The sequence below is a fragment of the Ostrinia furnacalis genome, unplaced genomic scaffold, assembly GCF_004193835.3.
Source record: "Ostrinia furnacalis isolate ACB-3 unplaced genomic scaffold, ASM419383v2 OfSCF4658, whole genome shotgun sequence".
Lineage (NCBI taxonomy): Eukaryota > Metazoa > Arthropoda > Insecta > Lepidoptera > Crambidae > Ostrinia > Ostrinia furnacalis.
In genome coordinates, this window is record NW_021134897.1 from 1 (window position 1) to 120,573 (window position 120,573).

At 38.7% G+C, this 120,573-nt stretch overlaps 3 protein-coding genes, 1 long non-coding RNA gene and 1 other non-coding gene across 5 annotated transcripts in view; 2 read left to right on the forward strand and 3 right to left on the reverse strand.

Moving 5' to 3' along the window:
• Window positions 1-19,099: 19,099 nt before the first annotated feature.
• LOC114359781 (uncharacterized) lies at window positions 19,100-21,467 on the reverse strand. The gene is made up of 3 exons (XR_003656450.1): window positions 21,382-21,467; window positions 20,371-20,447; window positions 19,100-19,149 (listed from the first exon to the last, which is right to left on the reverse strand). It is a non-coding gene; the product is annotated as an uncharacterized LOC114359781 (long non-coding RNA).
• A 17,523-nt stretch (window positions 21,468-38,990) lies between these two features.
• On the forward strand, window positions 38,991-98,647 carry Ubr1 (Ubr1 ubiquitin ligase). The gene is made up of 28 exons (XM_028314295.1): window positions 38,991-39,097; window positions 49,042-49,190; window positions 51,109-51,270; window positions 52,172-52,326; window positions 54,063-54,208; window positions 55,554-55,650; window positions 56,055-56,197; window positions 57,761-57,853; window positions 58,479-58,726; window positions 62,576-62,754; window positions 63,445-63,642; window positions 64,741-64,927; window positions 66,637-66,822; window positions 67,548-67,696; window positions 68,830-68,995; window positions 74,400-74,514; window positions 75,073-75,284; window positions 76,897-77,063; window positions 78,026-78,201; window positions 80,081-80,172; window positions 80,761-80,888; window positions 81,516-81,632; window positions 83,556-83,788; window positions 84,491-84,740; window positions 87,085-87,267; window positions 88,634-89,626; window positions 97,509-97,685; window positions 98,401-98,647. Exons 1-28 carry the CDS (start codon window positions 39,006-39,008, stop codon window positions 98,545-98,547), a joined length of 5,340 nt encoding a protein of 1,779 aa, XP_028170096.1. The 5' UTR covers window positions 38,991-39,005; the 3' UTR covers window positions 98,548-98,647.
• Window positions 98,648-102,456: 3,809 nt separating this feature from the next.
• TRNAW-CCA (transfer RNA tryptophan (anticodon CCA)) lies at window positions 102,457-102,528 on the reverse strand. Its single transcript has one exon. It is a non-coding gene; the product is annotated as a tRNA-Trp (tRNA).
• Window positions 102,529-110,601: 8,073 nt separating this feature from the next.
• Window positions 110,602-118,178, reverse strand: LOC114359790 (putative Ras-related protein Rab-33). Its single transcript, XM_028314296.1, has 5 exons — window positions 117,705-118,178; window positions 117,507-117,626; window positions 116,026-116,175; window positions 113,276-113,389; window positions 110,602-110,737 (listed from the first exon to the last, which is right to left on the reverse strand). The coding sequence occupies exons 1-5, from the start codon at window positions 117,903-117,905 to the stop codon at window positions 110,651-110,653; spliced, it is 672 nt and encodes a 223-aa protein (XP_028170097.1). The 5' UTR covers window positions 117,906-118,178; the 3' UTR covers window positions 110,602-110,650.
• A 1,231-nt stretch (window positions 118,179-119,409) lies between these two features.
• Window positions 119,410-120,573, forward strand: part of LOC114359787 (uncharacterized) — a 1,485-nt gene continuing 321 nt past the window's right edge. Inside the window, exon 1 of the mRNA XM_028314292.1 lies at window positions 119,410-120,468. Coding sequence (XP_028170093.1) covers window positions 119,410-120,468 — 1,059 coding nt within the window. The remainder of the gene's footprint in view (window positions 120,469-120,573) is intronic.

Here is a 120,573-nt window from a genome sequence, read left to right on the forward strand (position 1 = left end):
TTTAAATGTTTTCTGCACTCACGTTGATGCGTTTAGCAAGATGGCATTGCTACTAACATGTGCGACAATACATGCTCGAGGAATACCTGAGAAGGCAGCACGGTAGCTCGATACCTTGAAAAAATATTTACGAATTTTACACCCTGGGTGACATATGTCACCCGCGCGAGCACTCTAGTGTTAATGCACATCCTACTGAACTATTTTATAGTGAGCTCACTTCTTTTTGTAGTGAAGAGAATTGGTTTTGTGTGGATGTTGACAAATTGGGATTACTGTCTGATACTTACACTTTTATTAGTGAAGCGCACGGGTCAAGACGCTGGCTTGACCACTGTGTGGCCACTGAGTCAGCGCTTGAATCTATTGTAAATGTTTCTGTACAATACGACGTCTTGTGGTCTGATCATTATCCTTTAATAGTCGAATGTAACATGAATGTACTAAAGCCTAAATTCTCAAATCACAATTCNCGGTACCTGAATCATTGCGCAATGATTCATGTGCTGGCAGACCGCTGATGCTTATTTTTAAATTTTAACTCAAACCAACTGTATCTCTTACTAACCATATAATTTTTAAGTACTTATTTACTAACACTATGATCTGTATGTGGTCGAAATAAATAAATTTATTATTATTATTATTATTATTATAAATAGTACCGGAAATGACACCCGCCCCCGCCCAACCTGCTTAAAAAGCCTTTACCTTAGATAACACCCCCAGAACTTTCTAACAAATGTAATCAGCAGTATAAAGAGTGAGGGTTGAAGACATTTTTTACAATAATAAGCCCGACCGGCCATCGCATAAAATTAAACTGTTTATAATTAACCCAATGGGTTATCTGCGAAATTTAACTTCTTCAAACTCGGCCTTTATTGGTGTTAAACGGTTTTTCTAATTACCAAAGTTAATGAGCGCTGTTATGGATTTCATTTGACGTTGCTTATTTGATCCGTTATTTTAGCCGACGACAGATTACAACAAGTTATTATTTTACATTCTATTATGAATAATAAGTTTCTTTGGACTTTGTTTTCACTCTTATAATGTTTAAATTGAATACGGTTTCTAATAATTTAGTGTGAGATTATTATAAAAATAAATGTACATTACCATCCTTGGCAGTATTTTGGAAAATCGCATCATGTGTGGCGTGAACCATCGATTAATTTTCTAAATATAATATTTACGATAGTCAGGTACATTGTTTGTAAAATCAAAAGATCGTCATAAATTGAAGAAATTGAGTCAACGAATACATACGCTATGAAATAGAATTCGTTTATAAAGTTATGAGATAAAATATTCTGAATACCAGTTAATAACGAAATAATCTGGTCGTTACTCTGGTTAAGTAATTATTCACAGAATTTCAGTTCAAACTTTATCCAAAATTATTAACGTAGTTATTAGAAAGTTTAAACTGAAACACTATTAGAGTTTATTGTTGCCAAAGAAACAGCAAATGAAGTCTTAGAAATTCTAAACGATTTTGCGCACATCTTTGATTTGCCTTAATCAGCCCATTGTCTACGAGGACAAAAGTCAATTGGTTTTTGTTTTCGCAGTTGATTGGCTTCGTCATCAAAGTAATTAATGTGTCAAATTAGCGTCTAGAGCAATTAAATTTTGTGACAGAAAGGCGCATGCAAAAGGCCATTTTCATGAAATAATGATTTCACTGAGCGACGGTAACTTAATGTGAATAAACTGTTTTGACGGGAAAAATTAACAAATTAAAATGCTAAACAGTCATCATCTGGATTAAACAATATGATTGCCGAAATAGGCATAAGATTAAAATATGTGACTCTTTCGTACGTCCAAAAAACGACCAGCAAGGATGAAAATGGTCCTGAAGATTATAATATGACAACATACGAGTACCGTAGAGTATAAAAATCTAAGTAAAACTAGTGCGGAACAAAAACGTACCCTATCTGAAAGGGTGACAAAGTAGGTGTAAGATCACATTACCCTGGAACCTACGTACCTGTTATTAAAATTTCTTAGCGTATAGAGTCGCTTCTTAAACTACGTACTACGTATCTGTGTTATTTCCACCATAAGTATAACAAACCCTAGTAAACTATTATCATAATCACAGTCTCCAATTATAGATACAAAAGTAAGGATAAAGCATACAAAAAAGGTCAACTAAAAGAGCTAATCAACCTGAATACACCCGTAATAAAGATGATCGGAAAAGTGGTCGGACAAAATAACTCCACTCAAAGAATTAGCCGGCTTCCCACTAAAACCCTCTTAGGCCCCGCAAAAACAAAATGCTCGAACATTAATGTTGCCATTAAAAGCATTTACTTATACATTACAGAGAAAAGTATTTATTTTTTCAAAGACACGAAATTAAGTGCTATTTACGTCAATAGATTTATCTTATTTCGGGGTTCATCTTTAAGCTGTATTCTTTGGTTTTCACCCGACCTTGACCGTTCTGTGTTGTTAAAACGTTTCGTAACCATTGACGGTTTAATTTCTCCTCTTTCATCTTCTTGGTATAAAATATCGTCAACGTAAACGCAAGTAACAAACGTATTCGAGCGGCGATTGTGAAGGCAGATACCCGAGTACACGCAGGGTCTTTTAAGGCACTGAAGATAAACATCTGACAAAAGGAAAGGTCGCCTCCGTGAAATTTCGTTTCCCATTCCATGACCTTTTTTTCTTGAATAGACCAGATTCTTTCATTTCGCCAACATTCCACTGTAGATGATATTGATAAAGGGACGATCGAAAGTTTTGGGTCACTGTGTCGCCACTTACGTACCGATAGATGCCGAATGCTGGATGCACAAAGGGCCGAGGGGTTTTGTGGGAAAATTGATGAAAAAATACGACTGGTTGGTCAGTTCGGGGAACTTGGGATGTATTGGCGGAGTTACAATGAGGTGAAGAGCTTTTTTAGGAGGCTAGGGAGTCATTTGTTACGATGATACTACGATTTCAATGGCGACTAAATATGGATAAACTTACTATTGAGTTAGTTAGCATTATGATATATTTAATCAGACCCACGATTATACCAGACGTAGTTTTAAACATGGACCGATAAATTTATTAATTTTATTCATTTTAACTCTAAATAAAATTTAGATTGGTTTACTGTTATTGAGGTTCATAACTTAAGAAATAGAATGCAATAAAATAGAAACTAATGTTAAGACTAAGGTATTTTTATTCTTGTTTATCACCAGAGTTAATTAAGTTTCAACAAAATTCACGTTACTTTAAGTACCTAGCTAAGTAATTTAAATAAGTAAAATAAAAGTAATTAATTTTTTCCACGTTTATTTACAACGTTTTTTCTTTTGTTTTTTCCAACCAAGTTATTCTTAGCTCATCTTTAAAATCTTCAAGCAATATACTGAACTACTAAACAACGTGTAACCAAAACAAAATGTAAAATCATGTGCTTAAAAATCATATTGAATGACGCCGGATGATTAAGATAAAAGTTATAATCGCAACCAAACGAAAACTTTGTATCAAATCATGGCGTCCACTTTCACCCCGCTACGGTAACCCACTAAAAAGACGGCCATGTTTTTTTTCCTTCAAACTCGTAAAACACAGACGTACAAAAACGCTCTCCCCAGTCGGAACGTAACACAATAACACGGTTGGTTAGCTTATGTAGTCTCTCAGATCCCGCTTCGAGTCCCGAGGGAGGCGCATACTTCAAAGGAGTGCAACCAACTTCGGTCGGGAACTTAGTTTCGAAAATGACAAGTTTGTTCGTTCCCGTCTCAAAGCAGTGTAATGACGTTTAACATTACCGTAGTAACTTAGAATAATGTGAGAACTTTCTTAAACGGCCTAGAAATAAAATAAACTTAATCTGGCGGTTTGCGCATTGAATCACAGTAAATATTAGTGTAATGAGTTAGGGTATTCCAACTTTCACCCGTATTCACAAACGATGGTTGCTTAAGTGAAGCAGCAAATCGTACGCACAGAATTGAATAGAGCTTTGTTGCCCGTATTCACAACCATTACTATGAGGTGAGTGCGCGTGGACTCACAGGGTGACACACGAACCAATCACAGAGCTCTATTCCACGCTGTGTGTTCGATTTGCTGCTCCACTTATGCAAGCATCGTTTGAGAATACGGGCGATAAGTCCTAAGACGCACGAAGAATATGTAATGTCATATTCATAAGTACCTACCTACCTAGTACCTATCTCAGTCTGTCTAGTTTCAGTTATTTATCATAGTCATTTTAGTCTTTGTACGAACTATGAAATAAATATTACTTTACTGAGTCGTATTACGAGCTAAGTAATTAGACAATTCAAGGAACTATATAAATTATTGTAGGATTTTATATTACTTTTTGAGTCTCTACCAATATGATTAGTCTTTAACCGTTACAAAGAAGATCTCTTACAAAAGGAAACTTCCAGTTAAGTGAAAATATTATTAAGGGACTTTCCCTTTGTGTTATATTTATACGGAAATCTGTCTCAGTTTGGAACAAACTCTATCAGTAATAAAGTTTAGTGCAAGCTAGCATGCTCGCTTCTTGTAAAATGGTTGCATAATATTGCTGAATGGATAGAAAAACACACAGCAAAAACTGAAAATAGAATCACAAAAGCTCTTTCGCAAAATTATAAACTAAACTTAATGAATGCTCAAAAGATACTTTATTATTTATTCTTTTTTATTTATACTTTATTCTTTTTTCTTTATTTATTGATAAATAAATAAAGAAAAAAGTTGAAGTAAAAAGTAAGTTTTATTAGTTACCGGTAAAACAAACAGCCGTTTACAAAGCAATGCTATAAACACTTAACTATTACGTGTTAATTAAGTAAATTACAATCCAACAATGGAAGCCCCTCAAACACTTGTTCAATAAATCCTACCAATTCGTTCCCAGAATCAACAAAATTTCAGGAACAATTTAAAATTCTCCCGTTCTAAGAATTCCATAGACGTTAAACTCAGGAAAGTGTTATTAACACAAAGAGACATCAATCTTCCAGAGTTTTGGGTTGAGGCCCTAATAAAAGAAAACACGCTTAAAACCTATTGCCTCGTAAACTGCGAACTCATTAACTTTGCGAAACTCACAAGCCTCATACGAGAACCAACTCCGAAACCTATTTAAGTAGGCTATAAATCCTGAGCCTAAAGTATTCAAATATGAAAATTACGGGAATTTGTTGGCAAGTTTGATTGCTAATTCCGGAGTTTGGAACACAGCGAAGGTTGGATCAGAACTACCTCTACATACGTGCATGATTTTGCTGTATTTAAAATTATGAAGATTGGGGGCGTGCCTACGTAGTATTTCTGAGCAACTAGCAAAAGATGAACAAGAACATCAATGTAAAAACGCGTTTATAGAGCCACTTTAAAAACGAATTTCTTTTACGACTTTTAGGTAACACATAACCAAGTTTGTACTGATACAGCCTTCAGGAAAACTATTGAACCATTTGAATTCCAAGTCCCAAACGAAATTGGACTAATTGTAACTGCACAGAATTGGCCTAGTAAAAATATCAGCATAAGTCTCTTGAGCCTTCCTACATTGTGGTATACGGCACTTGTAAATTTAATAATAACGAGTATATTTTATCGGATCTGGACAGAGGAGCCGTTGGGCGCACCCGGTCTTCCTAAGTAATGGTCGACTGTGTACATGCCTGGAGCCCTACTTCGCAAAACGTGATATCTTCGGATCCTTCCGTCTCTCTTGCTCTCTACAAGCTAAGGTATGAGTAAGTGAGGCAGGAGATAGGTATGTACAAATTGATTACAGATCTAGGTAAACAGCCTGACGAAATGTAGACCCGAGAATCTCTTTATTAACGAGCTTAGTTGCCAGCTTGTGGATATCGGAGTAGATCTTAAGATGAAATGTTTAATTTATAGAAATTAGTAGGTCGGGTGTGTTTGTTTTGTTAATGTAAACCTGGTGATGTTAAGTTAAAAGTTAGTTATTTAGGTAATTGAACACCTAGTTACTGCATAGTTTAGTTCTCAATGTAGAACAGTGGCGTACGTTTAATTTTAAGTACCTAGGTATCGTAGTTATAGCCTGACCAGGAACATAAAAACCCTGGCATAGAGGCGCTTCAATTGCATTTGATAGTGCAACACTGAGTACAGTCGTACAGGTGTTAAATTAATAGGCTAAATTTATGTATCAGGATTCAGGATTACGGGCTAATTTGATATTTTCATAAATGAACGAAAAATATTATTAAAGGTAACCTGGTTTAAATAAATTAAATGAAACCATCAATCGAGCTAGTAGGATTTATAGAGGCGCTTCAATTGCATTTGATAGTGCAACACTGAGTACAGTCGTACAGGTGTTAAATTAATAGGCTAAATTTATGTATCAGGATTCAGGATTACGGGCTAATTTGATATTTTCATAAATGAACGAAAAATATTATTAAAGGTAACCTGGTTTAAATAAATTAAATGAAACCATCAATCGAGCTAGTAGGATTTTCAACTGCAATGTCTGCTCATGAACGCTTCAAACTCGGTACTTCTTTCCCAATTCCATAAAATTCAAAACTTAGAAAGTAACAAAAAGCTTTAAAATGGGTAGTTGAAACAGACTACAGCTAATTTTCATAGTGGACTGTACTATACGATAAACATGTCAGTCAATTTGACAACCTTTGTCGGAAACATTATTCAATGAAAATATTGTCCGAACCCTTAGTATTTCTCTTCGACAAATACATTAACACACCGTGAACCACTTTTCTTTCATGACTATAAAAATATTTTAGCAATTTAATTCACAAAATCAATTGCACACATTTAAAATAAAGTTTGTTTACACTTTGACAACAATAGACTGACATGCAAGGTGACATGACAATGAAGTTTTCAGTTACTGTTGCCATTAAAAGAAATTAGTACCATTAGTTTTCCGCAACATGGCGAGGGTTTTTATGTTCCTGGTCAGGCTATACATTATTATTCTGTGATATTAGGTGCAAAAGAAGATAAGTGTAGAATGGCCCTTCAGTTACCTGGTGTGATGAAGAAATGGAATAAAATGAATAGTAGTACTTGAGTAAGTATGAATACATTATAATAATATTTCTTTACATACTCATTCCAATAAACCTCAAATCTAGCGTCTGAAACTGCTGGCTTAAACTATGTTCCAACGTAATAAAAATGCAATATTTTGCGAGAACTCCAGAGTAAATATTAGTGGAAAGCTGACGTAAAGCCCGGAGCTTATTTCCACTGTAATCCTGGGCCCGGTTAAAAATCTAAGACTTAAAGCTACGTGGTAGCTTTTAAGCAAAATGTTATGTGGCTGTTGTTACCAGCTGAGAGGTCAAAACGACTGTTGACGAAAAAACATAAATATTGGATAGTTAATAGCGAAAATCTGGTAGCTCTAAAAGGCTTCTATTTCTTTCAGTCACAACATTATTAGATAAGAAGCTTATATTTTCATCTGCGACTGCTCACTCTTTATGTATTTTTGTCAAAAATATAAAAGTAGCTGTCATCTGGGGGCACGGCAGTGCCCCCGCCAAGTCGAGCGCGAAGCAAACACTGCCGTACCATCCTTTACTCGAACCATTTCGCCGCATTTTCAGGCCCCTATTTGAGAACCTCTGGATAAGACCAGAACGCAGAAATTTTCGTCGTTTAGTAAGCTATAATCACATACTTTAAATCCAAAATTTCAAGTCTGTAGGTCATTTAGTTCCGAAGTTAAGCGAAAGCAAAGTTTCGCATTTACGACACTCACTCACTCACTGATGATCATCAAAATAGAACTAGTACTTCCCATTAACTCAGAGAGCTGAAATTTGGTACAGAGTTAGGGTTTAATGGCCACATGAAGGGAAAACTATAAAAACTAGGAAAAACGTAGATCTGGAGTAACCACATTCATAATCAATACTACTCCCATACCGTGGTGTTCGCCTGTATCGCTCACCGCTAGATGGCGCTAGCACTAGCAAGCGGTGTCCAGATTTTTATGAGAAAGTCGTCGATTAAGTTGAATGTTGTGTAATTTGCATTTCGTTGATTTCGTTTATTATACTATAAGGTTCGCTTAGGTTATGTTATTAAAACAATTCTGATTCATTGTCCATTTTAAAGGTCGTTAAGTTTATTTGTGTTTAATATCGTAAAAAAATGTCGATAAAACGACGACGTTAAATAACTTTGCCACGTTCTACAAAAAGAAGTGAAATCTTCAACGGCCAAGTCACACAACATTAACTATAATAATAAAGAAATCGCAGTAAGGAACCATAGACTTGGCACGACTTTGTCTAGATTTCATTACTTTTTAGAGATAAACAAGCAGCTCCATCGAGACTTGGCTAGTTTTTTACAGAATGTTTTTGGTGGGATTTAATTTACTGGAATTATGTAATAAGAAAAATTGTCATTTTGAGCCTTTGTCAATTTATCGGTTTTTCTTATAGCAGGATCAACATTACATTTAATATTACAATGATGAATTTAATTATGATTAAATAATTACATTTTTATCGAACATGAAATGGAAACAGGCTCTAACTCTGAAACTCGAGTCACTAGTTCCTTTGAGAGGACGCAAAATAAATGCCAAAATATACCGATTGTCTTTGCGGGAACAAAGCTGTTGTAATTAGTGACCGACCGAATATTCGTTTTCGTTTTCGTTTTCGGCCATTTTCGGCCAAAAAATGGACATTCGGCCATATTTTCGTTTTCGGCCAAAAACCAGCCGAAGCTTCGGCCAAACCGAATATCAGAAATACGTGAATAAGATGGTGACGTTTATCGTTCCGATATCTTCGGGAGTGAATCTGGTGCACTCATGGTTCCAATCAGACTTGAAAGAACGCGGTATTGTCACACTCTTTTGAAGTTGTGAAGTGAGGTTACGTTGTAAAGGGTGTCCAGCGAGAATTTTCCAAGTTCAAAATTGAATAAAAGTAAAACCAAGGAGTTTTCATTAAGTTTCATTGTTTCAAAATAGAGTCTAATGCGGATTTGAAATACGCCATGAGTCACTGGTCGGGAGCCTACAGAGCGTTCGCAGTTGAGCAATAAGTATTTTAAATGTACTGTCGAATGATCGATGAATGTCTGATACCACAACTGCAACTGCATCCCGGTCAACTACGTAACTCTATTTCAGCAAGAAGGTGTCTCACGACACACGGAGATTACCTCGATGGAGACACTGAGGACTATTTTTTTTCAAATAAATGATCAGCAAGTACAGGGACATACCCTAGCCGCCTCGGTCACCAGATCTCACACCATGCATGCGACTTTTTCTTGTGGGGATATCTAAAGTCGATAGTTTACAGCAAACAATCCTTAAATAATTCAGGTTCTGTAAGAAAATATCCGCCGTGAAGTTGCAGGAAAATTATTAGCGCGCTTTGCTCTCGCATAGTTGTGAATGTAAGGATCCGGCTATGAGAGCGCCTATAGTAAAACGGGTATCATCTAAGACATTGCCTATAAAAAATTAAATTCGCATTGTTAAACTCCAGTTTTGCATTTGTAATAGATAATAAAAAAAAAACATTAATTTATTTGTATTCATTTTTGAAGTTGAAAAATTCCCACTGGACACCCTTTATTTCTTCTTCACTTCCCAATATTTAAATATACACCGGATATAATATTCTACTAAGAATTCATGATTAAATTTTTTGTGTTTTAATGCCGGTTTTCTTTAATCAATCCTTATCAAAATCAACTGTCAAACGTCATTATGTTTTTGGTCAAAACATTAACGGTTTTTACATAATTTCAGATTGAAATTTGAGAGTTGAAGGTCATTTTCGTTTTCGTTTTCGTTTTCGGCCGAAAATGAGACTGCAGCCGAAGCTTCGTTTTCGTTTCCGTTTTCGGCTGAAAATCCATATTCGGTCGGACACTAGTTGTAATATATTTCAACATTGTTTAATGTTCACGTAGCTGTGACATAACAGACCAGGTTTCATGGGTTCTATACAGCTACACAAAAGCAATCACAAGAATTCGAAGGGAGTAAAAAACTTGCCTACAGTTAGTAGGTTATAGTTACAATAAAAACATGATAGAATTCATAAAGTAAATGTTTTTTTCTAATTTATTTGCTACAAAGCAGGAGCCGGCTTTTCAGTACTGAAAATAAAAAAAAATCACACTCTTCTTCAGTTCATAAAAGTCATAAGACTAAAATAGAAAGACACGGGTCTTAACGAGACGTTTATTGATGAGTTACATTATGTACCTACTCACGGCTTGACGTTTTGGCTGCTTAATGCGGTATGCGTTAAGACCCGCCCCCCTAGACAAAACGCACTTTTTGATCGAATCGAAAATCGAATCCTTCAAAACTCCATACAAAAAAGGGGCTTTTCGACCACTTTTCGACTGGTTTGCGTTTATAATTTGCACTTTGTCTAGACCCACAGGTATCTTTCTATTTTAGTTGAAATGGAACGCGAAAATTTAAAATCTTAAAGTCATAAGAGTATGAATGTGTAAGCCAGGCTAAGTCCATAAATTCTAACAAGAGAATAAGCTTATTTAAAGCCCAAATCTTAACATAAATAGCGGAAAATTCCGTACTCCGTTTGTACCCGGCTTTGCTCCTATATTATATTAATGACTAAGAAATCATAAGCCCGAGCAACACCAATCACGATCTCCCTAATCCCGCCTTACGCGACCGCGGCCTAGCAAATAGGTATTAATATCGGTTATAAATTCAGGGATTCATTTTCAGTCCCATATTTGTAAATAGTGATAAATTAATTAGAGACCCGAGACGCCCAGGGGACTGAATTGATAATAATTAGTTTTCATGCGGCGACCCTAGTGGCTGGAGTTGAGTTTTGGGAATGTTTGTTTTTTTAGTAATAATTAATAAACGTTTGCATTTTTAATTTTAAATATAAATTTTTGTTTTAGAAAGAATGCCTTTGTTTGTAATTGAAAATTTTATTAGGTACAGCTTAAATTCTTCGGAAACAAGATTTTTATTTGCATGCCTGTGAATATACCTTGGGATTTTCTTAAAAACTAAAAAAAATATAAATGAAAATACGTAAAATTATAGCAAAACGCACAATGACTAAGTATGTGTGTTTTTCAATTTTAAGGTCATAACGAGATAGTTTTCCAAAGTTCAATTATAGTACTAGTCAATTGAAACTACGAGTTTAGGTTTCATCGCAAAATAAACATACAAACAAGGGTTGATGTTAAGGATGATATCGTATACGGGAAACTCATCATTGCAAAAACCTTTTGTGTGACGCCGCAAAAAGAAACTAATACAAATAAAAAACGGGTCTATCTACTATTTGAAAAGGTCATCAAAGTAACAAGCCCTTCTCATTCATTACATAAACAAAATGGCCACCGCCGACCGCGTTCCAATTGAAAACTCTCGAACTAACGCAGGAAAAAAGATTAAGCCTCTAACTATGACAGTCATCAAAAGAGGGGAGCGAACAATGGGGGGTAAAAAAGACAAAAAGGGGTAGTTGCGAAGTTGAGTGATATTTCAGAAGCAGACGGAATGCGTCCGACGGGAGAGCAAGTTTATTTTAAAGTTGGACGGCTCCACCGGTGGTGTGGACTTGTACTGAAGAGGCAATTACTTGTTCGAGATGTTTTAGAGTTCCGCAGTCGGGTAAGAACCCTTAGTCTCAGGTATTTAAGGAATTTAATTGCGTGTACCTCGATGGAAATTCCTACATAATCCTATTCCTTTCTATTCGGCTACAGTTTGATCTTAGCCATGTCAACCGACCCGTAAGGATGAAGGACATTGACATCTCATCATCATCATCATCATCATCATCTCAGTCATAGGATTTCGTTCAGCGCCTTCCTGCTACCTTTATGATGTCGTCAGTCTACCTTGTGGGTGGATCATTGACATCTACTAGAACTAAAAAAGCGATAACACCTAAGCGTTCCTAAGACACCACGACGAGTCGAATGGAGAATAAGGTCGATATTATCATTAAAATGATATTAGTATTTAAATAAAGGGTCATTTGAGTTTACAACTTTTGTAGAAGTGATAGAAATAAACCGTCATATTTTTTTATACTAAAATTTTAATAACGCACGATCATCATAAAAAAATATAAGCTGTTCTTTTACAAAAGGTTTTCAAGTTCCATAACACTATTAACATTATTGGAATTTATTAATAAGATTTCTCGTAATAATTTTCGAATAATAAAGAATTTGAGCCTTCATCTAGAAAACGAATTGATTAGAAACTTCCCACGCTAAGTTAGTTTCTTTTCTTATTGAAATATTTATCTGAAGTAAAGTATAGTTGCTTTAATACTTCTGAAAACAGCTTTAAATATTCAACTTCTTTTATCATAATAAATATAGTTCGAATAGCCTTAGGTACTTTATACTCCAACTATCAAACAAACTACCTAACTACAAAATAAGCAGACCTAACAACACAAGCATAATTTTATTTTGAGGAACTTTTTAACATGGCCTAAGACGAAAAAGACATCATTGAATACATTAAAACACAATCTAAATATATATAACTCAAAGGTGACTGACTGACTGACTGACTGACATAGTGATCTATCAACGCACAGCCCTAACCACTGGACGAATCGGACGGATTTGGCATGCAGGTAGATGTTATGACGTAGACATCCTCTAAGAAATAATTTTACGAAACTCCACCCCTAAGGGGGTAAAACGGGATCCACACGTAGGAAGTCGCGGGCGGCCGCTAGTTTAGACTATAAACAAACATCCACGTCGTTCTGCCTTCTTCCAAAAGTTGCTGTGCCCTAACTGGGTCTACATTGCTTAAATTTTAAGACCTAATGCGCTAATGTGGTAAAGCACTACAGTATTGAGTATGATATAATTCTGAACTGTAAGCTCCACTGCAGTGTTTTTCAACCTTTTTCATGACGCGACCCCCCTAGTATGAAAAAAGTTTTTGCGACCCCCCCCCCCCACCGTTCGCTTTTTTTTCATACCTTTTACAAAGATGTTGTCAGGACCGAATTCTTCAATCTATATAACATTTATGCATTTGCTTAATTAGATTTCAGATAAATCTAGCTTTAAAACTTTACTGATGTTTTTACGACCTCTCTCGACCCCCCTGTAGAGGCTTCGCGATTCCCCAGGGGGTCGCGACCTACAGGTTGAAAAACACTGCTCTACTGGATTCGAACTCCTACGCACAGCATGCGTTGCAGTCTAAGGGTGGGTTGCACTATCTTATTTTAACTTTGACAAACGTCAAAAATCTGTCAAACTCCATACAAAAAGCAACGGTTATTGTCATTGTTACAGTTAAAATAAGGTGGTGCAACTCAGCCTAAGCGAACCACTAGCTAAACAACCGTCTAGAGAAGCAGCTTAACTCAAGTCCACATTAAAATTTCTCATTTGCGGAACTCGCAAACCCGTTTGAGCTTATATCAAAGCAATCATAAAAAGCGACTAAAAATACATGTTACTCGTACGCGCAGTCCGCACACTTGTAGCTGTAAATTCTTTCAGGTTTCAAAAGTCACATAAAGCCGAGCCAAGAAGCCGTGTTCAGGGCAAAGTTACAAGTAGAGGTAGTGGCGGCAGAAAAAGCTGTTAACGCTTTTGGTTTGTAAAATGTTGTTCGATATTCGAAGCAGTCATGTTTATTGAATTTGGTGTTAAGTATTACAATATGGAATCGAAAAGTTTTCTCTCATTTACTGCTCTTTTCAAAATTCTTACATCGCTATGGCTATGATTAGTAATTTTGAAGTCTTTCAAACCAGAGAAGGTATGGGAAACCATTATAATTTAACTCTTTGCGTATCCTAAGAACTGTGTGAATACCTAACCGAGATACAGTTTCTTGAAGTTTAAACAGACCTAACGTTATACTTTTACTTCACCTCCGAAGCAAGCAATAACTAGCCTAGATCGCTTAAGTATTGCCAAAAATCTCTTTTTTTTTGCATCTCGTACGCAGAGTGCCACCTTCTCAGATAACATGGCCCCGGTCGACTGAATTGGGGTGTACTCTACACGCTAACATTTCAAATGGACTTGCTTTATTTTAGATTTATCTGCATAAACTGTATACTTGTATATATACATAAAACACCCGTACTTAATATTAGTAACTACGTGTAGCAACCTAAAAGACCTATACCTACTCGTGATAAGTACCTAATTTATCTTTAAAACGTATGTAAGTCACATTCACATGAAGTGGTCACATTGGTATAAAAAAACAGTTGAACAAAGAAAATGTTTTGGAGCGAGACAAATACTAGAGTCTACAATGAGATCACGCACGTTCATGCATACCTGAATCTCAGCATGGAGCTTAAAATAGAGCGCCCGTTATCTTTACTTACTACACCACTTGGCGTAGGGACCTTCCACCAAAATTAACGTAATAAACAGAAAGCGTAACTTAGTAAATTCACACATAAGAACTAAATAATACATAATATTAAAACACTGCCGCAAGATTACCACGGTAACTTCTATACGTTTTCATACGAGTAGTAAATTAATGCCTACACACACACCCTTTGAATCTGGCGAAACGACAAACTAGAATGAGTGTGACGTACTTAATGTCTAAGTATTGGCATTGATTTCAACTGTTAAGTAGTAATAACTCACTCCTCCTACGTAACAGACAATCTATACTAATATTATAAATGCGAAAGTAACTCTGTCTGTCTGTCTCTTTCACGCAAAAACCACTAAACCGTTTCTAATGAAATTTGGCATAGATATAGTTTGAGAGTCCCGGGAAAGGACATAGGATAGTTTTTATCCCGGTTTTTGAAACAGGAACGCACGTGATAAACTTTTTCTGTGAAAGACAAAATTCCACACGGGCGAAGCCGCGGGCGTAAAGCTAGTAATCAATAAGATAAACACGACTTAAATATCACTCAGACATGGTTTACAGACGCATCGATATTGAATCAGTCGCCTATTAACAATGCAAATAGTGTAATCTGCAGCCAACGTAATGCCAAAGCATTGCTCCTCTTCCACTCCATTATTACAACTAATTCCTACCATTGTAAACTTTATATTAAAGGCAAAAGAGACTTGCGAGAGTGCAAGGGTAAGTTGGTAAGTGTACACAGCATTGTTGGCAAATCCAAACTTATGCAGAGGAGGGATGTTTACGGAGGACGTTTGTTGCTGCTTAATGCTTGTAGTTTCTACTGTCCCCAGTTTTGCTAGAGATCTTGGCGAATACAAGACTTTTAGATAGACTAGAGTGCAGGGTGTCAATCTTATAAAAAATTAGGTAATATACATTAAGTACTGGTAATAAGTCAACACTAGGTTTTGCCCACGGCTTCACCCGCGTGAAATTTAGTTTGTCACAGATCGTCATAATTAAGTATAGCCTATATGTTATGCTGGAATATAAACAATTATACTGTAAAGTTTAATCAAAATCCGTTCAGTAGTTTTTGCATGAAAGAGTAACAAATATTTTAACATCCAGACATCCATACAAACTTTCGCATTTATAATATTAAGTAAGAATTAAGATTCCATAATAGAAACCTATTTACTAACAGATTTATACGTCGACGTTATGGATGGCCTTTATTTTTATGTGTTTGCAGGATTTTTCAATTAAAATCCTACCCACTTTTCCTATACATCAGCTGAAGAGGCGGGTAGTGAGTGGGTAATCCTTCCTTTTATAAATAGTGGTGTTTAATGGTTATAATTTCACTAGTATTTATTTGCTACGAGTATTGATCAATAAAGGAATAATTTTTCAAACTTACAACATACTGTGTTCTCATAATTTAGTTATTTAATTAACTATTTTGAGTTGCTGCTATTATGTTCTCTAGATTCTACAGGAAATAGTTTTTCTTATTTCAATAATAACATCGAGCTGGCAAAGTCCATTTTCTTTCAACGTCCTCACATTCCATAAACGTCTTTCACAACCTCCAACCTTTCAGAGCCAACAACGTGTTCGGGGCATGTACAAAAATAATGAAACTGTTACATAGTGTTATAATATCCGGTGCGCCCAGCAAAATCAAATGTTTATGTGCCGTGAAATAGGGACTCCCCCGCGGGTGGCATCCGCTTTTACAAACTGTAGCATAAATATGTAATGGTTTAGAAACTCTTTTACATTATCCCACTTTGTAATTTATTCGCTTCGTATAGGAAATACAAACCATAAAGCGTTCGTGATTAATCGCTCGTTTTTAATTTTCGTCGCTGTTTGCAGGTAAGCCCTTGCTCTAAAGTTGACACTTCATTTAATTTTATCTCGTTTCCGCGGGCTCAAAATAAAGGGATGCATTGACCTAGTTTTTGTGACCTTTTAGAATTTTAGCCGAGCTGCGGTTCTGTCTGGAGTATATTATTTTTACTAAATTACTAGATACGAGCACCTACTTAAATTGTTGTGTTTCTATTCCCTTTTCAGTCTATTCGTATTGTAAATACCCTTGTAGATACAGACTAAACGTAGTATGGAATCCTCTAAGAACTAACTCAGCGAAGTTTTTGATTTTTATTGTAAGCATAATTGAGGTTTAATGGTATAACAAATACCTAAAGATAAAAACTATCGCATGATAAAAAATGACACTTTTTGGTAAAAAAAAAAAAACAATTTCCGTACAACCTATATCTAGACCTATGTCTCACCTAGGCACCAAAGCATTGCAACTAGAACGCCTACAAGTTCTTTGCAGTTAATAAGCCCCAATCCATTACGGCGAAGACAAATGCAAGTAAGGATCTAGGAGATTGGCTCGTTCCGTGTAAATTATGAGGAAATCGATGCAATCCGACTGGAGAGTGCCAGCTTATAGGCAATAGCGGCGTGATTAGTTGTTTGCATTAATCTCGGACATCGCTTCTCAAGCTTCTCGTTTAACTTGTTTATGTTACAGTTAAGTGAATTGCCATAAATCACAAATGAAGCGCCTTGGATGTTTATGTTGTAAACAAGACGGCAGAATTTGATAGAGGTTTTGGGACGGTATCTTTACATTCTAACTACTAGTAAATATTGAAATCAATCTGAAATTCGCATATGACGAATTATTAATATAAAAAGATCTAAAAATTATTTACCTATTCAAAAAACTGAAATAGGTAGAGCACACCAAGTTTTGTGAAACACGAGAAAATGTTTTGCGCAAAATAAAAGTAAAATAGAAAGCGTTGCTTAAACAGAAACACAACCTCCCTTACCTCTTTATTTCCGCCATTTTAAACGGTAACTGTCCACTCCATCTCCGAGACGTTGAGAAGCACTGCCCTAAACAAAACGGACCCGACAAAGATCTGACAAATGGACCGAGCTAAACTCGCCACATTATCTGGGCACGGCAACTATGTGTCCTCGCTACTGGGCTAATCTCGCCCTTATTTCTGGGGGAAGAAGCGTCACTTTTAATTGCCCCGAACAGTGGGGTCTAAGCCCAGAAATCCGCCATTACGACGAACGACTCGGCCCTAAACGTGGCCTTAGGGCCCGGCAGTTTACACTATACGGGTGCACAGGCCGGGCAGAACAGCCAGGTTCAGTGTGCCACTAACTTATGTTTATACGTAAGTATTGATCCATTTTCATTTCAGTTATCTTGTATGTAAAGCTATTGGCAATAACAGTAACTTAATATAGGAATAGGGCCTTTGCAAGTCAGTCAATTTAGTGGTCTAGTGTTGTTGGGTTGAAGATATTGCAGGATGGAATCAACAATCATGTCTTGTGAAAATAAATGAGTTTCGAAGTTAGATAAACGAGTTTGAAGGGCTTGGTAAGTTATTGGTCCGAGAGAGAAGAAAATTAACCATTATTTGTGCCATTATGTTCAGCAGTAGACGCAGAGTCTATGTCTGTGATAATGACGATTACAACTTGACGTTTTAAAAGAATCCGAAACAAATGAGTGATTTCTATTCAATAATGGTTATTTTAAAATTAAATCTGTAATAAGTAACTCGCTTCTTTCGCAAAATGAAAAAGTATTTCACTCTATAACGTATTGTGGTTGCTGTATTTCCTTCGAAAGGAGTAAAATATACCGCATAATAGTAAAAACTAGGATGACTTTAACTGGGTAGATGCCGAATAGTTGGACGGCGAGCGGTATCTTTCGAAAGTTATGAGCAAGATATGGTTTCATGGTAGTAATCATGGCAATAAGGAAAAACGTATTGCGCAGGTCATGGTACAAGTGCTACGTAAAAAGAAAAGTTGTGAATGCTTTGCTGGCTTCTCTTAATAACTATCAAATTAAATTAATTGGATTTTTTCAGATGTAGAAACATTTCAATCGTGGAATGCGTCAATAAAACATTAAGTTTTCGTTTGCGAAATCGAATAAATGCAAGCGACGGCACTCGCTCGAGCGATATTTGCAAGTTTATAAAAACGCTGGCAAATAACAGTTCACCTTTTATATAGAAGAGTAAATATTAGTGAGTTTCGTGTTTAAAAAAAACCCAATCAATTACAGAAGGTAACAATTTCAAAAAAATACCATCACACTAAAAATGATCATGGCATGGCCTAACCCATTACCTTATATTCTTTGCACGGTACCATAGTTCATGTTTATTTAGGTAAGTAGGTACGTATATTATAAAATTGTTAAAAAATAATTTTCTGCATTTTTGTATTTAGATATTTGTTTTAGAATACAATATGTATTTGATATCAGAAAGAAACAAATTGCGCACGTGATTAATTCGAGCCACCTAGACATAAGTAAATAATTATTGTAGAAAAATAACATATCTTAAACTAAAAACGCAAGTACCGAAGTCTGAAACCAACCTGAAAACGACATTTAAGGACGAAGAACACCTTATCAACCCGGAAACGGATCGCATCGTAAACGTAACTCAAGGCAGTCTTCTTTTTATGAAACTCTATATTGCGACGCACACTTATCCACACCGTAATGTAAACGCCTCGCCTCTATTGACAGCGCGGCGATACAGTGTTGATCCCTTTCCGGGTTGATAAGTGTGTGATGACCTTTAACCATAAAATAAAACCCAATGATAAAAGTCAAACAAAACATGCACCTTACCTTGTCTACGCCTGACGCAAGTCCCTGCTGCATGCCTGCCACCGCTGCTGAGCTGTAACAAAAAAGGAAAAATAATTACCAAAACTAATTATGATTATGAATAGATGATGCCCAAGTAAAGTAAATAAAAGGACCCTCCTTTTATACATTTATTCCTACTTTTTAAATTGAAATGCTTATATCTAATGTCTAAAAGGCCCACACTAGGTGGACCGACGATCCGGTGAAAGTCGCGGGAAGTAACTAGATGCGGGCAGTGCAGGACCAGTCGTTATGAAAATCCTTGGGGGAGGCCTTAGTCCTGCAGTGGACATCATCTGGCTGAAACGAACTTTATCTGTCTAAAAGAAAAACCCTTAGTAATTTTCCACGAAGAAATATAAGCAAAGTCGACCTAAAAATGTGCTCTTCATACAGTAAATCCAGTGAATTTTGTTTAAAGTCGGCTTAGTATTAGGCAGTCATAGCGGGCTAAGTAAGTTCCCTTGTTAAATACATAATAACAGTTACTCGCGGTGAGGTTCGAGCCAGCTAATCAGGCTAGTTGCGGAAAAGCGGGCTTGGTGTGAGGCACAGGAGTTTGGTGGACTGGGGATTTCTTTAATCCACAACGAGGACACTCTTGACCTGTGATAAAATCTTATTGATTATATCACACGATAAATATATGATCATATCATATAAAATCGATAAAATGGGGCGATAAACGCTTATCGCGGTGCGCATCCTAGGATAGAATGTAATGATGAGGCCGAAAGTGGAAGCTTCACCCGGAATCCTCAACCACAGAGGAACTGGCTATCTTACCTCTAACTGCCGGAACACAACAACTTTGTTTTAACATTGTTATGGCAACAGACATAAGGAAGATGGTGGTAGCTAGTCAGGCGGACTTAGAACAAATCCTACTACCAACCAAATCGAACAAAAAAATCTTCCCCCGCTGGGAATTAATCGATTCCCGGACCTCTGGTTCTAAAGCAGGGGTAGACACTAGACTACAGAGGCTGTTTATAGAGCTAGCTATTTTTATTCGACTACCTTTCACTTTCAAGCTAATTTCATCCAGTGGACAAAGGCCTCACTATGAATGGATTACCACAACGATTTTACATGGAATTTCAGAACAATGATAACGCATGTTAACTGAGTTTGGATCCAATTCCAATGAAAAACAGAAGGATTATTATGAATAAAAATATTGACATTATAGATTCAACAAAAATAAGTACGACTAATTTTAGATTGAATAGGAATATTAAGAAACACTCACTCGAATTCACCCGTAGTTTTCATCTGTAACTGCTGCAGCAACTGTTTCTTTGCGCCATTTGTCATAAATACAGCACACTGGAACAAAAATAAAACATTATTATCTATACTAATATTATAAATGCGAAAGTAACTCTGGTCTGTCTGTCTCGCTTTCACGTCTAAACCACTAAACCGATTTTAATGAAATTTGGCATAAAGATAGTTTGAGTCCCAGGAAAGGACATAGGATAGTTTTTATCCCGGTTTTTGAAACATGGACGCGCGCGATAAAGTTTTTCTGTGACAGACAAAATTCCACGCGGGCAAAGCCGCGGGCGGAAAGCTAGTATTAAATAAATAACTTTTCAATTTTATAAGTAATACGAAAGATATAAGGAATCTAATATATCGCTCTCGTCTCATAACTCGAAGTCCAACAAAAAGAGCCTCCATATCTGAAGATACTTTTAAAATCACTTCAGCGAAAGGGTAAAGTGCATTTCTGCGTTCAGATCGCTCCGCTCACACTCTGCCAGTTATGGGGGAATTTGAGAAATGGCTTATTGTTGTTCATGCGATAAAAATCGCCAAAAAACTTCACAAAGACGAAGGTAAATCTATTAAGATACGAGTACGTTTTTTTTAAAAATACATTTATTTTTTTAAAAAGTCTACAAAATAATCAATAGCAATGGTTCTACTAGCTTCATTTGGGAATCGTATTTGGAATTTGACGAAGATCGACAAAATATTTTAGCGATTCTGCGGGCTATGTCAGTCACTCTGGTTCTCCTACGGATCTCCTCATTTCTGATTAGATCACGCAGGGAAACTCCGAGCATAGCACGCTCCATCGCTCTTTGGATGCAAGCGGCGCAGGACCGGTCTTTGTGGAAATCCTTGGGGGAGGCCTTTGTCCAGCAGTGGACGTCTTTCGGCTGAAACGAACGAACGAACGAACGAACGACAAAATATATAGGTAGGTACAAAAATATATTTTAGATTGGATGAAAGAATATGAAAAACTTACTTGTGTGCATTCCGTAGTCTTCTCTTTGACAGGTTCACCGTTCAGAGCTCCTCGGAGCTGTTGTCATTGTCGTTTGGTTTAACGGCAACGCCACACTGAAATTAGAAACGAAACAATATAACATTTTAAATCTTAAAATATAACCCTACGCCGACAGGCAATGGAGTGTTGAAAATTGATAACACTAACGTCCGTATTCACAAACGATGCTTGCTTAAGTGAATCACCAAATCGAACGCACAGCGTTGAATAGAGTTCTGTGATTGGTTAGTGTGTCAGCCTGTGCGTCCACGCGGACTGTTAGAACTCATCGTAATGTTTGCGAATACGGGCGTAAGTATTAGTAGTTTCTTTTGGCTATAGCCGAGAATTGAACTAGACACCTTCTGCTCGAGGTCCCAGACGTTACTGCGCCAAATGGTTACCTATCTCACGCTCAGCTTTGAAGCCCTACTTCAAGCAAACACAATTAATGAGGTATTTACCGCAAAACCTACACAAAGCTAATTATGAACGCGAATATAAAATGCAATCAGTACCTAATTACACTAAGGCTGAGTTGCACGATCAAGATCACGATCAGTTTATTATTTTTGTTTACGCAGACACTGTATGTTGGATGTTTTTAATAAAGTATGTAGAACAAGCAATATTATGTAGCACATCGTATTGATTTTAAATCTTAAATGTAACTTGTGTAGATTTTAATTTTTTTAATTATATATTATTATGTATAAATATTAGATTATATATTTTGCTAGAAATAGTTCTATTAATAAAGTAATGTAAGCCTTTTTTTTTTGCCTGAGATACAGGAATTATAATTCTTAGTTCAGGCACGTATGTACTTTTACCTATTATAGTTTAATATTAGCCTATTGTTAAAAACTGTCAATAAGTTATTCAATAAAGAATTTATTTATTTATTTATTATTTATTTATTTATCTTATTTTAACTTCGACAAACGTCAAAAATCTGTCAAACTCCATACAAAAAGCACCGGTTATCGTTATATTTACCGTTAAAGTTGGGTGGTGCAACTCAGCCTTAAACAATAATACTCGTATGATTTGGTACCTTTCTTTTGTGCTTTTCCTAGGTCTTCAAACAACGTAAATAAAAATGAACCTGTGATCAGTGCAATCAGTGACCTCCGAACAAACACAGTACACTTCCTGCTACTACCAAGTACTATTACCACTGGTCACCTCCATCACGCTACCAACATTTGTTTTTTTTTTCACTACACTCAGGTTAAAATAAATATTTCGATTATAAATACAGTCGATTGATACTTAAAACAATGCAAGACTCATTACAAAACCAAACAATAATACGAAAGTCGCTTCGTATGACGCGCACAATGTTATTTCGTCGGGTTCTATTATCAAGTGATGAAACATCCAACAGCCGCACCCACAATTTAAAAGTAGACTACCTCCCGATATTTAATAAAAATACGCGCCTAAACTACCCACCTTAACGCATCCACGGAACACATCGTAGATTAGCCTATTATATATATAGATAATATAACTATATTAACTATCTATAATATAGCATCGGAAAACGGCCGACTAGCTTGGTGGTTCACGCACCGCGTTACTATACAAGAGGTCGCGGGTTCGATTAAAAAAATATGTCCAGGAACCTATTATTGCTTGTTTCGGCCGGTTATGTTTATTTAAAAATGTTGATAGGTATGCAGACGTTCTACATATAAGTAGTTCATCAAGAATTTGATAAAAAATAAATCATTAGATAAAATAATTTAAAAATGAATGTAAATATTAACAAACACTTACCTAGTATGCGTTCCGTACTTTTCTTTTAAACATGTCCATCTTTAGGACTTTCGCGGCATCATTTTCCTTGTCGTTTTCTTTGACATGTACACGTAGTACTACCGCCACACTGAAACAAGAAACAAAACATGTTGGTTCACTTTTACATGAAATATAAAAACTGGGGAAGGCATTAATTTGTGAAAAAAGTATCCGAGGTTCTATTGGCCCCAACCGGGAATCGAACTTGGAACACCTGACGCTCGAGGCTACGCCACTGCGCCATCAGCTATTGGAAGTTTTAGTCCCATCACTGCGCTCATGTAGTTTTGGAGGCCTACGTCCAAAACAAAGTACGGTTCACCTCAATACGTACAGACACAAAGCAAATAGTGAATATGAATGCAATCAGTAGGTATCTAGGTAAAATATAGCTAAATTAGTAAGTAGGTACTTTTTTGATGGTTTTCCATCTTCAAACACCCATCACGTCACAAGAATGTGTGGCCCCCGCGCACAAACAAAATCTACACTTTTTTTCCCATCACACTGCCATGAATTTATTTTTACACTACACAGTTTATAATATTTGTCTGATTTTGAATACAGTCGATCGACACTTAAAACAATGCAAAAACTGATTCGTCTCACTACAAAACCGAACAATATTGGAAAAAGAAAAAAAGTAGCTTCGTATTGACGCGCACTATGTTATTCTGTCGGGTGCTATTAGCAAGTGACGAAACGTCCAACGGCCGCACCCGCAATTTAAAAGTAGACTACCTCTCGATGAAAATTATAAAATGAGCGCCCGAACTACCCACCTAACGTATTACACGGAATTCACCGTACACACATAGTATAGTATAGGTAAGTATGGAATCGGATGATGGCCGCCTGGCTTAGTGGTTACCGCACCGCGACTTGTGCCGCGACTATGCTGGTCAGAGGTCGCGGGTTCGATTCCTAAATGTTGAGTGCAGGAACATTTTTGTTTCAGTTTTTTTCTAAACATATAATGTTGATAGTACAAGTATTGCTTTGGGATTAGGCAGGCAACAAATAATTATTTAGACTGAATGGAAATATTTAAAAAAAACTCACTCGTATGTATTTCGTAATTTTCTTTTGAACAGGTTCACCTTTAGGAATTTCTCAGCTACTCTTGAGGTTTTCTTGAGCGTACACGTAGTAAGTACCGCCACACTGGAACAAGACATAAAACATGTAGGTTCACTTTTACATGAAATATAAAAATTAGGGAAGACATTAATTTGTGAAAATAATATCAGAGTTTCTAAGGATTGGCCCCAACCGGGAATCGAACTTAGAACACTATACACTCGAGGCTACGCTACTGCTCCATTGACTATTTGACGCTTTAGTCCATGCACCGCGCTCATGTACGTACTTTTGAAGGCCTGCGTCCAAAACAAAGTACGATTTCACCGCAATATGTACTGACACAAAGCAAACGGTAAATATGAATTCTAGGTACCTTTAAACTTTAAATTTTTAGTACCTTTGTGGTGGTTTTTCCATCTTCAAACACCCATCACGTCACAAGGATGTATGGCCCCCGCGGACAAACAAAATCTACACTCGTCTATCCCATTACATTAACACGAATTAATTTTTATACCACATAGTTTGTCTGAATTAAATACAGTCGATTGACACTTGAAACAATATAAAAACTGACTTGTCTCATTACAAAACCAATGTTGGAAAAAGAAAAAAGTATTTACGAATCGACGCGCGCGCGCACAATGTAACTCTGTCGGGTTCTATTATCAAGTGATGAAATATCTAACGGTCGCGGCCGCACCCACAATTTAAAAGGAGACTACCTCGCGATACTTAATAAAAATACGCGCCATAACTACCCACCTTAACGCATACACGGAGCTATGACGGAGCCACGGAGCTCACCGTAGATTAATAGCTATAGATATAGGTAATTATATTTACTGCTATAAAATCGGAAGACGTCGTCCGCCTGGAGTGACACAGAATACTTTAGTGATTAGCGCACTGAAATACTCGCACTATGCCAGATTTCGATCCAGAGGGTTCGATTCCCTTATTTTGGCATGGGCCGTACTATATGTAGGTACGGCATAAGAAGACTATACTCGTAGATAATAAAAGTATGTTAAAGTTTATAAATAGCTTTTACTTAGTTTTTTACGGCCGAATTTTCTAACATCAAATAAGCTTTTATCTATGTGCTATTGACTGCTTTTATACAAAAAATACATCAACATTTTCAATTATTTTTTCTTCAGATAAAAGTCCAATCGAACCATTGGAAAACGGCTTTTCGTTTATACGAGCATGTCACATAATATAGTGGATTGGTCAGCAAAAAGATTATTTTTCAAGCAGAGACTCAAAATTCCAGGTACGAGTAATGTTTAGTAAAAAAAAAAAATCTACCAATACACTGTACTGTAACATAGTCTTTTCCAACCTAACCTTAATCATCATCATCCTCATTATCATTTCAGTCATAGGACGTCCACTGATCGTAGGTCTCTTCCAAGCAATGATTTCCATATTTACTAGTTGGTAGCGGCCTGCGTCTCTTGTCCATTTCTCTTTCTTTTCCCTCATTAGCCGTAACGGAATGGTATCCCCGTGAAGGAAAAAGAAGCAGAGGCAGACAAGCGAAAAGATGGGAGGACGATATCCGCGAATTAGCAGGGCCATTATGGCCACAAATGGCTAGAAACAGAGAAGCATGGAGATCATTGGAGGAGGCCTATGTCCAAGGACAAACTGGAGATGAGTGCAACTAAATTGTAAAATGAAATGTTAATGTTGTAAAAATACCTTGTAATCCAGTAATAAAGGCTTATATTATTATTATTATTATAGCGGCCTGCGTCTAGTGCCTTTCTACCTTTATGATTTCTTCGGTCCACCTTGTGGGTAGACGTCCCATGATGTGTTTTCTGGTACGGTACATAGTACGCAGAACTGACGGCCGATGAAAACTTAACCTTACATAACCTTAAAACATACAATTTGAATACAATATTATTTATAATTTTAGAATTTAACCACAATTATGTAACCTGTAAGTAATGCATTTTCTACAAACAAAAGATGGTTTCTCATTACTCACAACAGACTCATACAAAATGGAGCTCAACAAACCTTCTCCAGTCTAATTAAATAACTTTTATTTATGACATTTATTTGTGTTGTAGAATCTTAATGAAGCCACATACGCAATTTCGTTTGGGGCACTCAAGCAGCTAGATGCCTTGACAAAATAAAGATGTGCGCGAGCCAAGCTTTATACTACTTTATTAAAACAGTGAAAGTTGAAAAAATAATATGATTTTGTGGATGTAAATGGATCATGAAAATAACGATAGGTATTTTTGTACAAAATTGTAATGGTGTACAAAGTGAAATAAATAAATAATAATAATAAATATCCTTGGACATTTTACACTGCGCTTCTAGTCCTAAACTAAGCAAAGCTTGTAGTATGGGTACTAGACAACGGATATAAACATACTGAAATACTTTTTTTTGTAAATACATACTTATTATACATATAAAACACCCAGTCCAATACAAACAAATATGTTCATGCACACAAATGTTTGTACTGTGCGGGAATCGAACCCGCTACCGGAATAGTAGTCTGTTTCGAACCACTACACCAAACGGCCGACGATAATGTACATCACTTTTAACCCCCGACGCAAAAAGAAAGGTTTTAGGTATTTAGTTTGTATTGTCTGTGGCATTGTAACTAAAAAGGAATTGACTTCTGAAGGTAGGTACCAAGGTTTTTCTCTAGCGCTCTGGTTACTTACTGAACTTTGGACTAAAAAACTTGACAGGTACCTAAACGTTCATACCTGAATCGTTAACCGGCAATGTCGTCAACCCTCAACGGCCTTTTGTACCGAACTTGGCCCTTTTTTCACACTGATGTTTTTGTTGTGATCTTGTTAAATATAAATTGAGTTTTGTTGTTGCAAAGAGTTGTTCTGTTCGTCCTTAAATATTATGATCATAATAAAGTTATTTGGCCTTGTTTAATGTTTTTAATTATTTTAAGTACCATTTGTCGTACAATACTAAGCTCCTTTAATAGAAGTTGCCATGTAAAAATAAAACTTATTTTTGTGTAATGATGATAAATGATTTCTACATATTTTATTCGTGTCGTAAAATGAAAATAATAATTCCCGCACTGTTTGTAGAAGGTAGATGAAAGTTTCGCCGCTCGGTCCGTGGCTCGGTGAAAATGCAACTACCTACTGACCCTACAATAAAAGTTTCATGTGAATTATTATTTAATTTTAAGCTGCATGTGTCAAAAAAGGCTGTATGTTTCTTTAATAAAGATAAACAAATAAATAAATTACGGATGAGACGGACTGCTTCATGATAATTAAAATACACTCATGTAGGCAAACTCAAACTATTTGCGGTTGTCCTGCTATAGGGAGAGTTAGTAGCACAAAATATTTGGGATTTATACATATAGACCAGCGTCTTTCGTGGCAATCACACATTGATGTCCCATTGCACTTACAAGAAAGAGTACTAATCTATACTTATATTATAAATGCGAAAGTAACTCTGTCTGTCTGTCTGTCTTGCTTTCACGCCTAAACCACTCAACCGATTTTGATGAAATTTGGCATAGAGATAGCTTGAGTCCCGGGAAAGGACATAGGATAGTTTTTATCCCGGTTTTTGAAACAGGGACGCGTGCGATAACGTTTTTCTGTGACAGACAAAATTCCACGCGGGCGAAGCCGCGAGCGGAAAGCTAGTATTCTAATATTGTGAAGAAGTTCTTATATTGTGTGGTTTATATACATTTATTATGGAAGCTGGAAACATCTATTTTCGGATAGATCCAATTTATTCTGTAACCTATTATTATTGATACCGTTTGATAGAGCTTGTATAGTTTAGATGTAATCGAGTGAGTTCACTTAAAGTTTCCACAGTGTATACTACAGTTGAAAATCGATATGATCTACAATAGTTCATCCGTATTGTAGCATTGTGCATTATAACCGTTTTCCGAGGAAATACATCTAAAGAGTATTGTCCGGTACGTCGGGCCGAGTCAGGCAGCTTAGAGTTAGCGGCCGGCTTGCGGGCGGTCGGAGGCAAGAAGATGTTTTGTTTCTTCCATGGTTCATGAACATGGATCTGACAGACACTGAACTGCCATTTTGATGACGATTTGTTAATACAAATATTTATTTCTCCTTGAGTTTAGGTATACCATTATTTAACACTTGGTGTGCAAAAATGGCTCTTGAAATAATTAGTGTATGTACTTTCCAATAAATACTTTTTGCGACATGCCAAGATCTATTTAAACTGACCGTATATGGTATACCGTCATGCAGGTCTGGACAAAGGCAGTCTCCAAAGATTTCCACGATGACCGGCCCTGCCCTGCCCACATTCAGGTGCTTCCCGCAATCTACACTATAATATTAACTTATTCCATTTTTTTAAACCATGTAAAATTGATTAATAGAGTCATAATATTAAAGCGCTTGGTTTAAACTTTAAAACTTTTATCGTAGTCACACACAGGGGAGCATAAAATCTGTTGCGAAACGAGAATAGTGAACGGAATGCTTTAAGAATAGTGGCGCTTATCGCCCTGACAGCTGCTGGTTCAAGGTTCAGACAGAGCTGAGTTCCTTAGAATTTGTCAATCCCAAGAGCTTTCGATGATATTCTAGTTTATTTTTGTGTGTTTTCCGAATAAAATTCCTGGCTTATAACGTAACTAGCAGATCTTACTTTATATTTTGGGTTTAGGTACTTTCTGGATTTAAAAAAACTTATTAAAAATCTCCTTGAAATAATGTATCTAGTCAATAATTTAACACGTAACAAGTAAAACTTGATTTCATTCTAAACGATGCACAAATTGTATTTACGAGTTTAATAAATGCAAGTACGATACCTTCGCAATGTTTATAAGTGGGTAACTGTTGAAATGGTACTTTAATGTCTTATTCAGAGTAGGTACATATACATACTTGAAGTTTTATATACTTAATATTCTACATACAGTCGTACATCAAAAAGAGCTCCCAATTATTTTGGCCATTCTAATTGTGCTTTATAACACTTGAAATTTGAATAACATTTTCTAACATTTTCCTGTAACAACATGATTAAACATTTTTATGCTCTGATTTTTGTCAAAGCATAAAATACAACTTGAATCTGTAATAGAAAAACACGTGTGCATTTAAAACGGCAGCACCTGTTCGCGAGCATGACGTATGAGCAAATACAGTGCAAACCGTTTGAAAATATATTTCATGGTTATAGAAAATACTTCTAAAGTGCTCCATTTTGTTTACACTAAAATAAAACTGTTGCTCTTTTATAGTACTGGAACTATAAATTAAGTTTTTCTTTGTATTCCACTCTATTCTGGAGAGACCGCATCTTGGCAAACGCAGCGTGGGATACGTTGCAGGGAGTAGAGCGGCCATATTTTCAAAGATCCGAGATCAAGCTCGGTGGTAAGCATTGAAAAAAAATTAAGGAACTTTGGTAATGGTGAAGATGACTTTGCATAGATAGAAATATCAGAAAAATGTTATAGGTACTCAGTAAAGACCTAAGGTTAGCTGAACTAAACTCAACATCAAATAAACCGCACCTTCCGCGACGCGAACTTTTAACGATTTTCTTCTGACACAATCATGGTGCCCCAACAATATTGGTGTTATTTGAAAGCCCAATAAATATCCTTAAAGAAAAACACATTTAATTTCTTAATAAATGATTAACATATACCATAAATGTGACTTGAAAAAATACCTCACTTTGGGCCCACCTATGGGATCAATTAGACCAATTTTTATGGTTATAAAACCAAATAATGATCTCACGTGTAGAGGACAGATGAATAGCGATTAATCCCAACAGTTTTATAGCCATAAAAGTTGGCTCTAGCGTAACTACCTATTTTTTGAAGAAGTGACTCTGGATCCTTCTAAAGACACATTTTTGGGGTAAAAACCTTTCCTTTAATGAAATGCAGGTTAGAACTAGGCTTTCAAATGGTGCCAATATTGGTGGGAAGTGGGGAAGCATGCGTTTGAAAATGCTTGTCGCGGGAGGTGCGATTTATTTGATGTCGAGTGTATTTGAAAACAATTTCTATCTGTAGATAGGTTAGGTTAGTAGTATAGTTTGTCCGGAATCCCACAGTTCCTTCCCACTTAAGGCGAATGATGGAGCACCAGGGTCTTTTAGTGGGTATGCCTTGTCCTTCTGACTTGGTGAGCCCCACATAACTTACCCTGTCCCCGTAGGGTAGGTATGCAATTCAATGCATTTTTCCCCGAAAAAAAAAAGGTTAGTAGTAGGTATAGTAAGTAGCGGGTACCGTGCACTGCCCACTTAAAATTTTATTGTTCAGAAACCTCGCTTTATAAGCGACTAAATTTTAAATGAGATTGAAAAATGTGTTGAGTGATCATATTCATCTGATCATCTAATGTATGGAATTATGTACCTACTATCTTAAACACCGCTAGATATAAAGATACGCCTTTGTTCAGCGGTAGGTCTTACATTTATCTCAAGTTGTATTTATAGTTTCAGCAAATCAAATTAAGTTTATCCTTAATAATACTCATAAGATCTCCTTGCCTTTTTCTAAAAGCAGACATTACAAAGAACAAAATGTCTCAACCGGCCGCGTCTAAGCGCCTTTGTTTCACTTACATCAAGTGCTCTAAATGAAATAATAAAAAATACCTCTCTAAAGTTCGCCGACGGACCATTTCATCAGGGAAAAAATCTGAGGCTACATACCGCTGTTATGTCGAGGGTAATTACCGCTGACCCAAATGAAACTTCCTGCTTAACAAGACTGCCTAAGCAGAGGAAAGCAGCCAGCCCAGTTAGTACAACAGTGAAAAAAGACGGATATGGAATTTTCAAAACTGAAAAAAAATCTTGCCCTCTTTTTATGGATTTTAATTAAAACGCGGAATAACTAACTTAATTCTACGCCTAAGTTATGTTCTCTCAGTCACTACGTCATCAGCCATGACACTATCCATGTCAATTTGTGTATAATATTTTTTGCGATTGAACTCATGAAACTTTTCGTACGAGTATTAGGCTTGTTCGATGCATTTTAGGCCCAGCTACCTCCGGTATGTTGTGTAGGTGTATTTTTAAATTGTTAAAAATCGACTGTTTTGTTTATGCTGTGATTAGGTTAGCAGGAGATAAATAAACAAAAATGGGACATCTCTACAGAGCCGTAAACAATAAACAAATTAAGGACTTGCTTCCGTGTGATATTCCAGGGGATTCGGGCTTCATTAATATTCAATAAGCGACCCGTTAATAACCTAAAGGGTTTAATCGCGTGCTTATGAAATTTTAGTAATCTCATACGGCGCAAATTAAATATTTTTTGCCCTTTTTGATTTCATTAAAGTTCACACTTCGGTTTTAGCCAGTGTCGTAACGTAACCAGAATGGGTGAATGTAACTACTATGGGAGGTAGCTTTATTTTTTCTGTACTAAAATTATTTTACATATTTTTAAGGGTAGGTCAGTGGTCACGCTACCTTCCATAACAGCTTGATTCACAAATTCTGAGACACCTTGTATAGTATTTAGAAGTCAAATAAATAACTCTTTATTTAGGCTTATTCATTGGGTCAAAAATCTGAATGACTATCACGAGTGATTCAGATTATTTCTATAACATTTGTTTAATTAAGTTGAATTATGTTTTAATGATAGCTCAGGAATGTTTAAAAGATTGTTATTACCTAAACAATGTTTTCCACCACCCCATCATCAGACCGGGACGTGTTTGTGAAGCACTCGAACCGAATCTTGAATTCGCGTACGGAAACATTTCAGCTCCCTCAGACCCAGAGAAGTGGTTCCAATTCTACGTGAAGGTATGATTACTCACAGGCAGATCGATATTGAGTAAATCAATGACGGCTTGTAAGACAAAGACTGTTTAATTTTTAATCTTTGAATAGTTAATAGTCTAAGAGCTAGTGAACGCCAGACATACGTCATTTTATAAAAGTTCAGTTCAGTTCAGTTTGTCAGCGTATGCTCCCAATATAGGATATAAATTATGTTGGTGAATTATGAAGTTTGGGTCATCGTGGCTTTGGGAGCTACCCTAAAAAAACTGTCTGGCAAGGAGTTAGAACTGTCAAAACTGTCAATGGTATGGAAAATACTTCTAATTATTGCCCAAATATTATATGTACAATTGTACATAAAAAATCAGATTTTATGGTATATAATAAAAATTACCCGAAAAACACTAGGTTTTTATTCGAAAAAGCTCTTTAAAGCCTTAAAATAACTCCAACTTCTCACCCCGGATGGGTTTCCGATCACTGCTACTCTGCAGGTGCATTAGCTCTATTGGCATCCCCACATTTTATAACACTCATTCCTATTGACATTTAATTTTTACATTATACGCGGGTATTTTTCTGTAAGTCAGCGGAAAACGGGAAATGTTTTGCAGTAAAAAAATATACGATTTCATTTAGCTAAACGGTTTGCAATTTTAATTTAATTTGTGTGTTCATTTAATTTTACTTTAACCTGTGTGTGATATGTATTAAATAAATTGATAAATAAGAAAATATTCCTCGTAATATTTTCCCTGTTTTTTATCCGTACACCTGGGATATTTACCAAAATATACGAAATTGATATTGATATAAATTGATCCCGCAGACGTTTGAAGAATAATCGTTTCCTAAATGGCGGTTCTAGGAACCCCGAATGAGATTTTTCATAGCCTTCACCTCATTCTACCTTTACGGGAAAACAACCCTTCGATCTACGCTGTGGTGGGGTAAGCACCTCCCTTTTATTACATTTAGATTTTATTGATTCCGCCTATTATCTGACATTAATTTGTACTGATATTTATGGTACCTATAAGCATTTATGCTTTTGTTTTACTAAACTGATCTAAAGATCAGGAAACATCGATCAAAATAATAGTTTTGTCTAATTATTAGCCACAAAACATTACACAGGATTGTGTATGTACTTTTGATTAACATACGAGTAAGACATTTGTTACCAAAAAACATTGCAAGAGAAATGTAGATTGTGAGCGAATTATCTTAAGCTATTTGAAAAAGTTTCCAAAGGCTTTTTTAACAGCCAAATAATTCAACAAAGTTCTTTTGCGTGGGGACCAGATTTAAAATTTTAACGATGGCCTTAAAATAAATACGCTTCACGGCGTCTAGTCTAACTCTGATAAATATATTTATTAGAAGCCGGTTTTTCTTCTGAGAATTCTGCTGAATAATGCATTTTGTTAGTAGACGAGTGAGACGGTAAGTATATTTAGTCGTTGAAGAGCCGGTGATGAATGATCCAGCGAGTAGCATTTACATTCCGTCACTCAAACGACTCGAGGTGTCTCGAATCAAGCTTGAAATGAGACGCGACGCCCTTTCGGCTTCATGTTCGCGTCATCGAAACATCAAAAAGAGCAAATAATGCACGAAAAAATAGGAAAGGGGAAAAAAGAGATGCAAAGTTATGATGTTTATTTTGTTTTTATTCAAATGTTAGCCGTTTGTATTAAAATGAATTAGTAGATTATAAATAAACTATCAGTTTAAATATTTACTTTGCTTTTCCAATCAAAAACCGCTCAAAATTTAACATTGCCTAACATGAACAGCTACTCCAAAACACCGTTTTAAACGCATAACGCAAACGTTACGTGAAAAGTTATCGACAAACTTCACCCTTTGCCAATAAAACGCGTGTTATCGCGCGCGTATCTGCGCGCGTATAAATCCCGCCCGGAACAAACAGGCCGGGACACGTCGTGGGACATGAGCCATAGTCTAATGAGATCAGCCAGGTGACATTTGAACGTGGAGGAGGCTTGCAAAGAGAAAAACTGTGCACATCAGTCAATAGATCTTAGTTGCAAAATACAACTGTTTAAAATGTCATGTCGTTGATGTGGTATCGTGCGTGCATTGATCGCTGAATTGACAGGATTTGTAATATCAATGTTATGTCAATATTTCACTATGAGTAAGAGTGATGAAAATCTAATACGTATACTGAAAACGAAAATGTTATTAACCATGGCAACATCCCCGTTAATGCTTCAAATATTTTTTTTAGGATTAGGAGCATACATTAACATTCGCATACTTCGCATTTATTTCAAAAATCTAAAATGCTGTAAACTCAAACTGAATCGTGATGAACTTTACTTTAAATCTGGGGGCACGGCAGTGCCCCCGCCAAGTCTAGCGCGAAGCAAACACTGCCGTACCATCCTTTACTGGAACCATTTCGCCGCATTTTCAGGCCTCTATTTGAGAACCTTTAGATAAGACCAGAACGCAGAAATTTTCGTCATCTAGTAAGCTATAATCACACACTTAAAATCCAAAATTTCAAGTCTGTAGGTCAATTAGTTCCGAAGTTAAGCGAAAGCAAAGTTTCGCATTTATGACACTCACTCACTGATGATCATCAAAATAGAACTAGTACTTCCCATTAACTCAGAGAGCTGAAATTTGGTACAGAGTTAGGGTTTAATGGCCACATAAAGGGAAAACTATCAAAACTAGGAAAATCGAAGATCTGGAGTAACACCACATTCATAATAATCAATACTACTAGCGCCACACCGGCACCGTGGTGTTCGCCTGTACCGCTCACCGCTAGATGGCGCTAGCACTTTGAGCGTCGATTTTCTGCACCGCGGTGTCCAGATTTTTTTTCCTCTCTAGTTATAATTCTGATTCGTTGTCCATTTTAAAGGTAGACGTGTTTAATATCGTAAAAAAAATGACGATAATATTAAAGGACGACGACGTTAAATAATTATGCCACATTCTACAAAAAGAAGTGAAATCCCACCAAAAACATTCTGTAAAAAACTAGCCAAGTCTCGATGGAGCTGCTTGTTTATCTCTAAAAAGTAATGAAATCTAGACAAAGTCGTGCCAAGTCTATGGTTCTTTACTGCGATTTCTTTTTTATTATAGTTAATGTTGTGTGACTTGGCCGTTGAACAATCTTTATTAAGATAATCAATAATTATGCATAAGTATTATTGAAATACGCAGCTTTATTAAGCCTACAATTCACTGGTTATTAAATCAACGTTTTCCAAGTGGCAATTTTCCATCGTCAATGGGTAGTGGTTCTGGCAACAGATTGGTGCAATGGTGTCATGGAGCACCTGGTTTTGTACCCTTCAACGGCCAAGTCACACAACATTAACTATAATAAAAAAGAAATCGCAGTAAAGAACCATAGACTTGGCACGACTTTGTCTAGATTTCATTACTTTTTAGAGATAAACAAGCAGCTCCATCGAGACTTGGCTAGTTTTTTACAGAATGTTTTTGGTGGGATTAAACATTAGTTCATGTTAATTGTTATTTTTTTCAAGTTTATTCTTTAGTAGTTCTTAAAAATACTATTGGATTATTTTAGGATAGAATGAGCTGTCTCTTCTGTCTTCCCTGTGGCGCGCAAGCTCTATCGCGCGTGCAATAAATCTGCAGCATGCGTGTACAATGTACATCGCAAGTTCACTCGCAATTGTGACATCACTAATGCGCGCGCTGTGAATCTTTCATACTAAACGGAAAATACAGCTGCGATTTCTATTTACAGTGGCCTAGTTCGCGAAGTATTTTTAATTTAAGTTTAAGGCCGTGGTTCTAAAGTTATGCACTAGGTTTTGTTTTAATTAGGGTTTTCACGAATGAAAAATCTGCCAGATGGCAATACGTAGACTCGAGGTCCAAATGCTGCATGATTGGTTATTTTTGACATGACATTGACAGATATGTCAAAATCCACCAATCACGCAGCAGTCAGACCTCACATCCACGTCCCGCCATCTAGCGGATCTTTCATTCGCGAAAACCCTCATTGGAAATAATTGCTGAGCGTGAAGTGATGGGGCTCGAGTGTCACGTGACATATCCTCAAGCATTTCATAATGCTAACCGTTTTGCATACGTACTCGTACCTAGTACACTCGTAGTTTCTCTTTCCTCACAATACGTTGATGCAAGCAATGCGTAGCTTCAGATGTCTTGGCAAATATGCTGGATTAGGATAGCGTGTTTATCTTTTCTGCTCGTAATTTTTAGCTCGTAAGTCTTGCAAAAAAAAGTTCTCACGTATTTTTGAACATTGCTCAATATCTCAAATACTTTTCATCGATTCAATAAATTATTTAACTCAGACACCAATATTCAAATTACAGTGAATTGCATGCCAAGCCTCCTAGATGATAAAAAAACATTCTAAACGATGATATTAGTCTGTTCACTTCATTGTTCTTATTCCTGTACTAACAATAATGGTGACGTTTCACCACGAGAGTGTAAGCGTCGGTGCCATCCGAAGCAGTTTCCGTAAGGGTTGTACACACGCAATAAATCCGCACGCCGCATTCGTAGATATTCACACTCGGTGAGCGCCAATGACGTAAGATAATTTTGGACTTCTGTGTATAATTTGCAAGAAAAAACGTCTAGAGCTCCTTTAGTAAACACTGAGTTTCACCTTGGAAGTCACTCGTAAGAATTTAAAGTTGTCACTTCAAACTTTAGGGGCTACACAAAAAATTGGTTAAAAACCTCAAAAAAATCATGAAATATTTTTTCAAATAGGTAATCCCCAGTAAAGTCGAAATCATGATAGTGACAATGGGATTAACTAGCGTACCAGGTAGGTACCAAGATGTTGTAGGATAAAACTAGCCTTTAGGATAAAGGACATCATCCACGTTTCATATATTTTTGGTCCAAAATCAAAAGTGGCGGCCAACAAAAAAAAGTGCTGTATACTGACAGAATACGTCTGCCTTAGCATTTGTTACTATGACACCAAAGCTGTAGCACCACTGTGCGTCGAGTATTTGAGATCTAAAAGTCATCGACGATTCATACATTTTTTGGTTGAGGGAGCACCCCTTGATTCTTAAGTGATCACAAACGATGATTGCTTAACACTGCAGTACACGCGCCCCCTTTTTTACACGAATACACGCGCGGCCTACTCTGGTAAGCCAATTTAAAATCACTGTAAATTAGTTTATAAGCAATTTATGTATAGAATTACTATGTAAATGATAAAAGTGTTTATTATAGTTATTTTATATTCAAAGTTTATTTATATAACTATTTGGGATCCAACATTATAAACAGATTTAAAAGTTGTACATTTTTTGGACCAAAATTGCACTCTGAGACCAATGTTAACAAAAAACAATGGACATGGCGCACAATTTTTGTTGAAGATGCCAAAAAAAACTACAAAAAATTAGAATGAATACTGTATTTTTACTTTTTTGATATCTTTAAAAATGACTGAAATATTCAAGCTCAAAGTGCGCTCTTCCGCTAGGAGCGATTTTCCGCGCGGATTTAGAATATGTGACGTAGTAACATGAAAAGCTGCATGTAAGATATTATCTGTGTACAATGGTTAGAATGGTTAGTAGGGGTGCCGAAGCGGGGATTTCGGGACTTACTAAAGAGTGGCAGACTAACTTACAAGGAAATACTTTGTACCTGGTTGATTACCTCTAAGTATGAATTTTTGATATAAAACGGCATTAGTTCTTATGCCTCTCACCCAAAAAATACCTCAATTAAGCCCAAATTTGAGACCGCAGCCAAACTTTGAGTGACGATGGAAACTAGCCTAGATGGAGGTCACATGAAATTGAACTTCTGCTTCTTCATTGATAAAGACTTATCATTTACCATACCTTATCATTTTGTATTCCATTTTCAAGTCACTTTTTTTCGCTTACTGTTTAAACAAAACGTGGTATTTTTTTAAATCTCAGGTCTTTTGAACGCACATCTGAACGATGTCTGGTTTTAATTTCTTCAGTTACTCCGTGACCATGGCACTTGCAACAGTGCCGAAATATTGGAAACTCAAAACTAAGGTAATGGTAGCAATCCCGTCAGTAATATAATAGGAAAATGTCTTGAAAAATAAGTAAATCGTATATTACTTTATGTAACTAATTTTATTATGTATCATACTTATAACTAATCACTTCATTCAGAACTAGAAAACGATTCTAAGGATTCCATTCCAGGATAAATATTCCATTCCTTTTCTTCAATAGATGATCAAGATAAAGAGTTATTTATTATAAATTGCTCTTCCAACATTTCAATTATTCTATCTTACATCTTACTTGATGAAATTTTTTTCAATTTTATTTACATGGTCATAACATTTTCACCATTGCTCTGCACCAATTTGTGAGGTACACCTGAAACCCCCGATAAAGCAGCTATTATAAGAATAATATTAAAAAAAAACCCTCCTTCTGACGCAGTTAGNTGTGTGATCTAAACTTTAAATTAAGTCATAATTTAACTTAATATTACAACTTATGCGTGTTGTCCAAATGTTAAGCTGATAATTAAGAAAAATATTGATATCAAACTTGTAGATACCGATAATAATCTTCTCTTTCAAACCTGAGCCCTTTAATTAAAATAATCTTTTATCTGCTTGAAACACAAAATGAATGATGATTGAGAGACTAGTAATCTGTTCAATAATTTATCAATAGGTGATAAGATAAGGAATAGTGCAATAGTAAACAGTGACATTACCCCCTTTTGTTGCAAGATTTTTATAGTATTTACGGGGACATGAAAACGGGGAGTTGCATTTTTACAACTGCTGCCATAACATATGGTCAAGTGTCAAGTTATAGTGATGAGTGAATACAGTAGTCAAGTGTTGTATAAAAAAATCTGAAATGGTGTACAAAAGTTTAATTAAAATATTGTGCTGCAGAAATAAGGACAACGTCGACGCAATAAACGAGGAAGTTAAGAATGAAATCATAATGTAAATAAACCCATATTTTATGACCTGGTTTCTAAATTCGGATTTCTAGCTTGAGCGTGTTCATCTCCTACCTCAGAAATGAATTTAATATGAAAAGTTCACTAGATTAGAAGATGCGCACGCTTAACCCAAAAATCTGATGTGTGAATTGAGATATAAGATTTTAAACTTATAAGATTTTAAGACCCGTGTCTTACTATTTTAACTGAATTGAGATTTTTGGCTCTGCGTAGTTAAGCCCGGGCCTAAGTGCTTTTTCGTTTGTGATGCGGATTTAAGCACGCGGCCTATCCGCTTGTGTGTATCCCCTAATAGGGAAAACATGTATGAAATAATTAAATACATTGCATTTTTGCACATGCGTTCATTCCGTATCAGGGAAAAAGCACTAACTATGATTTTTTAAGATTTACGTCAATGTTGGTTAAACATTATAGGGAAATCGTCTCAAAAACTTGTCTCAGCGAAATTACTGTAGGGATTTTGATACGGTTTTCATAGTGATTCACGCGGAATGTGTGCTTATTCATGTAAGTGAATTATGCTCAGGCCGGGGGCGGATCGCTAGTTAAAAATAAAAACCTGACTAGGTTCAATGAACTAACCCAGTGGTGTTTATTCTTTTATCTCCACTTCATTTTTACGAGTGCTTGTTGAAATTATTTATTCCGGTGTTATTCTATTTACATTAAGAATACGTATTGGCTAATCAAGTTTGAATACCTTACTAGAGTTAACTTACAGTTTATGGATTTTACTAATAAAAAAATGAATACATGGGCAGGTTAAAAAACTGCAGCTTAAATTATTTCAGATAAATAAATAATAAATATCTTGTGATATTTTACTCTGCGCCATCTAGTCCCAAACTAAGCAAAGCCTGTACTATGGGTACCAGGCAACGGATATAAACATATCTGAAAACTTTTTTTGTAAATTCATAAATACATTAGATTTTATAATAACCAGATTAGTTTTTAATTACCAATTATTGAGATGTAACATTGTCGAGTCAAAAGTTAATAATTAATTAGTGGAAAAAAAATGGCGGATATTGGCATGACACCAGAAAGCGATGTAACAGGAAGGAGTTCGGATGCACAAATGAGTGCATTCTCGTGCGCGACATTGAAGAGATGCGCGAGCGCAATTTTGTTCCTTGTGTCTGAAAAAATAACGATAATTTTGCCACCATAGATTGGTTCTATTTGTTAACACGTTATTTATTTATTTTCAAGTTAGTAAGCTCCATAAATAAAAAACTAGCTGTCGACAATGTCTTCGTAAACGTAGAGTTTATTTTAAATAACTTGTAAAATTTAATTGCTTATGCTGGGAATCGAACCCACGACCTTTCGCTTTCGAGCGGCTGTTCTCACCATGAGCTACTTAGACAATTTAATCTTGAATAAGGTCTTCATCTTGCCCTTGTCCCCCTTTCGCAAACCGGGATAGAAACTATCCTATAGTTTTACCTGGATCTATCTCAAGTTTTTAAAACGGTGCAGTGATTTAAATACGAAAATGCAACTAACAAAAAATAAACATACAGATAAGAGTTACCTTCGCATTTATAATATTGGTTAAATGTTTTTATGTAATAAATAAAAAATACACTATCATGCAATTCATGCATGCTTCGGGACTAGTGTAAAGGCTGATTTACACGTGTTAAGTAGATAAGTAGGTAACTAAATTTTTACTTGATTTTTCTGTCAAGTTGGTGAGTGGGGCTTGTCACTTGACACGGTTTTGACGAGCAGTTTCATAGTAAACAAGAGCTTGACGTTTGGAATTAAGTTAAAATTTAGTTACCCTGCAATTTGATCACTTAAAGGGTCATTCCATCGTTTCGGGTGTTACGTTCGTACACACATATTCAACAATTTCATGTATTTTGAAATAGTATTTTAATAATGTTAGTGCCTTAATCTGTCCGTTTTTAGTTGTTTTATCTAAATAATAAAGTTTGTATAGCTTAGAATGTAGGATAACGAAAATATGAGTCGAAAAGTGTGCGTTTCGGGCGTTACGAGATTTTGCCTCTATGTTCTGACTGTTGCTGCATTTACTCGAAATTTAGCGAATTTTCTTAAGGAATCATACCTAAAACTTACAGGACTTCTAAAGTATGAAATTTACAAACCATGTAACATACAATCACTGTTAAATAAAACATTTTACTATTTTTTTATAAATTTTTTCTTTGTTTCGGGTGTTACAATGGTTCTGTTTCGGGTGTTACGAGTACGAAAATTCAACGCGTTTTATCGATAAAATCGGTGTTTTATTAGTCTCTAGGTACTACGAAATAAGGAGTACAACAAATAAACACAAATAGAGCGAATTCTGGTTTGAAATTACGAAGCAGCTTTTTTTAAAAAATAAACAAAGTTCAAGTTTAATTTTTCCTCAGAGTATAGCTTTTTCTATTGTTTTTGGCTTGAAATAGCATTACCTTAATTTCTAATTACGATATTTATTGGAAATGTCAAACATCAACACTTTTTAGCAATACCTTAATTTTAGTGTTAAGTCGACATTTCAAAAAAGTCTTAAATTGAGAAATATAACTCCTTTTCCGATGTCAGCGTTAGTGGGAGGTCAAAGGACCCTCACAGTAATACTTTTTCACTTCTCCAAGCAATATACACACATTATCGACATACAAATAAAAATGTAATGCCCGAAACGTTTCGGGTGTTACAGTTTTTAATCAAGAAAGAAACATACTAAATTAGTATCATGCTCAGATATTAGTTAGTATTTGAAATCATTACTACCATGACCTTACTTTTACCAAATATTGTTACCCTAATCCATGTGTAAGGTACAATAATAAAACAAATACCTGTTTTTCTGTTTCGGGTGTTACATCGCCGAAGTAACAAGAAAACACACTTAAAACTTGATGATTATAAATTTTTTTGGGACTATGACGCTATCTACCAATACTATGATAAATACCCTCGAATCATATAGTGGCAAAACGTTTCACAGATTGATAGTTTTTTTAAAATCGTATTACCAATAAATTAGAGAGAAAATGATCATTCAGACAGTTGACTTAAGTATAGACTTTGAAGACTAATAACTTAAAAATTACTTGTTTCTTTCAGATTTTTTTTTGTGCACATAATAATTTGGAATGTTTACTTTCAAAATTCATCAGATTTAATGCGAAAAGAACATATTTAGTTTTTCACCCTCGGTAACATTTGTCATGGAATGACCCTAAAATTAAATTAAAATTTAGTTACCTACTTAACTACTTAATACGTGTAAACCAGCCATAAAGTCTATGATGCGGCTTATTTCTTCTCCGACAGATTTTCTTTTAAGAAATAGTTAAAATTTTTGCATAAATGAATATGTATGTCGTATGTTCATTTGTTTTTTGTTTGTTGTTAAAAAAGTAGGCATGCATAAGTCGCAGTCAAGTGGTTGAATCAGTCAGTTGAACGGATAGCCCTTTTTTTCCTTTTTTTGGAATGCTGGCTGAATTGGCGCTGAATCTGATAGCAGAAAACTTTGAATGCGTGGTGTGTTAGAATTTGAAATGGCCAGATAAATTCGCAGCACTGTTGTAACTTCCGCGGTACCTACGGGACTTTTCCCACCTCTCTTTCCCACCGCTGCAACTCCTGTGTAGCCAGGATCTAGAGCTTGATCGCCAATAAAAACCCAACCAGTAAAGGTCAAGTTTCCCGCGTGTAACCCGGCCAGGTAATTTCGCAGCACCTGGGTTATAGTTTCATTTTTGGTCAGTGTAGCCCCCTAAGACTCTCAAGACCTAGTTTCCACCAAAGCGTAGATGAGAGATGTGTAAAATCAGATTTTCAAACCGAATCTGAACGGAGTTGTGGAAATATCTATTATCGAAATATTTATTATTCAAACCTCTTTCCCCTCCGCTTGGCTGGAAACCGGGCCTGAGACAGAGTAACATTCATGATAGCCTTAAAGGTAAAGTTAGCATTTTAGTTCGTGACATCAAAGTAGCCAAAAAGTCTTTATCACAAATAGAATAAGGTTGTGTTGTCGACTTTTGGCAACTTTGGGTGCCACGAAATATTTGCCGCTGACTGTACCTTTAAAGCTGTCACGAAAATGTTCAGTTAACATCAAATACAAATAAACAGTTTTCACTTTGGATAGATTTCTAACAAGTTCTAACCCACGACTTATCTTCATTTATGGATAGATCTAAATCTTTATAAACATTGTTGAGTCTTATTTAACTATTTGACTGCGACATACCTATATTTACAAGTATACTCGTATGAAACCTACAAAAACATACAGTTTTGAAAATCGTAGGTCATTTTTAAGTTGTGCGCGAGTGTTTCATGTATGTCGGATTCTATATGGGACTACTTATGGGGCTGGTTCTATGCGACCAGATCACCAGAACCTCAGTAAGTTTAATTTTGATCGCAATCTGTAATGTAGGTTTTCTTGGCTTAGGTCGGGTTGCTATATTCAATCCTCCTAATCCAAATAGCCCGCAGAATCGTTAAAATCAAGTGGCAGTGGGCGGGGCACAAAGCTCGTAGAGCTGATGGCCGCTGGGGCAGGCGTTCTTGAGTTGCGACCACGAGCCGGAAGACGTAGCGTGGGCAGGCCTCCCACTAGGTGGACCGACGATCTGGTGAAGGTCGCGGGATGTGCCTGGATGCAAGCGGCGCAGGACCGGTCTTTGTGGAAATCCTTGGGGAGGCCTTTGTCCAGCAGTGGACGTCTTTCGACTGAAACGAACGAACGAACGAATCCAAATACGTCCTTCAACTGTCAAAATCTGATTTTCAAGAAAATATCTATAATTTTCCCACCTCTCGTTCCCACTGCTGCAACTCCTGTGTAGTCAGGATCTACAGCTTGACTGGACTGCCAATAAAAACCCAACCAGTGTAGTTCAAGTTTGGCCCGTCCCGGGGGAAAGATAAACTGTCATTGGACCCGATTGTCAGCATGGTTTTATGAAAACACAGAATACTAAAATAAAGTATAAGTAAGCCAAATTATCCCAACTAATATTATAAATGCGAAAGTAACTCTGTCTGTCTGTCTGTCTGTTACGCTTTCCCGCTTAAACCTCGCAACCGATTTTGATGAAATTTGGCATAGAGATAGTTTGAGTCCCGGGAAAGAACATAGGATAGTTTTTATCCCGGTTTTTGAAACAGGGACGCGCGCGATAAAGTTTTTCTGTGACAGACAAAATTCCACGCGGGCGAAGCCGCGGGCGGAAAGCTAGTTAGCTTATAAATACTGTCACCAATAACATAATATCAGCGCGTGTAAAATGGTATTTAGGTTGTCTAAATGCTCAAGCTAACTGGATTTTCATGTTTTATTTATCCGACTTTAAAGCAAATGAGGGTAATGTTTTTAGATATTTTTGTCGGCATGTTATGTGATTTACAACATTACTGCAGTGTGCTTCGAAAACATTTCATTAGGCTAACTTGTGCCAACTAGATTTAGATAGTGAAACTTTCCACGCGAGTCCGTTTTCGATAGGTAAAAAGGTCTTTCCAAGGATACGATTACCTATAAAAAATGCTGACATGTACATATTTAGGCTCGTGTCATACTGGCCTATGGCCTTTATTGTGAAACGACATTCTATGAAAATATTGACCAGTGTGATCTAAACTTGTGAGTTCCGAATGGCTTGTAAAGTCAGCGTCAAATAATTCGTGACACCCAAAGTGGCCAAAAAGTTGACAGAGAAGACATACAACCTTATTCCAATTGTAACACAAACTTGTTGCGAACTTTTTGGCTACTTTGGGTGTCACGAATTATTTGACACTGACTGTAGCTAGGCTTACTCTCCGCAGTGCTTCACATCCGCTTTTTACGCTCGGAGAGTGCGTATTCCACATGTATCTTACATAAAATAAAAACTATGAAACTCTTTAGTCGGGAGCGGCAAAGTTTATGATGATACGGTTCCATGTACAGTAGACCTTGGGCATTACCATGAGCATATCTGCTAGAACACTCTTAAACAAAAGCTGATCGGACCTTGACCGTAACCTTTAAAAAAATTGTGCCAACTGTCACACCAATTGCACTGTCCGGCATGTCCTAAAGAAAGATTGAACTGGTACGGGATAACGCACCTTTAGCTAATACTCGTGCTCATCACGCTAACTTTATCGTGAGCGGAATTCGAACGGCAACTTCATTCGAAAATTGTAATTCTTGGACCCATAGGTAGACTAGGGATATACCCATCAGCCCAAACGGCTGTTTTTAAGTAGTTACATTGTAAAGCTTGGCCGTTCACCTCAAAAATTATCATTTCTAATAATGGGCATAATAATAAAACAGGAAAACTCCAATCCATACTCAGTTCTACAGACCTTCAAACGACCAACCTTTGTCTAACATTTTCCTAATAGGGGTGACACTATTAACGATATTGATTGATCCCTATTCTTTAAGAAATAGAATTTAAAATTGAAATATCAGCTGTGGTTTGTATTTTTTTTTTTATAAATAGACTATGTTCACTGCCGTGGCGGCATGCCAAACGTAGACTCAGTGCATTGTTTATAGTGCCACGGACACGTTGTGTTGGTTCACCTAAAAACAAAGTGAAAGATACGAAAAAAGTAACGAATCTGAAAATAATGTGTGATAACGTTATCGATGTGTATTTTCTGTGCGATTTGATCTCTCGATAACATGATGCGATTGCCAAATATTCATAATCATTGTATAATTACAAATTGTAGAATTACGTGCATTACTCATTTGCATTTTGAATAAACTTTTGTTAAATTACATACAAAAGTATTTGCTTTCCTTGTTTACATCATTGCGTTCTGTGCCATGCCATATTATTTTTTATTTCTCCCTAGTTTCCCAAAATTCCTATAATATGTTTTGTTAAGTGTGTAAATTGTGGATGGTATTTGTTTGCATTAGAATCTATGACGTCACTTCTACCTCATTGTAGTATAATTGATTTCAAACCAACAGAAAATTTAATTTTACAGTTTTAATTTGAAAATTAATTGCATTTAACGACTAAAATTGTACAGTTTGTGTCTTGGAATGATTGTAATGGTGTCAACTAGACAATTGTGAAGTTCTATAATAAATTGCACATCTGTTTCATTAAATAAATTAAGTAAATTACATGTACAGTCGGCGTCAATTAGTTCGTGACACCCAACCAAGTGGCCAAAAAGTTGACAACCTTATTCCAATTGTAACAAAGACGTGTTGCGAACTTTTTGGCTACTTTGGGTGTCACGAACAATTTGACGCTGACTGTACATCATGTTATTATCTCAGCAATATAATTTATTTTATCCACTCCCATTCGGTATCACTAGGAAGTATTTACTTGAAATTCTTATCGTTCCTTTCAAGTAATTCAAATGCTTACAAATACGATCATGAGCACAATCATCTGATTCAATAAACGCTGTTGAGTGATGGATGTGGCATAGTCGAGATATTGCATATTTGTTGTTTATGTTATAAATAGATTATTCGATATAACACATGCAAACGGCACGTTTCTAATAAGAAATGCTAGTTCCTATACTAGTCTATACTAAGAGGAAATATTTGTAGTATTATTGTATGTTTGTAACGAATAAACTCAAAACTACTGGAACAATTCGAAAAAATATTTCACCTTTAAAATATATTTTTTTCTGATGAACATAGCTTATTTTGTATTTATTTATAATACATAATATAATCAGAAACCTCGCATTTTTTTAACCCTAGATAGCTAACCTCCGTCGATTCGACGGGCATTGAAAAGAAATAACGTTCTAACTTTTTAATGCCACGTCCAAACGTTTTGTCTCGACTAGCCAACTCAGAGGCCCGGGAGTCCTTTGCAGTGGTGTAGACAGTGGACGGGTAAGTTTTATAGTTTTTAAGATATTTGATCTTTGCCCGTCGTTTCGACGGATGGTTAGCTTTACCGTAAGTAATTTAGTTCGAGTGCCTGCATACATTTTTTTAATAAATTTGAGATTTTTTTAGATTTTCATCTTGTTTTCATTAAAAAACGATAAAATAATAAATCTACTACTATAAGAAGTTACTAACGATGCCCTGGATGCTAATCCTGCCCGTGAGTCCGAAGACTTTCTGGTGGAAGATGATGTGCAAAGTAATCATAATTATTAACCATCATATTATGAGGAAAGTTATGTAAACCCACCACCAGACTTGTCTTCAGACGTGGAACGTGATTCGTCAATTATTTCAAATACCGTTCCCTCGGAAATTACAAAAATCAGCATTATATCATATCAAAATATGCGGTAAACATAAAGTTGATTTTTGTGTCACTTGCGCTAAAAAGAAAAAAAAATTTATGATTTTATTACTTTTAATGTTTTTACGTACCATATTAAGTAAAAAAACAGATTATTTTATTAAAAATTTTCATTGATATTGCATGTCAAAGTGGTTATTTACAAAATCTTCCAATTTCTTTAGAGGTCTAAGAAAAAATATTTTAATTTAATAAATAAATAAATAAGGTGAATTTAAATAATGCACATTTATTCACAAACATATGAAGGAACCAAACTGTAAAAAAAAACTCAGATTTTTTAAATTACTTAGTCCAAAAAATAATCTTTTTTTAATACCCGTCGTTTCGACGGATGGTTAGCTTAAACAGGGTACGCCGGAAGGTTAGCTATCTAGGGTTAAGTAAAGCAAACTTTGGCAATTGCTCAATGTTAGTCACAAAATAAACGTAAAATGATTAGTGTCCCCGAAAAACAAATGACTCGTTAAAACAATTTTATTTTGAAACAATGGACATCAATGTGTATGTGTATCATTGAACTTCTGTCCGGTTAAACTCGTTCACAAAAGAACTAAACTAAAAGTTACAGTGGCTCTCAAACTTCATCAATGAAACCTATTAATAAAATGTATGATCAAACTGTGATTGTTATACAGGGTGTTAGGTAAATGGGTATATGAGCCGACACTAGCCTATGTTAACATGGTCATATAAATGGTATGGTGAAGTCAGAAATTTGATATCATCATTTAATTTTTTTTAATTTTCGTACAAAATAAATTTTATAAAATCCGATTTGTATGAAAATTAAAATAATTAAAATGAAGATATCAATTTTCTGACTTCACCATACCATTTATATGACCATGTTAACATGGGCTAGTGTCGGCTCATATACCCATTTACCTAACACCCTGTATAGTCTGAGGTGGAATTGTGTAAAGCAATCGTAATCATTTGACAGTTCATAATGTACGATTATTCTGTCAAACGCTTTGTTTATCTGACTTTAACGTACGTTATGAACTGTCAAATGATAACGATTGCTTTACACAATTCCACCTCTGGTCTGCGAGCACGCACACTCACTGCGGGCGCCCGTCGCACAGTCGCGACAGCAATATAATTACGCGCGAGCGATAAGGATGGGTAGCTTGGGGTCATTGGACAAAATTCTACGTGCTCACAGACCGGGCTTTAGTCAAACGATTCTGAAATGTCAAGTATAAAAAAATCGGAACTATCCCAGTATTGATAGTAACGCCCTCTTGTAAATGTCATAATTATATGGCGACACTCCAGTGTAGTCCCAAGTGGCAATAATCGGAACTAATAACCCAGTATTGATAGTAGCGCCCTCCTATCAATATCATAAAATATTGTGTTAGAAGTGTGTATAAAAAACATTCAACAAAATTGCCTATAAAAATGTTGAATGTTGACATGTTTTTGTTGATGGTGTAGGGAGGGGCAAAACACTCTGGAAACCCGGCTTATTGTGAACGTTACATTTTTTTAAATGGTGTTTTACAACTCAGGGTGCAAGCCCTTTTAAGCCAATCGTAAATGACTTTAAAACAGTGAACGTTACAGTACAGTGATTGTCTTCTAAAATGAGTGACGATGAGACTTCGGTGCGTAGGTTCACGCTGCCTTCGAGAGCCGATGCGGTGTTGGAACTGTGGAGAACCAAGATGGCGGAGGGGGTGCTCTCCCCTGGACACTTCCAGGACCACTGGCGGGTCACCGTGCCCAGGATATACTCGCCGCTGCCTAACAGGACGTGTTTGGGTGAGTTGCTAGATGATAAGCACTATCTACAACTCCCTCGTTAGCTCGATTTGCTCTCTAACTAACTCTAGGCTTGTGTAGTACATGTACTAAAGTACTACAGGAAGCAATTCCTTTATGTGAACGAAAACGAACTATTCCGTATTGGTCGTTCAAATCGGTCTTTTAGTTCACTTTAGTACAGCTGATCACGAATAAATAGGTGTGAACGAGACGTGAAATTGGTTACAAGCGCGTGCGAGCGAGATGGATTCGGCTCTGTGAGTGTGTAGCGAGTATTTTGCGACATTATACTATAAGTTGATAGTAATAAAGACGTTTTTCGTCCGATCTGATTAAAAAAAAATCGGTACTCAAATGAACTAAGAGTGCTAGAATGAGACGTGAAATTAGTGACATGTAAGCGCGAGTGTGATGGGTACGGCTCTGTAATTGTGTTGCGAGTATTTTTCGATATTGGACCATAAATTCATACGAATAAAAACTTTTTTCGTTCGATCTACCTAATAGAATCAGTGTACTAAAATGAACTAATAGTACTAGAAGACCGAACTAGTTCATTTGACCGATTGTACTAGTTCGGAGCGATCCGTTCAGTGTCCGAGTAAGAACAAGCCTAACTAACTCTAGTTAAAGAGCAAGTTAGATCGATATAGTTAACTGCGCACCCCGCTGGAATGCGACTCTCCCTCGCTCTCACCCGTACACCTCCCTGCGTTCAGCCCCATCCGTACCAGAGCGTCGATGTGACGTCACGGCTCCCAGGTGCGCTGTTAACTCGATGAAATTGTAAATAGTCTAAAGAAATATTTTTTTTACTTGCGCTGTGTTTCGCCGAGTGAGTGAGGATACCGGAGGCCCAATTGGGGGGGAATGGGATTTAAAAGGTTGGCAGCGCACTTGTGACTTCACTAATGTTGCGGGTGTACATGGGCGACGGCAATTGCTTATCACATAAAAAAAAATACTTTTGATACATAATGATTGTTATTCTATAATTTATTGGAGAATGGCACCACCAAGATTATTTCGACAAGCTTTACGGAAGACGTAGTGTTAGCAGGCCTCCCACTAGGTGGCCCGACGATCTGGTGAAAGTCCCGGGAAGTGCCTGGATGCGGACAGCGCAGGACCTTTCGTTGTGGAAGGGGAAGGCCTTTGTCCAGCAGTGGACGTCATTTGGCTGAAACGATTAAGCTTCATGTATTTAGAATATTGTGAATTTTTGTCTAACAGCAATAATTTCATCCGTCGAAGCTATCTCATAATTCACGAAGGTAAATAATCTTGGTTTAAATGCAATCTTAAATTACAATACATTGTTTAGTGCCAACATACGTTACTACAGAGCCAATAGACGTTCATTGACGGGTAATTAACCAAAACATACATTACAGGCTGCCAAATCTTGTTAGCCGAATCGGTTGTATGTCGATCAATTGATTTGATCTTTGCTGAGTTTTTAATAAAGCTACAGGTGATAATTGTTGTCTTGTAATTAATTTTATTTATGAAATAACTACTGACTGCGCAAATAAAAACTGTATTTAAAAAAAAAAGTATGATCAATTAAATAATAAATAAATCTGTAATAAACAAGATAGCAGCAGGGCGCTGTATGCAGGCCGCTATCAACCGGGTGATGTGGAAATCATTGGGGGAGGCCTATGTTCAGAAGTGGACGTCTTGTAGCTGAAACGACGACGATGATGAATAAACAAGTCTCACAAAGGTGACTGAGTTTCTTCCGTCACTTCTTATCATCAATATGCTGTCCCAAAGTGATGGTAGGGCAAGCTAGATGTATACCTATTTGGGACGTCTATAAGTGTTTTGAAAAGGGGCCTGCATGTTTGTTTTAGCAAAATGTCGTCCATTGTAGAATTTGATTTTGACTTCGTGACGTGTTTTCCCTTAGATTGGTCGTTCGACGAGGAGCTAGCCGCCAAGCTGCTGACGGAGCCGCTAGAGCAATTCGTGTGGGGCACCGCGGAGGGCTCGCAGCCGCCGCCGCGCCGCTCCACGCTGTGCGGCCGCGTGTTCAAGCAGGGCGAGCCGGCCTACAGCTGCCGCGAGTGTGGTGAGTGTGCCAGCGTCCCACAGTAACGAGGAGCTAGCCGCCAAGCTGCCGAGTGAGCCGCTAGAGCAGTTTGCGTGGGCTCGCAGCCGCCGCCGCGCCGCTCCACGCTCTGCGGCCGCGTGTTCAAGCAGGGCGAGCCGGCCTACAGCTGCCGCGAGTGTGGTAAGTGTGTGTACACATTAGTGTCCCACATTAACATCTTGCTAGCGTCCGTGTAGCGTCGACGCGGCGTTGCTGAGCAGCCGAACGGATCTACGTAGCCTGGCAACCGCCTTATTTAGTTAATGCGCAGGCGCTGGCGAAACCACGACGTTCCAAAGACGCTAGTTTGGGGGAGGCCTATGTCTCCCCTAGTACTTAAACCGTTACTAAATGGTCAATTTGTCCATTCAATATTGGCAAGTTAGAGAGTATCATACTCCCGCAGTAGAGACTAAATGACCTAACGATGGTGATGGAATTACTTGTCTCCCCTACCCGTCTGATCAACATGGGGAATGTGGTCATATCCTCCATTTGGCTCGGGGAAGTTAGACAGTGTCGTGCTTCTGCAGTAGGGACTTAATGACCTGACTATGATCAGAAAATGACTTTTATCAGAGTAAATACAAATGAGTAATAATTCGGCGCAACTCCCCGCTAATCCACGTTAAATTTTGTCAGTGTGTGCGTGCGCGCCGCATATGTATTGGCGCGCTCACATACAAACCGCGCTCGGTGCGTTTCTATGAAGATAACCTACTCATTTGTATTTACTCTGCTTTTATCTCCCTAACCTGTTTGATCAACGTGGAGAGTGTATTCGTGCAGGCCTTATGCTCCATTTGCCTCTAGCAAGTTGAGAAGGTCGTGCTCCTGTAATGAAGACTTACTGACCTGATGATGAAACGTTTTATTCCAGGCATGGACAACACGTGCGTGCTGTGCGTGGAATGCTTCAAGGTGTCCGCGCATCGCCACCACAAGTACAAGATGGGCCAGTCTGGCGGCGGCGGCTGCTGCGACTGCGGTGACACAGAGGCGTGGAAGCGGGATCCTTTCTGTGAGCTACATGCGGTAAGAGGCTGCTCAATACTGTGTCTTATGTAGTTGCAATAAGGTTAATACTGCTGCTGCGACTACGGCTATACGGAGGCGTGGAAGCGGGACCCCTTCTGCGAACTACATGCGGTAAGAGGCTGCTCAATACTGTGTTTTATGTAGTTGCAATAAGGGCGAAAATGTTGCTATGACTCCAGCGATACAGAGGTAGGATCCTGCTTGTTTCTGATTCCTGATCTGCGAGTTTCATGCGGTGAGTCAAAGTCCGTGGTCGTGGCGCAACACTGTGTCATGTATGTCGCATGCGGTTAGTCGCTGCCTTTGGGGTCTAGTGCAACACTGTGTCTTATGTAGGTGCAATAAGGTTAATACTGCTGCTGCGACTACGGCTATACGGAGGCGTGGAAGCGGGACCCCTTCTGTGAACTACATGCGGTAAGAGCCTGCTCAATACTGTGTTTTATGTAGTTGCAATAAGGGCGAAAATGTTGCTATGACTCCAGCGATACAGAGGTAGGATCCTGCTTGTTTCTGATTCCTGATCTGCGAGTTTCATGCGGTGAGTCAAAGTCCGTGGTCGTGGCGCAACACTGTGTCATGTATGTCGCATGCGGTTAGTCGCTGCCTTTGGGGTCTAGTGCAACACTGTGTCTTATGTAGGTGCAATAAGGTTAATACTGCTGCTGCGACTACGGCTATACGGAGGCGTGGAAGCGGGACCCCTTCTGTGAACTACATGCGGTAAGAGCCTGCTCAATACTGTGTTTTATGTAGTTGCAATAAGGGCGAAAATGTTGCCGTGACTCCGGCGATACAGAGGATCCTATCTGCGAGTTTCACACGATGAGTCAATGTCCCTGGTCGTGGCTCAACACTGTGTCATGTCACATGCAGTTAGTCGCTGCCTTTGGTCTAGTTCAACACTGTGTCTTATGTATTTGCCATAAGGTTGAGATTGTTGCTGATGACTGCGGCGACACGGAGGCCTGGAAGCGGGACCCCTTCTGTGAACTACATGCGGTAAGTCATGCGCAAATATAGCGGGGGGCCGGGGTGGCACGCCTTTCCTGGTGCCTCCTCCAGGATGTTGGGCTACCGATTCAAAGATGTTAGTTGATCGCACATGGATGTCAGGGGCCAGACCCCCCTGAAAAGTACCCTAGATACGCCAATGGGTAAGTCGCTGCTCTACCTTGTTTTATCTGGTTATAATAAGTACGATTACTGCAACGAATACCATATAGGTTTCAATAGGCTGTTAACTGTTATACAGGTCTGCTCCGATCTGCTCTCATGCGAATCGGATGGAGTGAGCTTGCCTATTAGCGAATTAGCGAGAAACAGGCAATTTCTGAAACCTCTGGAACATGTACAGTACATGTTTAACAGTACAGATTTAATTATTATTACTGACGGGATTGCTACCATGTACCTTAATAGTGATTTGGTGAACGGTGATACGGGAGGCAATCTTAATAAAAGACTGCGAAAGAGGGTAGATCGATATGTCTGCCCATAACATCTCACCCGCGCTTGCAACAGTGCCGAAATATTGGAAACTCAAAATTAAGGTACATGGTAGCAATCCCGTCAGTAATAATAAAATAATTATGTTAGTGACCATGAAAGTTTCAAACAGTACAGATTTAAAATGAAGAATAGAGGGGTACCAAAGTTTACCAAAGTAAAATAAGAAATACACAGCTTGTCTCTCTCCTTTGGCTCTTAAATATTCTTTATTATGTCGCCAGGCGCCGGCCGATGCAGCGGAGCAGCCGTGCGCTCACGTGAGCGCTGACGTCATCGAGCGTATGAAGATAGTCGCGTCGGTCTGCCTGTCCTACAGCCTGCGCCTGCTCACGCACGACCACGCGCCCAGCCTGCCCAACGACCTGAGGTGCGTCATCAAAGTCGTTTTAGCCAAATGCCGCCCATCATCATCATGACCGCCTCTGTGGTCTTAGTGGTAAGACCACCTACTTCAGACGCAGAGGTCCCGAGTTCGATTCCCAGTGGGTGCAGATTTTTCTGTTCGGTTTGGTTGGTGGTAGGGCTTGTTCTAAGTCCGCCTGGCTAGCTACCACCATCTTACCTAAGTCTGTCGCCATAACAACAATGTTAACAGCATTGTTGTTTCCGGCAGTTAGAGGTGAGATAGCCAGTTCCTCTGTGGTTGAGGATTCCGGGTGAAGCTCGCTTCCACCTTCGGCCTGATCATCACTTACCATCAGGTAAGATACAGGCCAAGAGCTTCCTCGTTGTGTATAAAAAAAATCATTATCATCATTTCAGCCAAATGACGCCCACTGCTGTACATAGGCCTCCCCCAATGACTTCCATATCGCGCGGTTGGTAACGGCCTGCATCCAGCGCCTTCCTACTACCTTTATGAAGTTGTCGTTATAGATGGTAGTTAGTTAGTTAGTTTTGCAGGGCAATCGAATACCGCACTTAGCCTCATGATTGGGCCATTGTGCGCGATTTGTGGTTTATCTTCCTACTCCAACCACCCCAGATCCCCCCAGAAGGCGAGCAGCCTGCAGGCCTCCTGCAGCGACGATGGTGATCGAAGAAATTGAGCCCGTTGTTCTGCTAGTGCGTATGCGCGTATACAGGGTGGAAGCGATAAGTGATCTCACTCGATTCGTTTGTTCGTACTTTACTTTGCACGTTTCAGCCAAATGACGTCCACTGCTGGACAAAGGCCTCCTCCAAGGTTTTCCCACAATGAACGGTCTTGCGCTGCCCGCATCCAAGCTCCTCACTAGGTGACCTGGAGATATAGCATTTATACAGGGTGGAAACGATAAGTCATCTCACTCAATTATTTCTAAACTATACAAGATACCGAAAAACTGTTCACTGATCCTGAAAGTGCTTCACAAGCTCTATCAAACGAAATCCTTAATAGGTTACAGAATAAACTGGATGTATCTGAAAATATCGAAATTGGAAACATATATTTTTTGGATAGATCCAGTTTCTGTAATTTACTATTAATATCGTTTAATCCTTCAAGCTCCGCGAATCTAGACACAATAGAAAATCTATTGTTATGACATTAATTAATGCCGTCTGGGACTCAATCGGTTAATAGACCTCGTGAAACACTTTTGGATACCTAGATTTGAGCTGGGTGGGCTCTAGTGCTCACCCCAGGATGTTGGGTTATAGATTCGAAGATGATAGTTTAAAACATGGAAAAATGTGGCGTAATATTGCAGTGTGTATGTTGCTTACAGATTAAAAGATGCCGAGAGGGATCTCCTGCAGATCTTGGACTCGCCCGACCGATACTGCACCGTTCTATACAACGATGAAACCCACACATTTGAACAGGTTCGTAGTACATGACTTTGTGATGGATCAGTAGATCTTTTATCTACTTTTCACCAGTTTTATTGTATACCGAAATCTGCATTTTAACACCTTATAAGGAGGAAAGAAAGAAATCATATTTGGTTTTAGCTTTTGACGCCGTCACCTTATCTCGAAAAGCTGTTTCAAATTGGAATATAGACACGTGAATGATAGACATTTTAAAGTCGAATAAAACAGTATTTTTATTTGATATCTTTTAAATGTAGGTATTCTACTTCTTTGTATGTACCGTTCTTACGTAGTTTATTCAAAAAATACAAAACACCATACGCAATGGTTTAAATATTATTTAAAAAAAAAATGTTTTACGTACTTGTTGCGTTGGTATATTGTGTTAAAACAATCTATTTCGCAATCCGTAGGTGATCACGACACTGACGCGCGTGATGAAGTGCAACCACCGCGACGCCGTGGAGTTGGTGACGCTGATCGACCGCGAGGGCCGCGCGCTCGTCAAGTGCAGCACCTTCCAAGTCGCCGATAAGCTTAAAGGCGACATTGAGACGTAAGTTGCTGGCGTGTGCTCAACATCCATATTACACTGGACCGCAAAGAAAAAGGTTCGGTCAGAAAATTATTAATATCTTCAAAAGTACCTGACCTAGCATTATGAAATAAATGCGAAATAATAAAAATACCGTAGTTCTTGTATTTTCCGTTTCAAAAAACTAAGGTGAGGTACTTTTGAAGTTATAGAAGATTTTCTAACCGTCTCTTTTTCTTTGCGGTCCAGTAGTGTATTTAGGGCAATGAGGGCTATTGTTTTTATACATAACAGTTTGCACCACATAACATGATATGATCCTACTCTTCAGTGGCGCCATCCTGGTGAATGAAAATGCGATACCGCTTCATCGCTCACTAGTTGGCGCTACTATCTTCGCCACTAGCAATTACTTGGGGTGCCAAGCCAACTGATGAGCGCTAAAACGATAGCCCTCATTTGACACCACTAGTGTTGAAATACTTTACTATTGATAGTGAGTTTCACGTCTACAGATTATTTTTATTTTTTTGTAGTTTTAATTCAACTGGCATACAATTATGCAGAAAAAGACTAATATCATAATATAAACGCATAGAATTAAGATAGTTTAAGTTATGCACATAATAATAGTAGTTCTAGAATACTAAACTGAGCTTGTCTTTCGCAATAACTCGTTGCGAAGATTGTGGTAAGCATTTTGTTGAATTTGTTGAAGTTGCACATTATACTTACCACAATCGAATTCTTTTGCTGCTAACACACAATGCTTGTTCTATCTTCCAACTTTTCGAGTTCAGCTTTACGCCAGGCAGAATATAATAAAACATAAAAGAACAAAGGCATAAAGAGGGCGACACCATATTGACCTATTTGTAGAAAGAAACTATTTTTAAAATTAATTATTTTCAACTGAAGGTATTTCTTAAAATCGCCTCTTCCCATGGAATAAGAGATGAAATAAGTTGGGTTTTTAACATTCTATTGATTTTCACTTGGTGGACTGTTCATCCAACAATGTTACAGAGAACTGACCAAAAAGATGGCTATCGTTTTTGATGGAAAGTGTCTTGACAACCTCAAACCTTTCAGTTCCTTGTCTCTGCGCTACCTACGGTCTACTTGCGTGGTATCCACAGCGTGTTGATTTTTTTTGTAATATACAATCGGCTCTTAATTACTTTTGCTGAAAAATGTATAAAAAACTGCGCTGAAAATGCATATTATTCACACGTGTCTTAAAAGCTTCAGAGCATTTAATTCCTTGTCTCTACACTACCAATATCTTGCCTGATATCCACTCTTACGAGCGTTGATTTTTTCAAAATTAAGTAAATCGGCTCTTAATAAAATAATAATGTTACTCCAAAATTGCAAAAAATGATATAAAAAACTAGCCCAAAAGATGCCTGCAACACCATGTCTAAAAAGCCTTGGGACGAATTTTTTGTCTCTACACTGAATATTTGCCAATCCTGCCTGGTATCTACGCTTACGAGTGACGAAATTTTGTCTCGCCTGGCGTATCGCTGTCCGGTGGCGTGACGTGCGAATGTTACTCAGCTGCACGGCGATGTTCGAAAGGTTCACGTCGCGGCACGGGCCCAGCCTGAAGGTGCTCGTCATGCACGCGCACGTCATCGCGCACCAGACCTTCGCCATGAAGCTGCTGAATTGGTAAGTCTTTTTGTTATTTGATTTGTAGTTTTTTTAGCCCCTTAGCAAAAATAGGATAGTGTTCCTTCAGTGTAGACTAAATGATTTCACGCGCGTTGAGAACCACTTTAAAATGTAATTTCATCACGAATATGGCCAAAAAAGTAGGCCAAGGGGCGACGATTTGCCCAAACTGAGAAGTGGTCTAGTGATACCAATGCAGTGGGAATGGTGTAGGTAAATTAAAAACCGCCCTTTAATCCATGTTTCAACGTGCATGTATCGTTTATTAGTAAGATGAGCTTATGATTTGAGATTTTGACGTTTGAGATTTCCATGTCATTCTTCTAGATTAGAGGTACCATAAAGATTTAAAACTTAAATCTTCGGTCAAAACAATAGCCGCCCTATACGAATTGCCTAACCGTTTATCTATTTCATCTTTGAGTCAAATTTTACGTGTACGTAAATTACAATGGAATTAGAAGAGCAAACTTGATTTGAAAGAAAAAAGAAAGACATATTTATTACGATGAACATCACTTAGAGAACAAAGAAAGTATACGGAAAAAAGACCGAAGTAGCACATAAATATTACAATATTTGATTAAAACCTCGTCCACAATATAAAGCGACTGTATTCCAGGCTCCAGAACTTCGTCTGCCGTGAGCCGAGTCTCCGCTTGGCTCTCAGCCAAGTGGCCCTCGGGGAAGAAGCGTGGGGGGGCGGCAGCACCTCCCTTTGTGGAGGGGGCGTGGCTGGTGCTGTCATGCAGAACGACTTCCGCATGTGGAAGGCAGCCCGGACCGCCTGGCATCGCCTGCTTATAGCTACTACCCTCATGGATTATTCAACTAAGAAAGCCATGGCTATACTCTTCACTAAGAACTATGGTGAGTGTGTTTTGTTTGTAGACATCGGCACAAAATAGGTAGGAGCAGAAGACAATCTACATACAAAGTGCGCTCGTGCAACGCACTCATAGACAATGCTTACGGACGCGTTATCGCCACCAATCGCAAACCTGTCTAATCCAGTGCGAGCGCGAATCTCGCCCGCTTGAGACGCGTCTGCAAAATGAACTACTTACTTACAGGTGATTGTCTTCACTAAGAACTATGGTGAGTAAATTATTTGTATGTGGGCGTGGCCTAAAGTTGGGGCGTGGTCATGCAGAACGACTTCCGCATGTGGAAGGCCGCCCGTACCGCCTGGCATCGCTTACTGATAGCTACTACCCTCATGGATTACTCAACTAAGAAGGCGATGGCTATACTCTTCACTAAGAACTATGGTGAGTGAACTACACTCAACATCAAATAAACCGCACCTTCCGCGACGCGAACTTGAAGGATTTTCTTCTGACAAAATTATGGTACCCCAACAATATTGGTGTTATTTGAAAGCTCAATAAATATCCTTAAAGAAAAATACATTTCATTTCTAAATAAATGATTAACATATACCATAAATGTGCACTTAAAAAGAGACCTCACTTTGGGCTCACCTCTGGGATCAATTAGACCAATTTTTATGGTTATAAAACCAAATAAAGATCTCACGTGTCCTCTTTAACAGATGGATAGCGATTAATCCCAACTTAACAGTTTTATAGTCATAAAAAATGGCTATAGCGTAATTACCTATTTTTTGAAGAAGTGACTCTGAATCCTTGTAAAGACACATTTTTGGGGTAAAAACCTTTCCTTTAATGAAATAAAGTTTAAAACTAGGCTTTCAAATGATACCAATGATGGTGGGAAGTGGGGATGCATACGTTTGATAAGTGCTTGTCGAGGGAGGTGCGATTTATTTTATGCCGAGTGTATTTGTATGTGGGCGTGGCCTAAACTTGGAGCGTGGTCATGCAGAACGACTTCCGCATGTGGAAGGCAGCCCGCACCGCCTGGCATCGCCTGCTGATAGCTACTACCCTCATGGATTACTCAACTAAGAAAGCCATGGCTATACTCTTCACTAAAAACTATGGTGAGTGAATTATTTGTATGTGGGCGTGGCCTAATTTTGGCGAGCGGTAGCAACGTGTAGTGTATGACGCATCTCACCTTAGTACTTAGCGCAAGTAGAGATGGGTAAGTGCTAATAATCCGATTAATAGCAATTGGCTAGTAACGGATTAAAAGCAGTTATTAGCCATAAATAGCCAATAATAGCCGATTTCAGATGGTAACCCTGCTATTAATGTTATACTAATGATTAAACCTTGGACGAACAAACCACTGGANATTCATTCATTTACATAACTATCGATAATAAAAATTTACGATCTTTTCCCAGCACTAAATGTCATTATTTGACAATTGTCAAACCTCTCCCCCCGCAAAAAGTGGTTGATCGTGTTTCCTTAGAAATCTTGTAGGTTTCGTGTCCAGTGGTTTATTCGTCCAAGGATTAAACATATCCCTTCATAGTTTACAAATTTAGCACTTGAAATTTGGAAGGGACGTAGCTTAGGTACCGTAGAGGTGTATTAAGAAAGGAATACCCGAAATTCCAACGGGCACGGGAATTAGCGGGAAAATCCTTTTGTATGAAAAATCTAAACCGCTTAAGTTAGACGCTTGAAATTTGGCATGCAGGTACCTTAGTAAACTTAAAGCTTAGTTACAAGAGGATATTGCAAAATTCCCACGGAAACGGGAGTTAGCGAGAAAAAAACATTTGTATGAAAAAATCTAAACCACGTAAGATAGACGCTTGAAATTTGGCATGCAGGTACCTTAGTAAAGTCAAAGCTAAGTTACAAGAGGATATTGCAAAATTCCCATGGGAACGGGAGTTAGCGGGAAAAAACACTTGTATGAAAAAATCTAAACCGCGTAAGATAGATGAAGGGGGTAAAACGGGATCCACGCGTACGAAGTCGCGGGCGGCCGCTAGTACAGTATGAGTCTTGAGAAAGTGCATATATGAAAATAGGCGGAACTACTAAACCTATTTTTATCGATAAAAAAAGTCAAAAAATATCTGAGTTTTTATTATTTATTGACATTTTCTGGGTATTTTACGTATTTTTTTAGTATCGCCTGTTATTAAGCACTAGCGGCCGCCCGCGACTTCGTACGCGTGGATCCCGTTTTACCCCCTTCATCTATCTTACGCGGTTTAGATTTATTCATACAAATGTTTTTTCCCGCTAACTCCCGTTCCCGTGGGAATTTTGCAATATCCTGTTGTAACTAAGCTTTAAATTTACTAAGATACCTGCATGCCAAATTTCAAGCGTCTAACTTAAGCGGTTTAGATTTTTCATACAAAAGGATTTTCCCGCTAATTCCCGTTCCCGTGGGAATTTCGGGAATTCCTTGTTGTAACTAAGCTTTCAGTTTACTAAGGTATCTACATGCCAAATTTCAAGCGTGTAACTTAAGCGGTTTACTTTTTTCATACAAAAGGATTTTCCAGCTAATTCCCAATACCGTGGGAATTTCGGGAATTCCTTGTTGCAACTAAGCTTTGAGTTTACTAATGTACCTACATGCCAAATTTCAAGCGTCTGACTTAAGCGGTTTAGATTTTTCATACAAAAGGATTTTCCCGCTAATTCCCGTTCCCTTGGGAATATCGTGAATACCTTGTTGTAACTAAGCTTTAAGTTTACTAATGTACCTACATGCCAAATTTCAAGCATCTAACTTAAGCGGTTTAGATTTTTCATTCAAAAGGATTTTCCCGCTAATTCCCGTTCCCTTGGGAATTTTGGTAATTCCTTTCTTAGTGCACCTCTACGGTATTTAAGCTACGTCCCCTCCAAATTTCAAGTGCCTACGTTTAGCCGTTTAGGCTGTGTGTTGATCTGTCACCAAGTCAGTCAGTTTCTCCTTTTATTGTATAACTAGCGGCCGCCCGCGACTTCGTACGCGTGAATCCTGTTTTTCCTGCTAATTCCCGTTCCCGTGGGAATTTCGGAAATTCCTTTCTTAGTGCACCTCTACGGTACCTAAGCTACGTCCCTTCCAAATTTCAAGTGCCTACGTTTAGCCGTTTAGGCTGTGCGTTGATCTGTCAGTCAGTCAGTCAGTTTCTCCTTTTATATATTTAGATATTTAGATTCTTTTTTAACTACAATGTCGTTTATATAAATTACATTGATGTTTTTTAGTTCTTTTTTGTTTCTTTGAGTAATATTTGATTTTAATATTGATTTGATTTTAAAGGTGGAAGAAAAAACGTAAGAAACTATTAATAGCACGGTTACTAGCCAATGGATGGCTAATAATGGCTATTAATAGATAATAATCAGTTATTATCCAAACTAGCTGGCTATAAACCCATCTCTAAGCGCAAGGCATAGATATAAGATATCTGTAAGCCACAGTCGACTGATTGACATCTTTTATTTCGTCTCCTTGGTCCCCACATTACATGGCGACCCCGCTAGTGCTGCCTTAGGGCAGTACTCTTCACTAAGAACAATGGTAAGTGTTTTTTTGCGTGTGGACGTGGTTGGGATATGAGGGGAGGACTACAGGTGCCGAAAGACAGGTCTATACGGCCTGAAATCGGCTACTCCTTGCTACAACGACAGAAAGAAAGTTCTGTGACTTGGGTAAAGCTCGAGAAAGGGCCTTATAAATCGTCGAACATTTTAGAAAAATATGTTACAGTGACTGTATCGTGTTTGGTCTAAAGTTTGAACTTCAAACATTAAACTTATCTCAACACTAAAATTAATAGATACTAGCAAAGATCCTTTATATCTCAAATTATTTTGTTTCCAGCGTCAATATTAAAGGACTTCATCCGCGACGACCACGACCACTCGTTCTCGATCTCATCGCTATCCGTCCAGCTGTACACCACGCCGACTCTCGCGCACCACCTCATCGCCTACCAGGACGCACTGTTTGTCGTCATCAACACGTTCGTCAGCGAGTGCAACCGTCGTTGCAACAATAAGGTAAATTACGCCATTTTGTCTCTTTTGTCAGTTGATGTAATATTTAGGCTGAGTTGCACCACCTAACTTTAACGGTAACTATTACGATAACCGGTGTATTTTGTATGGAGTTTGATAGATTTTTGACGTTTGTCACAGTTAAAGTAAGATGGTGCAACCCACCCTTAGCCTCAGTTGCACCACTTTAACTTTAACTGGTGTTTTTGTATGTTATTTGTAACGTCAGTGGGCGGAATGTGAGTTTACATCAAACTTCGTCCCTAGGACTCGTTAAAAAATGAAGATTTTTGTTCTTGAAAGTTTCCGCTAGGGGCGCTGTACAATCCGTCGTACATGACACTTTTTTACATAGTTGATACCGAATGCGTTTGACGTAAACTGCCTACTGTAGTTAAAGTAAGATGGTGCAACCCTGGCTTAATTTAGTTAGTTCGGTTTTGATCAGCCGCGATGCACAGGTTGACCCTTGAGACACTACTTGAGACCATTTATACACTGCGACTGATAGTATCGTTACTAATGTTTTTTAACCACAGCGAGGAATCTCTTGGTCTGATTCTCACCTCATAGAAAGTTATGATCGTCGGTCTATGGAGTAGGAGGCTTGCCTACACTATGTCTTCCACTAGACACTTTTCTTCTATAAGTTTATCATGCTACAAAACTACATTTCTTTTATAAATTCTCCAGGGTCGTCTGGAGTTCGACCGCAACATCATCTCGATGGGCTTCAAGCGAGCACAATTCATACTCTACGACGTGAAGTACCTTCTCAGCTCCGTGCCGACGTCATTCGATGACGACTTGAGGAAGGGCTTCCTGCACGGGCTTTCTCTGATGCTTAACCTGCTGGTCATGATGCAGGGAATGGACTCGGTGGTCAGACAAGTGAGTTTAGTTTTTAATTACTAATGTTTTGTTCACTAAACCCTGGTCCGTGAGCACGTAGAATCCCGTCCAATGACCCCAAGCTACCCATCCTTATCGCTCGCGCGTTGCTGTTGCTGTCGCGCTCGCACACTCACTGCGGGCGCCCGTCGCACAGTCGCGACAGCAATATAATTACGCGCGAGCGATAAGGATGGGTAGCTTGGGGTCATTGGACGGGATTCTACGTGCTCACGGACCAGGCTTTAGTTGGCCCTACTTGTAAGTGTTATGACTATACAGTAGCGCCACCCTAGTGAGTGCATACGGTAGTCCTTGCATTGTTTATTTTATTTATGTTATTTTTCTTTATTCAGAAAACCACACTTATACAACGAACATCAGTTGGCACCATGTTTTATCTATTAGCTAAGATAGAACCATACTTTACAGTGGCGTCAACGAGCGCAAATACGGTAGCACTCATTGCTCAATGTTTTGGGAACCTTGTAACCGTGTCTCCGGTTATCTCCTATGATCAGTATAAAAAATCTGCCAAAAAACCTCATTGTGTGTTTGAAAACGAATCTATTTTTATTTTACTTCTGTAATACGTACCTTAACCTGACTTCGAACTTTATTGCCTTGTGTTATTGTCTAAGAACAATGAGGAATAATCTGTGAGAGCTTCGCATTTTGACAGCTTAAAATTTATTTCATTGATTCTTCCCACTCCCTGCCCTACCGTTACCGTGACAGCTATCGTAGTCCGGGATAGTTGGGGATAAAAGTGACTTGGATTGAGGGTTACCGTATGATCTAACCATTATGGTCAGAAAAGTAGTTTGGAATGAGGGCTATCGTTTTTATACTTAACAGTTGGCACCCCTGGCGATTGACAGGACCTTACTCTACAGTGGCGCCATCTTGATGAGTGCAAATGCGATAGTCCTCCTACCACTTTAGCGCTCACCAGTTGGTGCCACTGTCTTCGCTACTAGCAAGTGACGGGACCTTACTCTACAGTGGCGCCAACTGGTGAGCGCTAAAACGATACTCATTGGATTGATGGTTAGAGGAATCGCAGGAAATCCTTTAACGTATGATCTGGTCGATCAGGTGGGCCAACATATGGAGTACGAGCCGGAGTGGGAGTCTGCCTTCAACCTCCACGTGAAGCTTGCGCACAGCATCACACTGTCCCTCGACTGGTGCTCAGCAGAGCGCGCCGTGGCCGCCAGCGCCTACCGCATGGCGCTGCGGCGGCACTGCGACACCTACAGCGCGCCGCCCCGGGTGCTGCGAGGTATGTGGCCGCCAGCCCGCCGCGGCATCACTAAAGCCTGGTCCGTCAGCACGTAGAATCCCGTCCAATGACCCCAAGCTACCCATCCTTATCGCTCGCGCGTAATTATATTGCTGTCGCGACTGTGCGACGCGCGCCCGCAGTGAGTGTGCAAACAGGCCTGTTCATCTCCGCGAGTTTACATCGAAAACAAAACACGCACGATGGCCCACCTACAGGATACTATTCGACAAGGCCTCACATACGAGCGAACATTGACTCTCGCACGCGTATTCTTGTGCATGATGGAAGAAAATAAAGAAAATGGTGTACTAAATACTGTGCAGTATTTAACTGCCTTAATAATAATAAAAACACAGAATGTACTTTTTTAAGTTGCCTGAAGACACTGAGAGGTAAATAAGTAGTTAATATTATTCATGCTAAATCATGTATTTCCACCGCCATTTTCTGCAGTTTGGCAGCTCACGTCACATCATTTTACCGAAGTCAGCCCTATAGCTTCGGCGCAGTACCGATCACTGACGTTTGTCAACAAAATGATGCTTGACTCTTGAGACAAGCTAAATTAAACCATATTGTTAATGACATTGGGCTTACATTTTTTTAAATACCTTCGCGAAGTAAAACTTCTGTACGTAGTACTTATTATTATTCTGTGGTGCAAACGCGACGCAACATAATTACGTGCGAGCGACAAGGATGGGCAGCTTGGGGTCATTGGACGGGATTCTACGTGCTCACGGACCAGGCTTTAGCTGGCCTGGTGCTCCCGAGCGCGCCGTGGCCGCCAGCGCCTACCATTGTCATTACCATCATTAGTAAACTTAGACTCCACTGAAAGAGCCCGACCAACATTACCAGAGGCAAATGGAGGATTTGGCTATCACTCTCTTCTAGCCAGATGGATTGGGGAGGCTGAGTGTACACATTTTCAATAACAGGCCATTGGATTGAGAATCCGAGAAGTCGTCGTCAATCCCTATCCCTACACTAAATCGAATATTACTTTTGTCTAAAGGAGTCACGAGGACTAAACGAAGTCATCCCCCTGAAACGACACAAACCACGATATCGCCCTTTTTCGCAGCACAAAGTCTCCGGCCCATCTAACAGTGTGGCAACCTATCCTACTTTGTTGAGACGTGGCAAACCTTGTCTCAATCGTCAGTACACGGTAATGTGACGTCATTCTGATCCATGACCTCCACTCGAGAAACTTTCTGTATTTTTGGGATGTGTCAGGGATTGGAAATTTGGAACCAGCTCCCCGATGTCTGGCATACTGTGTGCAACAGGACCACCGAATTATTAATCATCATCATCATTTCAGCCATAGGACGTCCACTGCTGAAAATAGGCCTCCCCCAATGATTTCCACAATGGCCGGTTGGTGGCGGCCTGCATCCAGCGCCTTCTCGCTACCTTTAAGACGTCGTCTTATTATTAATTTACTAGCTGTGCCCGCGACTTCGTACGCGTGAAAACCCGTTTTCGCAACATTTTTCATTGTTGCTCTACTCCTATTGATTGTAGCGGGATGTTGTATAGCCTATAATCTTCCTCGATAAATGGGCTTTCTAACACTGAAAGAATTTTTGAAATCGGACCAGTAGTTCCGGAGATTATCGCGTTCAAGTAAACAAACAAACTTTTCAGCTTTATAATATTAGTATAGATGTTGTGTTAAATGATACTATATCTTCCAGAGCTGGGCAACCAAAGCGCATCGGTGATCCCGTACGACGTATCAGTGGAGCCGGTGTCCATCCACCGGCCGCTGTCGCGCTTCATCGCGGGGCTGACGCTGCAACTGCACCGCCACGGTTTGAGCTACCATAGCCGCGAGTTCGACCGCCCTGAGAAGCCGAAACCCACGCCTGAAGAGCTCATCGGTGAGAAAAACTATTTAGATTTTGGCTAATAAGTGACGCGGCTATCATGAAAACCCTTTACATTTAAGATTTTTTCACACTGGATGCAGGATGGTTAGGTTACATCAAATGCAGCCCGCATAATGTGTGATTTATTACTTTGACTTGATCACCTGGCCGCAGACCGCATTCAGTGTGGCAAATCCTTTAGCCTACCTGATACAGTGCAGTGGGGCAAAGGAATGTTGTGGAAAATAAATTGATATTTGACACTAAAATCCAATCATTACAAGACATAATTTCACTGTCCTCATATTTAAATAAAGTAGATTTAGCATTAAAATCGATATGACGTCATAGTCCACATTACCAAAGTACTTAGTACTTAGATTATAATGTGTTTCCACGTCTGTTAATATCACGTGAGCATAGAATATTTGACTGGTGTTTCCACTATCCTATTGACGAGTGGTGTCATCTACACGGTTTATTCCACTTTGTTCACCTGGGTGAACAAAGTAGATTGTTTAGTGTCCTCATTTAACCTCGAAACCATTTCACCCAACTTTATTTTCCAGGTGAATTGAGTCGACTAAAGCGGTCGACTAAAATTGCTTTAGGCGCCTCAAATTTTTTCTCTTTAGGTGACATCACCCACGTGAACGAAGTGGAATAAAGCCATCTACTCTGCTTTGCATACGCGCATGTATAACATACAGTTGTTGTTAACGCTATATCGTCCTCAGAGCCGGTGCTGCAGACGATGGCGATGATAGCTCAGGTGCACGCGGGCATGTGGCGCCGCAACGGGTTCGCGCTGCTCAACCAGCTCTTCTTCTACCACAACGTCAAGTGCCGCGCTGAGATGTTGGACCGCGACGTGCTCATGCTACAGGTGAGAGTAACGTCCCTCCTCCCACAAGCACACAAACTAGAGATGTGTTATACTAGGTAAAGGTGAACAACCACTTTCTATGAAGCGTTGGGCCCAGTACCAGGCCTGTTCATCTCCGCGAGTTTACATCGAAAACAAAACACGCACGATGGCCCACCTACAGGATACTATTCGACAAGGCCTCACATACGAGCGAACATTGAATCACGCACGCGTATTCTTATGTATGATGGAAAAAAAATCATAAAAACGGTGTACTAAATACTGTGCAGTATTTAACTGCCTAAATAATAATAAAAACATAGAATGTACTTTTTTAAGTTGCCTGAAGTCTCTGAGAGATAAATAAGTGGTTAATATTATTCATGATAATTCATGCTTAATCAAGTATTTCTTCCGCCATTTTCCGCAGTTTGGCACCTCACATCACACATCATTTTACCGAAGTCAGCCCTATGGCGTCGGTGCAGTACCGATCACTGACGTTTGTCAACAAAATGGTGCTTGATTCTTAAGACAAGCTAAAATTACACCATATTGTTAATGACATTGAGCATATATTTTTTTTAAATACCTTCGCGAAGTAAACCTAGTACTTATTATTATTCTGTGGTATCACCTCATTTCTTCCCCTCCATTGAAAAGACTCCACTCTCCATATCCTCCCTCACACGCATCACAAAGACTCCATTCGCCGTATCACCTCCCTCCCTTCCCCTCTTCTCATACACCCACATAGCAAACATTCCACTCCCCGTATTACTAGTTGGAACCATTTAGCCCTGTCATCGACCCCTGATTAGTGATAGGACCTTACTCTGTAATGAGGTAAGAGCGATAAAGTATTTGCACTGGCCAGATTGGCGCCATCTAGTAAGGTCCTATCACTCGTCAATAGCGCCTACTGGCCTTTACTCTGAAAGACCACTAAATTAAAATTCAAATTATATATTTTGCGAAAATGGGTTTACATCAGTAGGTGTTACAATTTTAAAGATTCTTTGGCTTGGGCTTCACTCTATGGCAAATAGTCAGTTGAACTGTCTTAATGCGAGATTCTAGTTTGATTCGTGGGAGTTCTGTGTGATTAGGACACTTGCAATCCTGATTAAAATTTTCTGCATATTTAACAGATCGGCGCGTCCCTGATCGAGAGCAACGAGTTCATAATCCACGTGCTCAACAAGTTCAATCTCCTGGACTGGGCTGCAGCGGACTTCGAGCAGCGAGGAGTCGAGGACGACCAGCTGCGGTATACCATCAGCATGGTGGAGGAGTTCCTGGGGCTGCTCATCACAGGTACGCACTGCTGTGTACCTACCATGAGTTTACGTTAGGTGTGCTCGCTAGCGAGTACGTCAAAAATCTATGAAGATTTTGTTTCTTGAAAGTAGCCGCTAGGGGCGCTGCACAATATGTCATACAATTAATGTCAATTTTTTTACGCAGTCGCTAGCGAGCACACCTAACGTAAACTCATGGTAAGCACACTGAATAGAATTTATTAATACGTAAAATTCAAAAAGTTCGACTGCATATGAATTAAATTTGTATGTGGTGTTACAAATTCATGATCATTCGCTAGTCTTCCAACTTCTGTGGTAATCTCTATTTTTCTTTACGAGATCGAATTAGAAATGAAGAGATCCGTACACGAACTAAAGTCGCTGACTTAGCCCGACGGATTAGCAAGCTGAAGTGGCAATGGGCAGGGCACATAGTACGCAGAACTGACGGCCGATGGGGCCAGCCAAGTTCTGGAGTAGTGGCCACGTAATGGAAAATGCAGCGTAGGTGCCACAAGGTGGACCGACGACTTCATACAGGTAGCAGGAAGGCGCTGAATGCAGGCCGATATCAACCGGGCGATGTGGAAATCATTGGGGGAGGCCTATGTTCAGCAATGGACGTCCTGTGGCTGAAATGATGATGATAATGATCTCGTTGTCACCTGAAACCCTCATCTTTCATCATCATGGGCCACTGTACTGTCACTAGGGAAAGATGGTCAACGACGACATGGTTTTAATTTTTAAAATAACTGTTCTAATTTGAAGACCACACGGGAAAAACAATGAGTGTCACCTTTTTTGTGAAACTGACTTTTTAATGCCATCTGTTAGCTTTTTAGGGAAATCAGGGTGTCCACATTCTGGAAAGTCAGGGAAAGTCAGGGAAAAGTCAGGGAAGCTCATAGCAGTCAGGGAAAGTCAGTGAAATAGAGGGGTCACCTGGANTTTTTATGACCAATTCCGGAACTAGAACCGGAATTCCGGAGTTGAGTGCCCAATATCGGAAATCAGTTCCGGAGTTGAAAACTATCCGATATTGCAAGCCCTAGTTGCGTCAACTTTGAAAAAACTTGCCGCAGTAGTGTTCATACTTTTTTTTTACAAAACGATGAGTCAAAGTGGAGTGAAAGTAAAAATCGTTCAAAATTTTAAGGAAATAAAATATTTTGATTAACTTTTGTGTAAAAACTGCAAGGATTCTGGGGGTTTTAAGAGTTGTGGTGAACAGCAGCACTACTTAAGTTGCCGATATAAACAGAAAACCAGGAATAATTGAAAAATNCCAAATAGAAAATTATGATTTACTTCTATTTATCGATAATAGGAAACCGCATTAGAACACGAGCACGGCACTATGTAACGACCGGCACATGCGGCCGCACTGTGTATTTTCACACGACAGTGGATATCGGATAAATTAAATACATTGCGCAGTAGTTGAGCATGACATAAAGTGGTTGCTAACTAAATCGTCAATGTACAAGCGTGTTAGAATTTTTATCACCACTGATTTCGATATCGCAGTAACTGTTACGGCACTGAATTCGTTCGTAAAAATATTTAGTTTTTTTTATTTATAAGCAAAATACCAATGGATTTGCAATACTTACATGTAGTAAATGACTCCATTGTTCCTGTAGTTTTTCGTTTCACTTGTTTTATTGCACGTAACGACGCATTATCCAAAATATCGGAGAACATTTCCTTAGTACGACTGAATCGCGACTAACCTAGCTACGCGGCCGATGTTCGTTTCTGGGCATATCGCGGAGACACGCGCCACGCCCCCGTTTCACATCTATTCCCTTCTATGATCTGAGGTTTTGCCGTTACTATCGACTACCGATAAACAACACTAGCCCGAAGTGATTCTGCCAGAAGAAGCGGAAGTAACTAGGAAATCGTGGAAAACTTAGGGACGTGTATGAACCTTTTTATGGAACTATGACCGTTTGGAATTTGTTCAAACTTTCGATATTACTTTTTTGTACCACGATTAGAAGCGAAGTTTTTCATGTACATAGCTGGTTATGCGTTCCTTTGGTCCTTGTATCAGCGGGGTTACTCGGAAACCTTAACTAAAGTTTCGAATGTTGCCATCCCTCTCACACAAAGCGAGATGCCAGCTTGTGCGACGGTGACAAAACAAAGGTGACTGAGTTTCCTCCACCACTTTTCAGCACCAGCCCATATGTTGTCCCGAAGTGGGGGTAGGGCAAGCTATATTTGGGACATGTATAAGTACCCTACAAAGGGCCAATTATTATGTACTGAATAAACTAATTTGAATTTTATACTTAGGTTACATCTTCAAGCCCTTTGAATCAAGACACAATAGGTACTTAATCAATAGTTACGCGGTCTTGATGGGGTAAATAACCCAAAGAGCTTGTTCCAATGGATACATCCCGGTTTTAACAAGATCCCGTTTAGATACGTGTTTTAATTTTAAACTCACAGGAATATCCCGTTTTCAGTATCCCGCAAAAAACTTTAATTCTAATTTCAAACACGTCATGATGTGTGTTGGAAACACACTGGATTGCTGTGGAAACGAGCGAAGCTGTGGGCAAAAGCTATTTAAGAATAAAATAAGTTATTAATGACCTCCTTTCATTTTGTTTTGAATAATAAAATTTGACTGAACTAAGTCGAAACTGAAGGGTAAATCAAAAGTTATCTAGGATTTAGTTGATGATAAACGAGCTTCAGTAAATACAGCAGATTTATGATTCATGAAAATCATGAAGCTGTAAATCTTTCCTGAATTACCATCAGTCAGTCATGCCACAACTGGTATGCATGAACTGATGCAATAAAATTGACTATAGGATTATCTACGTATACTTTGGATAGAAAGGTTGTAGTGTTCTTATTGAAAATCAATAGTTTTGGAAGCGCAAGTTATATTTGGACCAGTGTGCTTACCATGAGTTTACATCAGGTGTGCTCACTAGCGACTACGTAAAGCTTCAACCAGACCAACACGTGCAGATCGCCATCGCTGGCGCGATCAAAAGCCAATGACAGGTCGCGCGACCCATGACAGTCCACGCGACCTGTCACTGGCCTATGATCGCGCCGTGATCGCGTCGGCGATGGCGATGGCGATCTGCACGCGTTGGTGTGGTTGAAGCATAAAAAAATGACATTAAATGTTTGACCATTTGAATAGCTTTCAAGAACTAAAATTTTCGTACATTTTGTTGACGCACTCGCTAGCAAGCACACTAATGTAAATTATGGTGAGCACACTGAAACGCCCTTTTTAGAAAGAAAATTTATTCATTCATTAATTATGAGAGTTCAGTCTCTATTAAATCCATTTTTTCTCTACAGTTGCCTAAAATTGACCAAATCCATTGACATAAAGTCTATCTCAAGCAGTCGTTAATTTAATTTGGTATTCGAAGAAGAAAAATGGTCTAATCTTGAAAAAAGAAACTTTCAATTAACTAACATTCCGTCTAGACGTCTGGCAATACCATCAACGAATATTCCAGAATAAGTTTCCAGTTAAAATATTTTCTTTAATAAAGATGAGTCTAATAGACATAGTAATATACAAACACTAGTTTTATATTTTATTTATGAAAACCAAGCAAGAGCATGACCCTCTCTTAATGACTAAGGCAAATAAAATTGAGGACTTAGCTGGCCACGTTTACATCCACGGCACAACCATGATACGGCTTTGATCTTTTTCCCCTCTGTGGTCTACTGGTAAGACCACCTGCTTCAGACCCAGAGATTCTGGGTTCGATTCCCAATGGGGGCAACATTTTAGCTACCACCATCTTACCTAAGTCTGTCGCCATAATAACGTTAACAGTATTGTTATGATCCGGCAGTTGTGAGGTATGATTGCCAGTCTTTGGTTGAGGATTCCAGGTTTTACCTTCGGCCTGATCGTCACTTTCCATCAGTGTGCTTAACATGAGTTTACGTTACGTGTGCTCGCTAGCGACTGCGTAAAAAATGATATTAATTGTATGACATATTGTGTAGCGCCCCTAGCGGCTACTTTGTGAGATGCAGGCCTTTATCTTCCTCGTTGTGGATAAAAAAAACCTTCCAAAGCCCAAGTGAAACAGCGGGAAAAGGCTAGTATACACAATAATAACCTCTTTTAACGTCCAAATATGAATTCACTGGAAACCTTATCCTTTTCTGTGTCTCGAAACTGACAACCTCAAAGGAACATCTTCAAAATGTGGAAACTAGAGGAAATGTAAACCCGGAACTACACTTAAAGTGAAGATATTATTGTCTTTTATTTGGAAGCTAGTTTTGCCGCGAACCTATGCGTGATAATGGTTTGAATATTTTTTCCCGTTTTTGCAATATTTTTCATTGATGCCAAAAACCGGTGCCTCGTCAGCTCAACCACGACCACTCTGACAAGATTGCCCGACTAAGAAGAAGTGAGCAGTATAGGACATCCACCCTTATGGTGGACTGAAGACCTCATCAAGATAGCAGGAAGGCGCTGATGCAGACCGCTCATTATGACCAACCGGTCATTATGGAAGTCATTGGGAGAGGCCTATGTTTAGCAGTGGACGTCCTATGGCTGAAATGCTGATAGTGACTGTAATTTAAAATCAAAAGGCACCAAAAACTATTACAATCATTTTAGTATCTTTAGCCTCGCTTACAGTGGCGTTGGGTCTTAAAAAGCGAAAATATACAAAAGGAATGTCGTGACATTACAAAGAAAAATCTGATAAAACTACATGCTTTGTTTCTGAAAAAGATTTTAGCCNAACAGCAGCATTACTTAAGTTGCCGATATAAACAGAAAACCAGGAATAATTGAAAAATTGTGGTCGTGGTAATGTAAAATATCATATGGGGTGTCAATTTTCGTTGAATTTCATAATTTATTGTGTAAGTTAAAAAATAATTGAGATAGATTTTTTTCTTATTTTTCCTAAAGTAGTCATGACTATGTCCATCCTGTGGCGTCGGCTTATCCTTGAATTTTGGGACACGTATACATAGTTGGTCAGGGAATTTTGAAAAAATAGTCAGGGAAAGTCAGGGAAAAGTCAGGGAATTTTTTCGAACATTTGCAGTGGACACCCTGGAAATATTCTATTTCAAAAATCAGAATTGGGAAAAATCATCGTAGTCAACTGTAATAGTTCAATTTGTGTTTGTTTGTCCATGGCAAGACACGGTTATGTTATGAACCATCACTTAAAAGTTATTTAAAAAAATCGAGTTTTAGAAGTACAGACAAAGCATATGTTAAACACAGTAATAAGTTGTTTCAATATTTCACATAAAAGAGGTCTAAAATGAAAGAAATATAGACTTTCAAATTACTTTAAAAACTGTTATTCTCATAATTGTAGTTTTTGTTTTTGTTTTTCCCGTGTGGTCTTCATTTGTGGTTTGTCCCGCAGTGGTGGGTTCCCGTTGGGTGCCGGGCGTGGGAGCGGTGTCGGCGGCGGACCGCACCAAGAAGGAGATCATACAGATGCTCTGCGTCAAGCCCATGCCGCATTCAGAGCTCAACAGGTAGGTAACCCTACAGGTAGGACCACAGATAACAGAAACTAAAGGGAGATGTGATAAGGGGGCGTGGCCGGTGTCGCAGCAATATGCCCTAAAACAGAACACATTGCTCGTGGCAGCAATGATGACAGCAGCGACGTCATAATGTAAACAATTTTACATTGCTTGCATAGTATTAAAGATTATTCGAACGTTGAGTACTGATACCGCAGGGGATAATGAGCCCATATTTTGGATTACTTTGCGTGCGTGAATTTCTAATTCGGCATTGAGTTTCGAACTCAGCGTTTTAGTTGGCATCTCTCTATATCTTTATGGGTAGGACAGAAGAGTTTTTTTCCTTGTCAGCAAAACTTGTGGTAGCCGTAGGATATAATTTGTTCCTTATAAGCAAAGCGGTATGTGCAGGATAATACAAATTTTAATCTTATAAGATCATGTTATAAAACTGTTATTGGTCCAAATAAAGTACAGAAACACTGATCAGTTTCGGTTGTTTTACTACATACAGCCTAGGGCTTCCACCCGTACACTCAAAATTGACATTGAGCATTTTCTCAGGTCTCTTCCCGAAGACCAGCTACACGAGACAGGCCTCGAAGCGGTGATCCACGAAGTAGCCGACTTCAACAAGCCGCCGGGAGGCTCCAACCGCGGCGTGTACCGCCTCAAGCCGCACCTCTATGACGAATACGATACATTCTACTACCACTACACGCGCGAGGAGTTATCGCGCAGTGAGGAGGAGCAACGCAACCGTAGGAAGGCTCAAGGTGGGTGTTGTTATTGTTTTAACGCTATCATATTACGGTCGCGACTTGTATGATGTGTCCTCCGCATCGTTATGATGAATACGACACCTTCTATTACCACTACACGCGCGAGGAGTTATCGCGTAGTAAGGAGGAGCAGCGCAACCGCAGGAAGGCTCAAGGTGGGTGTTGTTATTGTTTTAACGCTATCATGTTCCGGTCAAAACTTGTATGAAGTGTCCCCGTACCTGTATGACGAATAACGACACCTTCTACTACCACTACACGCGCGAGGAGTTATCGCGTAGTGAGGAGGAGCAGCGCAACCGCAGGAAGGCTCAAGGTGGGTGTTGTTATTGTTTTAACGCTATCATGTTACGGTCGCTACTTGTATGATGTGTCCCCTGCATCTCTACGATGAATACAACACATTCTACTACCACTACACGCGCGAGGAGCTATCGCGTAGTGAAGAGGAGCAGCGCAACCGCAGGAAGGCTCAAGGTGGGTGTTGTTATTGTTTTAACGCTATCATATTACGGTCTCCACTATAAACATTTTCCTTCCGAAGGCATTCGTACGCTGGTAACCAAGTTAGTGTCGCGTGATTGTAACTATAGTCTTTTTCACCTAAGATGATCCGTATGACACTTTAAGGTTATCCATATTACGCATACTACATACGCAGAATATTCTTGAAAAAATATTTGTATTTTATTAGCAATATAATAAAAAAATAATTAACTACTTGTCTTGAAATATATAGTAAAATCTGAGTCTATTGATTATATTTTAATTAAATACGATGTAAAAATATATTTTTTTTAATGTACGCAATGTGTGAAACGGAATAGATTTAGTGCTGGGGTATTTGTTGAATAACAAAATCGATTATTTCCGCGGTTCATTAATCGATTGCAGTGAATACTTAGTTATTAAAAACATCACAAAAATCAACTATATTTTTCGATTGTTGACTTTAATAAACGCATTGAAAATAAATAAAAGTTTTTAATTTTAAGAAATAGAACCAGTACTTTTTAGGAATCGTTTTTTTGAACATGAAGTCTATGGAATTTGAATATTATCAATAAAAAAATGTTACAATAATATTTGTAATTTAAAAAAACATGTTTTTTGTTAAATAACACTTATACAAAATATTTATCTAATACTTTTAGATAAATATTTTGGGTTTTACTAACTCTTAGAAAAAAATCGATAGATAAATCGCTATGGTTTAGTTATGTGACATCTCTATAACTTTCAAACTCGAAACGTCATACGAATCATCTTACGTGAAAAAGACTATAAACAGGGCGTAGGGCAGGCAGATTCTGCTGGAGCTTATGCTGTTAATCCGATAGTGAAACTTATACTCTTTGATTGTTAAGAGCAGGAGGAAACAGCCGAGATTTTTCTTCAGAATTTGCTTATGTTTCTGATGGTACCCCTAAGCTTAGTTCTGTTTTAAACCTTGGATATTTATTGACCTTATGTAGTAAAACTTATACTCTTTAACGGTTAAGAGGCGGAAGAAAGAACCGAGATTTTTCTTCAGAATGAACTTATGTGTCTAATGTTTCCCCAGGCCTAGTTCTGTTTTAAATCTTGTTTATTCGTCGGTCTCTAGGTCTCCAAGAGTGCTGCCCGCCGCCGCCGCTGCCGAAGCTGACGCCGGAGTTCCGTCTGCTTGCCAGCCTGCTGCAGAGCGACGCGGCGCTACACGTGCTGCGGACCGTGCTCGAGCGCGCACTCGACCTGCGCGCGCGGTCCTTCTCCGAGCCGCAAGTGCACAAGGTGCGTAGAATTTTGTCCAATGACCCCAAGCTACCCATCCTTATCGCTCGCGCGTAATTATGTTGCTGTCGCTCTCGCACACTCACTGCGGTCGCCCGTCGCACAGTCGCGACAGCAATATAATTACGCGCGAGCGACTTATCGCTCGCGCGTATACGTAGAATTTCGTCCAATGACCCCAAGCTACCTTTCCTTAGAAAGGTAGCTTGGGGTCATTGGACGAAATTCTAAGTGCTCGGCGACCAGACTTTAGCATTCATTAAATGTTCCTGCGTGCAGTTGTTTGGGCACGCAGGGCACGACATCATGTGCTTCATCGGCTGGGGAACACAACCACACTTGCACTCCAAGTTTGAAGCATCTGAGAATCTATATCGATATGCACTTATCAAGCAAGTTCGCAAGGTTATCGCCACTATAATATAGAGTGGCGATAACCTTGCGAACTGTGCGAGTGCGACAGCAACATAATTACGCGCGAGCGATAAGGATGGGTAGCTTGGGGTCATTGGACAAAATTCTACGTGCTCGCAGACCAAACTATACAACCGCGTGAATTCCGGCCCATCACAAAAAAAAATCAACGTTCGCATTTCACATACATTCGTGCTTTATTTATGTCGCCAATGGTAAGTATAGAAACACAGAGGATGCGAGTGAAACACAGGACTGCTGTCAACGCACTGATTTATTGTCAACGTACCAATGTGTAACAGCCAACTACCAAGAAAAAACCTCTACAAACTTTAATCCAACATTTCACCTTTTTCATGTTCTATTTCAGTGACAGACAATGTGAGCTTGTCTGTGGCTTTGCATCGAGTATAAAAAAGGTAACTGACGGTCACACCGAAAGGCTACCGTTACTGAGAGTTAGTAAGGCTCAAATTTTGATGACATTTGCAATTCGACTTCTCGAATCGTGAAATTATGTATTTAATCTTGTTGTTTTTTTACCTTAGGCTCTCCACCTCATCGGTTACGCGTTACGCGACGAGGAGAGCGGCCATTACGAGTTCCTAGCATTCGCGGAGAGCGCGGCCCGATGCGGCTTAGTGGCTCTCCTGCAACGATTAGCGGCTTCCCCACGCGTGGACGCCCACAAGCAGCTGGCCAAATGGGTCTTAGCCAAGATGAGGTGAGTTATTCAGCAGTTAGTAGGTTGAGACATAACACCGACTCATAGAGACTTGAGCGGCCATTACGAGTTCCTAGCATTCGCGGAGAGCGCGGCCCGATGCGGCTTAGTGGCTCTCCTGCAACGATTAGCGGCTTCCCCACGCGTGGACGCCTACAAGCAGCTAGCCAAATGGGTCTTAGCCAAGATGAGGTGAGTTGGTTAGCAGTTAGTACATCTTGAGACGTAAGACCGACTCATACAGAGTTGAGTGGCCATAACGAGTTCCTAGCATTCGCGGAGAGCGCGGCCCGATGCGGCTTAGTGGCTCTCCTGCAACGATTAGCGGCTTCCCCACGCGTGGACGCCCACAAGCAGCTGGCCAAATGGGTCTTAGCCAAGATGAGGTGAGTTGCTTAGCAGTTAGTACATCTTGAGACGTAAGACCGACTCATAGAGACTTGAGCGGCCATTACGAGTTCCTAGCATTCGCGGAGAGTGCGGCTCGTTGCGGCCTGGTGGCTCTCCTACAACGATTAGCGGCTTCCCCACGCGTGGACGCCCACAAGCAGCTGGCCAAATGGGTTCTAGCTAAAATGAGGTGAGTAAATAAAATAGAAAATTATATTTCTTGCTTGAGGTTGAGACATAACCCCGCCTCCATATGTCGTACTATGTGACACACTTCTAGTTACCCATTTACGGTCATGTCGTCTCGTTCTAACGCAAAAAATCGCCATTTAAGGAGAGAGAGGGAAGAAACGGAAATGGGTAGCTGGAACTGTGACCCACCACAGGGCAACGTTGAAAACACGTGATTAAAACTGTTGTGGGCGGACCCTTCACGAGTGCATCGAGTTGACCACCAACAGGGAAATAAGGTGGTCATAACCACTCTCCCAGCTCCCTCAATTCCCAAATTCCCCCAGGAAAAACCTAGCCTTCATTGATTGGGCTATAATGGCGGTCAGGCTGTAGATACTAGCCTGGCTATACAGGAGTTGTAGCGGTGGCCATAGTCCTGTAAAGAAGAACGGTCATCTGTGACCCAGGCCCGACAGAAACGAGACATACCTCATTTTTTTTGTCATGTCTTAATTAGTTAAATTATATATTTTTTATATTCGAAATCTATGTATAACACCAAAATATTACCCTTTGTTTTTGTTCAGGCGTTATACAAAAACTAATACAAAATGCCTATTTATCACCAAAATTGGTAAATGTATGTACCTAAATGTCTATTACAGCTGCTATGGAATGTATCTAGGTGACCTGGAGATACAGCCGGATTATACAGGGTGGAAACGAGAAGTTACAAAATCCAAAAATTCAATGTTACCAGCTTCCATAATCTGTAACCTATTATTGGTACCATTTGAAAGAGCTCGTGAAGCACTTTCAAAATCAGTAACTAGTTTTTCGATATCTTGTATAGTTTAGAAATAATCGAGTGAGTTCACTTATCGTTCCATATGTATAACCACCCTGTATAATCCGGCTGTATCTCCAGGTCACCTAGATACATTCCATAGCAGCTTTAATAGACATTTAGGTACATACATTTACGAATTTTGGTGATAAATAGGCATTTTGTATTAGTTTTTGTATAACGCCTGAACAAAAACAAAGGGTAATATTTTGGTGTTATACATAGATTTCGAATATAAAAAATATATAATTTAACTAATTAAGACATGACAAAAAAACTGATGTATGTCTCGTTTCTGTCGGGTCTGGGTTTTTTTTGTATGGGGCGTGACCGTTCTTCTTTTCTCCAGTACAAAGTGGATGACAAAGCTACAAATATCTTCTTCTTATCGTGTCGACAACATACCCATACAATACAGTGTCAGCCCAAAACTCCGTTAATACCTTACAAAATATGTTTTGTCTCCAGATCGCTGCTGGGAACGACTGACGAACACATCGGCGATGGCGAGAGTATGGACGCGGATCAGGAAGAGAAGCCTGCGTCGACCGAGGCTGCAGGTAACGACACATCCAACAGGCTCGCTAGAGATAATTGCATTTAAAATAATACCATACCTACCACCTCTGTAACATAATTAAGTAGTAAGATTGTCACCTTTTAGGCCTGCGGGGTTACTCCGAAAAACTTTGTCTGAAGTTTCGAATGTTGCCATCTCTCTCACGCAAAGCAATATGCCAGCACGGGCAACAGTCAAATAGACCCGAAACTGCGTAAACAGCGTTTTGGATTAGCCCTATTGGTTGGTTCAGACATCCACGATAACCGCGCCGTTTCTGGGCGCTTCTAATTGGCGAGACACTGAAGTGGTAACCGTGCGACTGCGACTACGGTTTGATTTACATCAAAAGGAACAAGAAAAAAATGATGTAAATGCCCAAAAACTGCACGATTATCGCTATGTCTGGACAAGGACTTAGGCCGCTGCCTCGAAATTTGCGGGCAGCGTGGCGGCGGCGGCACGTGTCAAATTGATAACTGCTTTAGAAGATTATTTAAAAAAAATCCTTTTGACGGCACATTAGATTAAAAAATATAGTAGCGTAAATAACCCTTTTCACAAACAACTACATAAGTGTATGTTTTAGATGCGGAGAAGGCCCGTCGCGCGAAGCTAGCGGCTGAAAGGCGCGCTAAACTGATGGCGCAAATGAAGGCTCAGATGAACAACTTCATCACCAACAACGCTACGCTCTTCGAGGAGACCGTCACTGAGGTTGGTGCAATTAATTTTAGACTTTGTGTGGTAGAAAATTAGGTTGCTTTTACAGAAAACCATGACTGTTTTTAGAGCTTACTTTGAACAGTCGATAAATCTATATTTTAGTTTAAAAATTATCATTAAATTACATGACTATTGTAGCCTCAAGTGCTTTGAAGGTGGCATATTGAGCTACGTAGCGGATGTGTTATGATTATGATAAAGAAATGTCTGTGAAGAGAATAGCGCCATCTGTACTTACGAGCAAAAGTATGGAATCACCCCCTTGTGTTTTGAGCGATCATAATAACTGAATGATTATGTATGTATCTGTGGTATCAATTTAAAGTTTATAATTATTTAAATGGTACCATTTTTATTTGTCTTCTATCAGTCTTTTAGTTTTTGTGATCGCTCTAAACAAATAGGGTGATTCCATATTTTTGCTGGCGAGTGTATAGAACATAGGCCTCCCCCAATGCTTTCCATGCTGCCCGATTGGTAGCGGCCTGCGTCCAGCGTCTTCCTGCTACCTTTACGATGTCGTCGGTCCACCTTGTTTTCCGGTAGCGCTTTGTCTCGGTAAATTTTCCGCATAGTGCACTTGCGCCATATTTTCGTATACAAACCCGTTTATTCCAGGTGCCCCCAGAGAACCAGGAGCAGGAATTACGCTCGTTATACTGCGGTTCAGCGCTGGGCGTGTGGGGCGGCGGCGTGCCCGACGCGCCGCGCGTCTGCATCATGTGCCAGGAGGAGGTGAGCCATCGTATCAGGGCTACGATGCGCGACGTGATAAAATCCTATCGATGATTTTAGACGACAAACATATACAGGGTGGAAACGATAAGTGATCTCACTCGATTATTTCTAAACTACACAGGTTATCGAAAAACTTTAATAGTTTTTAATATTTTGAGGCTCTTCTTCTTTTCGTGTCGACAACAAACCTACACAGTGTCAGCCCAAAACTCCGCCACAAGAGTGGCGTTGTCAGTAGCACTAATCAAATCCTTCTGAGTGCAGTTGCTTGGGCACTCAGGGCATGACATCAGGTGCTTCATCGACTTTTGAGGCTTATCTAAATGTATGGAAGCTGGAAACATTGAATTTTCGGATAGATCCAGTTTATTCTGTAACATATCATTGGTACCATTTGATAGAACTCATGAAGCATTTTCAGGATCAGTAACCAGTTTTTCGATATCTTGTATAGTTTAGAAATAATCGAGTGAGATCACTTATCGTTTCCATCCTGTAGGTTTATCACCCAAAATCGATAAAATGGCGCAATAAAAGCTTTCTACAACAAGCCACTTATGTCCGTCACCTTCGTCTTTGTTCGTGCTTCTTTGTTCAAACGAACGAAGACGAAGGTGAATACGGGCATTAGTCTCCACAAACCTTAGAGGGTTTACCAGAGGCAAATAGAGGATTTGGTCTACACTTTCCACGCTAACTTGACGTTTATGCAGCTTTATTTGTAACAAGAAAACTATTGTTTTCATCATCAGCTCATTCAGTCTACTGCAGTCGCAGCGCGCATTCTACAACAAGCCACTTATGTCCGTCACCTTCGTCTTTGTTCGTGCTTCTTTGTTCAAACGAACGAAGACGAAGGTGAATACGGGCATTAGTCTCCACAAACCTTAGAGGGTTTACCAGAGGCAAATAGAGGATTTGGTCTACACTTTCCACGCTAACTTGACGTTTATGCAGCTTTATTTGTAACAAGAAAACTATTGTTTTCATCATCAGCTCATTCAGTCTACTGCAGGAACACAACCCTCTCTAATATACCAGAGGCAAATGAAGGATTTGGCCTACACCCTACGCTGGCCAGATGGGCTTATACATATAGCCTGATTAGCATCATTTGTTACCAGAATCATTTGCCTTCGCCCTTACTCCTCATACTGATCTGATGACGGGTTGGGAAGGCCTGAATTTTGCATAATAATATATGACTGAGATTTTGTGATCGCAATCTTTGTGGTAGTTTCTATTCTGAACACTACCACGCGGCAAAATTATGTCGCTTGTCAAATATTATACTCTGTGAGCGATGCTCGCTTCGCGTTGTCAATATAATCATCATTTCCGTCACTGGACGTCCACTGAATATAGGCCTCCCCCGATGATTCCCATAATGACCGGTTGGTAGCGGCCTGTATTAGCACCTTCCTGCTATTATCATGAAGTCGTCGGTCCACCTTATGTGATTATTATCGTGATATAATGCTTAATTAAATACAACATACATCTGTTTCCGCAATTTATTACATCGATCTTGTCGCGACAAGGAACAATTCCCGTGCTTTTAAGCGATTTTGTATTAAATATTATTGGCAGGTAGCTAATTACTCATAAGATAGGCCTCCTTAATTTAATTTATTGTCCGTGGTGCATAATCTTTTCTTAAAGGTTTTAAACCTTTTTTTGTCACCTGTCATCCGCTTTGCAATGGAGGGAAGTCGAGCCTTAATTTCGAACTCTTATGTTCTTCTGATTAATTTCGTTGCGAGTCCAATGACAGTTTAACTTTCCCCCGGGACAAACTTGACCTTCATTGGTTGGGTTTTTGTGGCGGTCAAGCTGTAGATCCTGGCTACACAGGAGTTGCAGTGGTGGGAACAAGAGGTGGGAATAGTCCCGTTTATGTGATTATTATGTATTCTCCAGGCCCGCGTAGAAGCAACAGCCGCGCCACTAGTCCTAGTAGCCTTCGTGCAACATTCCTCCGTGTTAAACCGCGCGCGCGTCGGCTCGGACGGACGGCGGCCGGGCGCGTGGCGTGCAGCGCACTTACCGGCTGGACTGGGCGCGCAACCGCACGTGTCGTCGTGCGGGCACGCGCTGCACGCGCGCTGCTGGCGGAAGTATCTGGATAACGTGCTGGATAAGGAGAACCGACGGTGAGCAAAGCATTTAATGGCATATAAGGCGAACTTAATACCATAAGGCATTCTCTACCAGTTTACCTTAGAGCTAAATAGAAAAATCTGCATCACTGGAGGAGAATGACAGGTGGCATTAAGTTCGCCTTATGTACTGGATTTTATGTGCTTGTACATTATAAATCACTGTGGAATCTTCTACACTAGCGTCTTTCAAGAGTCTTCATATCTTAGCTTCGTCGCCTTGCTAGCGCCTGCGCAGCATCGTCACGGCGCATTAACTCTCTTTAATTTTTGACGTGTCATCTACTAAATTACTCGACTAGTGCAACCAAGGCTTCAAGATCCGCCGCCCAGTACAAAGACCACAAAATAATAGACAACGGTATAATTCGTCTTCGTGTCAGCCAAATGATATCCACTGATGGACAAAGATAACAATAACTGGTCTTGCGCTGCCCACATCCATCATTTTTGCGACCTAGATCGTCCGTCCACCGAGTGGAAGGCCTGCCTACACTACGTCTTCCGATCCATGTTCGCTACTCCAGAACTTTCCTCGTTTTTTGGGTGACCTTGAGCCGTCTTATAAGGCCCATGGCTCATATTTAATTACCAAAATATCATCTTCTGTTGACACGGACTATAGCTGCAGTCACATGTCGATATCTGTCATAAAATCACCTAACAACAAAACAGTAACTCATAATCTCTCCACAGACCATACCGCCTCCGCCAGCCGGCCGCTTTCGACGTCGAAAAGAAGGAATACCTATGCCCTCTCTGCGAACGACTTTGCAACACGGCGTTACCGATTCTGCCGGCGCCGGCGCATCCCGCCGGAACGCCGCCGCCGGTTACGGAGGAGGCGTATGCCATCGCCTCCGGACTTATTCTGTCACTACGTCACCAGGTGGCGCTTAGTCCCGCACACGTCTGCACTGAAATGTGCGAGGAATTGCACAAACAGGTCAGTTAGTTTTTTTTGCAATCATCATCATCATTTCAGCCATAGGACGTCCACTGCTGAACATAGGCCTCCCCCAATGCTTTCCATGTTGATCGATTGGCAGCGGTCTGCGTCCAGCGCTTCCCTGCTACCTTTACGATGTCATCGGTCCACCTTGTAGGTGGACGTCCCACGCTGCGTTTTCCGCTACGCGGCCTCCATTCCAGAACCTTTCTGCTCCATCGGCCGTCAGTTCTGCGTACTATGTGCACTGCCCATTGCCACTTCAGCTTGCTAATCCGTCGGGCTATGTCAGCGACTTTGGTTCGTTTACGTTTTTTGCAAATAGGCTTTTAATAAGCACTTTTACACGTCCCAATATTAACCCTACCACTGCTTCGGGGCAATAAATGGGCCAGTGCTGAGAAAAAGCAGCGCAAGAAACTCAGTCACTATTGACAGCCTCCATTTCAAAGGTTTTGTTTAGCTGTATTTTTTGACATCAGGGGTGCTACTCCAAAACGCTGCTTACGTAGTTTCGGATCTATCTGTCACCTTCGGCCATGCTGGCATCTCGCTTTGTGCGAGAGGGATGGCAACATACGAAGCTTTGGATGACGTTTTTTGGAGTAACCCCGCTCCTCGCCAGATAGCCATGGCTTACTCACTAATAAAATCAAGCGACATCCTTGTGACTTGGGTTGGATCAGCACCATCAATAGTGCACTGGCACTGATTACCTTAACCTTTTCGCAGTCACTGAGCACTTAACATTTCATTTTTAGTGAAGAAAAAATTGAGCACCTAACATTTCACTTTAGTAAAAAAAACAGGGGGTTTTGAATGCTACTGCTTCCTTTCAATAGAAGTTGTTAAATATTGACACATTATTCCAATGACTAACTGCATATCATGTCTGCTTTAACAATACACTCCACCAAGCCCGGCCCCGTTTTGTTCTTTAATACATAATACATTATTTTATCATTGCTAAAGCCCGGTCTGTGAGCACGTAGAATTTTGTCCAATGCTCGCACACTCATTGCGGGCGCGCGTCGCACAGTCGCGACAGCAATATAATTACGCGCGAGCGATAAGGATGGGTAGCTTGGGGTCATTAGACAAAATTCTACGTGCTCGCAGACCAGACTATACCTGACGACGTGATAGCCACCGTATGCATTAACCCACCTTATTTCCCGAACGAATCTGTTTTTAACCAATTTTTGAGAGTAACACATTTCTCTTTTCTACAGCTAACATTAAAAAATTACGATGGCGATATAGCCTTTGTAAGTACTCAATCAATTGTTAAAACTAATTGTTGTGGCTTTGCATGTGTTATGCTGCAATAATGATTTATAGAAATTGACATTTCGCTTCTTCTACTATTAAATAAATTGGTGTTCTAGTTTTAATCTTTTACGAATGAGTGACATACCTATTTAATTTATAATTTGATATAGTTAATTCTGTAAATAAATTGCCCTTGTAGAATGCAAATATGCTGATAATATGACTACAGACGCTTGTGATGTTTTAAATCATCATCATCATCAACAGCCCTTTACAGTCCACTGCTGGACTATGAGCCTCCTCCACTATAGTGGAGGGTTTTGCCATAATCTCCACGCTTGGCAGGCGGGTTGGAGATCGCAGTTTAAAAGATTGATGTTTTTCAGAGAGTGCTGCTGCCCATTCTCTGTTTGATGTGTAGTCCCTAAGTCGCCTCTTACGACACCCGCGGGAAGAGTAGGGGTTGGTGACAAATGTATTCTACTCTGCCGTCACCACACGGCATGTTTTAAATACCTTGCTGAAAATACATTATNAAATACCTTGCTGAAATTACATTATGCTTCCTTTGTTGTCACGAAATATTTGGTCTAGTAACTGTTTTTGAGATAACGCATTCAATGTATTTAGCGTAGCGCACATAGTGCGACGCTTTTTATATTCGTCAAGTATGTGCCCTATTACTATTTATAGTCGTCAATACAAAGAGGTGACAACAATCAAATGGTGTCGGTGTCGGACAGCCGATTCTGGACTTGCCGAGGATTGGTAGTCCCGCATTATATTAAGCGTAACTCGAGGTGTTAATGCCGGTTGCAGAACAAGAGATAAGTTAATGAATGCTGCTGACATGTATCGGAGTTCTGGGCTGACACTATGTAGGTTTGTTGTCGACACGATAAGAAGAAGCTTAGCTAGGTCAGTTTAGTTTAGCTCGCATAGCTGACGCTGTTTTCCATATTTGTAGACTGCGATTTATACAAACACTCGACTTGCAACCAGCATAATGGGACTTAGTTTGTGCATTTGTTCAAAAAATGTTCCAACACCAAGTTTAAACCCCTTCCAGGCGCGAGCTCGAAGCGTGGGAGCGATGTCTTCAGACATGGAGGAGGAGGCTTCAGACGAATCGGAGGTGTATGTGTCCACTCACGCGGAGAACCTCCTCGCGCCCGCCTTCAGGGCGCTCTTTGAGGACGAGGTGCCGGTGTACCACGACCAGACCAAGTCGCTGATCGAGAGCTTCTGCAGTGTGAGTATCAGATTTTTAAAGATTATTCCCGTTAGCCCCTCGTACTAACCTAAATATGCTTGTGTCACGAGTGAGCTCATCACAATAGTCGAGCGGCGGCAGAGATCGAACTCGCGTTTCCCTAATCACGAGTCGGCCAGACCGACCCCGTCACCTTTCGGCTATCGTGGCTTCAATAAAGCTTGATGAAGCAATAAAGCTTAGGCTTCAATAAGAAAATGGTCATGAGAGGCCAATAGGTGAAAGTTTTATAGAGATTCTTCTCGCGCTAGCCTTCAGGGCGTTCTTTGAAGACGAGGTGCCGGTGTACCATGACCAGACCAAGTCGCTGATCGAAGTTTCTGCAGTGTGAGTACTGGAAATAGTTATAAAAGGCAAATAGGTGAAAGCTTTTATAGATTCTCCTCGCGCTAACCTTCAGGGCGCTCTTTGAGGACGAGGTGCCGGTGTACCACGACCAGACCAAGTCGCTGATCGAGAGCTTCTGCAGCGTGAGTATTTGAAATGGTTATAAAAGACAAATAGGTGAAAGCTTTTATAGATTCTCCTCGCGCTAACCTTCAGGGCGCTCTTTGAGGACGAGGTGCCGGTGTACCACGACCAGACCAAGTCGCTGATCGAGAGCTTCTGCAGTGTGAGTATTAGAATTAGTCATGAATTGTCGTAAAAGTAATTTGAACCCTTTTTAATCAGGATTGCTTAACCAGTGGTGGAATTGTGTGAAGCAAAAATGATTACCATTTGATAGTTCATAACGTACGATTAATTTGTCAAAGGCTTTGTTTAACTGACTTTATCGTACGTTATGAACTGTCAAATTATTACAATTGCTTTACACAATTCCACCACTGGCCTAAAAAAGGCATTGGTATTCAACCGTATCTTCTCAGCATAAAGTTCAAATTGATGTGGGCTCTGAAGATACCAGAGCCTGGTTAGGTAGGAGGAAGTAATGCATTTTGTCACGTCGTTGGTAGGTACGAGTAACAAACTGTAAATTCTTTTGCAAATATTGTTCAATTTCGAAAACTTTCTATTGGTAAATAATATCTTATAAGGTCAATGTGAGAATGTATATTTTAATAATAGAATGAAAGATACGAGAGGAGTGACAAAGTAATTTATAAAAATTGTTTCCATTTTGACAACGTTTCTTCGTGAAATTTTTAGTTTTAACACAAGCTTCGAGTGTGTTACGCTTCAAATTCGTATTACTTTGTACATTTACATGTATTACCTGTCTTTTAGGATAAAATATTGGTTAGTTTTGTGATGATTGGCAAAAAAAACTCCATTACTTTAGCTTCTGTTTCATCGGAACAAATGAAGAGCACTTTAAATACATGTTTGTGTATACCTTCCACAGATCCTGCCGCCCATATGCGGGTTAACAGAATCAGGCGGGATGACGTCTCTCGCCGCGTTATACCGCGCCACCGCCTACAGCGTGCTCAGCTGCTGCGCTGTGCTGCGTGCCGAGCATCGCCCGCTACTCGGCGAGCTACCAGCAAGACACCGCGACGCATTGCACGTGCTAATAAGGCTCGCAGCGGCCGCGCCAGCCGCCTGGCCCAGCCCGAGGCATCTGGCGCACCACGCGCTATGCTCGCTGCACGCGCTTGAGCATACCTCACCGTTAGCCCATGAACCATTTGGAACCCTCGTTGCGGTTGTATTAACCATACCTGCACTGTTCTGCAAGCCAGCTGGACCAGCCAGACCGACAAATCTCGCAAGAATGTTGACGATCCAGGCGTTCAGAGCGCTGCTAATGCGCTGTCTCCTTATCATGGACTTCAGTAACTGCCGAAGCGAACCCATGGAGGGCCAGGAAGACTTCGAAAGACCTGACGATTTGATCAACTTAGTACCATTACTAGGCGAACTCCGCCAAGGAAATATCGACGAGAATCTTAATCCAACCGAAGTGTGGGATATGATCAAGAACCAGTGCCTCGGCTTTCTTCGCTGCTGCTGCCTGTTCTTCCACTTTTTAAGTGACGTAATGCCGCCTACAGAGCTGACGGTAGTCGGCGGGGATACCTGGGAAACCATGTGTGGATATCTAGACCTGCCTATGACGTTCAGGGAGCTTTTAGACGCTCCTCTAGCTAGGAAGAAGATGCGGGAATGGCTAGGGTTGACCACAGAATGGCCACCAATGAGTGTGCTCTTAGAACCGGTGGAGCCGCCTCGTTTAGTGCCGTTGCCTGAAGATTTCTCGGAGTTAATGAACATAGTTTCAGAGTTCTCGTGTCCCAACTCCGAGCGCGAGGATAGCAAGTATCCTACTATGTGTCTCGTATGCAGCAAGATATTGTGCTCACAAAGCTACTGCTGCCAGACGGAAATTAGGAAGGTGAGAATCTTTTAAAAAAAATTTATGTTTAATTTACATGCAGGGAGGGGTTGTGTTGGGCTCTACTACCAGGCCTTTTTTATGCAGTACAAGGCTAGGTACTTGATCTAATGTTAAGTGAGGTGCAATCTAGGGTGGTATAGTCAGCGTCAAATAGTACGTGACATCCAAAGTAGCCAAAAGTTGACAATTCCTAACCGATAAAAACCGCTGACTGTATACAGGGTGTCAAATTCAAATTCAAATTCAAAACGTTTATTTGCCAAAAACACAGTTATACAGGGTGACAATATTAAATAGGATCATGTGTTTAGTCTGCTCGCAGACGTGCAAAAATTACAGGATTCAATAGTATGTCAAATAATTAAGAAAATGTCAATTTAAAATTAAATTAATACATATCAATGTCGCCAATTAAAATATTCCTTATAACTATAAAAACATTTGTCCAAAAGCCAGCAAGTCAATCTGCTTTTAAATATAGGGCTTTGGAGTACTTAAGTTCTTCCGGTATTCTTCTATCACTTACAAACTAGGTAGTAACTTACAAGCGCATAGTAGTAAAGATTATCAAGCAGTGTATCAACCATATTTATCACAACCTGAATTTCAAATATTCGTCAATTGAATAAAAAGTTTTATCTAATAGCCATCTACGCAACTCTGTTTTGAAACTATTTAACGGTAGTTCACTAATGTTGCATGGTAATTTATTATAGATGGTTTTGCACATATCATAACAATTTTTTTGAAATCTTCGTGTTTTTGGGACTGTTTCTAACACCAGTCTCTGACAATTTCGCGTTGATCTTGGGTATAATTGTTTCGCTTGTAAGAACTTGTGATTATTTTTTTTAACAAACACACTCACTTCTAATATATAAAGGCATGGTAGGGTCAGTATTTGAAGCGATTTGAAATATGTCAAACAAGATATATCAGGTGCTATATTACATATAGCCCTGATGCATCGTTTTTGGGCGATGAATAGTTTTTTTATGTTAGTTCCATTTCCCCAAATTAATAAACCATATCTTAAAACTGACTCCACATACGCATAATAAGCAGTAATGGCCGTATTTATGTTTGCAACTTTAGTCAATTTGTATAAAGCAAAAGCGAAACCGTTTATTTTGTTGCAAACCTTCTCTATTTGGTTTTCCCAATTTAATTTTGGATCTAAAATCAAGCCTAAGAAAGTTACATTATCCGCGTTCCGTAGAATTTGTCCATTAAAATATATGTCAACTGTTTGATTTTTGAAGTTATTAAAATTGATCATATGAGTTTTTGATAAATTTATTGTAAGGTTATTTTTTTCAAGCCATTCAATTACTGATGTCATTGCATTTAGGATGTCATGTTTATGTTGATCTAGTGAACAGTTCTTGTCGGTAGTAACTATAATCGATACATCATCCGCAAAAAGTACAGTCTTTTGTTCCGTTACGTTTGGCAAATCATTTATGTACAATATAAATAATAGCGGGCCGAGCACACTTCCTTGTGGAACACCAAATTTATATATTTCTTGTTCCGATTTATATGTCTGAGCAACTGAATTTGAATCCAGTTGCGTGATCTCTACATATTGTGTTCTTTTAATAAGGTACGATTTTAGCCAATTTAAAGCAGGCCCCCTTATTCCGCTGCGTTCAAGTTTGAGTAATAGTTGGTCGTGAGATACACAGTCGAAAGCTTTCGACATATCTAAGAATATTGCTGTTGTGTAGTTTTTAATGTTAACACTATGTAAAACATCATTTATTAAGTCAAATGCCGCATGCGTTGTCGATTTATCTTTTTGAAAGCCGTATTGGTATTTTTTAATTATGTCAAATTTACTAAAAAAGGATGTCAACTGATTATGCATGACTTTCTCAAAAACCTTTGATACAACCGAGAGAATCGCTATTGGTCTGTAATTAGATATGTCTTTTTTATCGCCCTTTTTGAATAATGGTTTCACGGTGGAAATTTTTAGCTTTTCGGGAAATTGTCCTGTGTGTAATGACAAATTAACTAAAAAAACCAACACAGGACTAAGTTCATCTTTACACATTTTTAGAACTTTTGTGCATAGACCATCATACCCTTCGGACTGAGTGTTTTTTAACGTCATTATAACTTTTTTAATGTAGTCATCATCTACAGGTGTCAAAAAAATACTATTTTGTAGGTTGCTATTTAGTGTGTTTTCTATATTTGCATTTGCTTTATTGGTTTCATTAATAAAATAATTGTTAAATGTTGAGGCAATACTCATAGGGTCAGTAATTTCCTCCCCATTTATTATTATGTTATTTATATAGTTTTTATTACACATCCCCCTTGTTTCATTTTTTATAATCGTCCATGTTGCTTTGCATATGTTTTTACTTGAAGATACATATTTTTGATTGGTTAGTCTTTTAGAATAGTTAATACATTTCTTAAACAACTTGTTATAGTGAATGTATTTGGATCGATTTACATTATTTTTATTTGAATAGTATTTGAAACGGAGTGATCTTTTTGTAATACTACTTTTTTTGAGACCCTTTGATATCCATTTAGGTTTAGTTGATGTACTATTTTTCGATCTTATTACCGGAAAACAAAGATTATAAATAAGAAGTAATATATCATAAAATTCATCAAAAGCAGGATTTAATTCAATTTGGTTATATACATTAGAAAAAGAAAGACTACCTAAATATTCTTTGAATTTATAAATATTTTCTAATGAATAACACTTTTTAAAAGTAAATATAGAGCTGGGTATTTCATGTTTTTGTTTTAGGGTTAATTTTAATACTTGTGCAGTATCATGATCTGATAACCACAAAGTCAGAACATAGGCAATTGCACCCTCTGTGTTACTCAGTATTAAGTCGAGACATGCATTTCCTCTTGTGGGTTCATTAATATGCAGTAAAAAGTTATATTTTTTTAAGAAATCATTTAGCCGTGTTGTATTTTGATTTTTTTCTAGCATGTTGATATTTAGATCTCCAGCAACAATTATTTTCTTTTTTGAAAACTTTACTAAGCATCTATGCAGCAACATATCAATCTTTTCAAAGAAACAATCAACATGTCCTTTAGATTTTGATGGAATTCTATAGATGCATACAATAATTAAATTATTTGTAGTTAGATTGATTGCACAACATTCGAAGTGATGTGCCACAGACAAGTCATCAAAACATGTTAATTTCTTATATTCTAATCCTGTTTTTATTAAAATGCAAGATCCACCTCTTTTGTTTTGTCTTGAGTAATTTGATCCTAATTTAAAGTTTTGTATGTTAATGTTACTTTCATCACCACGCCTAACAAAAGTTTCAGTGAAACATAACACATCAGGACTTGTTTCAGGTTTAATATTAGAAAAAGATAACTCAATGACCTCCTTCTTTGATAAAAGGCCATGAATATTTTGGTGCAGGATAGTTATTACATTACTGGCTTTAGGCTCGAAAAAATGTCTCGTTTTGGCACTGGATAGGATTTGGTGATTTGTGACTGCAGTTTGATTTTAATTTGTCAATTTTTTTGAAATAATAGGGTATCGTACCCTTTTTAGGGGCGATACTTTTTTGAGAGATCTCTTTTTTACTTTGTTCTGAGAGTATAGTTGATAACTTAATGTGATTTCGTATAAATTCATATGATAAATAATGGTTCTTGTATTTAATATAGTTGATACAATGAATGATTTTGTCAATTAAGTAATTTTTAAATTCAATGTCATTAAAATTAAAATTAGAATTAAATTTATACATGTCAATATGTGAACAGAAAGTAAAATGTTTTGACCATAATTTTATATAATAATTTAGTGTCATTTCGTTAAAGCAAGAGTTATAATAAATAGGTAACATAATAACAGAAGCGTTGTTTAGTTCGTTCAACATAACACAAATATTTGAATGTAGTTTATGTATATCGGTGTCGTATCCACCAAAGCCCAATATTACAATGTCATCACGCTTCAAACATCTCCCGAAACTTTTACAATGCTTCAATATTTCGGTGCTGGTGGCTTCAGGGATGATATGAGCACTGGTTTGATAAGGTTTTAGCCGTCGTTCCACATTAGATTTCAAGAAAAGGGCTGATAGCCCTCTCAATTTTTCATCTCCAATAATATGAATCTGGCTTTTTGTGTGTTTTGCAGTACTAGCACCCTCTGTTGACAAATTGTTGAGATTTTGTGGATTTAGTGTTCGTTCATCAGTCGTCGCTTTTTCTTGATGTATCAGTAGTTCCTCCATGCAAGAATGGTACCGATGTTTTACACCTGATGTCGCTATTTTCTTTTTGACGCTAGTGCTTAATGGAGTTTTGCAAATGTGATCGTCTGCGCGTGAGTAGTTCAACTGTTTTACGCCCGATGTCGCTGCTTTCTTCTTAATCTTCGTATTTTTTGGAGTTTTGCAAATGTGTGTTAGCTGATCAATTTTCAAGTCGTATTCCGCAAGCTTTTTTGTCAGTGTGTGATTTTCCAATGCTAAAATCGATAACTCATTTTCCGCAATTTCAAGTTTTTCTTCCAATTTCCGAGTTTTCTGTTTTAATTCGTTAATTTCTTCTTTATAATTGGCACGCATTGTTGAAAGACTTCGGTTAAAGTCAGTTTTTGGTGAAAATATCAAAGAAGAGTTTTCTGCTTCCTCATCTGATAATGAGTCAAATGAGTTTTTCGTTGATATGTTTATTTCATACTTGTTGCGATGTGTGATATTGTTTTGTTCGTCGTTGAAGCTACTCATGGAAGGAGCAGGGCTTGTAGGTTGGTGAGACAGAGATTTTCTTCTTGTATTTGGTACTGTGTAGCATGCGTCGCATTTGTAACCTTTTTTATTTGCTGGCGTCATAATTTTAAAGCGTTGAAATGATACGCTTGTACAGTCCAAGTGAAAGCATTTATTGCATACTGAACACACTAAAAGCTGTTTATTTACAATAGCTTTGTTGCATTTCATACACTTTGAACCGCTTGGCGCCATCTTCCGGCCGAGCCTGGTACTATTTGTATCACAATCGAAATCAATGAAACGTCGATATGTTGGATGAAATTGATCCGATGTCAATAGATGGCGTTGACGTAACACTTCACGCGAATATGGTCTCATTAACTAGTGCAGTAGTGTTCATATTCCCAATGGCACTGTCAAAGATTTAAATAAAAATAACGAAAAATTTAAAGTCACCAATGTTTATCTTGGAAATTTGTCCACAGTATAGCACTCAGTTCACTATTGTTTTTCATACAGTTTATCTGAACGTTTTGAAAACCCACGGTTATGTTTGTTTTATGTTGATTAACAAATAACAGTCACTTTTCACTGAAGATTTCACAGAATAGTTTTTGTCCATTTTCTCACACATCATTGTTTGTTTTTGAAGGATAACACTCTCACACGGTATTTAGACAGTTCTTCACATGTTTTTAATAAATTCACTCAAATACGTCGAAAATTTACATTTTTAAAATACAATTTTATACGGAGCCAATGTTTACATGGCACGTAGCGCCATCTATTCCCGTAATGTAACGTCAAGCCGGAACTGGGTGTTGAGGCAAGTTGTGCTGGTTATCAGAAAAATATAAAAAAAAAATCTATGTGGCATATTTTAAAAATAATAGGCATTTAAAAAAAATCTAAAAATTCTACTCCAGGTGACGGTCCTTTTGCTCGTGTTGCCACAAATCTTCACTTTTTCCAAAATTTTTTTTTGTTATGTAACCCTGAATAATGCTTCTCTAAATTGTTATCAAAATTACAAAACCAGCTGCTCCAGCTTGGATGAAAAAAATACATTATTCTCAAAAAAAANTTTATCTTTTTGAAAGCCGTATTGGTATTTTTTAATTATGTCAAATTTACTAAAAAAGGATGTCAACTGATTATGCATGACTTTCTCAAAAACCTTTGATACAACCGAGAGAATCGCTATTGGTCTGTAATTAGATATGTCTTTTTTATCGCCCTTTTTGAATAATGGTTTCACGGTGGAAATTTTTAGCTTTTCGGGAAATTGTCCTGTGTGTAATGACAAATTAACTAAAAAAACCAACACAGGACTAAGTTCATCTTTACACATTTTTAGAACTTTTGTGCATAGACCATCATACCCTTCGGACTGAGTGTTTTTTAACGTCATTATAACTNAAAAATACATTATTCTCAAAAAAAAAAATTCAAAATAAAAATTTTGCCTAGTTTAAACTGACTGTACTGAAAAAAAAATGTAAAACGCGAGTGTGGCAAGTGACGTCATAATTTGGCGCATTTAGTAAGGATTCCAAAATGGTATAACACTTGGTAAATTTTTGCTGTAATTGTCGACAATTTTTGGTTTTTTGGAAATAGCGGGACTATTTAACTTTATTTACCTTGGTTAAAAATTTTTAACTTTATTTACCTTGGTTAAAAATTATTATTCTAATGTGCCCAAAATTCACAGAAACTTTTGTCACCATGACAGGAATTAGTAGATGACATACTGTGACAAAAGTCCTTCCTCTGCCTGCACTTGTACTTGGTAACAGGGATAATAAGGATATGAAGTTTCGGTTATGGATACGGTTACGGATATTAGAATAATATTATACCGGTTTCNACACAATGTTTTTCAAATCTTCCTCAGTGAAAGTTTGGTATTTTAAAGCCTACTCGTAACGAGCTGTTTTGGTCTTTTCTGAGAGCCATGGCTTCTTTCTGGCTGTATAGCCCTTAAGCCCAGCTTCTTGGAGTCTTCTGCGAGTTGTTCTTGCAGAAATTGGCGTATTAATTTCAGCTGATAACTCAGCAGCGAGGTCGGAAGAAGTTTTTTTATGATTTTTCAAAGACTAACAATACTACAGTATCATAGCTAAACATCTCGAAACGTGTTTTATTGCACGTTGTGCCGTGAGTTTATGTTTCAAAACCTGTCAAGGAAAGGTTTTTATCAAATATCTTTGAGTATCTTTTATAGTTATCATGTATAAGCAGTATTTAGGGGGTGCTCAATACTTTTGGCCAAGGCTGTACATTACGGGACACCCTGTATATCTGCCCAGTAAATTCCTATTCACTCTTGTCTTAAAGAGACCCGGATTATAGTGTTTGGTAAAGGCAACAGGGCCGCCTATCCTGTTTAGTTTCTAAAATCTGATGATGATGATACCTTCTGTAGTGCTGTGAAACTTGTTTATCGCAAGCACTCACTGTCGGAGGTGAATCGTGCCTTAGATGATAGTTAAATTTTTTTTAAAAAACTGTCATACATTTAGGCGGGTTTTAGAATCGCGATGACCGCTCGCTGATCATCAAAATGTATGTAATTAAAGGGAACGTTCCTGAGTGACGCTGATCGCTCGGCGCCGACGCACCATACATTTCGGCCGTCAGCGCTGACGGTCAGCGTGCGTCAGCGTGATTCTAAAACCATCCTCAATGTCATTTTTTACGCAGTCACTAGTGAAGACTGAAGACTAAGCCCTCAGCTTTGGTCACTTTGGTCAATAGGCTAGTTTCCTAAAAAAATTTTTTTAGTCCGTAATGTTTAATATCAAAAAATATTGGACATGTATATTTTTATTTGTCAATCTAACAAATAATTACATAGTTATGGTGCGTTGAAGTTCCGCACGACGTCACAACGTGCGGCACTTTTATGCACGCATTGACGTCACGGGCCTCTTCTTATGAACTTTGGCGCGCTTTATCTCTTTAAATTTTCATTAGTTTGAAAAAGTGAAAAATACGTGTAGAGTATTTTTTAATAAGTTAACTGACGGACTAATTAAAACTCTTGCTTTTTGACCCAGGAAACATCCTTATTGTGGGCACGATCCACCTGCGATATGCGCTCTGATTGAAGCTAATATTGTTTTGTTGTGCCGCAGGGCCGCAGCGGCGGCACGGAGCACGTGGGAGCGGGCGTCGCTCACGCGCTATCCTGCGGCGCCGGAGCGGGAGTCTTCCTGCGCGTGCGGGACTGTGAGCTTATGCTACTGGCAGCGCCCGCGCGCGGCGCCATGCTGCCCGCGCCCTACCTCGACTCCTACGGCGAGACCGACCAGGTGAGCCACGACTGCTGCCCGCGCCCTACCTCGACTCCTACGGCGAGACCGACCAGGTGAGCCACGACTGCTGCCCGCGCCCTACCTCGACTCCTACGGCGAGACCGACCAGGTGAGCTGACTATAATGCCTTCCCAACTCACTTTTTCCAAGAAAATGTGCGGCAACGCGTGGAAGCGACACCAGCGCTGCGTAAAATCACGTCGACGCTGCGCGGGCGCTGGTAAGACGACGACGCTCGAAAGACGCTACTATGTCCCTGAGGATGATTGCCCTAGCTCATGCAGCATGCTATGTAGCAAGTTTGTACATAGCAGTTTAAAGTAAGATAGGCAGTCTATCTGTGGTTGACGATTCATCAGATGGGGTAATGCAGACCTAATGGTCAAAAGGGCTTCGTCGTTAGAGTGCTTTTGTCTGTCAAAGTGATTCTAATAGGTAAAATACATAAATGTAACGCAAGGTCTAGCCTTCGCGGCGTCACTTACAACTCGTTAATTATCAGTTGGCAAATTTTAATCTTTTTTGAAAATTATAAATAAATTGAAGAAGTCGAACTGCCTAAGAGAACCCACGACCTTCCGCTTGCCGGGCGACTGCTCTTCCAACTGAGCTACTTAGACACTGAATGAACCCGTCGAAATTTTCAAAATTAGTTTGAGATGCAACTCTTAACGCTAAAAATTTAATAATTTTAATCTTTGTTCCCTTTCAGGGTCTCCGCCGCGGCAACCCGCTGCACCTATGCCCGGAGCGCTATGAACAGCTCCGGATGACGTGGCTCTCTCACGGCGTGCACGAGCGCATAGCACGCGCTCTCGACTCCAACATGCTCGTCACCGCGCCCTGGCAGAACATGTGATTGCGCGCGCGCACAGGGCCTCACGACCATACACGTCATAGACAAGATCACCATAGACAAAACCACCATAGACGTCACGACCGACATCGACAAGATTATAGTTCCAAAATACTGAACTGTCCTATGCATGACATTGACAGTGGGGCGCCACCGTCAATACCGGATCGCTGGTTCCGATTTTTGCCATGTTGGAAACCATATAGTTGAACGATGGTAGCGCCCCCCTGTCATTGAGTTTGGTGGGACAGTTCAGCGTGGGTCATCTTTACCATAGACGTCACGACCGACATCGACAAGTTCACCATAGACGTCACGACCGATATAGACAAGATCATAGACGACATCATAGACGGCATCAGCGCATAAGGCACGAGCGCAAAGAACTGGCTCAACTACTACATCGGCAACAGGATTACCATAGACAATATTACTATGATCGAAATTACAGAGGACACAATAGACACCAATATCACCATGATCGAAATAGACGGAATCGCAGTGATCAACGAGACAACCATAGACAAACGCAGCAGCCCATAGACAACGCAACGCCAGTTATTGTTTATTCTGTGGCGTTATATTTGATAGGCCCAAACGGACAGTAAAAAATGATTCCTGACCTAGCGACCTGAGTACGTACCTGGTAAACGAGGTTTTTACATCAGTTGAATTTTTCAATTCTTACCTTACCCTAAATAAAAGCATTGTCCGTCACTGTAATGCCCGACCTTGTAGACATGATTCAAAATCCTTTAAACTTCTAAACCAATATACAGTGATAGTAGATCTTTTTGCCTTCCATGATGTACTGTTTTTAAAAGAAAGTATCCACAATGTAATCGATATCGACGAGTCTCTTACCGATTCAATCATCGACAGAGGCATTTTATTTGAAATATCACATTAGCTATTTCAGGTTATAGATTAAACTAAAAATTATTTATAAAATACTTGCACTCATAGTGTTACTCGTTAATAAAAATTTACAGTATTCGAGACGATTTATATTTTGAAAAGTACGTGCAATGTTTAATTAATAATAATTTTCAGTTAAAGCTAATGTTTGTATAAATTGGAAGTTTTGAAAATGTGATTCAGTCAGAGAAATTATTCATAAATTCAGGAAAATACTTGCAATATTTTCGCAAATATTATTTGTATTTTCATATTATTTATTTATGGTCATATCATTAGTGGAAAAATATTTTGTAATGATTTATTATATTTGCTAAAATGCAAACTGATTATACCGAGTAAGTATGCAATCGGTAATAGAACGTCTACGTTTTCAGTCTTGCCAGTTAGAATACGTTGTTTTAGGAAAATAAAAAGGATTTAATAACTTCAATAAGTGTTTCCAATTTTTATCAATAGACATTTTTATTAACATTAACCTTCTTATCTGAATTAAGCACTTTAATCTATTTTGTATTCATATATTGTCTAATTTTATATCTCTATCCATACTATAAACTGTTCTTAGTTCAGAAACACAGCATGTTATATCTGAAATACCTATTATTGATCTTTAAAAATATTAAATTAACTTAATATTCTGTCGATGTCTCCACGCCCCACGTAGTGACCATTGGTATTACCGAACTAAAGTAAACGTAAATAATTCCCAATAAAGTCTATTTTCGTCCAAAGAAGATTAATTACTACAGTCTGTGCTCGTTTCGTAACTCAATAAAATTTTATCCGCAATGAATATTTTTTGTAATAAAAGAATGCCTTCTTTGGAAGAAAATCAACAAGCTGTGTCTTTAAAAATATTCTTAAATAGTTAAAAATTGGTGTTTTAGTAAATTGATGTGTCCTTATAATATTGATTCGATGTTGAATGTCTCATGATTAATGATAGTTTTACTCGTATTTGTTAATAAATTGATAATGACTATTTAAATGGAGAAAATTTTAAAAGCTATGTATGTGTAGAGAAATACAGGTACATTCTCGATCTAACTAGATTTTATGCTAATCTGGTGTTTATCTTTGAATAAATAAGAGCCCTAGAAAACGCGGGCGCATGTTGATTAATGTCAACTAATTTACTTGTTCGTTAACGGAGAACGTGACTCTGCTGTATTGCACAAAAGGAGCAGCTAATGATTATATAGTTATTTTTATTTTTAGATTAAGGTTTGAACGCTAAATCCATAGGTAAATAAATAGTTCTAAAAATCCCATTAATTTGGATACAAAATTAACCAATTCGTTTAATAATTTTGTATTTTTCAGTACCTATTTAGTTAGTGTTGTGAGTACTAAGCACTACCCAGGTATCGTTTTTACTGTTTAGATTAATTTAACAATTAAATAGAGTGATTATTTACTAGTTTACTAGATAGAACTTTTTTCTGTTAATTGATTATTATTACATACAGGTTTACATACTTCTTGTGTGGTTAAGAAAGCAAATAGGAGTGAAAAATAATATGACACATCACGTTTTCTCTTCACACAAAGCAATTATAATGAAAAATAAACTGTCTACCCTATATTTATCGAAGTAGATATCGAACAGAACTAAAGAACATTGGTTTGACTTATACAAATATAAATCTGAACGAAGAGAAAATGTGTTGACGTAATTTTTGCACCTTGAGGGTAGCATGGAGTCCGCAGGGAACGGCTGTGTTATAACTCAATGCTGTTGAAGTAAGGTTGGACCGACGACTACCATATTCACCTGCCACGAGTTAGCCTAGTTTAGTATAGTTAGCCTGTTGAGCTTAGCTAAATAATTTGTTCTAATTGTTTGTTTCGTGCAATCTCTAAGTAACATTTTATTTTAATCTTTCTATTGTGTGTTGTTTGTTCTTTTTTCTAGTAGATTATGATTACGATGGATCTAAATGTAAGTAATTATAAAAACGCTTCGTTTATCCGTTTCTTTCACTATAAATCTTGTATTTTTGATGAATTATAGATTTAGCATCTATTAAATGTTTTCTATAAAATATTAACGTTAAGCTTTTGGAAATCACACTACACATTTGATGTATGATTTATTTTGTCTGTCTTGAAACAGGGAAGATTTATAATATATTATGAACTAAAATTTATTAAAACCAAATAATATAGTATATACCAAATCTCTACTTTTATTAGTTAAATAACTGAACTGATTTGCCACACGATTTTGAAGTCTAGCGCACCGTAATAGTGTTATCGTCAGTTTGTAGACATCTAGACAGCCTTGCCACTTACAATTGTATATAATTATGTATACGCTATAGGTTAGTGCTAGAGTTAACAATGAGCGTGCCGCTTGCTCTTACGCCTTAGAGGAGAAGGCCAGATATATTGTTTTTAGTCGGTGTATGACCCTATGGAAAGTTGGTTTGGAAAGTATAACACGTATGATAAATTTCAAATCAGTGTAAAATGTGAATTTAAAAGTATTATATTGTATTGTGGAATCCATTTCGGATGTTTATCTATTACATGTGTAGTTTTATGGGCGTTTCCATTGTGTCCCGACTTCCTAGGTTGTAATACCCGCTAGCAATCCGCCGGTGTCGAAATCAATGATATTATTATAACTAAATAAAAATTATAAATTTACATGTGCTGTTTTCATTATTTTTTATTAATTAATTTTGTCCTTTTCTATAAAAGTAATACTACATATTAATTTTCAATTTCATTTATAAGCTAATTGGGCACCTTCCCCCAAGGTAGCGATTTAGATGAAATTTTTTATTTATAAAGCTTGTATATACATAATTTTAATTAAAAAAAAAAAAAAATGAAATGTCCTGAGACAAATAAATACTGAATAGGTTACACAACGCACTTATAAATACAATATACAGAAGCTGCAATTATCATTGTATATTATCTTGTAGAATCAAAAGTTGCTTCAAGTAAATTCAAAAATATATAAATTTAAAAAATAATATTTGACCCCGACGTGATTTGAACACGCAACCTTCTGATCTGGAGTCAGACGCGCTACCGTTGCGCCACGGAGTCGGTTGTGAGTCGCGTCGAAAATACAAATCGCTACGCAGTGTGTCTACCTACACATAAAAGCGGCAGGAACACAATAGGGTGGAGTGTACTCAATGGGAAATAAGGGAGGGGCAATCTTTTGTTCCGTTACCTCTATTCATTGTCCCTTTTACAAATCATTGAACTACTTATAGAGTCATTCATGTGATTTTAAGTGGTATTTTTTGTGCAAAAACTGTTTTTGTAAAAATAACTTTCAAATCCTCTGTTGAAATAAAAAATAAGTCACAAATGTGGTATGTTTAGGTTTATTAACGTCTTTTTTTCTTTTTTTTGTAGGCTATAAAAATATAGGAAAGTGTGAATAAAAAAGTGTATCTTATATTTTATCTTTTATTACAGTTTAAATATTGTTTTTATATCTCAGAAAAATACAATAAATAGTTGACGACACTAGCAAGATCATGTTCGAGTTTTTTTTTAAACAGTTTTATAGTTTATAGCGAAAAGAGTTTATTTACTGAACATGAGCCTGATTGTCGTTTTTAATTCTTAGGTCTCTATCTAATCTTAGGTAAATCTCACATAGTTATAATAATCTGCTAAAATATTAAATACAATGAGTATAATAACAAAAGTTACGATAACAAAATTAATGTAAATAATACAGTAGGTATACAATCTATTAAGTGACAATATAAATCTACACTCGCGAGCAAAAGTATGGAATCACTTACATGAAGTTGTTTCCACGCGATCTTGTGTAGTAACGAATTTTTTAGTAACTAAAAAAGTAAAATCATTTTAAAGATTAAACTTTTAACTTTAAATTGATACCAAATTCATTTAAATCACACCGGTATTTAAAAAGATATCCCGGCTGATGTGAAGAAGTAAGAAAAAAGACATGTACCAACTGTTTGATACATCGCGAGTTGCGGCCTATTTACCCCCTATAAAAGGACGTGTTTTCGGATTTTTGCGTTCACACGTTGATCCATACACATCTCGGCTTCTTTTGACACTTTACCTGGGATTCTACACCTTCAGAAGCAGCACAAATCGTTGCACTATTGCAAGAAGGGCTAAGCCAGCGGGCTGTCGCACGTCAGCTCCACATAAGCCAGTCCTGGGTTTCAAAAGTTTTAAGACGCTTTCGGGAGACTGGTGGCTTTATCCCGAGACCAAGTTCTGAACATTGCCGGTGCACATCGCAGAGGGAAAACCGTTTTTTCATGTCAACTTCTCTACGAAATCGTCATTTGACTGGTATCGACGTCCAGCAAGAGCTCAGAAATGTTCGTAGAATAGCTGTTAGCGAGTGGACAGTTCGTCTAAGATATGAGCAATAAAATTTGACTCCAAAAAGGCCTGCCACAGGCTGGAAACTGACGGCAGGTCGCCGACAAGCACGCTTTCAATTAGCTCGCACTCGGAAGGCGAGTAATGGAGGCGAGTTTTGTTCTCCGATGAATGCAGACTGTTTTTGCAGTGCAGCAGTCGAAGAGGTCGGGTCTATAGACGGCCTGGGGAGCGATTTGTGCAGTCCTGGTTCGCTAAAACATTGGCTTATGGGGGTGGCTTGCTCGACTTCCCATCGAGATGTGTAGGAGCAAATTGAAAGCGTGCTTATCGGTGACCTGCCGTCAGTTTCAAGCCTGTGGCAGGCCTTTTTGGAGTCAAATTCTATTGTTTATATCTTAGACGAACTGTCCACTTGCTAACAGCTATCCTACGAACATTTCTGAGCTCTTGCTGGACGTCGATACCAGTCAAATGACGATTTCGTAGAGAAGTTGACATGAAAAAACGGTTTTCCCTCTGCGATGTGCACCGGCAATGTTCAGAACTTGGTCTCGGGATAAAGCCACCAGTCTCCCGAAAGCGTCTTAAAACTTTTGAAACCCAGGACTGGCTTATGTGGAGCTGACGTGCGACAGCCCGCTGGCTTAGCCCTTCTTGCAATAGTGCAACGATTTGTGCTGCTTCTGAAGGTGTAGAATCCCAGGTAAAGTGTCAAAAGAAGCCGAGATGTGTATGGATCAACGTGTGAACGCAAAAATCCGAAAACACGTCCTTTTATAGGGGGTAAATAGGCCGCAACTCGCGATGTATCAAACAGTTGGTACATGTCTTTTTTCTTACTTCTTCACATCAGCCGGGATATCTTTTTAAATACCGGTGTGATTTAAATGAATTTGGTATCAGTTTAAAGTTAAAAGTTTTACCTTTAAAATGGTGCATTTTTTTTTGTTATTAACAAATTGGTTTGTACACAAGATCGCGTGGAAACAACTTCATGTAAGTGATTCCATACTTTTGCTCGCAAGTGTATAAAATGACAATTCAGATAGTTTTAAATCTGTAATACACATAGGGTAAGTAGATTATTTTCACGAAATGTTAATGTAAATAAGACATCATTACGTGACTTGTAATGAAACTGTAGGCCATGCGCTTATCTCAGTCTGTACCTGAGGTTTGGGAGCGACACGGGAGAAGGGGTTAGTCCCAACGGCCCCGGTGGATCTGCCCCGTCAACGGGGTGGATGGGAAAAAGTGTTTCAACGACCCCGGTAATCACAGTCTTAGCGTTCAACGGGGTGGATGGAACACATCAAGTGTCAACCACCCCGGTATATCGTTTAACGGGGCGGATGGATCAAATCAAGTTTCAACCACCCCGGTATTTCACTAAACGTGACGGATGACACAGATCTAAAAGGTTCCACCTCGGTATTAAGGGGTGATTTTGACATATTATGACGCGACAGAGACAGAGCATACAAATCTGTGGGTCTAGACAAAGTGCAAATTATAATCGCAAACCAGTCGAAAAGTGGTCGAAAAGCCCCTTTTTTGTATGGAGTTTTGACGGATTCGATTTTCGATTCGATCAAAAGTGCGTTTTGTCTAGGGGGGCTAAAGTTTCTGACATTTGACGTAACAAAAGATCCTCAAGTGGCGCTCCCATACCTCAGGCACTAACAGAGTTCTGCGTAACCTTTAGCTGTCAAACGGAAAATTCGTTAAAAGTATGTTTATTTACGTTTTTAGCGTTCTCTACCAAAAATGAGGCTTTTAGGCCCAGAACAGACGGTGAAACGCAACTGCAACGAAACTCCAACTTTGTGATGATTCTGATGAATGAAACTGAAACTGAAAGTTTCAAACTGGTCGCGTCATGTGTGGTCTCTACGGACGCTATGGTAGAAACTTAGATACAACTCAAAAGTAACTAGCAGTTGCAGTTTCGTTTCACCGTCTGTTCTGGGCCTTAGACTTTTAGCTGCCAAACGGAAAATTCGTTAAAAGTATGTTTATTTACGTTTCTAGCGTTCTCTACCAAAAATGAGGCTTTTACTCCGTATTGTTAACTTTATAATTTCTTTGTAAATTCGGCCTTTATAAGGGACTCAATTCTGAACACTTATTTTCTAGTTCCTGCCAATTCGTACGCGTGGACTTATCAGCCGTCAAATTAATAATGATGATGATTAGAACGTACAAAATTCCTAAAAAAAACTATATTTGGGGATACACTGGTCTAAAATGCGACACTCCGAACTTTTTAATAGACACTTTACAGAAGCACACGTTCTAATTATATCAAATGATTAAATACACAACTAAACAATACTATTGCCATAAATGAACAAGCACATAAACATGATGGTTATTTTTCACCTTATTCTACTTCAACCAGTAGAAAAAATACTGGGTAACTGCAATAGTAGACTTGGAACACTGGTTCTCAACGTACCTTCACTTTCCTAACTAAATTAAAGGTTTGTTGAAATCACTAGGGTAAGCGACACTGCATGTATGTTTAGGCTTTAGGCTTAGAAAATTCAACAGTTCATAGTTTTTGGAGCGTAATACAAGGCAATAAGTTATAAATAAATATCGTGTATGGGATACATAAGATTCTAGTTAACCAAATGATGCTTTTGTGGTGTTAATTGCTAATTATTAGCAGAATAATGTCCGTTTTCACCTTCAATATTAAAAAAAATTAAGTGACTTATGAAAAAAAATCCTGTTATGTGTTACCTTAATTTTTATGGTGAAAACGGGTATAAGAGATCTTATTAGACCTCTTATTAGTTCACGGTCCACAGAACTTCACAATATTAGTCAACTTTCTTACACGTAAAACATAGTCAACTTTTAATACTAGTTATTACTATGTAAGTTTACGTAATATTCAGAATAATAAGAAAAGTACTGCAATGGTTTTGGCACATTTTATACATTTTAAGGATTTTGTAAAGTAGAATTTAATTTCGTCATTTTAACTAAGTAATACTTTAAAAAGGATTTTAGTCTTAAATCGTTTTTAAAAATGCCAATAGGTACCTACTTTAAGAGATCAATAAAAAACGTAAACAAGTTCAAAAATATTTTTGACATATAGGTACCTATTTTTATTGGTTTCTTTTCTGTTAAGTAGGGATACTAGCCTTTATTAAACTGTTTTATTTCTTGAAGTTTTCATTTAGCAACTAACTAAAAATTACATAATATGTATAAGCTAAAAGCTGCACGTGCACATTTTCACTAACACTAGAGGGCGGGCGTAGTCGTAGACGGATTTAGTTGCATTGTCTTTTATTCAAATACATTTTTATTGCACTTTTTGTAATCAACTTTGGGCCTTCAACTAGTTTACTTTACTACAGCTTAATTGCAAGTATTTTACGATTTTTTGGCGAAAATTGCATCATAGATAAGTTTTCTAACATATCCGAAAACTCAAATAAATAATTTTTAATGCCTACATTCTAAATTTCGTACCATTTAAATGCAATTAATAATTGAACATAAAATAGGCCATATTATTTTTTTTTCGAAGGACGCTCGCTGGTCGCTAAAACTTAAAAGAGAGCTTTTTCAGTTTCAAATGCATTGAGAAGTGAGTACAGAGTACAGACAGCGCGTAAAAAAATGTATGACGGATTGTACAGCGCCCCTAGCGGACACTTTCATGAACTAAAATTTTCATATATTTTTTAACGCGCTCACTAGTGAGGATTGAGGACGTTTGATATAAACTCATAAAGTACTCAAGCCTTTAGCAATCTTCATTCTGCGGGCCAAAGGGCCTTAGAAAGCTCGGACTTTATTAATAATATTTAATCAACAATGTTAACCTGTGTTACTTATAGCTGCCGCGACACAAGCACAGCTTAGTGCAGCAGCCGCTAGTTACTTTTTGTTGGCAATAAAATACTTTTTACTTTACTTCGTTTTAGGCCACATCCCGAGGGCTTGCGAGAACCGGTTCGGTACAGTCAGCGTCAAATAGTTCGTGACACCACAGAATAATAATAAGTACTACGTACAGAAGTTTTACTTCGCGAAGGTATTTAAAAAAATGTATGCTCAATGTCATTAACAATATGGTGTAATTTAGCCTGTCTCAAGAGTCAAGCACCATTTTGTTGACAAACGTCAGTGATCGGCACTGCGCCGAAGCTATAGGGCTGACTTCGCTAAAATGATGTGACGTGAGGTGCCAAACTGCGGAAAATGGCGGAGGAAATACATGAATTATCATGAATAATATTAAATACTTATTTGCCTCTCAGTGTCATGAGGCAACTTAAAAAAGTACATTGTGTTTTTATTATTATTTAGGCAGTTAAATACTGCACAGTATTTAGTACACCATTTTCTTTATTTTCTTCCATCATACACAAGAATACGCGTGCGTGAGTCAATGTTCGCTCGTATGTGAGGCCTTGTCGAATAGTATCCTGTAGGTGGGCCATCGTGCGTGTTTTGTTTTCGATGTAAACTCGCGGAGATGAACAGGCCTGGTGACACCCAAAGTGGCCAAAAAGTTGACAACACAATCTTATTCAAATGTAACAAAGACGTGTTGCGACCTTTTTGGCTATTTTGGGTGTCACCAACTATTTGACGCTGACTGTATACATAGTATTTACTGTATAAAATGGAAGTTGGGCTTGCATACGTCTCGATGTGTGCGTGCACAGAGTTTACGCACGATCTAGCACTTAACTAGTGCTAAGTCCTAGCCTTCTAGGTGGCGCAGGACAGGTCGTTATAGTAATACTTGGGGAGACTTTTGTCTAACAGTGGGTGTCCTTTGGTAGAAACGAACGAACGGTTTAGCTACACCGTTATTATAAGTGAAGCTTGGATTTATGGACGTATAAAGCAGCCTGTAAGGCAGGATTTACATTGACCGGCGCTAGTCGGTCAAAAATGTGGTGGAATACGCTCCGAGCCGACCGGCATCCAACGCATGCTCGCGCATCCGTCCGGATTGAAATGTCAGTTAATCAGTTGTAGGCAATTACGACTCTAACGGCCGAATACTGAAACACTACTCAAATCTGTCACTCAGCTGACGGGCTCCTAAATTTAAGTATCCTTCAATTTTAAATGGTATTCTCAAACGCTACTCAACGGATTTGAAGCCGTGATCAGCTAAGCAGCTCTCAAATGTTTACATAATGGCAACATTTACCAAAAAAAGTATGTTTTCATTTACACAAATGATAAGTTATCATCTTTTATCCATTACACGCAGCATCGTTTGGTTATGTATTGTCTTTTATGGAAATATACTCAATCAACTTAACATAGAACAGTTTATTTTTAGTTTCTATTATATATAAATCTCGTTTTATCATATAAAAATAATAATGCTTGCATTTTTATTTAATTAAAAAAATAATTTTAAATATGATACTTTTTATTGTTGAAATCTATTAAGTGGCGATCGTGGACCGAAACGTAACCACAATTGACATTTATCATTGTTGACTGACAGAGCATCAAATTGACAAATCAACAACTCTTGGAAATGCTGCTATGCGATGTCCCCTTAATCCTCAGAAATAGGCATGTTTATGTAAAGCGATTTCATAGCAGCTATTTTGGTTGTTACTTCGTGCACTATACGATGCACAGTTGGCTGTTAGATGTGGAAGATATCACCTAGTACACGTTCATAACTTCCCGTTGCGTAGAACAGTAGGGTTATAATAAGTATTTGGTCCACTGGTTGTATGGCATTTGGTGAGGGGTTTCAAAGAGCTTCCAAATTATGAATCCAGAAACAACACCGTTTCTTTAGAGACGCGGAACCTCGCTCGGAATTGCATGTCATTATAATAATATTTTTCAATAGCGTTCAGCCTTATTGCGTTCCTGCGATTAGATCTAGGTATTTCCTCGAGGCTCGAAAGAAATGATAACGATGACACACATTATTTACCACTATTTAGGTCGTTTTAGGTATAACAATAGGATTTAAGATACCGCGCAAGCACTCTCAAATTTAACAGCTGCTTAAGACGATTTGACAGTTGTTTGAGTAATGCTTAGCGTTGAATGGCGTTTCAGTATGCGAAAATTCATTTAAGTGGCGTTTGAGTGCAACTTAATTTGAGAGGTGCTTAAAAATTGAGAACTGCTCAGATATTGTTTTGAGTATGCGAAATGTAAGTTTAGGAGCTGCTTAACTATTTGAGAAGCCGTCAAATATTTAAATGGCGTTTCAGTATTCGGCCGTAAGAACTGTTAATAAAATACTATTTTCTTTACGGCCGTGTAAGTGCGCTCCGACGCGCTTCGACGCGCGCCGGTCAATGGGCATCATACCTAAGTGTCCAGGAATAGAAATTGTTTGGCTAAAACGACCGAACGAATAAACAGCTAAAACGGGACTATTCCCACCTCTCGTTCCCACCACTGCAACTCCTGTGTAGCCAGGATCTACAGCTTGACCGCCACAAAAACCCAACCAATGAAGGTCAAGTTTGTCCCGGGGGAAAGTTAAACTGTCATTGGACCCGCAACGAAATTAATCAGAAGAACATAGGAGGAGTTCGAAATTAAGGGTAGACTTCCCTTCATTGCAAAGCGGATGACGGGTGACAAACAAAGGTTTAAAACCTTTAAGAAAAGATGAATGAAGAGAACAAACAGCTACACAACTTCGGGAAGCTTGGATACATGGACGTATTGGACGTATATAGCGGACTCTAGCTGCTGTGATGCCTGTGGGCGAGGCATAGCTGCGCAGGCGGCGGGGGCGGGGCTTGGCAGCGCGGGGGCGGGGCTTGGCAGCGCGGGGGCGGGGCTTGGCAGGCGGAGGGGGCGTGGCCTAGCTGCAGAGGCAGCTGTCTCCGTGCGCGTGCGCCGGCCGGCTCTTCTGGCGCGGCAGCGTCACTACGCCGTAGCCTTGCTCGCCCTGGAATAAGATATTCAGTTTTAAAAATCTTTTTTAAGATGCACAAACTATTCACACAGATTCTGACTGTTTGCAATTGAAAATAAAATTACATAACAATGCTAAAAAGCAGCATAGTACCATAAGTCAATGCACAATTCAGCAATTTTGAAACAGCCACTATTTTTTTTAATCATATTAAGATTATTTTACTTCATCATCATCATCATCATTTCAGCCACAGGACGTCCACTGCTGAACATAGACCTCCCCCAATGACTTCCACATCGCACGGTTGGTAGCGGCCTGCATCCAGCGCCTTCCCGCTACCTTTATCAGGTCGTCGGTCCACCTTGTGGGTGGACGTCCCACGCTACGTTTTCCGGTACGTGGCCTCCATTCCAGAAACTTAGCAATAATAAAATACTAAATACACAGTGGAATTTAGGTGAGTATATTGCACTATGTACTAAATGTATATGTTACGGTCAACGTGATAAATGTGAAAATTATGAATAATCACCGGTTATTATGAATAATTACCGCATGATTTGGTAAATGTGATTAATATGAGGTCATTTATGTGTGTATAAAACTAAATAGGCGACTTAGGGGTGGCCCATGGGCCACCCCCGCCGCACCTTAACCTATTTTTCACTTTAAATCAAAACATTATGTTATAGGCATCATGGAAAAGTAATATTATGCAAGAAACATTCCAAACTCATTATGCCAAATTATATTAATATATGATATCAAAACGTTCAAAAGTTTGGCTGTACACGAGCACGTACACAAGATGTTGTTCTCTTTTATGAAATTTGTTAGTACTAAGGTTGAATTATTAAATAATCACTGTCATATGTGATTAATTTATCACTTTTACCGCGACTGTCGGTAATTATTCATAATAACCGGTTATTATTAATAACTAGCTGACCCGGCGAACTTCGTACCGCCTTAGCGTAGAGATTTTCTTAATTTTTTTTCCGTATGAACCATCCTTGGACTTCCACAAACATTTTAAAAAAAGAATTATCGAAATCGGTTCAGCCGTTCACACGTGATGCCGTGACAACGCGAAACGGGTTTCATTTTTATATATATAGATTTTCAATTTATCACATTAACCGTAACATATATATTTTTTTAAAATAAAGTGCCTTACCGCAACACTGACGACTCTTAATGGCTGCTTGGAGTACAGCTTGTGAGCTAGTGTCATGAAGATGGACTCCACATTGTCACACTCTGAATCCAACAGGGCTGATGTCTCGAACAACTGGAAAATACAAAAATACACTAAAATTCACATAGGTCCTAATGACTTTCAATCTAGAATACTGTGGGCTGAGTGTGAGTTTAAATCAAACGCACACAAGTGAGCGCGTTTAATGATAGATCGCCCGGAGTCCTGCCAGCAGGACTTAAAGTACTTCCGGTAGGACGCAAAATTAAAAGATCACAGTTTCGTAAGTATACATTGTACAAATTTCAAATTTACACGAAAAAATAGAGTGTTTCTCTCTCTTTCACCCAATTGTGCCCAAGATCGAAAAACGCGACTAACCGTTAGTCGGAGCCCGATGGCGCACGAGTATACACGGGGGCAGCGCGTTCGCGCTCGCGCGACACATTTTGACGCGCCGGGCGTGGAGTCGGCAACATTTTGGCGATTATATTATAATGAATGTGAAGTATTCCAGCCTAATCAAACATTTATAATTTATTTCTTGTTTTTGTTTTTAATTTGTAGTGTATTTGTAAGTGATAGGTGTAATTTCTAATACAAAGTGACGTACCAAAGTAATTAATTTAAAGTTCCTTATTATAGTTCCTATTAGTTAAGTTGAAAGAAGATAAACAAGTTTATAATATATCAACGTGATAAATGTGAAAATTATGAATAATCACCGGTTATTATGAATAATTACCGCATGATTTGGTAAATGTGATTAATATGAGGTCATTTATGTGTGTATAAAACTAAATAGGCGACTTAGGGGTGGCCCATGGGCCACCCCCGCCGCACCTTAACCTATTTTTCACTTTAAATCAAAACATTATGTTATAGGCATCATGGAAAAGTAATATTATGCAAGAAACATTCCAAACTCATTATGCCAAATTATATTAATATATGATATCAAAACGTTCAAAAGTTTGGCTGTACACGAGCACGTACACAAGATGTTGTTCTCTTTTATGAAATTTGTTAGTACTAAGGTTGAATTATTAAATAATCACTGTCATATGTGATTAATTTATCACTTTTACCGCGACTGTCGGTAATTATTCATAATAACCGGTTATTATTAATAACTAGCTGACCCGGCGAACTTCGTACCGCCTTAGCGTAGAGATTTTCTTAATTTTTTTTCCGTATGAACCATCCTTGGACTTCCACAAACATTTTAAAAAAAGAATTATCGAAATCGGTTCAGCCGTTCACACGTGATGCCGTGACAACGCGAAACGGGTTTCATTTTTATATATATAGATTTTCAATTTATCACATTAACCGTAACATATATATTTTTTTAAAATAAAGTGCCTTACCGCAACACTGACGACTCTTAATGGCTGCTTGGAGTACAGCTTGTGAGCTAGTGTCATGAAGATGGACTCCACATTGTCACACTCTGAATCCAACAGGGCTGATGTCTCGAACAACTGGAAAATACAAAAATACACTAAAATTCACATAGGTCCTAATGACTTTCAATCTAGAATACTGTGGGCTGAGTGTGAGTTTAAATCAAACGCACACAAGTGAGCGCGTTTAATGATAGATCGCCCGGAGTCCTGCCAGCAGGACTTAAAGTACTTCCGGTAGGACGCAAAATTAAAAGATCACAGTTTCGTAAGTATACATTGTACAAATTTCAAATTTACACGAAAAAATAGAGTGTTTCTCTCTCTTTCACCCAATTGTGCCCAAGATCGAAAAACGCGACTAACCGTTAGTCGGAGCCCGATGGCGCACGAGTATACACGGGGGCAGCGCGTTCGCGCTCGCGCGACACATTTTGACGCGCCGGGCGTGGAGTCGGCAACATTTTGGCGATTATATTATAATGAATGTGAAGTATTCCAGCCTAATCAAACATTTATAATTTATTTCTTGTTTTTGTTTTTAATTTGTAGTGTATTTGTAAGTGATAGGTGTAATTTCTAATACAAAGTGACGTACCAAAGTAATTAATTTAAAGTTCCTTATTATAGTTCCTATTAGTTAAGTTGAAAGAAGATAAACAAGTTTATAATATACAGGGTGACTTTTGTATCAGTATCCAAATTTTTTCCTGACATTAGGTATCGTTTATAGATGACATTTTTAATAAAAAATAGGTAGGTCAAATTTTAACATCAACTATTTTTTTCCTAACCAATTAATAACGTAGTGTGGTTACCGCGCTTAGCGCGTAAACATTTTGCGGGAGAGCTGGTCGAGCGGAGAGCTGGCAACGTGTGGCAACGCTCGACCGGCCGGCCTGGCCGCGCGGCGCTTCAATCAGTCGCCCGCGCAACCCATTATGAGACGCGCGTATCGCTGCGCGCGCCGATCGTTCCGTCGCGCCGTCAACGTAACGATGTATTCGCAGCGCGAGTGTTATGAAAATAATGATTCGGTGCTACGTTTTAAGTGGAGAGAGTTTGAACCGGGCCCAGAGGAATATCTCAACTTCGTAACCAAGGACTAAACCCAACAGTGCCAAACCGGTGAACGATTTTAGCGGCAAACTGAAGCGAGATCCGCGAGCAAGTAGGTAAGTACCTACACGAGACGCGAAGTGCGAAATAACACTGTAGTTTTAAATAAACTCAAAGACAATGTACAAAAGCGTGCAAGTCTGTCTGGAGAAAAATGGTATGCACTTTGGGCAATTATTAAAATACCTTCTCATAATTTGTTAGTTTGTAGTTAGGTTAGGTAGGTTTGGTAAGCAATCTCAATTATTGCACATGAAAATAATGATGAACTTTTTAAATACCCCCGAATAGGTACACAAGAAAAGTAGTGTTACCGATACTCTCGGTGATTTTATTTTGTTTTTGATAGCGTAATTATTGTCGTAGGTATTTAATTTTTCTACCATAAATTAGTAAGTCTGTTTAATTAAAACTAATTACCACTTTGAAATCTTTTGCATTTTGACGGTCTCCTAATCCCGTGAAAGTATGAATCGTATCGCAATGAATGAAATGCGGCGCGGGCAGGCGCGTACGTGTGTGCGTGCGTAAGCGAGTGAGCCGTGACCATGGTGTAAGTGTTTTTTCAGACTGTTTCGGGGTGCTTTATTTTGAAATTTTTGTACTGGACGATACAAAAATAAAAAATACGTGTTTTGTCTTTCGCTTCATAGATTATTATATTAAAATTTGGATACTGATACAAAAGTCACCCTGTATTAAGAAAAGTAAAATACTGGTTAAACAAAATGATTCTACGACATGACTTTTTATTTAATAAACACTAACCAAGTGTTTACTACTTCTGGTGAGGATGAGTTCAAATTTGAAGGTCACCGTACTGCTGGAAGGACCAGCAAGCAAACACGTACAAATTGCGTACTGCGGGCAGGACTTGCGATAATCTTCTGGCAGGACGTTTAGAACAAAAAACCAGTCCTTCCAGAAGAGCTTCCAGCAGGACAAAGCACCGGGCGATCTATCATTAAAAAATGTATGAAAATTTTAGTTTTTGAACGTTTCCCGCTAGGGGCGCTGTACTATCCGTCATACATTTAATGTCATTTTTTGACGCGCTCACTAGTGAACGCGTTTGATGTAAACTCACGAAACTCACACTAGGCCCTCAGATGACATGGTACAGATTTGATAAAACCGTCTCACAGAATTTCTGCAATCTAATCTGAGAAAGTTAGACATGTCCATAAGGTGAGAAAGCCACCGTCATCTCATCATCATCATCATCATCATTTCAGGCATAGGACGTCCACTGCTGAACATAGGCCTCCCCCAATGCTTTCCATGTTGATCGATTGGTAGCGGCCTGCGTCCAGCGCTTCCGTGCTACCTTTACGATGTCGTCGGTCCCCATCGGCCGTCAGTTCCGCGTACTATGTGCCCTGCCCATTGCCACTTCAGCTTGCTAATCCGTCGGGCTATGTTAGCGACTTTGGTTCGTTTACGGATCTCCTCATTTCTGATTCGATCTCGCAAAGAAACACCATAGCACGCTGTGCAACTTTGAGCTTCTGTATAAGGCCCATAGTGAGAGGCTACGTTTCCGAGCCGTAAGTTATCACTGGTAACACATATTGGTTTCCATTGGACAATCTTACCGGCATACCATACTTGTCGGCGGCTCGCTGCGCATACGTGGTGGCCAGCCGCGACTCGGGCGTGCCGCAGTCGCACTTGTTGCCGACCAGCACGCGCGGCGACCGCATCAGCCCGTGGGACTCCACTTCTTGCATCCAGCTCACTATCGACTGTGACAGACAGTGGTTTTGTTATTTAAAGCAAGCAACTACACTCGGCATCAAATAAACCGCACCTCCCGCGACAAGCACTTTCAAACGTATGCATCCCCACATCCCACCAATATTGACACCATTCAAAAGCCTAGTTCTTAACTTCATTTCATTAAAGGAAAGGTTTTTACCCCAAAAAGATGTCTTTAGAAGGATCCAGAGTCATTTAATAAAAAAATAGGTAGTAGTTACGCTTGCGCCAATTTTTATGGCTATAAAACTGTTAAGTTGCAATTAATCGCTATCCATCTGTTAAAGAGGACACGTGAGATCATTATTTGGTTTTATAACCATAAAAATTGGTCTAATTGATCCCAGAGGTGAGCCCAAAGTGTCTTTTTTCAAGTCACATTTATGGTATATGTTAATTATTTAATAAGAAATTAAATGTGTTTTTCTTTGAGGATATTTATTGGGCTTTCAAATAACACTAATATTGTTGGGGCACCATGATTGTGTCAGAAGAAAATCTTTAAAGTTCGCGTCGTGGAAGGTGCGGTTTATTTGATGTCGAGTGTATTTTCAGCTAATACAGCAATATTAAAATAATTTATTAGCTGTATTATGTAATTGTATATGAATGTAGGTACCTATTGTGAACTCGTTAGCTTTATTTCAAACCCTAGTGGTTTCTAAAGCTATCTAAATGTAACCCTTTGTAATTGTCTTTTTAGTTGTTAAATAATTAAAAAAAAAATTAGTAATTTATGAATAAAAATTCCTTAAAAATAAGGCACATAAGTAAACACTTACAAAAGACATTCAATCAATCATCAATAGTGACTACAAATTTTACATTTGATAATAATCTAAGATCAACTGAAAAAATGGACTGCCATAGGTAGGACTTGAACCTAGGAAGGAACCATCCCAATGGCAATTCCCCAACTTACTAATGTATTAAGAACAAAGTTATTGTATGTTTTAATTAAAGCCAACTTCTGAAGTGTTGCTCATCAATAAATTTATGTATCACATTTATCTTATCACAATAACTATAATAATTAAAACAGCAGCACACAGACAACAATGGAAAGAATTTATTTTTCGACGATTTTTTTTGCCTGTAGTTTGAATAGTTTTATTACAGAAACTACGGCACATCAAGTTAAACACGGTGACATCTTTGTAGTTGTGTCTGATGCCATTTTGATGATGGTAACGAAAAGTACATGCCAACAACTGGCAACTTTATTTCTTTAATTTCTAAACTGGACTTTTAATTAATGTTTCGTTAAAATTACAAGAGAACCTAGAATAAATAAATCTAACTAGAAATGGACACTCACATGAAATGTCTCCGGCTTAGTAACATCATACACAATCACCACTGCATGCACGTTACGGTAATAATGCTGAACCATCGACTTGCGGAACCTTTCTTGGCCCGCCGTATCCCACAACTGGAGCTAAAGCAATAGATTAGAAGACACCGTTACCAATATGAACTACAGCAAAAAACAACAAGTAAACAACAAAACAATCACCTTTATATCTTCATTGCCGATTCTAATAGTTCGTTCCCTGAAGTCTACACCGATAGTAGCCTCAGATTTATCCAGAAACTGCCCCTCACAGAAACGGTAAGTGAGGCAAGTTTTTCCAACACCTGAATCACCTAAAACTATTATTTTAAACACTTTCTTTTGCGCCAGGCCAGGAATTTGTTGACTAGACGGTTCAGACATTGTTTTTAGGATTTGAATTCACTAAATAAACAAGAGATACTCATTAAAATATATAAAAATTATCAATATTTTGATAAATGTTTTGGTCCAGCAGCCAAGTCAGCCAAAGTTAGTTTAAGGAAATTAAATTGAATTTCATATTTTCCTGAGTTACTACCAAAATATTTGTGCTTTATTTTCATAGCCGTAAGGGTTATTATTCTTTGTACTATTTGTCATTGGGAGGACATCAGAAAATGAGCGGTTTATACTCTTATGAAGGTATTTTATGTAGGCAAGTTTAAAAATATTAATGAAATGTACTCTCTATAAAATAAAGTTTTCAGTGGTCACGTCTCTTAAATAATCTAAGATTTATTTAAAATTATTTTAGAAAAATGCGTAAACTTGTGACATTACAAACTCTTAACTAAACAGCAAAATAAGATTATTTAAAATTTTATTTTATTTTAACTGTAACGGAGACATTTAAAAGAACCTTCTAATGACATTTGCTATTTTTAGTGTTGCTATTTGATAAACTAATTTAATTATAGTAGATTTTTGAAAGAAAGAAATATTGTCTAGTGGTTAAAATGATTACAGTACATTGTCCTCGTTATAAAATATTCAAGATTTTCTCAAAATAAAATCGATTACAGCATAAATTGTGTAATTTATACAGTGCCGGATTAAGCTAGCGCGGGGCCTGTAGCAAATTTCTATCAAGGGGCCCTTGGTTTGCTTTAGGTTCTCAAGTTTAGGGTATTAAATGAAACAAAACTGTTACAAATGAACTTTTCTTGATTTAATGTGAGCAAATTTAGAGATAACACTTTCAATCATCAAACACAAATATATCGTCCAGCGTCTACTCTCTCTTCAAAGGCTGTTCGCTATCAAAATCATTCGGGGATTCAGAACGATCAGCACCGCTGCTGGAAGTACTCCACTAGCTACCATTGCATGTGTATCTCAATAACACTCACTAACAAAAAAAAAACAAAAAAATATCAACTTCTTTAAGCAAATCATGCTCTATATTCAATAAAGTAAGATGATTAAGACGTTCTTGTCCCATCGTGTTCCTTAATTCATTTTTAATACGTTTTAATGTTGAAAAAGAACGTTCGCCACTGCAGTTAGTGATCATGAGAGGCATGTAAATGCGCAAGGCAATTTCTAAGTTTTGAAAACACGATTCTAAAGAATTATTTATTAAAAGTTTATAAAATTGCTGCTCCAGAGGCTCCGGTTTTTTGCTGTCAATAACAGTAGCCACATCTGATTCTGTTTTCAGCAGCTCTGCAAACTGTACTAATTCGCCACCTAGGCTGTTCTCCAAATCATCCTCGTAAGCACTGACCATACTTAAGGATTTTTCCAAAATCTCTTCTGGTGTAAGAGATTTTAATTGTCGAAATACTTCAAAAATACTAGTAATCTTATGANTTCCGCTAACACTCAGCCATCAGTCATCAAGAAGCTCAAGCTTCATGACGACTGTTCGGTATTTCAAGCGGAAATGCTTGCCGTGCAAATGGCTTGTAAATATATCATCGACCACCACCTCACGGATGTACTCATCCTCTCCGACAGCAAGTCTGGCCTCACAGAGCTGCGAAACGGCAGTAGCTACAACTGGTTTGCCGTCAGTATACATAAACTGTTANCCATCAAACACAAATATATCGTCCAGCGTCTCCTCTCTGTTCAAAGGCTGTTCGCCATTAAAATCATTCGAGGATTCAGAACGATTAGCACCGCTGCTGCAATATCTCTTGCACAGCTCACTCCGCTCCCAGCAAAAGTTGCCATGGTTGCTGACGTGGAAACCTCAAAACTCTCCGGCGTAACATCTTTTTTGCCCCATGAAATCTCTCTCGAGAATCCATGTCCTCCGTCTAAATTACTCCACCCGTCTGACAGAATTGGCATACGATTCGAGGAAATCACCTCCACACCCGAGCTCACTCAGGCGGGCGCCAATCACACCTGGCTTATATTCACGGACGGAAGTAAAATTGACGATCGAGTTGGAGCTGCCTTTGTCGTTAAGGACTCCGCCAACACTCAGCCATCAGTCATCAAGAAGTTCAAGCTTCATGACGACTGTTCGGTATTTCAGGCGGAAATGCTTGCCGTGCAAATGGCTTGCAAACACATCATTGACCACCACCTCACGGATGTACTCATACTCTCTGACAGCAAGTCTGGCCTTACAGAGCTGCGAAACGGCAGCAGCTACAACCGCTTCGCCGTCAACATCCATAAACTCTTACACCAAGCCCGATCATCTGGCTATACCATCGAATTCGCGTGGATTAAGGCCCACGCTGGATTCGATGGCAACGAAGAAGCAGACTTGGCAGCAAAGGCTGCTGCAAGAATGCGCAGAATACCAGACTTCCAAAGAGTACCCATCAGCCTCGTTAAACATCAAAATAGGCAAAAATGCAAAGAATCGGCCAAAACTTTGTATATGGACCCGAACACCTGCGTCCATACAAGATCTCTCCTGCCAACATACAACACCTTGCAGGAGTTCATAAAGATCGTTCGGCCGGACTTTGCCACCACCCAGGTCTTAACCAACCACGGTTATCATAAGGAATACCTACATCGTTTCCATATCGTCGCAGATGACCGCTGTCCCTGCGATGACCAGACTCCACAGACTTGGAAACAC

Coding starts and splice junctions, on each gene's coding strand:
- Ubr1 (XM_028314295.1), top strand. CDS start 39,006: ATGGTGTACAAAAGTTTAATTAAAATATTGTGCTGCAGAAATAAGGAC. Junction 54,209..55,553: donor AGCCTGCCCAACGACCTGAG/GTGCGTCATCAA, acceptor TGTTGCTTACAG/ATTAAAAGATGCCGAGAGGG. Junction 58,727..62,575: donor ACTCTTCACTAAGAACTATG/GTGAGTGTGTTT, acceptor TTTTGTTTCCAG/CGTCAATATTAAAGGACTTC.
- LOC114359790 (XM_028314296.1), bottom strand. CDS start 117,905: ATGTCTGAACCGTCTAGTCAACAAATTCCTGGCCTGGCGCAAAAGAAA. Junction 117,627..117,704: donor TCGGCAATGAAGATATAAAG/GTGATTGTTTTG, acceptor CTATTGCTTTAG/CTCCAGTTGTGGGATACGGC. Junction 110,738..113,275: donor TAAGAGTCGTCAGTGTTGCG/GTAAGGCACTTT, acceptor ATCTTATTCCAG/GGCGAGCAAGGCTACGGCGT.